The following is a 144,179-nucleotide window of genomic DNA, read 5'->3' as shown; positions in this document are numbered from 1 at the left end:
ATGGCTCTCAGGTGAGAGAGGGAATGTATACTACTGCCCCTTCCAAGTAAAACAAATTTTTTTTTATAATCCTTGTTAATATGTTTGGGAAAGAGTATTTATTAGATTAGTAGTTGCATACCAGGTGCTAGGGGTTATGTTGAGATAAATCCAAAAATACATCACACCTGGAAAACAACTCCAGTGGAATTATTACTTGGTAAAATTTATTAAAATCCATAGTCATTTTAAAAGAGCCATCAGCTGTAAGCTAGGGAAGCAGTAAGTTAAACACAAATGTAATAGTAAACATTACCTGCATCCTGAAAACCTTAGATGAAGACACTTCACTATATAATCACTATAAGTGATTATGTTGATATTTTATTTCTTCATTTGCAGTGAGAGATGCTTCTAGTGAGTTTATGAAGGAGCAGGCATCACCTTAGTAGGCAACTTCCTCAGATGAATAAATTAGAGGTTCTTTAAGACAAGGAAGATAAGGGAGGCTGAAGCAAGAGGATCAGAAGTTCAAAGCCAGCTTCAGCAACTTAGCAAGGTCAAGCAACTTAGTGAGAACCTGTCTCAAAATAAAAAAATATCTATATATAAAAAGGGCTGAGGTTGTGGTTCAGTGGTTAAGCACCTCTGTGTTCAGCTTTTGTCAGAGAGAGAAAGAGAGAGAGACAGAGAGAAAAAGGATGGATGGAGGGAGGAAGTTAGGAAGGAGGGAAGAAAGAATAGAAAGAAGGAAGGAGAGGAAAGGAAGATGAACTTCATTAAACACAACTGCATTTGCCGGTAATAATAATTGGGGTTTATATTGTATCCAGGTTCTTAAATTCAACTACATCTACTCAAATATCCCCCATTCCAACTCTCAGGGTTAAACTGCTTAAAGTTAATGGCTTAACACTATCATAATAAATGGGCATCTATGTTTTCAACTTACATAGTAACTGTACTACATATGGTTCCTAAGAACTTTTAAAAGTCACAGCAGCTTTCTGGTTTTCTGATGAGCCTGTGAAGTTAGAGTTTGGAGCTCTAGGCTTATTTATTTATTGTAAGTAGTCCAACACAATCAGAAATAACTGGCCCATTCTTACAGTCAGATGCAATAGCTACTTGTTTCCCCAAAGACTTTCTTTAAATTGGCACATCATCCCAAACACAACAGGTAACAGTTAAGTGCCCATGATGTCACTTAATTATGTGTCTCATTTTCTACCTGAAAGATGTTCTTCACTGTGTTCAAGATAAAAGAAGAAAGCACTCTAAGCTGAGTTCCTTCTGTTTCCTAGGAATAATTCTGATAAATAAATAAATAAATATATATATATATATATGTATAATCAAATATGGAACAATGCAAACCAGTTTAAATATATCACAGAAAAGAAATTTAATATAGGCAAATGATTACACAAATGTTTAAAGAGCTGGAAAACTAAAGAGGAGATCATGAAGCATCTCACAGTTTGGCAACAGCAGAAAAGTAAGTATCATACTAAAGAACTAAAGAAAGGAAAATGTGATTTTACTGAAGCCTCAAAGCCAAGGATATGCAGTGGGAACAAAGACCACTAAATGAGAGGTTATCTGGTAGGAGCTGAAGTTAGAAGATTCAGCTGCTGCCACAGATGCTGCCATTAATACATTCTGCCTAGAAGCTAGTAACTCCTTGCAACACAGATTGGAAAAAGGAATGTGTGATAGTTGATCAGAAAACAAATAAGCAAATGGCCAGCAAGTTTCTATAAAGGGAAGTTTGTTATCCTTAAACTTGTAGTTTTAGCCAGGCCAACTCAGAAATAGCTTCCTATAGAACTGGGTTTATAAGTTGTGCTCATGTTTTTAGATTAACTCAATGTAGAAAAATTTATGTCACACAGGAAGCTTTATAACCTATAAATATTTAAACAAAGCTTGGGCTTGGGTCATTGTCTTTGGAAAGTTAGCTAAGTATAGTAGTCACTGAATATACACTTTACTTGTAATTCTCCTTATGTCATCATTATTAGAATAATTATCAAAATAATTGATAGCAACTCAGTTTTTTTAGTAGAGTTGTAGTCAAGGTATATTAGTCCATTTTCATTACTGTAACAAGATACCTGAGGCAAGCTAAATTTATAAAAAGAGGTTTATTTAGGTCACAGTTATGGCAGCTAACAGCTCAATATTAAGTGGCCCCATTAATTTGGCTACTGGCAGGAAAACCTGTGGGAACATGAAATCATACAGAGTGATAGAGAGCCAGAGCATAAGAAGGCACCAGTCTTGTGACCTCACCCTAGACCCCACATCCTAATGAACCCACCACCTCTATGCTGTCACTCTGAGGACAAAGCCTCCAACACATGAATCTTAGGGTGACCAATCACATCCAAACCAAAACAAGAGCATAAAATGCATTTTAAAACATAACATTATACTATACATTTATTCCAAAACTAGAATTGTGAAACTTGAGTATCAATATCAGTGATTCATCTCTATGGAACTCAGTAAATTGCTTTGTAGACCAGATTAGAATCATTTTTAAGTCTTCTTTTTTGTATTTGTTCAAGAACTATTTTCCCTAGGCATCTTGCCAAGGGACTTTACTAAGCTCAAGGGATACAATGGCATTGTATCTACTACACATTTCATGAAACTGTATATTATGGCCACTTATCAAATAATCAGATAAATATTATTTCATTGTACCTATTCCAAGTGTCATAAAGGAGAAATCCATGTTTTCATGGAGGGGACCTGGCCTAGTGAATATTCAGAGGAGTCAGTGAAGAGATGATCTGGGTGTGTAGGAGTTCAGTAAGGAAAGAAAATACTCTGAGAATGTCCAAGTGGCTCCAAAAGCCCTGTTGCTGGACATGTATCTCAGGCTGAAAGAAGGAAAATGTTTCTAGAGTCAATAAGGGAAACAGGAGTATGGTGCATTCTAACACTGGAGGGGTAGGATACAAGTGTCAACAGAGCATGCAAAGTAATCCTGTCTTCATCCTTAGAGCAGTAAGAAGTCCTCAAATAGTTTTAGTCCAGAAAATAACTTGCTCAGATTTGAATTATGAGGAGATCACTCCCAGCTTTGTTAAGGAAAACGTACTGGAAGGGAAGTAGTGAGTGTGGTAGCCCAGATGAGGCTGAAGTTGAAAGAGAAGATGAGTGGTGGATTTATTTTAGTGATTTCCTTAAAAAGTAAAATATGACAGGGTCTGGTGCAGAATGGGATTGGGACAGTCGATTAAAGGAATTTTTCTAAGGTGACTTCTAGTCTCTGGCCTGCCTATGTGGGTGGATGTTGGAGCATTCACTGATGGCATTACTGATGGCATTTGCTTTGAAATAGGCCAAGGTGAAGGAACAGGACAGGAGAGTAATTGCAAATATATTCCTGGGAACATTTGGTTTGGGTCAATCTTAGCTACTTAAGAGCAAGTGCCAAGTAGCAAATGAATACTCATGTGTGAAATAAGAGAATTGTTGGACTAGAAAAGATCTTGGGGATTCACCAGCTTAGTAATGGTAATTGATGGTAAGGACAAGTGTAAATTACCTAGAAGCACTTACAGTAGGGAGAGAAATGGGCCAGATATGGAAATGCAATTCTTTCAGACCACAATTAGCTACAGGGGTTGAACTCAAAATAGAAATAGAAAACATATGAACACATAAATAGAAAAAAAGTGTTGAGAAAATTTATTTTCAAAGAATTCATGGAGAGAGTGTTGGAGAAGGAGGTTGTGTCCAAAGTCAGACTGGAAAAGAAAGTGCTCTTTCAGTTTAGTGAAATGGACATTACCAGTGACAAATGAGAGCAAAGTTGGTAGAATCAGGAGATCAAAGGCCAAATAGAGGTATATTCAGAAGCAATCTGAAGGAATTTGACTTTAGAGGACAGCAAAAGAGAATACAGTATCTGAAGTATAAAGAGGATTCTTTTTGTTTATTAAAAAAAAAGATTTTTCTATGATCTTATGACTAGAAGATGATGATAAGTATCTTACTATGTTTTGTGCTGCTCTAACAGAAAGCCTGAAAATGATAATTTATAAATAACAGGAATTCATTTCTCACATATCTCAATGCTGGGAAGTCCAAGATCGAGTTGCCACATGTGATGAAAGGTCTCTTGCTGCAGCCTCACACATTGGAAGGTGAAGAAGCAAGAAAAGGGGAACCTACTAACACCAGTCCCTTTCATGGCATCCTTAGTCCATTCACAAGAGCAGCGCCTTCATGACTAAAGTCTTCCCCAAAGGACCCACATCCCAACATTACTGCATTTGGGATTAAGTTTGCAATACATGAATTTGAGGGGACACTTTCAGACCATAACAGGAATGTGTCCCCTCTCAAACATTTAAGAGAAATATTTACGGTCCAGATCAAGAAGAAATGAGAAACAAAGCTCTGGAGCAAGTCACAGGAGGTAGAATCCAAAATTTAAGTAATAGAGACATCTCATACCATGAGAAAGACAAGGACAGGGCAAACACAAATTTGCATGTGTGTTTGCAATTGGAAATATGCTTGGTTGTTACTGGGGAAGCAGTGGAGTTATTTCATGTAGGCTTTTAGATTATCTGCAAAGTCAAAGTCCTCTTCCTGGGGAGCAGATTGAGCGATTAAAGGGGTGAAAAAATGAGGGGAAAGCAGGAAGTGATACTGCTGGTTATTGGTGAGTTCTGCTTCCTCAAATGTTGAAGTCTGAACATCGGAGAAGCAGGCCAAGGCAAGCATATGAAGCAGGTTTTATTTAAAAGTACTAACACGGGGGCTGTTTTGGTTAGTTATTTTGCTGCTGTGACCAAATGATCTGACCAGAACAATTGTAGAGGAGGAAAAGTTTATTTGGGGGCTCATAGTTTCACAGGTCTTAGTCCATAGAAGGCCAGTTCCATTCCTAGGGGCTCCAGGTGAGGCTAAACATCATGGTGGGAGAAGGTGTTGGAGGGAAGCAGCTCACATCAGGGTAATCAGGAAGCAGACAGACTCCACTCTCCAAACACAAAATATGTACCCCACAGCCACGCCCCAATTTCCACCTTCTCCAGCCACACCCTGCCACTTCAGGGATTAATTCACTCTTTGGGTTAAGACTTTTACAACCCAATCATTTCTTCTCTGAACCTTCCTGCATTGTCTCACAGGTGAGCTTTTGGGGAACACCTCAAATCGAAACCATAACAGGGGCCATGACTGGTATTCTTGTATCCCAAGAAGTAAGAGCATCCTGCCCCTTTTATAGCTAAAATTTCCTTTGTTCTCCTGTTCTCTCCCCACTTATCTTTCTCCTTCCTGCCTATGTGAGTAGGCCCAGGAGATGCCGGTGGGGTCAGGGGATGAGCAGGAGGGTTGGAAGGGCCAACGTGGAGTGCTAGGCAGTGCCTGGGCTCCCTTGAGTGGCAGCCCAGGGGGCACTGTTTAGTAGTTCTCAGTCTGCTCCGGAGTTGCTTCATTAACAACCTTTTTGGGAGGCGGGGTATCAAAGGGATCTGGAGACATGAATATTCCAATCTCCCAGGGGAGGTTTCCAACTTCCCAGACTCAAATTGGCCTCCATTTTCCTCCATTCGACCTGACTATGTATTCTACACTAACTCCCTGTCTTTAATTCTGGCTTCAGAAGCAGTGAGCAAAACCTTTCCAACTCAGGTTTTTATGATTTTATTATTTTGCTTCCTATTTGGTGTATCCTGATTTCAAATTAAAAAGTGTTCCTTGAAATAGTATCTCTCTTTTGACAAGATTACTTTGTCTCATCAAAAGTTTGTACCTCTCACTCATTTTCTCTCTCTCTCTTTCCCTCTCTCTCTCTCTCTCTCTCTCCCCCTCACTGTTCTACTCTTTGAAAAACTTAATGCTATGTGAACATTGCTGTTTGAAATCAATTTACTGCCACAAATTTTGCAGTAAAAAATCTCAGTGGAATTTAGCTCCTCAAGGAAAAAGAAAGAGAGACAGAGAGAGAGAGAGAGAGAGAGAGAGAGAGAGAGAGAGAGAGAGAGAGAGAGAGAGGAAGCAGAAGGGAAGGGAAGGGAAATGACTTCAGAACTTTTACTAGCTCTGTACATAGACTTCCTGGGAGTGTTATTGTCTGTGTTCATCACAATCAAAGTTGTTCAGAGGCACTGCCTTAAATGAAATCTCCCTACCCTGCCTTCATGAAGCTCCTATTCAATACTACAAAACAATTCTAAAATCAGCCACAAATTTTTCCTTTTCTTATTTTTCCTTACATTTGGCATGAATGTCCAAGAAACCTAAGTGAGAAATTTTCAGCAACAATGTGTTACAGGGTAATGGGAATTGTACAAAACTGCATGACAGATAAAGTACTTAAAAAACACACATCTACATGAGCAAATCCTGGTTTCACATTGATCTGTAGCTTCCAATGAGTGAGGTTGCCAATTAAATTAAGCCCAGATTCCCCTGGTCCCAGACAATGATGAATATTTTCTCCAAAGAATTGGCTTTCTTTTTTGAAAACATTTTTGTCCATAGAATATTCACCATGACAGCACAACATGAGAGCAATCCTAGATAACTTCACTTTTATAATTCAAATAAAGGAAATCTTCTTAATAAAAAATGAAGGAGGGTGTTCCTACCATTTTGTCAACTACTATAACATCCATAAAGCTCCATGTAGCTTGGGTATTCCATCTACTGACAGATTTCATTAAAAAGAGATGTGAGACTAAGTAGTAGTGGAACACTCCAAGTTTAAGGATGTTGACACTGAAAATTGACTTCTAAAAGGGCAACAATTAAAAGCTAGTGTAGAGATGTGAGAAACCGGGTAATAACGCATCTTGAGTCATGTAAAATGTTGTAATTAAAGGCCAGTGAGGTGAGGAAGACTTGTACCAAATAGTGCAATTACAAGCTGGCAAGTTTAGAATTCAACCCATACTTGGAAGGAATATTTGGTGTATTAATTTTCTCTTGCAGTTGTAATTTATGACTTTAAGCATGCCACATTTATTCTTACAGTTCTGTAGTTTATAAATCTGACGTGGATTCTACTGGGTTAAACTCAAGGTGTTAACAGGGAGGCATTCTTTCTGGAGGTTCTGAGAGGACAATTTGTTTTCTTGCTTTTTCCAGCTTCTCGAGGGGACACCATCTCTTGGCTTATGTTCCCTTTATTCTTCTTCGATACCAGGAGCAAACCTCTCTGTCACTCTGCTTGCATTATCACATCTCTTTCTCTGACCTCATTTCTGCATCCCTTTTCCAGTTTTGAGATTATATCAGACCCTATTTCATGCGGGATAATTTCCCATGTCCAGGTCCTAAAATTTATCACATATGAAAAGTCCCTTTTGCTGAATAAGGTGTCATATTCCCTGGTGTTCAAGACTAGGATCATGGTAGGGAGACATTGTTCTGCCTATTAATATTGGGAAAGTAGAAGGACCTGTTTTTAAAAGAAACTTGTTACCGAAAGGCTTCTGTTTTCTAAGCCTACCACGTTCAAAGATGATATTAAATCAAGATTTGAAGGAATTTTTTCCCCATAACTATGCAGTACATCAGATAATCAGACTACTCATTCTCAGTGACAAGAATGCCAAATATGAAAAGGATTCCTTTGGCAAAATGAAACTAACTCAAAAGATATGAATGGATGATTGAAAAGCTATCTGGGATGCCCACAGGATGTCATGCATCTTTTTTTCAGGAAATTACTGCAGGAGAGAGAATAGACAGAGGCTGTAAAAGGGTAATAAAAATGTATTTTAATTAAATTATTCCACAATAAAACTGAAAGGAATCTAAAAACAATGGCTGATTATTATCCTAATCATGCTTCCTGAATGGACATTGCAAGAAATTATTTTGAGATAAGAGCTGAGCTGGTTACAAATGATTTCATCCTGGCTCTCTCTTTTTATCCCTCTCAAAGTTCCTTTCTACTTTGTCTGTCTCTCAGCTCTCTCCCTCCTACTTCTTTCATCTTGTCTTGCAGGAAGTGTGACCTGAGTGAAGATTCAATTTCATCAATTCATTATGTTTCAAACACAGAGGATCAGTGGCTGGTGCATTGCTGTGGGTTAACGTTGGCAAGGAGGCAAACTCTGGCCTTAGCTGCAGCACTTTATACCTTCAAAATATGTCACACTCTAAGAGATGCAATTGCCAGGAAAGCTAAGTTTCCAGGAAGCAATAATTTTCATATTTTTGTCATTATAATCTAGGTCTAAATTTGCTTTTTAAAAAAGCCTACAGCATTAAGTGCACACATTTTTCAAATAAAATATTGAGGCATGGGGTCTAACAAAGGATGTTTCATCCTTTATAAATTTAAATGAAAAGTGTTACAAACTCATAAAAAATAAATTGCATTTAGCTGCATATTGAATAAATTTACTTTATTGAAAATAAAATAAAATTACAAGGAACCAAGATGGTCCCAGAAAACCCAGGGTACATGCTCATCATTATTTCTATCAGGCAGTTCAGAATGCTATTTAGTTGTAAAACTCACAATTTATTTTATGTAGTGTCTGCCAGTGACACAAAAGCTGTAGTAACAAGTTTCTTTTTGTTGTTGTTGTTGTTGTTTATTCCATGTGAAGTAATGTGAGCTGAGAATTTGGCTAGCTTAATTATCCCAAGAGCAGGTTCAGTAGTTCAGTGTCTGGCACACTAAATGCTCAATAAATTTATAGCAACTAAATGAACAAATGCATGAACAATTTAAGATAGAAAGCAGGCCAACTTTCACCTCTGCCAGGACTGAGTGAAAATCTCAAAAGATCCAGATAAAGAAGTGACTTCTAAGGACATTGAGTCTTATAAAGAGAGAATCACTTATAAAAACAACAAAAAAAAATAACCAAATTAACTGATTTTATCAAGGAATTTATGGTATCACCATGAACATGTTGTTTTAGGGATTGTTTTTAAATTTAAAAAAATTGTCAAAGCCTACATTCCCATTGGATTTCAGATGTCCTCATGATATTTCAGTCCAATTTTATAAATTTCTGACTGATTTTGAAAATTTCAGTCCTGTCTTTGATTCACAGCTCCCCTCTACTCTCATCCCAATAGGCTAGACTAGTGGTTTGTGGTGCTCCTCAGGAGATAGAAAAGGAGCATGGGGTCTGTTCCCTCCTACCATTCCCCTCCACTATCCCGACTCTTGCAGCTGGAACAGGGGTAAAAGACAGGGAAGAAGACATTCCACAAGAGACTGCTTCTTGGAAATCAACCTGCCTGGCTTATCAAGCCATTACTCTCTGGCCTTCATTTTCCTCTCCATCAAATGCTGACTTCCTTGTGGGAGGCATTTTGGGGTTCTTGGGTGGAATCACCAGAGGGTTCTCTCTGCTTGACTACCTGACTCGTGGTAAATGAATGAGGCTCAGCCTCTTCCTTCTCACCTGAAGCCCTCCTCCAGGCAATCCACCCCACCTTCCCTCACTGTTGGGCTCCCTTTGCCCAGGAGCCTGCCTGGAAGGGGCGGTAGTTGCAAAGCTCAGTCCTCGCCACCTTTGCGCTTACAATTAGTTGCACTCACATGTCCTTCTTGCCATACTGAGCAGGCATTTAAGCTGCACCCTGGAAATTTGTTTTTTGACTTTGTTACATCCCTTTGGTACTTTTCTCCAGGCTGTAGCCTGAAAACAGATGATCCATCAGTTCAGTGGCTCAGATCAATCTTAGCCCTTGTACGGGAGTGGGGGGCGGTTGGCAGTCAGGAAGGCAACTTAGACACACTCTTACAGGAAGTTCAGACAGCATATCACATAAGCTTTTCTTGGGGAGGAAGTGGTTACTACTTTGTATGATCCATATTTCTCTAAAAGATGATGTCTCATCCTCTGTGTAAAGCTATATTTTCTTTCATTTTTCAGATGCACAGTAAAGAAAGGTTAGGCATACTCAGTCCATTCAATTGTTCCTGGTCACTCCTGGATTCCTAGATTGAGATATACTTCATTTAAGTTCTAAAGTAACCAATGCCTCTTATCCTCACTTGTGGTCACTTGTCAAGCAATTCCTTAAAAATAGAATACAATGCAGAAGGCTTACCACATGGCCAGACTTTCTTTTACTTGCAGTGTTCTTCTCTGATGTTGCGCTATAAATGGGAACTTGTACTCCTCTTCCTGTAAAATTGGTGACCAATGGTTTTATTCTGAAACAACATCTGTGCTATGCACCAAGAAATTTATGAAGATCCCCCCACATACATAAAGTGCATTAAATAACAAAAAGACAACTGAGTTTATTCAGTGTGTTCATCCATCAAAAAGGTAACTAGCAAAGCTTCTCCATAAATAAATTATTGCAGTTGTCACACCATGAAATATTCTTAGACTTCTGGTCTATAACTCTCTGATGCTTCCACCTGGACCATGTCCATTCAAAGGGCAAGCATCTTAAAATATTGAAGAGCAAGACTAACTGGGCTACAGAGAAAAATCCCATTTGGGATGCAAATATATTCACCCCATGGTTATAAAGATTGATAAATATGTTTCCCTCTGTCTTAAGATCACTTGGCTATTATATTCCAGAGTATTATGTCATCCAATAAATACTCTGTCTACACATTTACTATTTACAAGGTTGGAAAAAGAGAACTGAAGGGGGTTCAGGTAACACAGGAACCACTGCAGAATACTGATGCTGAGACAGATTGCTACGGAGACAGTTTTCCATGATACGGGAGAGAACATTCAGTCCTACTGGAGGGATAACAGGATTCCTGAAAGCACCAGGAAAATCTTTTTGAAGAAATATACATGCAGTCTTCAAAACTACATCTTCCTCCTTTCTCCTCAAATCCACATTTTGGAAATTGTTTACCTGATTGTATCAACCATTATAGTTGAAATTCAGCTCATAAGTGACCTGTTTAAAGTGCAAAACCCAATGAAGAATTAAACTAATATTCATCAATCAGATTTTGGTTAGAAGTTTTTTTTAAAATTTTTTATTTATGTTTATAATTACACATATATCGGGGTTCCTTTTGATGTAATTACACAAACATGGAATTTTAAATTGTTCAAATTCAGTTCTCAGTACATCCCCCTTTCCTCCCCTCCTCCATTCCCCTGTTCTTTTTCCTCTATTCTTCATCTGTTCTTCTATTTATTTATAGTGTTTTTTTACATTAGGGCATTATAAATATACATAAAGGTGAAATTCCCTGTGGTATACTTGTATGTATACACGGGAGAATCCTATGTATACTGGTGAGACGTTTTTAAATTAACCACTTCATCTCAACTGACAAAAGCACAGGTGAGATACAATATTTGAATTGGAGGGAAAGTGATTGTTAGTTAACAAGGAGACATGCGAACAGTGCTCGTTGCGGCATAGCTTGTAATAGTGAAAAATCAGTAGCACTCTAAATACCCAATCAGGGGAAGATGATACATTATGACAAATATTTCTGACAGAATATTACATAGCAGTCAGCATTAATGATTGGACTAATATGTCTTAAAAACACTGATGAGAAGAAATCAGATACTGTGTTTGAATCCCAGCTCTGCCACTTACTACCAAGTTTTGTCCAAGCTATTTAAGTTCTTCATGCCACAATTTTTTGAATCTGAAAAATGAAGATGATAACAACACTTATTTCACTATGTTTTCAAGAATGAAGCTTAGTGCTCAGTAAACAGTTGTGTAATAATAACATTAGTTATTATTCATTATTTATGAACACAGATAAAAATATAATATCAAGTAATATTGTGATACATGATAATATCACATAACAAAACATTAGATATTATTATATGACTATACAATAATGTAAGTACCGTCATGCTATTGAACCACTTCATCTCAACTATTGAACACCTCCAGGGGAAAAGGAATGGAGAAACTGAGTGAGAAAACAAGGAAAATGTCACACTTATTCTCTTGTTTTATTAAAACAAATCAAATATATGAACTTCAAATGATGGTGATGGTGTTGAATGATGGTGATCCTTTTAAAGCCTTAATGCCAAAGATTAGAAGCAACACAAGGAGCAACACAGGAAAGAGTCAAAACAAACCACAATTTTGTCCAGATCTACCCTGCTTTCATTGGGTTTGAACATGAGAAGGAAGTCAGAGGCAAGGCAAAGATGAAGACTTCAGGCAGAACAGTCAGATGAACCCAAAAAGAATGTTTCAGAGCAGGACACCTGAAGAAGCTGACCTGCAAAGCAAGGGACAGACCAACTGCTCAGGAAGCCCAAATTTGAAAGAACAGTAGGAGTACCCCCTGCTTTTAAAAAGCCAGGACCTGGAGAGTTTAGTCAAACAGGAACAGGGGCAGATGATGGGGTTTTTAGTTGAAGTTGATGGACTTGTGATTCTCAATCTGGAATGGCTCAGAAGTAACCATACAAGCAGGCTGTGGTTGGCTAACATCTGTCAGCCAACATTAAAAACTTCAGTCTCTGAGAGCCTGATTATTAGGAAAAGGAGAAAAAAGCCACAGGGCAATGAGTGGCAGACCAGATACTCTGCAGCGGTGAAATTAAGATCAGAGTGAGAAAAGCTGTAAGACCCACAACCCTGAAACACTGACCTAGAGCTGCAGCTACGGAAGCCTTCTGGTCCCCTCCATGCTGCTGGATTATGTCCAGAGCTCCACAAAAGTTCCAAATGATACAACTGGAGGGATCTGAGGGCAAAGTTTCTGACAGCTTCGTAAGGGACTGGCTTACCAAAAGAGAGGAGTTGCTTCTGGGTGCTTCTTTCCTCCTTTTCCATCATCCCCTGTAGTTCTCCAGCCATGAGAGGAACCACCTAGCATTATGTGGACAGATTAGAGGTTGTTTCAGGAATTCCTGTTTAGAGTTTCAGTAAGGTTTTTTTTTTTTTAATCTCTTTATGCTTCAGTTTTATTTCTATAATTGAGATTACACATCTACTTTTAAAAGTTGTTGTAAAAATTAATCACAATGATATATTTAAAAAACTTAGCCTAGAAATGTTCGTTAAGTTGCATCAATTATTCCGAGTACTCACCAATCACTTAGTAGGCATTCAGCAAATATTTGCTCTACTAATTAATCCAAAGGAATGCAAAGTAAATTGAAGTCTCTAGATGAATGATTACTGATGGAAATATCTGAGCTAACCCATGCATCTTGTTCCCCCCATGCGTAAGGATCAGTTTTTAAGAATAAGCCATACTAGCATTTCATAATTTTCATGACTGTCCTTGTGACGCTTAAGATTTTTGCTCAGCGTTGCAGTGTTGTGTTACTTATCATTTTCAATGCTTTACCTTATACATAGAGCAGCAGAACCTCAGGCTACTGTCAGGGGAGAGATGAGCTGAAGAAGGATCCAAAGAGATTCTAGAGAAAAGGGAGATCTCAACTCAGGATCAGAGGAGTTCTTGACATACAGATGGAAAAGAATTTCAGCTGGTGTTAGTTGAAGGTGTAGTCAGAGGTTTATTTATTAAAGTAGATGCATATTCAAGGATAATGCGGCAATCACGAGAGAGAGAGAGAGAGAGAGAGAGAGAGAGAGAGAGAGAGAGAGAGAGAGAGAGAGAGAGAGAGTGTGTGTGCTTGGGGGTAAGGCAAGGAACACACAATCCAGGGAGAACGCAGGCAATCTCCAGGGGAAGAAACAGCATCCCGTTGGTGTCAGGTATTAACATTTAGAGGGATGGTTGCTAGGGGCTGGAATACAGGTGGCACTGGGGCAGAGTTTCACAATTTCAAGCCAGTTTTTACTGAGCTTATGCATCTCCATTAGGTTACTCTTGCAGATAAGGGTGTGGGTCAAGGACGCAGGCCAAGGGCATAAACCGGCGCATTCAAGTGTTGCAACTATTCAGGGCTGCTTTCTGCATTTCAGTAATTCTTGTATGCTTTCTGCATTTTAGTAGTTCATGGGTGCTTCCTTTGCAACTCAGTATCTCTCCCTTTATGCCCAAATTTCTATCTCACTACCATTCCTTTTGGTCATGTGTAACACAAGAACTGTGGTCCAGTTTTGACAAGGATGCCTAGAAACTTAGTGACTCGTGTAGTTTACACATCCAGAGAATCAATTGTACATTAGACCACAGAATCTAGGTACTTCTGATATTTTATATTTGTCAATTTTCTTACCAACACCCCAAATTCCCTTATTTTCAAACCCTATTGAAATGCAGATTCTCTTAACCAGAAATATTCAGGACCAAAATTAAGTGTGATACACAGTTCCAAGTACTATCTCCAAATGGTTTGATTGCATACCTGATTAGAATAAAGGCTAATCCCAAATATGTATACCTTTTAATTTATGTTATATATATGCATTATATCTGTTTGTTCTATGCATACCCTGATTAGCTAAGCTTCATACACATTGTTTCTTCTTAATAAAGATGAATGGAAAAACCTCATTTCAATAGATTTTCTTTATTTTAAAAATTATTTGGTTATCTTCTTGACAGACATAATTAGAGAACCATTGTTTTAACTTCCTGGTATAATTTCCAAAGAGCTCATACTTGAACTTAACTGTGCCATTTCTTTTTATTGTTTCCATATTTCTATTTTTTCAATTCATGCCTTAGATTTGAAACTATTTGTATTCCTAATTAATAAACATATTAATAATCCCTGAACAGTTTGGGGTCCCTTTCATCCCTCAGGCTACCTCACAGACCACACGTGATCAGAGCACCAGCTCCCATCCATAGGTAAGCATTAACAAAGCTTATGCTCTTTTTTATTTTATCCAAAAATTGAAATAGCTGTTCTGGTATTTTCTTCCCACACCCTAATAGTCTGTTCTACTAACTTTCAACTACATCCCACTCTCCCCATTCGGAGACTACTGAAATGAAAGCTTTACATAAAGTAACATTATACTTCACATTCATTTAAAAAAAAAAAAAAAACCTTTGGGAATAATAAAAATCATCTTATTTGAGATTACTTTTAAAAAGTTATCTATCCTGAATTATAGAAGTGAACACTTCTTACTGTGCTTATGAAGCACAAGGACCCACTCACATGAGCAAACAATGATGTTGGCTTGAGCCTCATCATTAATGGAAAAAGAAGTTCTGCGGGGGCAGTCGCTTCAGCAGCCTCTTTGAACATCCTCGGTAGGCATCATACTTAGGATGATACATTGGTTGCCCAGGCTTCGCCTTGTCCTGGAGTCTGAGGCACTGTGTGATATTTATGGTGTGTTTGAATCTGATCTGTTTATCAATGTCATCCTCCTCAAACTAGACCTGGTTATATTGACTCATGATTTTCACACAAGCAATGGTGGAATGATGGATGGAGCCTCAGAAAGGAGCACACTCATGATCTCCACTGTCAATTTTCGGTAAGAGAAGCCAGCTCTGAAAGGCTGTTGCAACCACATCCTGGATTTACTGGAAAGTAATGTTTCATTCATTAGTGTTGCCCTGAATCATCTTGCTGACTTGAAAAATAAATTTATAAACAACCAACCAGCACTTAAAAAATCTAATTCTTTAAATCCTTTCCCAAAATACTTTACCTACATTTTTGGGAAGTAAATGCCCTACTTTGCATAATATATTCATATTTTCCACCTCTTCTGCACCCTTTCTGGTTTCAAAGAATGAGTGAAATATAGCTCAGTGTTCCACTTCTACCTGGAGAAATTTATGATTACCCATAAAGAATATCTGTGACTTGTATTCCCCCATTTAAATACTATTTTCCATGTCTACAAAACTCAACTATGGTAAGGATTTATTTGTAGGTTTGTGAGAAAGGCAGATAATATTTTTATAAGCAAAAGGGAACTATATAGATTATTAACAGAGTTGTAATGTGTATGTGTATAGTTAGCCAACAGTACACAATTAAAATAGTCTTCAATAACTTGGAGATAAGAGAATTTAGAGTTGAGTTAGCTCCTTTGAATGCAAGTTAAGCTATAAACTGCTAGAACTAAGAAGTAGAATTGCTCTCCTATTAAACCAGAAAATGGGCAAAAAATGAATCAGAGTAGAAAAACACCAACTCATCTCAGATAAAATGATCCTTAGACAAAAACAATATTGCTATATTATATTAATGTAATAAAAAAAGAATGTGTCTATATTGAATGGACTTTGGTCAATGCATAATTTTAAATCAATGGAATCACATAAATAAGTATATTTCTAATTCCAACCTTCCTTGTTCAGGAGGGATACAGCAAGTAATATTTGAACAAAATACCGCTATTGGAAGTGAATGTTGCAGGAAAAACATAGTAAGTAAAGTCTGCAGAGCTTGATGCCCTGAAGATATTACTCAAAAACCTGCTCTCACCCTTGGAATTTTCTTGCAGTTCTACTGAGTATGATTTTCATATCATAATAATCACTCATTATAAGTGTAATGCTGAATGAATTTTAGTAAATTTATGTAGTTTTAGGCCATTTCTATCCCAAATATTTTCATGTGCCCATTTTCAATCAATTCCCCAGACTCACTCTTAGGTCCCAGGAAACCACAAATTTGCTTTTGTTTATATGAATTTGTCTTTTTGAAAAATTTCACATGGGTGCAGTCTTTGTGTTGAACTTCCTTCACTTTAGCATAATGTATCTGAAGTCCATCCATGTTGTTATAGGTATCAATAGGCCAATTTTTAGATACACAACTGTTGAATAACATTCCATTTTATGGATACATATTTTATTCACTCCCTAGATTTGGGACATGTAGATTGCATGAATGAGCTGCCTGAATAGTTGTGTGTTTGTTTTTCTATACTGGAGATTAAGCTCAGGGGTGTTTTACCACCGAGCTATATCTCCAGCTCTTTTTATGTTTTTATTTCGAGGCAGGGTCCCAATCAGTTGCTTAGGATCTTGCTACGTTGCTGAGGCTGGACTTGAACTTGTGATCCTCCTGCCTCAGCTTCCCAAGCCACCGGGATCACAGGTGTGTGTCATCATGCCCATCTCATGAACAGTTTTGAACAAATATTTATATGGACACAAGTTTCCATTTCTCCTAGGAAGATAGCTAGGAGTGAAATTTCTAAGTCAGGCATAAGTATATTAAACTTTTTTAAGATGTCAAACTGCTTTCTGAAGTGATTGTATGATTTTACACCCACCAGTGATGTATGGGGATTTCAGTTTTTTCTTTCATTTTTATTTGTTCTTTTTAGATATACATAACAGTACAGTATATTTTTATATACTTACATGGAGTATAACTTATGCTAATTAGGATCCCATTCTTGTGGTTGCACATGATGTGGAATATCACTGGTTATGTACTCATATATGAACATAGGAAAGTTATGTCTGATTCATTCCACTATCTTTCCTATTCCCATTTCCCCTCCCCTTTGTTCCTCTGTGTCTAATCCAATGAATTTCTATTCTTCCCTCCTCTTCCCCTATTGTATGTTATCATTCTCATATCGGAGAACATTTAGCCTTTGGTTTTTTGGAACTGGTATATTTCACTTAGCAGGATAGTCTCTAGTTCTATTCATTTACTGGCAAATGCCATAATTTCATTCTTATGTATGACTCGGTAATATTCCATTGTGTATATATACCACATTTTCTTCATGCATTCATCTTTGGAAGGGCAGCTAGGATGGTTTCATAGCTTAGCTATTGTGAGTTGAGCTGCTATAAATATTACATGGCTGCATCACTATGTTGATTTTAAGTCTTTTGGGCTTATATACCAAGGAGTGAGATAACTGGGTCAAATGGTGGTTCCATTCCAACTTTTCTGAGGGATTTCCATACTGCTTTCCAGAGTGTTTGCACCAACTTGCAGTCCCACCAGCACTATGTGAGAGTACCTTTTCCCCCACATTCTTACCAACATTTATTGTTACTTGTATTCTTGATAATTGCCATTCTGACTGGAGTGATATGAAGTCTCAGGGTAGTTTTGATTTGCATTTCTCTAATTACTAGAGATGTTGAACAGTTTTTCATGTTTGTTGACCAATCATATTTCTTCTTCTGCGAAGTGTCTGTTCAGTTCATTTGCCCATTTATTGATTGGGTTATTTGGTTTTTGGTGTTAAGTTGTTTGAGTTCTTTGTATATCCTGGAGATTAATGCTCCATCTGAGGTGCAGGTGGCAAAGATTTTCTCCCATTCTGTAGACTCTCTCTTCACAATAGCCTCAAAGAAATAAAAAACAAAATACTTGGGAGTCAATTAATAAGAGAGGTGAAAGACCTGTATAATGAAAACTACAGAACACTAAAGAAAAAAAAAATCGAAGAAGCCCTTAGAAGAAATTAAACCCCTATCTCCCAAGTTCTTGGATAGACAGAATTAATATTGTCAAAATGGTCATACTACCAACAGTGCCATAGTTCCTATTAAAACTTCAGTGATGTTCTTAGAACGAGAAAAAGAAAGCAGTCATGAAATTCATTCAGAAAAGTGAGAGACCCAAACAACCAAAGCAATCCTTATAGGGAACAATTAAGTAGGAAGCATCACAATACCAGACCTATGGTAACAAATCAGAGCTATAGCAACAAAATGGCCTGGTATTGGCACCAAAACAGACATGAACACCAATGGAACAGAATAGAAGATACAGAGATAAACCCACATATATACAGTTACCTCATACTAGACGAAGGCAGCATAAATATATATTGGAGAAAAGATAGCCTCTTCAACAAATGGTTCTGTGAAAACGGGAAATCCATATATAGTAGAATGAAATTGAACCCCTATCTCTCACCCTGCACAAAACTCAGTTCTAAGTGGATCAAGGAACTAGGCACTAGTCCATAATTTTTTTTCAAATCTTAACCAACACTTGATAATAAGACTTTTGGATTATAGACATTCTCCTTGGTGTGTGGAGGTAGCTTATTGTGCTCTTAATTTGTATTTTCCACAATGACTCTGACAGTTAGGATCTTTTCATGGGCCTATTAGCATTTTTTCTACCTTATTTGTGGAATCTTCTTTAAAATATGTTGTTCATTTTTATTCAGATCATTTGTCTTCTTATTATTGAGTGACAAGTATTCTATCACTCTGTCAGGAGAAAAGTCCATTAGTATTAATGTTTTGTAATGTTTTCTCCCATTCCAATATTGGTCTTTTCATTTTCTTTCATTAAAGAGCAAAAAAGTGTTTTAAATTTGATAAAGTCAAATTTATCAATTATTGCTTTATTGATCTTTCAATGCCTAACCTAATGTCACAAAGATTTTCACTTACATGGTTTTCTAGAAATTTTATATTTATAACTATTAAATTTAGGTCTAAAATCCATTTTTCTTATCATTTTTGATGATGGTATGGGATAAGGGTCTAGGATTATTTTTTTTTTCTATCTATCCAATTTTCCAGTTGAAAAGCTTATCTTTTCCTTGCTTGAACAGTCTTGGGATCCTTGTTGAAAATCAATTAACCATTGGTGTAAGGGTTTCTCTCTCTTTTTATAATTTGTTTTTATTTTTTATTTATTTTTATATATATATTTTAAATTAAAACTCAAAAATTTACATAGGACAGTGTTGTTTGATTCATTCTGTTATTTTTTCCCTTCCCCCCACCCCTCCCACCTCTCTTTTCCCTCTATACAGTCCTTCCTTCCTCCATTCTTATCACCCTCCTTATCCCTAACCCTAAACCTAACCCTGACCCTAACGCTACCCCTCCTACCCACCATTATATGTCCTCATCTGCTTATCAGCGAGATCATTCATCATTTAGTTTTTTGAGATTGGCTTATCTCACTTGGCATGATATTCTCCAATTTCATCCATTTGCCTGCAAATGCCATAATTTTATCATTCTTCGTGGCTGAATAATATTCCATTGTATATATATATGCCACAGTTTCTTTATCCATTCATCAACTGAAAGGCATCTAGTTTGGTTCCACAATCTGGATATGGTGAATTGAGCAGCTATGAACATTGATGTGGCTGTATCTCTGTAGTATGCTGATTTTAAGTCCTTTGGGTATAGGCCAAGGAGTGGGATAGCTGGGTCAAATGGTGGTTCCATTCCAAGCTTTCTGAGGAATCTCCATACTGCTTTCCAGAGTGGCTGCACTAATTTGCAACCCCACCAGCAATGTATCAGTGTACCTTTTTCCCCACAGTCTCGCCAACGCCTATTGTTGCTTGTGTTCTTGATAATCGCCATTCTAATTGGGGTGAGATGAAATCTTAGGGTAGTTTTGATTTGCATTTCTCTTATTACTAGAGATGTTGAACATTTTTTCATATATCTGTTGATTGCTTGTACATCTTCTTCTGTGAAGTGTCTGTTCATTTCCTTAGCCCATTTCTTGATTGGGTTATTTGTATTCTTGGTGTAGAGTTTTTTGAGTTCTTTATAGATTCTGGAAATTAGCGCTGTATCTGAAGTATGAGTGGCAAAGATATTCTCCCACTCTGTAGGCTCCCTCCTCACATTACTGATAGTTACCTTTGCTGAGAGAAAGCTTTTAAGTTTGAATCTATCCCAGTTGTTGATTCTTGCTTTTATTTCTTGGGCTATGGGAGTCCTGTTAAGGAAGTCTGCTCCTAAGCCAACAAGTTGAAGGTTTGGACCTAATTTTTCTTCTATAAGATGCAGGGTCTCTGGTCTGATTCCAAGGTCCTTCATCCATTTTGAGTTGAGTTTTGTGCAGGGTGAGAGATAGGGGTTTAATTTCATTCTGTTGCATATGGTTTTCCAGTTTTCCCAGCACAATTTGTTGAAGAGGCTATCTTTTCTCCATTGCATATTTTTGGCACCTTTGTATAGTATGAGAAAATTGTATTTATTTGGGTTTGTGTCCATGTCCTCTATTCTGTACCATTGATCTACCTGTCTATTTTGGTACCAATACCATGCCGTTTTTGTTACTATTGCTTTGTAGTAGAGTTGAAGATCTGGTATTGAGATACCCTCTGCTTCGCTCTTTGTACTGAGAATTGCTTTACCTATTCTGGGTTTCTTATTCTTCCAGATGAATTTCATAATTGCTTGCTCTATTTCTGTAAGGTGCATCATTGGGATTTTAATTGGAATTGCATTGAATCTGTATAGCACTTTTGGTAGTATGGCCATTTTGACAATATTAATTCTCCCTATCCAAGAACATGAGAGATCTTTCCATCTTCTAAGATTTTCTTTAATTTCTTTCTTTAGTGTTCTGTAGTTCTCATTGTAGAGGTCTTTCACCTCTTTTGTGAGGTTAATTCACAAGTATTTTATTTTTTTCAATGCTATTGTGAATGGGGTAGTTTTCCTAATTTCTCTTTCTGAAGATTCATCACTTATGTATAAAAATGCATTGGATTTATGAGCATTGATCTTGTAACCTGCTACTTTACTGAATTCACTTATGAGTTCTAAGAGTTTTCTGGTGGAATTTCCAGGTTCCTCTAAATATATAATCATGTCATCAGCGAACAGGGATAGTTTGAGTTCCTATTTTCCAATTCGTATCCCTTTAATTTCTTTGGTGTGTCTAATTGCTCTGGCTAGAGTCTCAAGAACGATGTTGAATAGAAGTGGTGAAAGAGGGCATCCCTGCCTTGTTCCCGTTTTTAGGGGGAATGCTTTCAGTTTTTCACCATTTAGAATGATATTGGCCATGGGCTTAGCATAGATGGCCTTCACAATGTTAAGGAATGTTCCCACTACCCCAAATTTTTCTAGTGTTTTGAGCATGAAGGGATGCTGTATTTTATTGAATGCTTTTTCTGCATCTATTGAAATAATCATGTGATTCTTAACTTTTAGTCTGTTGATATGGTGAATGACATTTATTGATTTCCGAATGTTGAACCAACCTTCCATCCCTGGGATAAAACTCACTTGATTGTGGTGCACTATCTTTTTAATATATTTGTGGATGCGATTTGCTAAAATTTTGTTGAGAATTTTTGCATCAATGTTCATTGAGCTGAAATTTTCTTTCCTCGATGTGTCTCTGTCTGGTTTAGGTATCAGGGTGATATTGGCTTCATAGAATGAGTTTGGGAGGGTTCCCTCCTCTTCTATTTTATGGAATACTTTGAGAAGTATTGGAATGAGCTCTTCCTTAAAGGTTTTGTAGAACCCGGCTGAGAACCCATCTGGTCCCGGACTTTTCTTTATTGGTAGGCTTTTGATGACCTCTTCTATTTCATTGCTTGAAATTGATTTAGTTAAGTTGTGTATGTCTTCCTCGTTCAGTTTAGGCAATTCATATGTCTCTAGAAACTTGTTGATGTCTTCGAGGTTTTCTGTTTTGTTGGAGTATAGATTTTCAAAATAGCTTCTAATTATGTTTTGTATTTCACTGGTGTCTGTTGTGATATTTCCTTGTTCATTCTGAATTTTAGTAATTTGAGTTTTCTCCCTCTTTCTCTTTGTTAGTGTGGCTAAGGGTTCATCAATTTTGTTTATTTTTTCAAAGAACCAACTATTTATTTTGTCAATTTTTCCACTTGTTTCTTTTGTTTCAATTTCATTGATTTCAGCTCTGATTTTAACTATTTCCTGTCTTCTACTACTTTTGGTGTTGGTCTGCTCTTCTTTTTCTAGGGCTCTGAGCTGTAGTATTAAGTCTTTTATTTGTTGATTTCTACTTCATTTGTTGAATGCGCCCCATGAAATAAATCTTCCTCTCAGTACTGTTTTCATAGTGTCCCAGAGATTTTGATATGATGTGTCTTTGTTCTCATTTACTTCTAAGAATTTTTTAATTTCCCTCCTGATGTCTTCTGTTATGCATTCATCATATAATAGTGTATTATTTAATCTCCAAGTATTGGAGAAGTTTCTGTTTTTTATTCTGTCATTTATTTCTAATTTCAGTCCATTATGATCTGATAGAGTACAAGGTAGTATCTCTATCTTCTTGTATTTGCTAACAGTAGCTTTGTGGCATAAAACATGGTCTATTTTAGAGAAGGATCCATGTGCTGCTGAGAAGAAAGTGTATTCGTTCTTTGTTGGATGGTATATTCTATATAAGTCTGTTAAGTCTAAATTGTTGATTGTGTTATTGAGATCTATGGTTTCTTTATTCAATTTTTGTGTCGACGATCTATCCAGCGGTGAGAGAGGTGTGTTAAAATCGCCTAGTATTATTGTGTTGTGGTCTATTTGATTTCTGGATTTGAGAAGGATTTGTTTGACGTACATGGATGAGCCAATGTTCAGGGCATAGATATTTATGATTGTTATGTGTTGCTGATTTATGCTTCCCTTAAGCAGTATGTAATGTCCTTCTTTATCCCTTCTGACTAGTTCTGGCTTGAAGTCCACATTATCTGAAATGAGGATGGATACTCCAGCTTTTTTGCTGTGTCCGTGTGCATGGTATGTTTTTTTTTTTTTTCCCATCCTTTCACCTTTAGTCTATGGGTATCTCTTTCTATGAGGTGAGTCTCTTGCAGGCAGCATATTGTTGGATTTTTCTTTTGAATCCAATCTGCCAGTCTGTGTGTTTTGATTGATGAGTTCAGGCCATTAATATTCAGGGTTATTATTGTGATATGATTTGTATTCCCAGTCATTTGACTCATTTTTGTTTTTTGACATGATTTGGTTTCTCCTTTATTTGGCTATTCCTTTAGGTTAGTTCCTCCCGTTGCTGATTTGCATCATTGTTTTTCATCTCTTCCTCATGGAATATTTTGCTGAGAATGTTCTCTAATGCCGGCTTTCTTTTTGTAAATTCATTTAGCTTTTGTTTATCATTAAAGGATCTTATTTCATCATCAAATCTGAAAGTAAGTTTTGCTGGGTATAAGATTCTTGGTTGGCATCCATTTTCTTTCAGGGCTTGGTAAATGTTGTTCCAGGCCCTTCTAGCTTTTAGGGTCTAGATTGAAAAATCTGCTGATATTCTTATTGGTTTCCCCCTGAATGTAATTTAATTCTTTTCTCTCGTGGCCTTTAAAATTCTGTCTTTATTTTGTATATTAGGTATTTTCATAATAATGTGCCTTGGTGTGGGTCTGTTGTAATTTTGTATATTTGGAGTCCTATAAGCCTCTTGAACTGATTTTCCATTTCATTCTTCAGATTTGGGAAATTTTCTGATATTATTTCATTGAATAGATTGTTCATTCCTTTGGTTTGTTTCTCTAAGCCTTCCTCAATCCCAATAATTCTTAAATTTGGCCTTTTCATGATATCCCATAATTCTTGTTGATTCTGTTCATGATTTCTTACCATCTTCTCTGTTTGGTCAACTTTGTTTTCAAGATTAAATATTTTGTCTTCAATATCTGAAGGTGTTCTATCCTATTGGTTATGCTTTCTATGGAGTTTTTAACTTGCTTTATTGTTTCCTTCATTTCAAGGATTTCTGTTTGTTTTTTTTTCAATATCTCTAACTCTTTATTGACATGATATCTTGCTTCCTGTATTTGCTCTTTTAACTGTTGATTTTTGTGATCATTTAATGCCTGCATTTGCTCTTTCATCTTCTCCTTTGCTTCCCTGATTGTTTTAATTATGTACATTCTGAACTCCCTTTCTGACATTTCTTCTGCTATGCTCTCATTGGGTTTTATTGATATAGTATCTAGGTTTGTTTGGGACATTTTCTTCCCTTGTTTTCTCATATTGGTTAGATGTCAGTGGGACTCTGTGATATTGCAGATTTCCTCTAGTGGCTTATAGTGTCCCTGTTGATTTCCAGTGTATCACCTCCCAGCCTTCAGTAGCCTGATGTCTTGGAGTAACTTGATAATGCAGTGCTTCCGAAGAAAGCTGCCCTAGCCTGCTACTGGTTCCAGGGCTTGGAGCTGGCTCTGTGTGGAAAGGCTCTCACTGGGCACCTGCTCTGAGAAGCTGGCTGTGTGGGAGGAGCCCACCACTGGAGTGCCCAGGGCTTCTGGAGAAGACTCTAGCTGCCCTGTCCTACTCTAATACGCCGCCCAATTCCGGGCCTGCCTCCCGGGCCAAGCCTCACCGGGTGGGGGAGACTCACCCCGAGGCTCTATTTTAGTCCGAGTCTCTCAATTCCTCCTCTTCTTGAATCCTGGGTTCTGGAGCGACTGGAGATGCAGTCACCCTCTAGTCCGCCATCTTGGATCGCCCCGTGGAAAAAGCCTGTGGCCAGAGGGGGCAGGTCTGCCTGGAGAGGTCTCTGGCTGCCCTGCCCTGGACTCAGAGGCTGCTTGCCTGTCAGAGGTCTCCGCTGGCTTGGGGACTTGTGGCTGGCTCTGTGTAGAAAGGCTCTCACTGGGCGGTCTGCTCGGAGAAGCTAACCTAGAAAGGTGCTTCCCATAGGAGGGAGCAGGGCTGCTTGGGGAAATCCCTGGCTGCCTTGTCCTGGTCTCTGAAGCAACCTGCGGGTGGGCTGGAGTGCGCTGCTGGCTCAGGGCCTTGGAGCTGGTTCTGTCGGGTTTCTCTCTTAATGTAATTCAAATCATGGAACCCTTTCAGGATGGCTTTACCCAAAGAATTGCACTGCTGAGGCCAGTGTGAACTCCATGCCTAGTTCTCGCTTTAGATCAATTAACTGGAATCCCCATTCATGTCTAAGCTTAACCTGTATTTCTGAGCCCACTAAGCTGAAGACCTAATAGGGATACATTTTTTCAAGACAATCATAATCTTGGGAGGACATTTGGTAGTCAGCCATCTTCTCCTGATATCATGTTATAGAAACTTCCAAACTTTAAATGTCCAGTAAGTATTTATTGATAAAAATGTGGGAGATCCTATAAAGAATTCAAAGAAGTGTGAAATGGGTCAGAATTCCACTGGTGAAAGATTTTATGACCAACCAGGTTGTTTATAGCCAGGATCTACTGTGATTAGTGTTGTGTATACTGTGCCAGTTTTAAATAATTTGAATATCACCCAATTCTTTGTCTTCCATGAGCTTATATTCTAGTTGGAGCAATAAGACCATTACATGGTTAAAATATTCAAGGCCTTAAGTGGTATGTTTGGATTCAAAAGGTTGAAAAAGTAAGTGTCAGAGAGAGCTAGAGGTAACATTAGCAGGAAAAAGGAGAAAAATTTTTCTAAGATCAATAAGAACAGTTTTTAAAAGAATATTATATAAAATGTAGACTTTGTGAACTTACAACTTATCAGTGCTCCAACTATTCTGAATAATTGTATCTGATGAAAATAACTTTTAAAATAGTACTGATGGCTGCCACTTTTTGACTAGGGGTCAGGCTCTGAATAATATTATCTAATTATCTTAGCCTCTGAGTTCAATTACCTTATTCTTACAACTGACTTAATAAATGGAAGACATTGTTGTAGGCATAGGCATAACTTGAACCGCTTGGCATGAAAAATACGGCTGCAAAGGGACAACAATACTGTGATTTAAATATTCCAATTCCATACACATAATGAAAAGTTTATTCTTCTCCCAATTTTCCTACCCTAAGGGTTTACTAGGAACCCAAGAAAAGTGAACGGAGAGAATGAATTATTCTTCCTCGTTGCCTCTTGTCCCCTGCCTTCGAACAAAAGAGGGCAACAATTCAGCCACAGGCAATAGGAACCGTGATGATGTTGATCCTCAGACAGACAATACGAGGCCTCGATTTTTCTCCACATCCTCTGCCACTGCCACTGATGAAGTACTGCGATTTTGAATCTTCGGTGTTCATGGGGATACCAAAAAAAAAAAAAAAAAAAAAAAAAAAAAGAATGGGACCCACTGCATACATAGTTTCTGTTAAGCCAAGGGGGCATCTTCCTGATTCCTGAGTGTGACCTTGCTGCCGTGTTCATGAGGAACTTGGCCACCTTCTGCAATGAGGTTGAGACCTTTCCCAAAAACCTCTTCACTCAAGCCCCTGAGGGTTGAAGAGATTCATAGCTCTCCTGCACTAAAGGCTACTGCATTTCTTATTCCGGGGATGAATTACTAAAGTAAGCAATATTTGCTTTAGGAGAAAAAAAAAAAATCTAAATTTTCATATCCTTATTCAAGAGCTAAGAAAACAAAAGTTAAAAGAATTTAAGTGGATTGCTGATGATCACACAACAAACACAAAATTCAAACTTAGTATTTTCAAATTTCCGAGCTGATATTTTTTCGCTCTACTTTACTGTTTAAAAAAAATCCTTAATAATGTTCTGAGTAAATTGGACCTAATAAGAGCCTAAATAGTTCCCCTCACCCTCCAGACATACCTACTCAAATAAGATTTAAAAGGTGCCTGCAGCAACTTGCAAGGCTTCTTATTCTCTTATGGGTTGTAGTCTGAAAGAATCTTTGTGCAAACGAGGATGTGTGCTGTTAGTAAACAACCCAAAGCTATTTATTAATTGAAGGTAAATAAAAATGCAGTTGGTTTTCATTCTACAAAAAAGCTCATAGAATCCAACACACAAAGACAGCATTTCAGGCTAGAAAAAAACAGAGAGTGAAACATTCCAATGTTACATTTCTACAGTGGAAAGCTCTTGCTAGCATGGCAGGCACAGGGCTCATGATTGTGGTTCTATCACTGACAGGCTGGGTATCCCTTCAGTGGGTCACTGATTCCCTGCAGACTCCTGCAACCCAGTCTGCCCACCTTGAAGTTGGGATGAGAACAAAATGGTCTAAAAGAAACATAAGAGAAATAATTTAATGCAAAATATTTGTACATTAAGAAGCTTTCTTTGGTGAATGACTCAATACTATGAATAACAGTGTGAAGTATTGGAAAGACAATGACCTCCAAAATCTGATAAGTTGCCAACAAGTCAATAAAATAATTCAAAACGTAGTCTGTAATTATTTACTAAACATTAGGCCTTGAAAAGTTACTTCTCTTAACCTCAATTTTCTCATCTATACACTAAGGCTATTATTGCCCAAAATTGTATTAAGGGGCAGACTAGTTAAACTATAGCTTAAAATGTTAATCCACAGCAGTCCTAGAAGATCAAGGGATTGATTGAAGCTTCAGTGCTAGTTGACTTGGTTTTCCACACATGGCTTCTGATGAAAGTGGTGATATGCCCTTACTTCTGTTTTTCCAAAGAAGACAGTGTATATTCCTCAATCCAAATAAATAAATGTACAAACATATAAATGCTATGCATTTTAAGGGACAATATACTGGAGAGAGAAGCTAATCATATGCTGTAATAATAAATAACTAAAATCTCAGTGACTTGAAAAATAGAGGTTTATTTCTTACTTGGTTGGCTGTTTTCTAACTTGAAATTATGCCATCTGAAATACACAGTAATATCTGCAAGATGACTATGGTACAAAAGTAAAGATGGAAGACACTCTGAGGCTCTTACCTTCCTTGTCTCAAAAATGGTACTAATTATTCTTTTTCCAGTCTCTTGGACAAAACAGTGGTATGGATCAATCCAGTTGATAAACATGGGAAATCTTACTGTGCCTCAGACATCATAGTATTTACCTGCCTGGTGTCCATGTCTGAGGGTACCATCAAAACTTACAGGGTGGTTCTGAGGAATAAACAAAATAATTTACTATAAGAGCTAACCCTGGATCTGGCACATACTTAGAATTAGATGATTGCTAGTTCCTTTTTACTACTCTCAGTCCCAAATGTGAACTTTGCCAACCTGTAGAATCAACACCAGAAGCAAATGTACTCCTGGATGTGATAGTCAAAGCACCTTCACACCTTGCTCAGCACAGTAGAAAAAGGCACATCAAAAAATGATGGTAGTATTCCTGTGACAATTTGCAGCCCATGTATCAGATCTACAGTATCACAAATGTAGATCCTTGTATGGTTTCCCAAATTTTAAGGAAAAGTTCAAATCCTTAAATGTAACACTCAAGATCCATTTAAATCTGTTCCTCTAGCCTCCCTCCCTTGTTGCATTTATCTCCATTCTTCAACTGAATGCTAAGAACGTGGCAGACTCTGGGATGTCATATACATTCCTGTTTTCCAAATCAGTGCACCATTGCTTGATCCAAGGGTCTCTCCCCTTCTCAACTAGAAACTCAAAGGCAGAATCTTTGTTGCATTTGATGCGGGATCTTCAGGGCCGGATAAGGTGCTTGGCTTATTGTAAAATTAAATAAAAGGTTGTTCTTTTCTTTCTTTTATTAATCTATGAAGGTCAACCTCATCCTTGCTTTTTGTTCAGTATTTCCAACCATACCTTGCTCTACATGTTCCAGCAAATTACTAATCCAAGTGCACTAATACTGTTAAGCATCAACTTCAGATGCTTTTGCACACTTTTAACTCCAGAGGGGCAAGTACTCAAGCTCTATATAACAAGGGGTGGAAAGGAATTATTTGACGACAGCAAGATCTGGAGCCAAACCCGATATTTACCACTTACTGTGTGTGTGAACTCAAGCATACTCTCTTAACCCTTACTATTTCTGTCACTTCAGAAGGAAATTCAGACCATTACTTCCAGGCCAGAGGGATATTGTGAACACTGAAAATAATCCTAAATTTTAGCCTGCCTGCATATGTCCTCAGATGGAAAAAATTTGGACTGTTTTCATATTTCTTCAAATGGAAGTCTTTTTAGGCAGGAAAGGTATTTATTTTTGGAAGGAAATTTCTTTAAAAGTTTCTTGAAACAAAAGATAAGGCTCTGAAAGAAGTCTGAATGTATAGAGAGTCATGCTGTCAGAGAGAGAACAAATTGTTTCTGAAGAGAAGAATAAGAAATGAGAGGAAGAAGAAAATCAGGAAATTGTAGATGACCTCTCTTTAACCCCTGAAATTTTAATTAAGTCAAAAAACATGGGGAACACATTTTAAAGCACCTACTAGTATATTCTGTCACGTAAGTGGTTTATAAATTATAAATACTATTATTATTTGAAGTGTTATTACTGATCCAAACTTAGTTATCAGTCAGTTTCACAGATTTATACTTTTTAATCAAGTGAAATAGAGAGGATAGCGGAGGGTAAAGAGTGAACCCAGTTTTCCTTCTATCTGAATTATATATTTATCTTTGTTTTTTTTTTTTTTATTTGGTTGGTTGTTTTTGCTTTTCACTCTAGCATGAGTTTTCACTAGTATCCTGACTTTCTCTGCTCATAACTGACTGTATTCACTTTTTGTCAATTTTATCAAAATTCATTCATTTAAAATATGCAATTTTATGAGTTTTGACACATGCATGCACCTATGAAGCCATATCAAAATATGAAACATTTCCATTAGTCTCAGATTTTTAATGTTCTTTGCGATTAGTTTATCTCTCCTTCTTCCTTTGTCCCAGGCAAGCACAAATCTGACTTTTATCATCAGTCCAAAATTTTCTAGAATTTTTTATGAATAGAATCAAATGGGAATGATGGACATTTGGGTTGTTTTTAGACAATGTGAATAATGCTGCCATGAATGTCCACATACAGATTACTAAATGCTTTCATTTCTCTTAGGTATAAAACTGGGAATAGAAGGACTGAATGATAAGAAAGCAATATATAACCTTTAAGAACTTTCCAAACAGCTTTCTTAAGTGGTTAAAGCATTTTATATTCCCACGAGCAGTGTTGAAGTGTTCCAGTTGCTTTACATCCTTGTCAACACTTGGTTTTGTCAGTCCTTTTAATTTTTAGCCTATTTAATGGGTAAATAGAGGTGTCTCATGACTTTAATTTGCATTTTTCTGATGTCTAATGGTGTTGAGAATCTTGTTTTTGTCTTCCATTGACATTTACATTCCTTGTGTATGCCACTTGAGAATGCTGTGTTCTGCACCTGTTCATCTGAGGCATCTCGTCCACTGTACCTATCCCTTTGAGTGGTGGGAATATCCTTTTTGCACATTATACTTTCTGGTTTGGGCTGGTATTTTGGGATTTGTTTTAAAATTTATATTGCTTTTTCACCTTTGATACCCAAATGTGTCAATTCTTAACTTTTGGGGATGATTTCTTATAAAGAGATATTGTTTGATCATCTTAAAACTTTACACACTGAATCATTTGGATTATTTGGACAAAAAAATTAATCAATTATTTTTCATAGAAGTTCAAGATATCAAAATAGAACATGAAATCTACATCCAACTTGGAAAATCCTAAACTAATCACAACTACTCAATTTCTGCCTAATTTCTATGAACTTGTTATAAAAATTAGAAGTTAAAAGAGCTAAACAGGCAAACAAATATACCACAGTTAAGTTATGTAAGGCAAGATAAAATACATAGCAATTTAGGTCCTTAAAATAAAAGGAATATTTAATACATTCATCTCCAGGTACATAAAATTTAAAAGCATCTATTTCCATGAATTCATAATTAAAACACTTGTAATTACAATGAAAAAAGTATTTTCTGAAGAGCAAAACATACCTTAAATTCTCCTGTATTGACAAAACATGCAGAGCAATGTGCGGTATTCACTGGAAAACTCTGCTCAAATGACCTGAAGAGTTGAGGTGTCTATTCATACACCATGAATATTCATTTCCATTTCCATGTTGTATGGGGAAAATATATTTTTCGTCCTGACATTTTAAAATGTTTGATCATGAAAACAAAGGTTGGAAGACCTACCTTAGATATCTATAAGCACATATACAAATATCTCAGTTTATTGAATGTATGCACTTTGTGTGTGTATAATTTTAAATTTGATTTTTATCTACAAAAATATATCTTTATAAAAAAGACTTGCATTCCTTTCTCTTGAAAGAAAAAGATCATTTGGGGGAATGGATAATTAAAGATACAACTTAGGAAAAAGTAAAATGCGTCCATCCTCATCACAGAGAATGTCAAGATCACCCTGACCTTACAAGTTCTGCTCTGGCAAGAAAGTGGGATGCTGTTCAGGACCACCCAGTTTGGAAGAATCCTATTCCACAGTAAGATTTCTCTCTGGAAAATGTTACCACCAGTGTCATCTAATTCATGATTCCTATACAATTTTCTCTTTTAACTTCAAGTTCCTACATGTTCTATGAATTAAGAACCAAAAGATCGTAGTGATAAAGAACAAACATTCCATTTTAGGAATAGATCCTGGAAAGAAATTCTTCGATCTCATCATTAAAAACATAGAAATCCTAATAGCATATGTTTCTAATAATGCATGCCAAAGTAAGAAGACTAGAAATCGTCGATTTTGGTTATATTTACTAGGAAAGAATCGATTCAACTCTTCATGGAATTTGGGTTAAATCGGTCATGGCTTTTAGAAATTGATGGGGAAATTGATATGCAGAAAGGTGATATTATTTGTTAACATACAAAAAGCAATAACACCAGAAATAAAAACCAGAATTTTCCAATGCAATATTAGCTAAATGGATATGCTAGCATAGACTCGAAAACCAGTTGCTTGAGTAATTAATTAGTGACCCTTGCTTACCTATGTCAGTGCATGTATATTGTAAGTTGCCACCTCCAGAGTTTACTCAAGAAATATTCAGTGTAGGGGTTATAAACATTAATGAGCTATTAGCCTTTCCTTGGAAAGTTCATAGTATTATAGGAGAACACTGTGAATGGGATTCTACATAAGTACAAAAAATAATACAAAGGTAAATCATGAGAAATGTGAACAAACAGAGCGGTATGAACATTTGGGTTGATGTTGAGGTCATGCCATTTTACTTCCTTATGGTATCTAGATTAACACAACAGCTTAAATATATTTAAGAGTTACACAATTGTATTTTTAACTTATGTAAAAACTACACATGCTAATACCACAATAGACTAAATAATATTTCTTCAAAAGAAACATCATCAATCTTTATTTATACATAGCAGGTACCCAAGAAAGATGAATAAATGAGTGACTGGATAAAGATTTCCAATATTTTTAATGGACTCTTCACCCCGAACAAGCAACATAGGTATGCTAAACTTTGGACATCCTAAATAAGTATAAAAATGAATCTTCCCTACCAGCCGAACGAACAGTTTCTACCCAACACAATAAGAGTTTATATATTGGGATCACTAAAATGTCATGACTCCACATGTGGCGAACACAGAGCCCTTTTATCTGATTAACCCAGAGCCCTGGGGATTAGGCTTATAAATCCACTAGTCTTACTGTGATGGGCTGACAGATCTACTCCATGAGAATGTTATAGGCCAGACTCTAAGGGAAATGACTAAACAGACTCCATTTTGCTCTGAGACTCCATGTTATGTAGGAAATAAGCTTCTCCCATGGGAACACCCCACCTCTGTGCTCGTCTTCAGTTACTTGGTGTGACATGTTTAATAATATACGATGGCAACTCCTATGTAGTAAAGAATTGCTCTCCTTTGACCTCTATTACTCCTAAACAATGTACCATGTAAACAGTAATTGTGTGGATGTTAGCAACCATTCTTTAGTTTGTACCTAGATAAGGGTCATTTGACCCACTTCCCCCTCTGTTGATGATCTCATGATGTTAGTTTGTAATTTTGAATCATAGCAACAGACATTTATGATTGATGTGATTTTTGGTATAAAAACCCCTACAACCCTGTGGTCGGGGCTGTTCTCCCAATAGCCATTTTTGGGGGGGCATTGTGTGAGACAGTCAGCTGGTCAGCTTAATAAAGACTCTCAGATTTGGACTTCTCAGTGGTGATCGGTCTGTTCTTAATTTGCGCCCCATAACATTACAAAGGCAAAGTGTGTGGTATTCACAGACGAATTTTTTATTTCCTTTTTTCCACAAAACAGATAATATGTTGATAGAAGATAGATTTCAGTAATTTATTCATGACTCTCCAAAGGAACAGTTTGAGTTACATAGGAATATTTGTAAATACAAATGACAGAATCAGGTTGACTATCAAAAAGGAGAAACAAAATATATTGCAAAAAGTAAGAGACAAGTCAGGTTGACAATTTGTCAGTATTAACAAGAGTTGGGCTTCTTTATTCAAATAAAGCCAATTTGGGAGATAAGATCCTGGAGTAATATGTCAGAACTACTTTTGTGGATCTCTCTCTCTCCAGTACACTCTCTGAGACAATTCAGCATTCAGGTGGAGGAATTGAGGATTTGTGCATTCTAATGCCAAAATTCAACAGCATATTCTGTCGTTTCACCTGGCAGAAATAGTTTCCATGAGGCTCGGATACTCCTGGTATTTTGCATGCCCTCTAATGATTTGCCATCTGTGAATCTCAGAGGGTTAGTTTGGGCTGGGCTTTGAAGCCTAGAATATTAGTATGAGTAATGCTACAGCAAGCAACTGTGGACCTGAGAACAATCAAGCTCAGTGGTGTGAAATGTAAAGGATCAAGAAAGCAGCCGTGCTCAGCTGGGTGAAGTGAAGCAAAAGCACAAATCGCATGGCATCTGGATAACAACCCTGAGGAAATGAAGAGTGACCTTGGTGATTCCAAGACTGCAACCAAACAGGTTCACCTCCCATAACTGCAAGCTCTTCGATGTCACAGAGGAAGACTCAAATTAAGTCACTCACTGAAATAAGACCTCTCAGCACTTAATTGCATTCTCCCATCAGGAAAAAAAAAAAAAAAAAAAAAGGACAGGTAAATAAAATGAAAATATAATCAACATATCAATAATTTTATTCCTTGATTTAAAAACAAAAATCAAGATCTACCCAAACTTAGGATGAGTCCATTGCCCGGAGTAAAATAATTTGTTTATTAGTGGATTCACAATTTTATTTAATAAACCCATCAGGATACAATGGATAACCAAGTATTTTTGCTTTAAGTGTTAAATTAATACAAATCCCAAATATGAATGCATACAGAAAAAAAATAAAACTTCCCTAATTTCTTTGAAATGAATGTGTTCATTATATTGCAAATTCACTCACCAAAGAGAAATTTTTTCTCATTACCCAAGAACTCAGTAAAATATATAGTTTTAAAAGTGACACAGAAAATATCTGGGCCTGACATTTAAGGAGGCAATAAGTCAGGATTTGAATATATTGCTGGCCTGATGAAAACATCAAAAGTGATATAAGAAAATATCATGTGTTTTGCCTGAGAGAACAATAAAGTGAAGTTGTAATCGACTGCCAAAAACTTAACCAATAAAATCACAATGCGAATTTTCCAGAGTATTTTCTTTAATGAGAACTGGGAGGTCACTAAACTCTTTGGTTTCTCTGAATGACATCATCAGATCCTTTCAGACTGTATGTTTGCCACTTTCAGTTCTCTGGACACAAGCCCAGTAACTTAAGCATTTGCGGATAAGTTGGCCATTAAAGGACTCAAAAAACAGTCTCATTTCCATGTCCCCCTTACATCTTTAAAATACCAGCTTGATGGTTCATTGTGTTGGAAAAGAGGTTGTATGATATTCCTAAATATTAATTAGACTTCCATTAATAGCAATAAAAGGAAATACATGGTCACCTCTTGCTCTATTTTAAAGAAAATGTTAGTTCCTCGTCCTGAATAAAATCATAAATCCAATATTAATGTTTCTAGTTTTGCTAGCTAAATATGAATTTTCACTTATGAAAATGTCCCTGTCACAAAACCTGCCAATCATTTTAATTTATAAATGACTTGAAGTGATACTATCATAATAAGCAGCATTTTAAAATAAGGGTAAATGAAAAGTGACAGCAAAATTTGATTTTCCTTGCTCCAACAATTATATTTCTGAAATAAATGTTCTGTGAAACTTTCTTAAGCTGTTGGCTTCAATGTTAATCTTTTCCATGTTATAATCAAATTAATTGGCATGAAACAAATACAGGTAGCTACCGCTGAAGGAGCAAAGCTCGAAGAACTAATAGCAGAAGATATGGAATATTCCAGATATAATAAGAAGTTCAGTTTCTCATTCCTATCCCTGTATTCCATCTAGCCCATTAAATCTAAATATACACTGAGAAAATGTATAGCTGATGAAAATATTATGAATGAAACCATGTAGTTAGTAATTTGGAGCGGTTATCTCTACCTGCTCAGGGCAAAGTAGGATTTTTCTAGGAATATAATATTATTAATTGATAAATTCATCAATGGAATTCACTGTGTTAATACATATTAAAGGAGAAAAAAATCAAGGTCATCTGAATAGAGGTCAAAATGTTTTCTATGACATTCAGTATCATTTATATAAGTGAAAAAGAAGCTCTGGAAAATCCATCAAGATAAATCAATAAATAAAAGAGTGACTTAATTTTATATAGAGCATATCCTCAATAAACCTATAGTAAGTGTCCTTAAAGTGGACAAATTTTTAAAAATTCTCATTAACTTCAAAACAAAGCAGAAAGGACACAGGAATGACTACTTTTATACCTTCTATTGTACTTAAATCCCCCAAAATGCAATTAGATAAAATTATATTATGTAAAGTATGAATTAAATCATACAATTTTAATAACTATAAGGCAACAAATACAGGACACAAAATTATAATTATTAGAAAGTATTATACCTGATTTCATAGTAAACTCCGGGAAATCCACAAACTATTAAAATCAAAAGAAATTTAACAACTTGGTAGTATACTGGATCATTATTATGACATCAACATTTCTTCCCAACATAAAAACAATTACAAAATGTAAAAAGGAAAAAATTTTTAAAACCATTTCCTGTAGTAAAGAAAACTATGAAGTACTTAGTAACCAATCCAATGCAAATTTTCAAAATCTTCCTAGAAAAGACCTTATCCAAAGGCCTGATAGAAGACTTGTTATAGTCTGTTCAGGATATTATAACAAAATATCTAAGAACAGTGCTATGGTTTGGGTGCTTACATCTCTCAAAAATTCACTTTGAAACTTAGCCCCTAATGCAATGGTATTGAAGCAGAGTCTTTAGGAGATGATTGGACTCAGAGAGCTTATCTTCATGAATGGGATTAGTGCCTTTCTTAAAGGGCTTGAAAGTGCAAGTTCAGTTCTCCATCTCTTTTCATCACTTACACCAAGTAAACACCATTTTGGAAACAGATAGTGAAACCTCACCAGACACCAAATATGCCTGCAATTTTGAAGTTCCTCACATTGAGAACTATCAGAAACAAATTTTCTATTGTTTATAAATTACCCAATCTAAGGTATTTGATTATAGCAACATGAATGGATTAAGGCAACGGGGTAATTTATAAATAGCAGAAATTTATTTCTCATGGTTTTGGAGACTGGGAAGTTCAAAATCAAGGCAGTGGCAGACTCAGAGTCTGATGAAGGCCTGCTGTATACGTATAGATGTAAGACTTACTAATTTTGTCATCTAGTATAATTTGTCTAAGCACTTATGTACCGGTATATTATAATTACAGTCATTCTATTCTTAGCGTTCCCTCACGTTTTATAATGAAGAGATTCAATTTTTTAAAATTAGGTATTCATTATATTGTTTATCTATGATTTTTATTTCAACATAGTAAAGGGAACATTTAAAACTAAAAAAAAAAAAAAAAAAAATGGTGGCAGAAGAGGTCAAACAACTTCTTTCCAACTCTTTTATAAGGGCACTAACAGCATTCATGAGGAGAAGTTTCCACTATTCTACTCTAAAAATAGTACTTTGAATCTTTTCAAATGAAAAATGGACATAAACAATGACCAACCCCACACTCACAGGTCCATGCACCTCAAACCTACACAGAGTGTAACAAAGAATACGTCTACAGTTCAGATCTCAGACACTGCCTTTCTCACTCGGAGTGACTTCTGTTCCCTTTCCACATACAAGATGAATGATGGATATGATACCCAATTACAACTTTTCCCTTCATTATTGACTTTTTTAAAACATTTTTTACAGACTGCATTTTGATTCATTTCCACAAATGGGGTACATCATTTTTTTTTTCTGTGGTTGTGCACGATGTAGATTCTTACCATTCATGTACGGTAATGATGTCTGTCTCATTCCACCATTTTTCAGATCCCCCTCATCTCCCTCTACATAATCTAAAGTTCCTCCATTCTTGTCTCACCCCCACCCCCACCCCCATTATATATCATCATCCACTTATCAGGGAAAACATTTGGCCTTTGGTTTTTGGGGATTGGCTTATTGAGAGGCCACTTCCAATATGATCTGGTAAAGATTCTTTTATTAACAAATAACTACTCTCTATTATCCCTGGGACGCTTCTGATAATGGGGGCCACAAAAAAATATGCCTACAAAGCAAGAATTCAAACATTATGATGTAGCAATGAGTAAAGCATTATTTAAAAGTTATTAGGAACACAGAATTCTCAGCAAGATATCCCAATTAGTTCACACCCTAATGCATGCCCATCTCTGTTCAAAATATATCTTCACCTGATGTAGAAATCTGTGTTGAGAGTTTTTAATTTCAGATTTTCCTCATGGCACTTTAAATGAAGATTGTCTTGTATTTTCTTCTGGCTTCCATAGTTTTTGATAAGAGTTGGCAGTATTTCAAGTCATTGTTCCTCATGTGAAATGTGTCTTCTTTTTCCTTGAGTGTTCAGCAGTTCCATTGTAATTACCCAGGCATTTTTGGGGTGTGTGTGTGTGTGTGTGTGTTTCCCTAAACTGCTTAAATCTGTAAAAATCATACCTTTCGCCAATTGGAGAAGAAATTCTTACCCATTCTTTTATCAAATATTTCCCCCCATTCGCTGCCCTATGTCTTCCTAATAATGTCCCACAGGTCACTGAAACATTTATTGCTTTTTCAAATCTTTCTTTCTTTCTCTTTTTTCTCTCCTGAAATTGGATAATTTCATTCGACTACCTTCAAGGTCATGTCTCTTCTGTCATCACACTCTATGGTCAAGTTGTTTCATTTCAGATATTTTATCTTGTAATTTAGAATTTATACTTCCTATTTTCCTTCTCTCTGAGTGAATTTTCTTTTACTTCACTGAACATCATTAAAAGAAGTGCTTTCCAGGCACAATGCACTTGTCTGTAACCCCACCAACTTGGGAGACTGAGGCAGGAGGATCACAAGTTTGAGGTTTATGTTGGCAACTTGGCAAGATCCTGTCTCAAAATAAAATCTAGAAAGGGCTGTTAAAAATGTAGCTCAATGGTAGAGCACCATTGGGTTCAATCCCCAATACCCCCCCCCAAAAAAAAAAAGGTTCTTAAAAGTTCTTGCTATACCAACTTATGAATAATCTTGGAGTCACTATTCCCTGATCATTCTGTCTCTTTACATTGAATCACATGAATTATAAAATTCGTCATATGTCAAGTAGTTTGATATAGTATCCCAAACCTTGTGAATATTATATGATTCTGCTTTATTCTTCAAAGAGGGATAAATTGTTTTAAGCAATGAACATCAGTGAACTCAAACTGCCAACGTTGTCTCTTGGTTAGCATCTCAAATTTCAGTTCAATTATTTATCTTTATCTGGATTCTGTCCCACACAATAATTGTTCTGGAATGATCCTGTGAGCTAAACATTTATACACAGATTGAGAGACTTTCCTTTTCTAGCTTTCTGTTTTCTCAGGTTCTTCCCTAATTTTCCAGTGGCCGTGGTTAGCCTCAATCTTTACTCTCTGATTCTTCTTTCCTATTGGAGTTTTAGTCACCCCATTCAGCTATAACCAGTTTGCTCTTAGGCTGAAGGTCATAAAAAAGGAATCTCAACCTGCATTGTCCATTTTATCCCCCATATTTAAACTGCCCTCCAGGAAGAGCTTAATTTTCTATTGCTTATTTGGCTGAGTAGTACAAGAGACATGGGATTGATTAAGATTCTTCGAAGATTTAAATCCTGCATGAAGGATTTCTCTCTTGTGTACTTTTGGACTTGAAACCTATAGTATTAACAATGTACTCAAATGTAAGAGAGAAAATGTCCTATTCAAATTGTTTCATACTTTGCTATTTAGAAATACCTAAAATGAGTAGAAGCATGTTGACAAACATGGAAAGAGAGATGATAAGATAAAAATACGAAAGTGATATTGTTGTGAACATACCAATGTCCTCATCACAGGAAGAGAATGGTGTTTATCTTTGGTACAGAGGTAAGAAAAATGTAGCATTTATGAGGACCTCACTTGTCCAGGAAAGGGTCTCAAATCATGTTTGTAAAGGTTCTAAGAAGTTCTCTCCCCTTTCTCATAATCTCAATTCTCCAGTGGTGGAAGAAATGACTTTAAGAACAACTACTCTAGACCTAACTCTAACAAACAAAGGAGTTATTTTTGATGATTGGGAAATGATAAAAGTCTTACAACAAAGCAGTCTTATCATCTCAAATCGTAATACCTAAAGAGAAAAGTTAGCAAAGACTATTTAAAATACTCTGCTGGGACATTTAGAAGGGCATGTTTCAAACACATTGTAATTCATGGTTCCAAAATATTGACCCAGTTTTTCCAAATATGACTCTTGAATGGTAGGATCCCAGAGAGTGGGAAGGTCTTATTGAGGAAGTTCCAACTCCAAAAGGCAAATCATCTTAGGGAAAGAAAGGAAGAAATGCATGGAGGAAATACCCCAAGAGTGGAAAGAAGAATAAATAACCAAGGATGTGTATGACCATGCTGTCAGGGAGTCTAAGTCCAAAATGAACCGAGACATATGCCAAGTGCTTATCACCACGAAAATATTTTTATATGGCATTTTATAATTAAGAAGTTGTAGAAAGGAGGGTCAGGGCCACTGCATGGAGCACAGGCATTTACATTGAAGTTTCAAAGAAAACAGAATGTCAAAATCCCTGTGTTTGTTTTCTTTTGTTTCCAAATATAGAAGAAGCCAAGTACAGAAGGAGCATTCAAAAGGGAAAACAAAATCCAAAGGTAGTAAAGTTATTTCATATGAATTTAGGTAATTTGGTTTACATAAATTGAATCCCGAGGTTTTAAGAGAGCTTGTATGGGAAATCACTCAGTGACAACCCTTATTTTATAAAAACTTAGAAAAGGGCAAAGGATCCTGAAATGAGGAAAAAAAGTCAAGTCCCAGCTTTAAGTGGAAAATTCAAAGTTTGGCCAACATAGCTCTCGAGGCAAGGATGGATTATGTTATGGTTTAGATATGAGACATGAACCTAAAGTCTATGTGTGAGACAATGCAATTATGTACAAAAGTGAAATAATAAATTATAAATTATTATAATTATTATTTATAATATTATAAATAATAAATTATAAAAGGTGTGATCTAATCAGTTGATTGATTCACTGATAGTGATTAACTGGGTGGTAACTGTAGGCAGTAGGGTGTGGGTGGAGGAAGTGGGTCACTGGGGATGTGCCTTTGGGGTTTATAGTCTGTCCCACTTAAGTGAGCTCTCTATCTCTGCCTCCTGGCTGTCTGTCTTGAGCTGCTTTCCTCTGCCATACTCTTCCACCAGGGTGTTGTACCTCACATTGGCTTCAGAGCAATGCAGTCAGCCAACCATGTGCCAAACCTCTAAAACCACTAGCCAAAATAAACTTTTCCTTCTCTAAGTTGTTCTCATCAGGTCTTTGAGTCACAGCAACAAAAAAATAGACTAACACAGATTACTAAAAGAATAGATTGTGAGTGCCTGGAAAAAGTGATAGTCAACATAAATGTCTGAGAAATGCTTGTCACATTCCAATCATGCTTTGCTCTACAGGGATTATAACACTTGTCTGATATGAAAGCCCAGGATGCAAAACTTATGGGGACTTAATGAGTCAATAAAAAATCAAGTGGTTCTCTTTTTATATTTGTTAGTAGAGGAGGTGAAACTGGGTTAAATGCTAAGACAATCAGAATCGGAGTCAGTGGAATTATATATGTAAAGAGTAGTGACTAATGAATTGAGGTCAATCTAAAAAATGATATTGACAGATGTTATGAGTGAAATCATCTCACCCAAAATGGAATTTTAAAGCAGTATCTAGGAGTGTGACCTTTCTTTGCAATTGTTATCATGTTAACACGAGGCCATTAGTGTGGAACATAATACAATATGACGGTGTCCTCATAAGAACAGGACCACCATATAAAGAGAGAGAACACCAAGGGGACACCATGTGACAATGGAGGCGGAGATGAAAGTGCCCTACTGCAGGACTGGGAACACCAGGATTGCCAGCAGCCACCAGAAACTAGAAAACAGCAAGGAAAGACTCTCCCTTACATACTTCAAAGGGAATATGGTCCTGCTGACCTCTTAATTTCAGACTTCCAGCCTCCAGAACTGTGAAAGAGTACGTTTCCACTGTTTTGAGCCACACAGTTTATGGTGCTTTTGACAGCAGCCCCAGGAAACCAACACCAGAAGTGTATCCAGGAGTCTGATTCTGACCTGTTAATTCAACATTCTAAAAAGAGCTGAAAGACATAAAGGACATGCTTAAAAAAAAAAAAAAAAAAAAAAAAAGAAGACTAGGAACAAAAATTTATTAAGAATAAAAATGTTCTAGGTTTCAAATAAAAATATATAACTAGTTTAATTTAATTTTTTATCATTATTTAAAAAATAAAGCTACAAGTCCAGGCAGAATTTACACTTTTAAATTTTTAGTTACTCAGAAACTCAAGAAAATCATTACCTGTCTTAATAAATATAGGCCATTCTATCGTTTTAATAGGCACTACTGGAGTCATAAGTTCAGTTCCAAATATGATGCATTAAAGAGCTCTGAGCAATGAGTTCTAGTTTAGAGAAAAGTGATCAAAAGAAGCACCTCAAAACCAAGCCATGTTAAAAGTCCAAAGAAATGACAAAGTAAAGCAAAAGAGTTTCATGTGGAGAAGAGATGACTCAGAGCAGACACCTCAGTGTCTGCAGACACTGAAGAGGTATCTGATTGTCTCTCCAGGACCTCAGGAGGCTGCATGAGTTTCAGAATTTCACACTCCTCTTACTAACTAGGGGCATCCAGTATGTGAATCATCATTAGATCGCATACAGAATAAAAGCATCAAGGACTTTGGAATCAGACCAGAGACCCTGCACCTTATAGAAGAGAAAGTAGGTCCAAATCTTCAACATGTTAGCTTAGGATCAGACTTCCTTAACATGACTCCCAAAGCACAAGAAATAAAAACAAGGATCAATAACTGGGATAGATTCAAACTAAAAAGCTTTCTCTCAGCAAAGGAAGCTATCAACAATGTGAAGAAAGAGCCTACAGAGTGGGAGAATATCTTTGCCACTCATACTTCAGATAGAGTACTAATCTCCAGAATATATAAAGAACTCAAAAAAAAAAAAAAAACACCAAGAATACAAATAATCCAATCAAAAAATGGGCTAAGGAAATGAGCAGACACTTCACAGAAGAAGATCTACAAGCTTTCAACAGATATACGAAAAAAATGTTCAACATCTCTAGTAATAAGAGAAATGCAAATCAAAACTACCCTAAGATTTCATCTCACCCCAATTAGAATGGCGATTATCAAGAATAGAAGCAACAATAGGTGTTGGTGAGATTGTGGGGGAAAGGTACAGTCATACATTGCTGGTAGGGTTGCAAATTAGTGCAGCCACTCTGGAAAGCAGTGTGGAGATTTCTTAGAAAATTTGGAAGGGAACCACCATTTGACCCAGCTATCCCACTCCTTGGCCTATATCCAAAGGACTTAAAATCAGCATACTACAGTGATGCAACCACATCAATGTTCATAGCTGCCCAATTCACAATAGCCAGATTGTGGAACCAACCTAGATGCCCTTCAACTGATGAATGGATAAAGAAACTGTGGTATATATGTACAATGGAATATTACTCAGCCATAAAGAAGTATAAAATTATGGCATTTGCAGGCAAATGGATGAAGTTGGAGAATATCATTCTAAGTGAAATAAGCCAATCCCAAAAAACCAAAGGATGAATGATCTCGCTGATAAGCAACGATGATACATAATGGGGGGAGGGAGGGAGGCAAGAATGGAGAAAGGGTGGACAATATAGAGGAAAAAGAGGAGTTGGAGGGATGGGGGGAAGGAAAAATAACAGAATGAATCAAACATCATTACCCTATGTAAATGTATGATTACACAAATGGTACGCCTCTACTTCATGAACAACCAGAGAAACAAGTTGTGCCCCATTTGTTTACAATAAAAAAATTTAAAAAAATAAATAAATAAAGCATAATATGTCCAATAATATAAATGCAATATTTAATTATTTCTGAGACAACTTTTTCTCCACCTTTTACCATCCCTAGAATCCAGAGTTGTCTTTCAATCAAAGACTGGCAGGTGGCAGTCATAATGGAGTTTTCAGTGATTGTTCAAGGCCAGCCTTGGATATAACTCTTCACCTTGGTGCCACTTTAGTATGTGCATTGCTAACAGGTCACCTGTTTAATTGCCATTTAACATGTCTTCAAAAATGTTTCCCTTGGAATGCAACGAAACTATTAGAAGTGAAATGCAATGAAACTATGGCATAAGAAGAAAGGCATGGGAGCCGCAGGATGATGCATGATGTTTAAGACAAGGGGAGCAAGAACTCATCACGGGAGGAACGAATATAATCCCATGTCTTCTTGCAATGTAACAATCAAATGCTTTACTAGATCTAAGAAAATAGAGGTCATTTTGTTAGGTTCTGTTGCTGGTTTACATTCAAAAAGATTGCCCATTTCCTGCTAAGCAGAACAACTGAAAGCAGGAAATACTGCCATGTTTCTTAGAACAGATGAGAGAATGTTTAAAATGAAAAGAGGCTGGCATGACCCATTCACACTTCAAACAGCAGTACTATGGTATTGTATCATAGTTTAATTGGCAGCATTTTTGTTCCTATTGGAATGTAACTATGATTGATAGTATCTTGTATTCAACAATATAGCACTTTCTATTTATATAAAACCTTTGTAATTTACAAAGCATTTTCCCAAATACCATTTTATCTGACCTCAACAGCTGCATGAAATAGAAGTATGTGTATTTTATAACTATTTAACAAAAGAAAAAATGAATGCTCAGTAGCTAATTAACTTGCCTTCCATCACATGTAACATGTAGAGATAAAAGCTTCTCACTCCTATTCCAGGGCTTTTTCTACTTTAAAAAAATTTACATCATGGATTCATTTTTTTTCTGTTAATATTTCTATGAATTAAAGTATAGAGAAAGTAACATCTACAATATATGAAATTTCATAAAACCTTGCCTTTTTATATCCAAAAGACAAAGTAAGGGAACAATGATCGTTTTCATGCCATTCTTCTTTATACCAGAGGAAAGAAGAGGTTCAGCAAAGCAAATCCCTTCAGAAAGTTGTTTCAGGTGATAAAAATAAAAAACAACTATTACTCTCCCAGGAAAGAATTAATAAGTTTGCTATTTTACCTCCACTGAAACTAATACAACTCTGAAATGGTATGCTTTGTAATCTAGGCTCAGATGCATGCATGATTACAAATACAATTTGTAATTTTCAGTATCTGTCTGTCTTCTGAGACAGAAATTAGGTTCTTCAGTATATATCCATGACACAAAGCATACAAATATTTTGATCCTTGGATTTAAAATATAATTAAAATAAACAACTATGGTGTTTTAGAGTTTTAGATAGTCTCACAAAGTGCAATAAATCAGTTTATTTGGATTGCATCTTAATTTTGAAAACCTTCATGTGAAGAGTTATGGTAATCACCACCATTTGATATAGCTGGGGGCTCAGAGCAGTCACATTCCTTGCCCAAAGTCACCCCCACTACAGGTGTTGCATTCAGAACAGAAATCTCCTCTGGTGAAACTTCATGTGGAAGAAGTTTGGGGGCACATATAGTAGAGGAATTGCTGAGTTACACAGTGGCTTTATGTTTAATATTCTGATGAATAGCCAGACTCTTTTCCAAAGTAATGAACCATTTCATATTCCCAGCTATGGTATCCTAAGAGTTCTAATTTCTCCAAGTCTCTGTCAGCAACATTTAGCAGTCTTCTAAATTAGGTCATCCTCACAATAATGGGCTTAAAATGCTATCTCCTCGTGGTTTGGATCATCATGACTGATGATGTTTGAGCATATTTTCATGCACATACTGACCATTTGTACATCTTCTTTAAGAAATGTCTACTCAGATCCATTGCCCCTATACCTAGCAAAATTTACCATGTTACCCATTTTAAGGGTACAGTTTTGTGGCATTAAAAACATTTGTAAAATATGTAACTATCACTATTACATATTTCCAAAATTATTATCATCCTAAATGGAAACACCCTACCTACTAGACAATAGCTCCCCTTACCATTCTCCCCCAATTCCCTAGGAATATCTATTCTACTTTCTGTCTCTATAATTTATATTGAAGGTACCTCACATCAGTGGAATCAGACAATATTTTTCTTTCTATATCTGGCTTATTTTGCTTAACATTATGTTTTTAAGGTTCATATGTGTGTCAGAATTTCATTCCTGTTTATTGGCTGAATAATATCCTTTCTGTATACATTCATACTGTGTTTATCCATTTCTCTATTCATAGACATATTGTTTCCACCTCTTGGCAATTATGAATAATGCTGCTATGAATATTAGTATACAAGTATCTAAGTCCCTGCTTTCGATTCTTTTGCTTAGATATCTGGGATTGAAATTACTGGATCACATGATAATCCTATGTTTAAACTCTGGAGGATCTGTCAAACTGTTTTACACTGTGTTTGCACAATGTTACACTTCCCACTAGCAATGTACAATGATTCCAATTTCTCCACATTCTCTCTGATTCTTGTATATGTATATATGAGCCCTTAAATCATGGTAGCTGGGGATATAAAATGGTATAGATAAGTTTTCAACAATTATAAAACATGTAGTACTGAGTAACTCAGCGATTCTACTAGTATCATATATAGTAATAGCCATTATATGAGTGTGATGTCCCCACTATGGGCACTGCCATTTTTAATTGGGCTTTTTTTCTTTGTAATGTCAAGTTGCAAACTTTCTTTGCATATTCTATATATCCCTTTTGGTCAAACATGTTGTTACATATTGATAATGGCTGGCATGTGATTGACAGGACAGCAGACCACATAATGATTTCCATTTATATGTTGGCCAAAAAGTTACATATTGAAAAAGGAACTTATAAGAGGCTTAATATTTTTTTTAACTGAATTACTAAACAACGAGGGCAGTATGTATGTTTAATTTTTAGAGCAAACACAGCTGTATTCCCACCATACCTCTTGTGCGTATTCTAGCTTGGTTCATATGAGTTTTCATTTTTTTTTAAATGTGTTACTTTAAGAGGTATTCTCAAACCCCAGAAGTTACTTTAGAATTCACAGTAACCTCCAATGGGTAAGATTAGAAGCTGCCATCTATTTATTAATGAAGAGTTCAAATGGCAATATTTGAAAACCACAGGGTGGTGGGGAAATGATATTTTAGAAAATTTCTGCAAAATCTCCAAGCCAAAATGAAAAGGGGAAGGGGAGAGAGGGACTGTTCCTGTGAGTGGCTAAATGATACCTTTCCATTTCCTTATCGCAGAACGTGTCAGGATCACACTAAGGATTCCCATTCAAATCAAGCAGCCATAGACAGCCCAGATGGAATACAAATAGACACAGGAGAAGTAGAGCAGGGTTAGCGAAGTGTGCAGTGGGGAGATTGATGTTGATACCCTTCACTGCCAAGTGAAATGCCAATAATGCTTGTATAGCATTTTGTGCGGGCAATGGGAGTATTGATTCTTGAGCAATAATAAAGAATGAAGCCGCTCTCTCAGGTATAAAAATATTGGCAACTGTTACAAAGAATTGACTCATAGGGGCCTGAGCGCTGGCCTATCTTAATACAAATAATTCAGGCTTCAGAAGGATTGCAAGAGCAGCCAGGCATGGTTTGCAGGCACTGACTCTGCGATTAATTTACCTGCATCTTTCCTGGGCCTCCCAGCCTATCAGCCAATTGGTTTTAGTAGGGCAGGAGCTAAATGGATTCCTTAGGTCTCATTGAGAATAAGGCAAGATGATAAAAATGGAGGAAAGAAAGGAAAGGAAGGAGTATAAAATGTTTGCTATACATTTTTAAAGTTACAGATTCTGTTTGTATGTATTTTTTCTGAAGATGAAAGTGATAATGCATGTGGCAGCCACCTAAGCAAAGGAATAGGTGCTGTTAAACATATTCCCATCAGCAGTGTGATTTCCAAAAAGGGTGTTTTATGCTATAGGTTACAATAAGTTTTACACACTGAAACCAAAATGGAACACTTGCAAATGTGTAGAACTATTATATTTAATGATATCAAATTCCTTGGCAGGAAACTGATACTCTACAATTTATAGAAAACTGGAAAATTGGCAAAGAAGGGATACAGTTACCAACTCCCATAATCATCCATTCCTAAAAATCAGTAACCTCATGGAAAAATAAAATAAATCATCACCATCAGGGCACTAAATGTCTTAATTCTTTCAGAGTCAAAAGTACTGGTCTCATATAAACTCTACCTTACCTAGGAATGATAATTTCTTTGAAATAATGGAATCTTTAAAATGCAGAAACCAAGATCAAGGGAGAGATTTTTATAATTGTACAGATATATACTAATTAACCATACATGCAACACATACACAAATATGCAAAGTGTGTACTAACTGGTAACAAAGGAGGAATATATATGGTTTAAGACCAACATCCTTCTAGGAAAGGATTTTGTTTTTAAGTTTTAAAAAAGGGCTATTTGTGATATTAAATAATGAAGAAAAATAAATAAATGTCCAACATTGCAGAACTAAGTGATTTTAAGAGAAATAGATTTCATCTCATTTTTAAAATGAGCAAAGTCTATGCTCACTGTGATTCACACTGCAGTTAACAAATGTCAATATCCTTCCACTCTCATTTGCCTTTGAAACAGGTTCCTAATTTTATTACTCTGGCCACTACTCCTCTCTGCATCTAAGCCAGGAAAGGTGACCCCACTGTCCAGTACCAAGCAGAGATCGTACTTGACATAAGCCAGCCAGAGTCATCCCTTGACCCTTATCAGTAATGAGAGAAAACAGACTGCTTTAATGTTTAGGCCAGTTTGACTTGAAACTTTCTGTTGCTGACTAACTGAAACACATCCAGAAGAAGAGATTATTTTAATATATTACTGTAGAAAGTGAGAGTATAAAACAGAATGTACCATCTGCTTTCCTTGTTACTAGATATTACATGACTATATTCTAAAATATTGATTACTGCAGAGTAATAGGAAATTACATATGATCTTTAATTTGTGTGCGTAGGTATTCTAAATTTAGCATTATGAATATGTACTGGGATTGAAATAAGAAAAGAGTTCTTCCTCCTAGGCATTGTATTAGATACCACTTATCCAACCTCCTTCTGTCCTCCTTATCCCTGCCCTTCAAACCTCTAGTTACCACCACTCTACTCTCTACTTTTGTGAAATCAACTCTTTTAGCTTCCACTTATGAGAGAAAACAGGCGTTTTTTGTTTTTCCCAGCCTGTCTTTGTCCACTTAGCAAGTTTCCTCCAGTTGTATCCATGTTTCAGCAAATGCCAGGATTTCAATCGCACTGTAGAGTGACTCATATTCACAATAATTCATTATATATTTTTAAAATATTTTATATTTTACAAAGAACTAGAGGAGAGGTACTTGAAGCTTTCAAACACAAAGAAATGATAAATGTTCATGGAGATGGAAATGCTAGTTACCCTGATTTGATCATTACACATTGTATACATGTAGTGAATTTTCACACTGCACTCTATCTCATAAATATGTACAATTATTTTGTCATTTAAAAAAAATTCAGAGTATTGGTAATGTTTTTACTACTGAGCACTTTCTGGGTGCCAATAAATTTTTAAAGGGAGTCAGGAAAGAAAAAAGAAAAGCATTTTTTAAAAAAAAAAAATCTATCTAGTAAGTAACATAAATAATTTCCTAGTTATATATGCTTGTCTGTTCTATATAAGCTGAGAGGCAGGAATTTCTAGTTTATAGTGTAAGGAAGAGGATAAGAATCTAATTTGCTTCCAGCAAAATTACCTGTCAGCAGTTATCATTTAGAATTAGGTTCCCCCACTGAATTCTTGGTCTGTGCAACAGATAGTAGATGAGAAGATACAGAGTGTCTAGTATTAAAAGTATTTTCCTGTTGCTATGTTGATATAATAATAAAACTTCATTGTTTCATCAATTTATTAAGAAACATTTATTAAGCATCTGTTAAGTATTAGGCAACATGCAGACTAGGCAGAGAAAGGTGTTAAAAATGGATGAAAAAGTTTCCCTGCCCTGTAGGATCTCACAGGCTAAAGATCAAACTGGCATATGAAAGTTTGTATTATAATAAAGTACTGCTGAAATTAAGCTGTGCAAAATGTAAATGGTGACACAAAGAAGAAAGTGATTAGTTTCAGTTTGGGAGAGGGAATATGTACAGAGGAAATGGCATTGTTTGGGGACCTTAAATAGTTAGTAGAACCCATGCATTGACTGGAGGGAAGTAATTCTGGAATAGATAAAACAAAAGTTTATGGTTATACATGGGTGGCCCAAAGAAATTCAACAGATTCATTTGGCAGCAAGATAGGCAATTTAGTGAACAACATGAAGAGAAGGTAAGGGAAGAAAATGTGCATCCATTCTATCTTTATATATGGGGAGCTGTCCAGTTTTCTAAGTCATCTTCACATGATCAAATCTTTATGATAATTAATATTCAAAGACAGTCTGGGGGGGGGGGAATGTAAATGTGGAGAAACAACTTGGGAAGATGCTGAGATTGTCCAGGTAAGAAATAATGAAAATGTGAACTATGGTAATGATAATGGGGTTAGAGAGGAGTGAAAGAGTAAAGGAGCTACTTAAAGGAAGAATTGATGGGCTGGGACTGCAGCTCAGTGGCAGAGCGTTTGCCTACCATGGGAAGGCACTGGGTTCAATCCTTAGGACCACATAAAAATGAACGAACAAACAAAAAAAAAAAAAAACTACAAAAATTTTTTTAAAAGAATTGGTGCCATACACTGGCAATTTGGATATAGAACACAAAGCAAAATTTAAATTTAAATTAAAATCCCTGATGAGTATTTTGAGTATCTCATCAATGGAGATGGAGAATACCTTAAATGGGATGATAAATATAGGAAGAGGAGTTCATTTGAGATGGGGATACAGAATGTAAGATCTGAGATTCAGAAGTATGACTTTGAAATCCCTAAAGGAGAAGCAGGTAAAAATAGTTAGCAAGAATTTGGCAGTATCTTGATGCTCTAGCATCTATCTCAAATAAAGAAAGTTATACCTAAAAATTATATCCAATCTTTAATTGTCATCTAAAGGGAGAGTTGCAAAAATCCTCCCTCATCACTGACCTAAAGAGGCAGCAAATAAGCTTGCCAGGCATTTAGGAATGAAATAAGGAAAAAAAATCCTCAGAGATTAATCAAAACCCAAAGCCTTTCCAGCTTGGGAATGAAATTTGAATTTACAATACTCATTTGCTCCATAAAACACAAGCTGTGATATTAACATATCACTTTGTCCAGGGCCTTTGAAATGCCTGTAGTCTTGACAAAAGCAAGACCTAACATTCTCTAGAGAAACCCTTTCTCATCTTAGAGCTGCTGGGATTCCCCCTGAATTGGTCCCCCACCTGCATGATCATAACCAGTAAAATATCACAACCTATCATGTAAGTACCATGGGGGAACATCAGCCAACACATAAAACAGAAAAATAAAAAATCTTTGGTACTTCAAATAAAAGAATAACTGGTATACTGATTGTAAAGATTTATAGGCAGACAGAGATAAATAGAAAAAAATAGGAAAAATTAGAAAATAGGAGAAAGAAAGAAATAGATTTGAAGTAAAACCATTATGAAAATATTGTCATTGAAAAAAAATCTCCCATGGATTTGTCAACATAAACTGTATTTTGAATTATGAAATACAAATTAGTAAATGACAATGGGAGCAATATCAAAATAGGTAGGATGAAGTAAAAACAAAAAAAAAAAAAAAAGAAGAAGAAGATGAAGCTTCAGTCATACCTAACAGGATTTATAGCCTTGATATTGTATATTATAAAAAAGGAAGATTAAATATTATCTTAGTTAATTCAAGAAGTTTGAAAACAGAGTAGAAAGTAAACTGATGGACAGTACAATAAAGATAGGACAGGATTAATGAAACAAGACAAGAACCAGTAAAATAAACTAAATGAATTTTTTTGAAACAACAAAAAGAAAAGGGCAACCACTGATTTAATAAGTCATAGAAAACTAGAAAATATTATTGAAAGAAATTAAAGGAGACCTAGCAAATGGAAAGATAGCTAATGTTCATGGGTTAAGATTGTTAAAATGCCAGTAGTTCTCAAACTAAGCTCCAGATTCAATGCAATCCCAGCTGCTTTTTATCAAAAATTGACAAGTCAATTCTAAAATTGATATGGAAATTCAAAGGACTTCAAATAGCCAAAAATTATCTTGAAAAAAGCAAAGTTGGAGGACTTATACTTCCCTATTTCAAAACTTACTTGATTGTTACAATGCAAGACAGTGTGGAGCTTACATAGGACATACATAGAGGTCAACAACAGCAAATCCAGAAGCAACAGAAAAAGGATGGATCCTTGTCTCAGACCATATTCAAAATTTAACTCAAATGAATCAAAGACCTGCATATAAGAGCTCAAATAGTAATATTCTTTTTATAGAAAAATACACAGGCATTATTTTTTAAACTTTGGATTAAGCAATAATTTCTGAGATATAACACCAAATACACAAGGAGCAAAAGCAATAAAAGAAAAAGTTAACATTTACAATGGAAACCTTTTGTGCTTCAAAGGACACCCTCAGAAAAGTGAAAAGACAGCCCATAAAATGGGAAGCAATTCTGAAATCACATTAAGGAACTCGAATATAGACTATACAACTCAATAATAAAAAGCCAAGCCAAGAAAAAGTATGTGAAGGTCTGAAAAGAAGAAAAACAATGATTAATGAGCACATGGAAAGAAATTCAGTATCATTACTAACAAATGCACATCAAACCCACAATGAGATGACTCTTCATACTCATTAGGAAAGGTGAAAATAAAGCATTACTGAGAAAATGAAGAAATTGAAGTTCTTATATATTGCTCTTATTTAGGATTGTCAGATAGTAGCATCACTTTAGAAACCAGTTGGGCAATTCCTTAAAACATTAAATGTCATTACCACATTACCCAGCAATTCCACTCCAAGTGTACACCCAAGAGAACTGAAAACATGCAACTGAACAAAAACTTGTACACAATGTTCATAGCAGCATTTTTCATAATAGCCCCCAAATGAAAATGAACCAAATATCCTCTCATTGATAAATAGAGTATGATATTAATACATGGACTATTATTCAGCAATAAAATAAAGTAAAATGCTAATACATGCGACAACACAGATGAACCTTTAAAACATTTATTTTAAGTGAAATAAATCAATCACAAAGAACCACATAATTATATTTATATGAAATTTACAAAATAGGTAACTATATAGAGACAGAAAGTAGATTGGTGGTTACCTAAGACTGGAGAGATTGGTAGGGTGTGAGGATTGGGAGTGATGGCTGATGAGTAGACATTTTCTTTCAGCAGTGATGAAATTTTTAAACTTTATTGTGGTGATGCTAAAAACTATTAATTTTCACACATTAAATGGGTGATTCGCATGATATGTGGATTATATATCAATAAATTATATAAAAATCTAAGCTCTGCACATACAAAAACCTGAACATGGAATTTTTTGGCAGCCTTATTCATAATTACCAAAACATGGAAGCAACCAGGATGTCCATTAGTAAGTGAATGGATAAATAAGCTGTTCTACATTCAGAAAATTAATATTATTCAGCATTAATCCATTGTCCCAAGTTTTCAATTCTGCGAATATTTCAATGAAATTGACACAAGTGTATTAAAATAGGTTGGGAATCATAATCAAGAACTTATATATCCTTTATTATTAAAACAAAAAATGATTATCTTATAAATAAGACACTGGGACTATCTAGTGTCTTTTACATATATAAATAAATGCAAATAGGACATTGGACAAATATGATATATTTTCATAAACAAATAGCTGACTTTTATGACCTGTTCAACAATTATTTTAGGTGGAAAGGAGCAAAACACTGTACAATGTTACATTTTTGACAATATGTTGTTGGTTTCACGAGGCATGGCTTGTTTGATATCATGATCATTCTTGCTATTTGAGAATAATATGGCTTTCCACCTTCTGATGGCTTCTCACTACATTGTTTTAGGTATGCCAAGCAGATGTTTCTTGAAATTCAACAAATTTATCAGATATTTCTTGTCTTTGCTCATAAATTTATCAATAATCCCTGCATTTACCATATACTTAGGGTAGGAGGAAAATGCTAATGGAAATTTCTACCAAAATATGTTCTCAAAAATGACTCAAAAATAATTTAAAAGCAAGCACAGAGTTAAATTCAATCAAGAAGTTGAGTGGAATAAAATAAAAATTCTATCAACAAAAGCATATGCCTCTAAAGATTTTTAGTGGTAGATGCAAAAGCTCAAAATACTATGAAAGAATAGACAGGAAAATATTGTAGCAATTTGAATTTTTGAATTTTTGAATTTTTTTTCTCACATCAAGGTACACAATTAATGCATAGGTTCAAAAATGAGAGAGGCAACATCATATCAAATGGACAAACTGCTGCTTATCATTCTCATAGTAGCGGTGTGGTGGAAAATTGGAATAGACAATTGGAAAGGCGTGAGGTTTGCCTTTCTAGACTTCAAGACAATGTGCTCACACTCAACATGGGGTTTGGAGGGACCTTCTCAGGCTCCTACACGAGAGATTCTTCCACTTTCATGTGAAATTTGAAGGAGCATAGGTGGAAGAAGATATCATTTGAATATACAATTCTTTACACATTCCCTCTACTTCCTTTTTTCCTGCCTAATGCTGTAGTCCTGGTAAAGAATGCTACAAATCTAGCTGCTGTAACCATACCTTTAAAGCTTTTGAGCAGAATTTCTAAGTATCTAATGAGCTACATTTTTGCCTTTATCTCATCTAACAAATATAAAATTGTCAGTAACTGTGGCTGTATTTTTAATGGCCAGAATAGCTCACCTGTTCTCTTTCTGTGTACTCCACCACAGATGAATGGGAAGGGCGCAAAGACAACGCATTAGTTAGGCTTCTATTGCTGGTGGCAATTTGGGACAGCACCGTAGAGGAATCTGATGTTCTTTTAAAGATGGAAGTGTTTAGGTTAAAATCCATGATAAATTGAGAGGAAAAAAATAGTAGCTAAAGGTAAGACATGAAAAAAAAATGGGTTCTGCAAAGAAGAAAATACATTCCATTGTTATCCGAACAGAGGCTCAGAGCAAGAGAATAATCTTGTCTTTTAGCACAATTAGACCAAGTGTCTGAAAGAGTGAATTCCCATGTTGGTCAAGACCACCTCCTTTTGTGCAACCCAGTCATGCTGCATGGAAACCCACAAACCTGAGTGGCAACACAATAGGGCACATTCTGATCAGAGTAGCTGTTAAAAACTAAATGAACCTCTTGTAATGCGCCAGTATTTTTCGATTCTTATTTTTAAGGTTATATCTACTACATAAGCTATCATTTGGAAAGGAATTTCCAATGATTTCTCTCTGCTGGACCATTAAACCATGAAATGTACAACTGGCAGACTGATCCCTGTGCAAACTTAAGCCTTGGTGACCAAATGCTTCAGGGGGTCCTGTCAATGATTTATAAAATAGCAGCTGTATGCTGTAGGGCACTTTATATAAACACAGATCACCTCTAATGCTTGGTTTCCTCTGTGCTTCTCCTTATGTGCCTTTAATATTTGCTGATTTTGTTCTGTATCCTTTCTTTAAAATAAGCCACAACTATTTGTATCATGATTCCTGAGTCCTATGCATCCTTTCTGCAAACCACCATATCTGACAGTGGTCTTAGAGGCCCCTGAAGCAAACACTCCCTAGAATTCTCTTGCATGAAGTAGTCAGACATTCAATGTTTTATAGGTCAATAAATGAATGGGGTATAACACTATGCCCACTCATGTCCCCTAAAGTGAGAGGGTGACACTCTGAGCCAAAGGGTTCAACTTAGTAACTGGGACAAATTGTCATGGTCCAATGGGTTTTATTTATACCAGAACTAAGCAAACAAAATATTCACATTTTCTTCCTCAAAATATATCAAAAGCAAATTGGAAAAGGATTTGGAAAACAAGCTGGGAAAACAAATGAAGAGAAGAAATTATTTCTAACAGTAATTTTCTGAGGCTAAGAGAAGTCCTGTGAAAAAGCAAAGAGAAAATCAAAGCTATTATAAGTCTCAAAGATAAAAAAAAAAAAAAGAACCCTCTGGCCTGAAACTTAAATAAAAATTATATATATATATATAGATATATAATTTGAAATAATAAATTATATATATATAATTTGAAATATAATTATAATTATATATATATATATAATTTGAAACAGAAAGCATAATGAAAAATCTAACAGGAAAATAAAAATAGAAACTATGATACAGAGCATCTAAAAAAATATCAATAGGTTGAATGATTAAAAGAGTAAGGCAAGATTTAAATCTATGGGATAAAACAACAACAACAAAAAACCCCACCAGCTCTGAAGATGAATCATATGCCTAAACATGAATATGTCTGTGTGGACATATTCACTGCATTTGAACACATATAGTATTGGGAGTATGTTTTTAGTCATATATATTTTATTAGGGAATGTGGTTCAGTAATTATTAACACAGGCATAATAGCATAAAAATATTAGTTGCCTTAGGTACCTATATCTTAGATATTAGGTGTATTTTAATAAAATATTGTTGTCCTTCTCAAGTTCCTACAAGATAAATGGGGTATTATTACTTCTCATCCAGAATCACCCAGAATCATGCTTTACCAAATGTCTAGGCACCTCATGGTGCCATCAAGTTGACACATTAAATTAAGTATCAGAATCAAGAAGTTTATAGATATGGGAATCCTTTCATATGATACAGGGCTTCAACCCCTGACAGAGACTACATGAGAAAATGATAACATGTTGTTCTCTTTCTCTTTTTTTTTTTTTTTTTTAAGAAACTGGTGTTTATTTTCCATAACTGTATTTCCATTTTGCTTAATAAGTGTCTGCAGAACAGCTCAAGACCACTCAGCGGTTGTTCCTACCCACTCAGTAACCTGAGCAGTGGGAGCTGCAGATCAGTCTTCAGTGGTGGGCTAGACACTCCAGTCTTCAGTAGGGAACTGCCGGATAGGCACAGAGGGCACCTGCACTCCTGCAGACCAGTCTGCAACCTCAGGTTGAGTGGCAGTGAACTCAGAAGCTGGAGCAGTCCATTCACCCTGAAATTCCTCCTTGGTCACAGCTTTTTCAGCAGTAGCTTGCTCTTCCTTTTCAGTCTCTTCAGGATCTCTGTAGAAGTAGAGATCAGGCATGACCTCCTATGGGTGTTCACGGGAAATGGTGCCACGCATGTGCAGAACTTCTCAGGCCAGCATCCACCACATCAGACCCACAGAATGAGCTCCTTTATTGTTGCATGGAATGGCAATGTCCACGTTGCACAGAGGAGAGTCTGTGTTACACAGAGCAATGTTGCTCTCTTAATAGCTTGACAAAAGCAGTAGCTCACAGTAAGCAAAGTAGAAATGCCTGAATTGCAATGTCAGATGATGAAAGAAAAGAAGTGGGCTTGCTACAGTGGAAATATTACACAAGACCAGAAAACCCATCTGATTACCACATTTCAAAGGCAGATACAGAAAATGTTCCACTTAACCAAAGAATGTGCAACAAGAGGGATTCCATTATCACTGAAGAGCTCAGTGGTACCTCTGCTTTGTGGGCAAGACTGATGGTGGGAGATGCTGTACAGAGTTTGACCTTCTGATATCAAAGAGAAATTAAAGGATCGTCAAAATCATAGAGGTCAGACGGCAACATTAAAATGTCAAAAACAAAATGATGTATTTGCTATACTGAATGGCAAGAATGACACAAGTAAGTGGAGTCTACTCTGAAGAAAGCAATAGAATAGATAATAAAATTGGACATTCCTTAAGGCAAAATCAATGGGCACTTGACAAAAAAGTTGCTCAGTTGTACTATTAAAAAATATGAAATGGATGATAAGGAAACTAACCATGGGCCATCAAGTGATCATGTGTTCAAGAACTACCAATCATGATCAAGATTCTATCAGACTCACCAAGACACAAGATCAGGAGAGCCCAACCACAATCCATAATAAGATTTAACTGTAATTTCCATATTTTCTCACGAATGGCAGAAATAAGCAGCACAAACAAATTACCGGGTCCCCAGCCATCCACTCTTGTAGAACTGGCATCTGGTTTCCTGGAGCTTCCTTAGAAACAGTTGAAGAAGTAAAAAGTCCAGTCTTGGAATATGAATTGATTGACTCAGTATGTGGATACAACACAAACAAGTGCATCAACCCATTCTGGGATGATGCTGAACATCAACTGCATGGGAAAATCTGAATATACCAAGATTTGGGCAGTGTAATTATTCATTTTGTTTGTGGCAAAAGAGAAGAGACCTGAAAATATAATATATATGAGCACATGGGAAGTGGTGAACGTCACAGTTAGTTAATTAGGAGCCTGAAAGAAGAGCTGAAGACAGGACATGCAAGGGTCTACGAAGAAGCATGTGCATGGACAGGTAAGTGAAGAATTGAAATATGAAGAGTTTTATATCACGTTTTACCACCAGAGAGTATCCACTACAGAACTGGCATTAGATAACTAATTAGACTGAATGACTTTGCTAGTTGACATCAGCCAGGCTTTGCCAGTTTCTACCCTAGTGCTGTCAATTCAAGAAGGAAAATATTCTTGCCACTACTGAAATCCAAACTGTCAGTCACAAAAATCAAAGTGAGCTCCTTAAAGAGTCCAATAAAACCTTTGCAGCAAATTGAATTCACTGTCTATAAAATTGTCTATATTTTGCCCACTGGAAATCTTTAACCCTACAATATTTAGTGATTCATCTTTATCTACATCTAATACAAATTTGGCATAAGTTTGCTTCCATTCCTTATAGAACCTCAGTCAACACCACCATAATGGTCTTGCATGATGTCTGATCCATTGGCACAGGATCCTAAACAATGCCACATGGGGTCAACAGGAAAAGGGAATGAAAGTAGACACAAGATCCCAGGATTTATGAAGTTTGTAACATACTTCACTATCCAGAAGCTTCTGCCTCTAACAACCTGTAAAAGGCACAATGGAGTGCCAGTTAGAGATAAAACCCTGCAAGACTGGACCCCATCATGTAAGATCCAGAATATACTCTAAAACAACACTGGCAGGATTGACATTTTGAGGTGGGTAAGTCATCTTTGTGTGGGATGACCTTTGTATTATGATATAATTAGCAGCAACTCTGATTCTACCCACTAGCAAGTCCAACTTCGACAAGCAAAATGAGACTTGAGGGACATTGCCATGTGTCCCTAAAGAAGAGAAAATCACCTGCCACTGAGAACCATGAATCTAAAACAATTATTGCAGCATGTTCCTAATAGTAAAATACTATTACTCCCAGTAACCAATTCAAGAGAATGTGTGCATCCTGTGCCAGCAACTCTGGGATTTGTGTGTTTAGAAATTTTGGCGGTGAGAGGAAGAACACATCCACCAGCAACAGAGTAAGAATTCCATTAAATTTCAAGCAATAACAGAAACTATAGTCATGTCAGTCCCTTTTGTTAGAAGAAAAGAAGGCAAAGAAAGGAATGTCTTTATTCTGATAAGGGTAATCGGTACTGATGATTGGAAAGAGTTAGGGCTTCTGTTATGATTTAGATATAGGTGTCCCCCAAAAGCTAAAGTGTGAGACAATGCAAGAAGTTCCAGAGATGAAACGATTAGATTATGAGAGTTTTAAACCAATCAGTTGATTAATATACAAACATGGATTAACCATGTGGTAACTTTAAGCAGGTAGTGTGACACTGGAGGAGAAAGAGGTGTAACTTTGGGGTTTATATTTTGTCCCTGGTGAGCAAAACTCTCTCTGCTTCCTGGTTGCCACTCTTGAGCTCCTTTTATCCATCATGCCCCTCTACCATGATGTTCTGCCTCACCTTAAGCCCAGAGTTATAGAATTGGCCAACCATGAACTTAACCCCTCAAACTACAAACCAAAATAAACTTTGTCTCCTTAAAATTGTTCTTGTCAGATCTTTTAATCACAGAGTCACAAATCTGATGAAAACAGAAATTGATTTTGGGAGTAGGGCTATAAGAAGCCTTTGGAATTGGTTTATAGTGGAGGATTTTTAGAGATAAAAACTGGTAAAGCTTTATAATGTTGTGTAATAGATGGTTTTGGCAAAAGCTCAGAAGACTAGAATACTGATAGGACTATGGACAATAAAGATGGGACTCATGAGTTTTCAGAGAAGGAGGACACTTTAGGATTGAACTAGAGTTATGTGTGTTATGCGAAGGCCAAAAAAGTTGTCTATATTTTGCCCATGTCCTGAGACTTTTTCTGAGCTGAATTTAATAATGGTGTACTAATTAATCTGGTGGAGAAGATTTCAAGACAGCACAACCTATATGCCTTCAGGGGGTGGCATATATATTGCTGGATGTTTTAGCCAAGATTACTGTGATAATCAGAAGCAGAAAGAAAAGCAGAAAGATTTGAAAAACTTGGAGTTTGGCCAGAAAATTTGAGTAAAGCTGGGGCTAAGAAAGTTGTGGTTGTTAAAAACCTTACAGGCATCAAAGAGATGCTAAGTGCTTTGTAGAGAGAAAATAGGAAATATGGTTTGGGGGCATCTCAGAAATTAGCAAGACAACACCCATCTCAGTCTCCAGACTGTTAAAGTAAAGCTTCCTTTGAAAAGGGACTATGGAGGCACCTTGCTTTCATGGGGGTAGGGGAGTCTAGGAAGTATTGTTGCCATGTTCGGCTGCTCAGGCATTCAGAGAATTTTGAAGCCACAGTCTCTGGAGGCTTAACTGCTGCTTGAGATTGTGGTAGACCTTGGCATCAACCATATTGTGTTGGTTCTGCAGAAATACAGGATTTCAGAATTACAGGGTCATGAAGGCTTCCACCAAGACTTTAAAGGAAGGCCTGGGAGGCCAGGCAAAGTGTACCAAAGTTGGAGTCCTTGTGGGCTGCCCGTGAGAGGGTGATACATGACATAAGATACAAGGAGGAAGCCGAAGCTGCAGTGGAAAACCCCAAGATTAGCGGATGTCAGCAATGTGGAATATCTGCCAAGGAAAGCTGCAGGAATCAAGCAGAAACAATTCAAAATGATGGCAATATGGACTACAACCAGTAAGGCCATAGGGACAGAGCTACCTGAGCCCTCTAGAGAGAATATCACAATGCCATGTGTCCCAGAAATTGGACATGGAGGAATAGGACTTACTTGCTTATCTGGATTTTGGTCTTCTTTTTTCCCACCTCTTCTTTCTATGCTTCAGTTTCTCCCATGTGCAATGGAAATGTTTACACTGGATAGATGCAACTTCCTTTTGATCTTTATAGGGGATTCATGACTTGGCCTTGGGTCTCAATGAGATTTTGGACTTAGACTTTGGGGTGATGCTGGAACTGATAAGGTTATGGGGACTCTTGCAAATGGACTAAATGTATTTCACATTGTGAGATGGGCATAAGCTTTTGGGAACCAGAAGTAGAATGTTATGGTTTAGATATGAGGTGTCCACCAAAGCTTATGTGTGAGATAATGCAAGAATTTTCAGAGGTGAAATAATTAACCTATCAGAGGGTTAATATGGACTAATGAGGTGTTAATTGTAGGCAGGTAGACTGTGACTAAAGGAAATAGGTTACTAGGGGTGTGCCTTTGTGGTTTATATTTTATCCTTGGTGAGCAGAGTTCTCTCTTTTTCTCTCTCTCTGCTTCCAGTTGCCATGTCCTGGGCTGCTTTCCTCTGCCATGCACTTCTGCTGTGATGTTTTGCCTCACTTTGAGCTCAAAGCTATGGAGTCAGCTGATCATGGAATGAATTTCTGAAACTATTAGCCAAAAATAAACTTTGCCCCCTTTAATGTGTTCTTTTCAGGTCTTTTGGTCATGGTTATGCAAGGTGACCAAAACAGCTTCTGTTACACATTGCGACAAGGAGGAATTTGTTTGGACATAAGACAATTTACGTACATGCTTCTTATTCTTCTACTCTTCAGTTTTAATGGTAAAAATGGAAGCTTTTCAGCCACAACTTGAGAAAGAGGTTATAACCACAAATTCTGACCCAAGAGGAAAGAGGGCTTGAGTCTGCTTATAGATGACCACAGATGTCTTCATTATTCTAGAATAGACTGTAGAAACAGGAGACAATAAATAACAGTACTTCATCCCCTATCTACTCTTTTATTACATTAAGAAAAGAGAAGAAAAAAAAAAAAGAAAAGAATGGAAAAGAGGTGCACCAGAATCCTGCAGGAGCCTCTACCAGAAATTTTAGCAAAGGATCAGAGTCAAGGATTGCAAGGTGTGGACTACAATGAGTGCTGTGGATTGCTGACTAGACCTCCCCTTTTTGATATTCAAGCATTACTTTTCTTAGCTTCTGAAAATGGTGGTGACTGACAGCTCTCGCCTGATTCTCCAATTGGGGATTACCTTTAACTTAAAAGGTCCATTCAAGGACTAGTGACTAGTCAATGTGGAGTTTCAAAAAAAAAAAAAAAAAAAAAAAACTGCATATATTTTTACACTTAATATTCATATAATTATTTATTTAGTCAATAATAAGACTATAAAAGTAGAGATTTGGTCTATTCACTGTCCCTCAGTGACACCTCAGGACATTGAAGCTCTTTGTCTTTTTTCACCATTTTTCTTACCATTCTTGAACATCTAACTAAAAACACTTGTTTTCTTCCCAGTCCCTTTCTATGGACTGAATCATGTTCCCCCCCACATTCATATGTTGAATCCCTACTAACCCCAGTGTAATGGTATTTGGAGATGGAACTTTAAGAAGATAAATAAGCTTAAATGAAAATGGGGATATCATATATCATGTATTATATACCCCTATAAGTAGAGAAAGATACATTGGAAGAGCTTTCTTTGGGCCTTGTGGGGACATAGCAAAAGGGCAGCCTTCCACAAGCCAGAACCCAACAATACTAGACTTTGATCTAGGACGTTCAGTGTCCACAAGTGCCAGAAAATAAATGTGAGCTGTTCAAGTTTCCCTGGCTATGTTATTTGTTATGGCTATCTGGGATGACTAAAATGCACTTACCAAGGTCAAAAATTTTAATAGATTTGAAAGAATGCATTTGTTAAATACTCAAGGCTATAGTAGTGTTTTATAAAAAATATAGTTTTATAATTCTATAAAAAAATTTCATCATTAACGATCTGTTTATTTCTCCTTTTCATAATTGGTACTTATTTTCCAAGAAAATTAACCATTCCAGGATCCCAAATGTATTTTAACTAAGTTGTAACTTTTATCTGCATCTGTGGTTATTTCTCTATTTTGGTTTTGATTTGCTATTTCATGTTCTCTGTGGTTTTCTTTATGGAACTAGCTAATTAATTATCTATTTTATTGACTTTTCCCCTAAGGAATCATTATATAGTTTATCAATGAGTTTTTCCTCTTTTTAAAACTATTTTCTACTTTTATCTTGCCTATGTCCTTCTTTCTGCTTAATTTGTGATTTGCTTCCTAATTTCTTTTGTAAAATGTAATTCATTTGTGAATATTAAAAACTTTGTACTTTTCTTTACTTAAAACTTGATTTACCAACCTGCTGTAGGTCTTGACTAGTATTTTCCTTATGGTTATTTTCTCATTACTTTGCAATTTTCTTTCTAATTTACTCTTTGACCCAAAAGTAATTAAATACAGTAGATTCTAAAAACCGCAAAGTGTTTAATGTTTTGTGTTGTTGCTCAGCTTTTAGTTTCTACATATGTTGCTATGTGATAAGAGATATGGGATGATAATCTTTTAAGTTTAATCTTTTGCTAAAGCATTTGATTGCCCTAACTAATCATCTCATTAATCATTTTTGCCTTTTCATTTTTTGCTTCATGTGGTATTTTTTCCTTGTTTCCTATGACTTTATTATTTGATCTGTAGTATTTATCTTCTTTCCTCTTACTATCTCTAATCAAAACTTAGAAAGATATGACCTGTTATTGGATTTTTAAATTTTTAAAATCCACTTCTTTTTCTCATTTCTTTAAAAACCAATACAAATTGATAGACTCAATTTTTTAAATATAAGACACATCAAAATGGGACTTTAGCCTAAGTCTTCTATAATTATATTAACATATTTTATCTGAGGTAGATTTCTTTTAACATTTATAACACGTTAATTTTGCTGCACAATAATAATTTTAAACTTAAGTCTCAGTTCTATGTGTAAATAGGTTCACTCCCATTGTCTTTTAATGTTTCTCACTTTCCTGTGTTCTTTGTTTTGAATATTTTTTTGATCTTGTTAACACGTAATAGTTTCAAAGTCGTCTTGTGCACCGTAGTCTTTACATATTTGAAAAGTCTGTTACATCTCTAAATGAAAGACATCTTGGCTGGGTACAATATTCTTTGGTCTATATTTACTCTTCCAAAATCTTTAGCCCTTGCTTCATTGTCTTCTAGTTTTGAAGAACTCTGAGCCAATATGTCCTGCTTTCATAAAGGTCAACTTTTATCAACCTCCTGGTTAACCATAGGATTCTTTTCCCTAGAATGTATAAGTTTTACCATTTTAAACGTTCATGTGGATCATTTTTGATGAATTGTTTTCTTTTGAAATGTATTATGGCCTTAGTTATATACTCATGCTTTTCTTCATTTCAGGATGGAAATTGTGGCCTTATTATATTGTTATGTATGAGTTTTCTTTTGCTGTTACAAATCCAGTATTCATATTCAATATGCTTTTTGGAGGCCCACCTGAGCTGGAAAAAAATTTCTAGGATATATTGTTAAGTGGAAAAAAAAAAAAACCCAAAAGATTATACATAGTATGCTACTTTTTGAGTAGAAATCCTACATGTGCTTGCTTGTTTTGGCAAATATAAATATAGTAACTCTGTCTCAATAATAAAATTGATTACCTATGGGGAGGAGGGTAGGTGGAAAGGCTAAGAAAGGAGATGCATACTTTTAACACTTGGAAATATTTTAGTGTTCCAAACAGGCAAAAAATGAAATAAATTTTAAAACGCCAAGAATGGAAGGAATTCTGACAATGAAAAAAGAAACAAACACATTTGTATTTCAAAGGATGGGGTGTGAAGTGTACCCAAGTACTTTTTAAACACTAAAATTTGTATATTCTTAGTCTGGAGAAAATAAAAACTTAAAGTATATAGTGAACTAATAAAAGAGTTATTTTTCATAATGGCATAGGTATGAAAATCTGAAACTGTTTGGGGTATACTGTAGGATTAACTAAGAGGCAAGTAAATACATTGATGCTGAGTCCTACAGTTCACAATAGAGATATCAAGGAAGAATGAGGAGGCAATGAGGGGCGCTGTAAGATTTTAGCTGAGATATCAGTATAGATTCAGAATTTCTTACACATGCATACAGAGACACACACATACACATTGTTGTGACTCTGTTCACTAAAGGAGTCCCACATAAACAAACTTCAGGATCAAGTTTGTGTACCAAATCTTTTTCTCCAGTAATGGCATTTACTGAGTTACCTCTCTTGGGATGAAATTCTGTATCTTGAGTTACTTCCTCCTTCCTTCCTTCTGCCAATTTTTAAGGTTTTGTTTTGTTTTGATTTTTGGGTTCAGAGTTGTGGTTCCCAAATTTGTATAGGAGAAAGGTTCTTCACAGGAGATGAGAAAGAAAGAATAACGAAACTACAGTTACTTCGAACAACTGCAGCTTCTAAAATAGAAAGTTGGCTTCTGAATTGCTTTGGTGGTAAGGACTTGGCATTTCTGAACTGGTTAGTCATTTGGGGATGAAAGACTCTACTCTCAGAGGGTTGATTTCTTGAAAAATTCACTAAGTACACTTCTGAATTAATTTCCAACAACAATCATAATTGCCAATATTGTGGAAATAGGTTGAAATGTCCAATTTCTGTGGCAGTATAAGTTTTTGTCTTTCTGTATGTCTTCATTAGCAATTCAATAACAAGTTAAAGAGATTGTGTAAGAGACTGTTTGTTAGATACAGTTTTAAACTAAAAGTTACTTTAATCCTTTTTAAGGAAGCCATCAATCTTCATTTGTTGTATCTTCATTATACTCTGTTCACACTCAAAACTTTGAAGGGTTGAAGGATTGGGTTTGGTTTGTAAGCTCTCCTAGCATTAGTAATCCTCACATCAATTATTTAGGATACTCTCAATATTTAGGTAGATCCATTTTTTTCTCTTAGGAATTTGCAGAGAAGTATATTTTCCTACTCTGCCAGCATGATTTGCTCAGCCATTGAACTTCTCAACATCCTGGGGATAGCTGAAGTATCTTTTCTTACCCAAGGGTGAACAACAACCATTTCTGGCCCTTTCTTCACTTTGCACTGTTTTCCCATGGCTTAAATATGTCTGCTAGAGTTGAATTATTCTCAGGGCAACAGGAAAAAGCTGCAGAAAGGCAGCTGCTGTCACTTGCTCCATCCTCTAATCTCATAATTTCTTCATGGCCTTCTGCACACCGGGGGTCACCGAACAGCCTTCCACACCTGCAGGTGTTATTTTTGCAACTCTTCCCCAGGGCCCTCAAACCCAGAGTTGGGTCTTTTCTTAGCTTCCTGCTGCTAAAAGCCAAACAAAAGGAAGTGAAAGAACATCATTTATAAAAAGCCTCTTTAGACAGTGGCAGGAAAGGAATGAGTGTCTACAAGACATTTATCTCCAGAGGAAAACAATCTCTCAAAAGCACAAACTTTGGTCTCCAACATGGAAAGGCTTATAAGTAAACATGGTTTAACCATAACCCTTAGCCACCCACTCCAGCCAGACTGCTCTTTCCCATTCTTGGTTGTAAGCACTGATTCCTGTTCTGTGGTCAGGTGGGAAGAGAGGCCTGGGTTCACAGCCATTTTAATTACTGGAGAAGACAATGACAGAAAAGTCATGAGAAGAGGGAAAAGACAGCTTAAAACTGCCCTCAGTGCTGAATTCCTGCAGCCACACAATATCCTGGTGGATCCCCCACCTCCCATGATTCCTTCCAAGACTCCCTGCGGATAGCCAAAGTGTTCTGAGCTCTTACTCTGTGATTAATTTATTGTGATGCCTTTATTCAGATTCACCCTTTGTATCCCTTTCCTTTTCATGCTTGATGAGGTTTTTTTCCATTTCTTACTTTCTTGTTTACTTTCTAATCATATGGGATTCCATCTGGGGTTATTTGTTACCCAATATTTACCTCTCCATTTTTTTTTAAACATTCCTAATCATCATCTACCTCTATGTGTTTCCAATGATCAGCATTCTTACTCATGATACTTCGATTCCTCCTTTTCATTGCTTCTTGCCTTAATCTCTATTCCTATTCTCAACCAGACAGTAGCTGGTTTTAGTTGTAAAACCTTGGGATTTTCCTCCATATGCCACCTTGAATTAATTAGAGCAAAGAGGTTTTAAATGTAGAATTTATTTATGATTTCTTCAGGATTTGTTTGTTATTAAGATCATATTTACTATAAATAATAGACAATGCCTTTCAGATATGTCTTGAATCTTTATTTTTTACTGCAAGTAAATACCTTGATATAGAATGTAAAATGTATGGAACTATTTCAAAAGAAATGCAGCAATCTCTTAAATCGCAACTATTTGTTTAAATCCCTATTAGACTAAAAGGTATATGAATGCCTTCAGAGGATTTCTGATGATTACATGTAATTCAGAATGTTATATGTCCTTGATATATGAAAATTTGGGGCAAAAATTTTATTTGTGGGAAAAAACAACAACAATAAAAAAACAACAAGCAATAAAACTACACTCGGTACTATTTCCCTTCAGCCATACCACATTCCTGATGGATTCTTCCACCTCACTTCCCATGATTCCTTCCCTGACTCCCCGACATTGCTGCCATTACAGACAAAGGAAAAGGCGGCATAAGATATAACATAGTTTTGCTCTGCATGACCAGGAGTTACATTTTACTTTAGTCAAACTAGCAACAGTGACCTTCATGACATCAGAATCTCCAGGGTTAATACAGCCTTGCAGTGATAACAAATATCTCTTACAATAGATATTATATTAAATATATATATACACACATATATATATGTATATATGCATTAAATTTTCAGATATGTTCTATGGTTCCCACAGGATAATGTTCCCACCTAATACACTAGAGTGTCATCATAACATCAAATTTCAAGTCATCCCATGCATTAAGTGGTTCTTGAGTTGTAACCCCATCATTGTTTTGTTGGTGTTACTGATAGGGCCAAGTCTTCAGAGCGAATTTCTGTGGAACTCGTGAGTGATTTTTATTTCTTCTCACTATCATGGTGACTTTTGTATATCTTTGTTCATTGGTGATAATAGAGAAGATGGCAGATTATTTCTCAAGACACAAAACATGATTTTAGATATCTAAACCTATAATGGTAAGTTAATGGTATAGAACTATTTTATTTTTAAAATAATCTCCCTACATTCCTAAAAGGGTTAAAAAAAAAAGAACCAAAATTTCAAAACAGAAATGTACATGTGTATTATTCTAAACACAAAAATTAATCTTAAGTTATACTAAAAACTAAAAATATGTGTCAGTGTATACACAATTGTAAACTTAAGATAAATAAATAAATGCTAACCACAGAATCCCCAGATCAAGAGAAGAGTGAACTCCACTGAATTTGGTTATAGGAATAAAACATACATGGGCCTAAAATGCCCTCTCATCAACCCACCAACCACCTACCAACAACCTGCAAAAATAGTTCACACCTCAATTTTGCTAAAACAATACAAGCTCAAGCAAGTCAAGTCTTTCACCTCCTATTGTTCTGTCAGGCAAAATTACATCACTCTCTCCTTTGTGTTTTCATGTCTGTTTCAGATAGCATATATCACTCTACACTGAATATATTTGTTCTCTCAACTTAAATCAAAGAATAGAACTTTACCTAAAACAATACAAAATAAACCAATCAAAAAAACAAACAAAAAAAACCCAAAACCAGGAAATAAGTTTATATGATTGTTCAACCCATGTTAGAAAGCCAAATAGAAAAACAAAATTAACAAAATTTATAACTGCCATATAAAATTTATAACTGCCCCATAACTAATATTTAGCATGCAAAACAGCAGTAATACATTTTCTTTGGGAGAGAACACATGATTTATGACAGGGCCTCCAGTTACATAATTTGCAGGACCCAGTGCAAAATGAAAATATGGGGACTCTTCTTCCAAAAGCAAAAAAATTAAAGACACTAAAATGTACAACTTTTTCTTTTCTTCAGTTGATCTTCTCTATTATGATAGTATTTTTGTCACTTAGTGTCATCCAATGTTAACTAAATTAAAATGTTTGATTACTAGCAAGAATTTCATCACTAATCTTTACATTGTGCAATGTATTGTAAATGCAAATATTAGAGCCTTTAACTCACAAGCAGAATCACCAAACCATACAATTCTCATTTTGTAACTCTTATACACATATGCATTTCATTCCTGCCAAAACAGTAGAAACAACGGACAAAGCTAACCCGACTGTTTTCCTCTTACTTTTTGATATGCACACATTCTGTCAACACACCCTATCTTCAGCTTAGAGATGAATAATGAACAATAAAAGAAAAAAGTAACTGGGTTGCTTTATTATTCCTTTTTCCTCCTATGTTATTATTTTCAGCATAAGTAGTTGGCTAATATAAGAAAGTAATATAAGTAACAAAGGATATGAGATTATTTGCTTATTCTTTAGAATGCCATTACTTTCTTTCTGCATTTGAAGCAAGTTCTGGTTCAAAATTGGGAAGCCTGGCATCTTGGGACTTCCATGGACATGCTTATTCAGTTTTAGTTATGACATGCCTACTGTGTACTCCCTTTAAATCCTCTTGAACTCCCATGCTTCAAGGTTCTACTGGAATTCTGTATTCATGGGACATGGTGCACATAATCCATGAATGGAGTGGCAAAGGAAAGGCAGATACATATAAAGCATGTGTTTCCTCCCCTTATGCATATGCCCTATTATCCCATTGGATCTCACTTATAAAACAAGCTCAAAGATAATATTGTCAATAACTTCAAATTGGTGATAGAAGAGCATTAAACAAAGCTGCATACTCATTACGTTTATTGATTGGTTCATGTTTATGACTTGGGGGTGAAGTCCTCTGAACCATTCCATTACCAACTGACAGGATGTTGCTGATTTCCCATATTTCCATTCAAACATGTTTTTAACCCATGTCCTCATGTTTGCTTTCAGTTGAAAATGCTACTATCCACTTGCGTGGGACTTTTTGCAGGTTGCCACAAAAAGGGACTCAGAAGTGTTTGAGCTGTGCAGAGTGTATTCCTACTTTCGACATTCTTCCTGCCTTTAACTGCCTGCCTCGCTAAGCAGAACATTCCACAGCAGAGTGCAATGATAAGGAATGCATGCCACATGAAACCCACGCTGGGTTTCTGCCTCCCTAAGCCCTGTTGAATTCTCTTCATGAGCAGGAGGCTGCAAGCCCCAAGTTGTTAAGCACAGTTATGGAAGAAATCTGGAGGTGGAAACCTTGTCAATCAGCGTCATGGGGCTTGCTCAGCTGATAATAGAACCACTGCTGCTGCCTAAGAAAGATTACTGTTAGCATTTTGGAAAAGGCAGCAGTGACCTTTCCTTCTGAGAGCCAAAGACCCAAAGGGTCTGACAGCTTTGCTGATGGATGTTTTTTTTTTTATTCTTTCTTTCCACACCTGGGATTCAAGAGGCATTAAAGCACTTTAAACCAAAGGAGCGATCCTGATCTTCATGAAGCTTTTCACATTTTGTACTACCACTTAGCAATTAATTAGATTATGACTGATTATTATTTACTTTTCCTGTCACTTCATTCTACAAATAGAAGCTTATACCATCCTTCAAAGAGTGTTTTCTGTTTGTTAATACGCTCCTTTTTGCTTTGGGTGAATGCTAGATTTTAACAAAATATAAGATACGACACCAGCAACAATGTTAGAGAAAAGTAAGAAACCCAAAATAATTAAAGGGTTGATCTTTGCTCCTGGCAAATATTAACCCAGTATGGAAGCTGATTTTTGTCAGACCAATTGAGGTATTACTGGTATGCAATAAAACTGGACGATTTAATATATAAAAATCCAATGAGTTTTGACAAATGTATACTACCACCATAAGCATAATACAAAACTTTTCTTTCAGTATCCACTCTGCAGTCCTTTGTAATTAAATTCCCTTCCTTCAACCCTTGGCCCCAGCAACAATGGATACGACTTCTATCACCATAGTTTTACCCTCTCAAGAATTTTCTTTAGATGAAAACATACACATCATGTACCCCTTTATAACAGGTCTTTTACTGGGCAAATGCTTTTGAGCTTCTTCCATGTTGCTACGTATTGGTTAATTCCTCTTTATTAGTGAATGGCATCTATTGTATGGTTATACCAAAATTTTAAAAAATGTATGTGCTTATTGGAAGAAATGTGGTTTGTTCACAATTTGAAGCTCTTATGAATAAAGCTGCCATGATTGTTTTTGAACTAATTTTCTGAGCAATCTGTTTTTACTTCACATGGATAAAAACAAAATTACATCATTGCTGAGTATATGTGTATCCCTTTAAGAAACTGCCACTGTTTTCCTAAAGCAGCTGTATCATTTTTCATCCCATGAGCAGTATACGAGATTCTTTTATCTCCTCATCCACCCTTGACATTGGCCAATCTTGATAGATATTCTAGGAGAGGAGCAGAAGTATTTTATTTTGGTTTTAATTTGCAGTAACATCCTGACTAATGACGTTGACTATCTTTTCTAGTGTGTATTGACCATCTATGAAATGTCTGTACAAATGATTGGCCCATGATTTTTAGTGGGAAATCTTATTATGGAATCATAGTTCTTTATGTATTTGATATGTAAATGTTTTATCAGATAGGTTTTGCAGATATTTTGTCTCAGTGTAATGACACTTGGTATCTTTTTTTTTCTCAATGGATATTTAGTAAATTATTTTTGTGCATTATAATTAGACATAATAGTGAGACTCATTGTGACATATTTGTACATGTACATAGCATAATTTTGTCAATTTAATTCCCTAGTACCTGCCCTTTCCTTCCTTTTCTTCCTCCCCTTGTTTCTTACCTCCATTCTTATAGTCTCTCTTCTATTTTCGTGAGATTGTTTTTTTCGTCCTTTTTTTTTAGTGTTCACAGATGAAAGAAAACATATAATAATTGACTTTTTGAGTCTGGTTTATCTCACTTAGCATGAAATTGTCTAGGTCCATCCATTTTCCTGCAAATGACATAATTTTGTTCTCCATTATGTATGAGTATACATTGTGTATAGATTCCATATTTTCTTTATTCATTCATCTGGTGATGGACACCTAGGCTGGTTTTATGACTTGTGCTGATATAAACATGGGTGTGCATGTATTACTGTAGTATGCTAACTTTAATTCTTTTGTATATATATATGTATATATATATATATATATATATATTAAGGAGTGGTACAGTTTGATCATATGGCACTTCCATTCTTAGCCTTTTCAGGAGACTCCATACTGATTTCCATGTGGTTGTACTAATTTATAATCTCACCAACAGTGTATATATGTTCCTCCTCCCCCACATCCTCAACAGACTTTATTATCGTTTGTATTCTTGGTGGTTGCCATTTTAAATAAAGCAAGATGAAATCTCAGTGAGGTTCTAATTTTCTTTTCTCTGATTTCTAAAACTGCGTACGTCTTCTCATGTATTTGTTGAACATTTATAGTTCTTCTTTGGGAATGTCTATTTAAGTTCATTTGCCCATTTATTGATAAGGCTTGGGGAGGGATATTAAGTTTTTTGATTCTTTATATATTCTGAGCATAAATTTTCTGTCAAAAGAGTGGCTGGAAAAGATTTTTCTCCCATTCTACAGGCTCTCTCTTCATACTGTTTCCTTAGCTGTGCAGAAACTTTTTGATGTCATCCCATTTATTGATTCTTGGTTTTATTTTCTGTATTAGGAGTTTTACTGAGGAAGCTATTGCCTGCTATGTTGGAGTGTTGACCCTATACTTTCTTGTAGCAGTTACACATTTCATGGTCTAATTCCTAGGTGTTTGATCTATTTTGAGTTCACTTTTGTGCAGGGTGTGAACTATGGATCTAGTTTCATTTTTCTAAATATGGATAATCCATTTTTCCTAGCACCATGTGTTTAAAAGGTTATCTTTTCTCCAATGTATGTTTTTGGCACCTTTGTCAGATGGCTGTGTCTGTGTGGGTTTGTCTCCATGTCTTATATTCTATTCCATTGGTCTTCATATGTGTTTTGGTGCCAATACCATGCTGTTTTCATTATGTTCATTATCATACTGTCATCATGCATTCATTAGAGCTCAGTAGTATAATTTGAGCCCTGATATTGTGATGTCTTCAGCTCTGCACTTCTTTTTCAGGAACGCTTTGACGATTCTGAGTCTCTTTTCATTCCAAGTGAATTTTAGAACTGTTTATTTATTTTTTTTCTCATTCTGTGAAGAATGTCACTGCTATTTTGATGGGGATTGCATTGAATATGTAGATTGCTTTTGATAATAAGGCCATTTTGCTGTATTGATTCTGCTGATCCAGGAACATGAGAGGTCTTTCCATCTACTAATATAATATTTTTTCGTGTGTTGTCTTCAACTTCCTTTCAGTGTTCTATAATTTTTATTGTATAGATTTTTCTCCTCTTTGGTTAGATTTATTCTTAATAGTTTGTTTTTTGTTTGTTTGTTCATTTTAAGTTATTGCAAATGGAATTGCTTTCCGTTTTCTTCCTCAGTGGATTTATTATCAGTGTATAGAAAAGCTATTAATTTTGTATATTAATTTTGCATCCTGCTCCTTTTCTGAATTTGTTAATCAGCTATAGAAGATTTCTGGTGGAATTTTCCTGAGTACACAGTATAGGATTATTATCACCTGAAAACAGTGATAATTTGACTATTCTTATTTGTATCCCTTTAATTTCCTTCTCTTTCCTGATTGCTCTGGTTAGAGTTTCAAGTACTATATTGAATAGGAATGATGAGAACATGTGATGTTGGGGCAAGTTTCTTCTAAACCTAATTTCTTCAGTGTTTTAAACATGAATGTGTATTTTATCAGTATTCTTCATCTACTGGGATGATCATGTGATTTTTGTCCTTTATTCTATTTATATGATGAAATGCATTTATTGATATGCATATGTTGAACCATCTTTGCATCCTGGGATGAAACAAACTAAATCATGATATATAAGCTTACTATGTTTTTGAATACAGAGTACTAATATTTTATTGAAGCTTTTTGCATTTATGCACATCAGAGATATTGGTCTGTAATTTATTTCTTTTATCTGTTTTTATCTGCTTTTGGTATCACATTGACACTGGCTTGACACAATGGATTTACAAGTGTTTCCATCACCTTTCTGATCCATGAAATAATTGAGATCATTGGCATTAATTCTTCTTTAAATATATGGTAGAATTGAGCTAAGAATCCAACTGGCCCTGGTCTTTACTTAGTTGGAGGGCATTTATATCACTGTTCCATATCATTGCTTGCTATTGGTCTGTTTAGGTTTTCCATAGCCTCTTGGTTCAAAAAGGAGAAAAAAAAATTTGAAAAAGGAGGAAAAGAAATCTGCATTATAACAGTCATATACTATTCAAACCTCCCAGTCTTCAGTAACCTGATGCATGAGAGGTACCTGACAATGAGCTTTCAGTCTCCAGCAGGCATCTCAGGATGGGATTTGCTCCACCTAAAAATGGGAGCTTCCACTTCCAGTATAATCCAAGATGGCCACACTGGCTTCCAAATGTGTTGTCAAATGGGGAGCTACAGCTCAGGGCATGGGCATGGTTGGGCCGGGGGTCCCAAAGGTGGAGTGCAGTCAGTCAGGCTGAGGGGTCCTGGATGCAGGATTTAGTCAGTCAGGCCAGGGGGTCCTGCAGGTTCCGGCTGTTGTCTCAAAATGGCAGCAGCCACATGTAACCAAACCTGCTGATATTGTGACAGTGGACTTCCAGGCAGCAGCAGGCAGCTGGCAATCTGCTGGCGGTCTGCAGTGGGTCTGCAGGCTACTGACAATTGGCAGGTGGACCTTGGGCCATGGGTGATGGGTAGGTGAGAGGCAGGAGATGGGCAGGCAAGAGGCAGGCAAATGGGCAAATGGCAGATGATAGGCGGCAGTCAATGAGCAATCTGCCCTCAAAAAGCAGTTGATATGCTGGCGGATTACATGTGATCGAGGTGGACAAATGGGGTAAATAGCAGAAGATGGATAAGTGGCAAAGACTGCCTCACAGAGAAACAGATTTCCTCTGCTTGAAATCTGAATTATGGAGTAACAAGGAACTGCAGCCTCCCTCTAGTCCACCATCTTGAATCTCCATCCACCTAGTTCTCCCCCTCTTGGTTCAATTTTGATTGAGTATACATTTCTAAAAATATGTCCTTTTCCTCTAGATTTTCCAATTTATTGAAATATATATTCTCAATATAGTCTCTAATAATCCTCTGTATTTCAGAGATGTTGGTGATGATAACTCATTTTTTATCTCTAACTTTATTAATCTAATTATTTTTCTCCTGATTAATTTTGCTAAGCATTTATCAGTTATTTTTATCTTTTTGAAGACTCCTTTTTACATTAATCCTTTGTATTACTTTTGTGTCTCTGTTACATTCATTTTGACTCTGATCTTATTTTCTTCCCTCTACTCTTGGAATTGGTGTATTCTTTTTCTAGTGTCTTCAGATGCATCATTGAGTTGTTTATTTTGAATAGTTGTGATTTTGTTTTTATGTTAACACTCAATGCCATAAACTTTCCTTTTAGAACTGCCTTCATAGAGTCTCCAAAATTTTCTTGTATCTCTATTCTTGTATAAATCTATAAAATTTTTAATTTCCCCCTCTTTTTATATGATCTATTCATCATTCGTGTCTTCTTCATTCTCCATGTGTTTATGTGTTTCAATAGGTTATCTTGAGGCTGATATCTAATTTCATTCCATTATGATATTATAAAATGCAAGGGTCTACATAAATTATTTTTTAATTTATTTTTATTTTTACAGACTGCACTTTGATTCATTGTACACAAATGGGGTACATCATTTCTATGGTTGTGCATGATGTAGATTCATACCATTTGTGTAATCATACATGTACATAGGGTAATGATGTCCGTCTCACAGCATCTTATATGCTAAGATCTGCTATGTATCCTAAAATATGGTCTATTTTGGAGATAATTTCATAAGCATCTGAAACAAAAGGGAAGTCAACTTTTATAGTATAATATATTACATAGATATCTGTCATTATAGCAGTTTTTAGGTCTGAATGTCCTTACTAATTTTATGTGTGAATGATCTATGTTTTGGTGAGAGAGGGATATTGAAATTACCCATCATTGTTGTATTTGGATCAATCTTAGCCTTTATGTCAAGAAGTGTTTGTTTTTTGTAATTAGGTTCATGGACATTTAGGGCATAAATATTTACTATCATTGTATCTTCTTGTTGGTTTGTTCCTTTTAAAAGTATGATTGTCTCTTATGATTAATTTTGGTTTGAAGTATCCTTTGCTGGCTATGTGAGCACCTACTTCTCCTTGTGTAGAGGCTTCATTTGTGTGGAATATAATTTTCTATCTTTATTAATGCCTCCTGATTCAATTTTCTCACTAAGTATTGCTTTGGATGTTTTGGGCCTCTTAATTTTCTCAGATGTATTTTATGACTGCCTTTTCTAATAATGTACCATAAAAAAAATCATAGGAAGTTTAATGGAAATTGCATTGAATCTGTATAAAAGCTTTAGGTAATGTGGTCATTTAGACAATATTAATTCATCTATCCAAGAAAATGGGAGATCTTTCCACTTTCTAAGGTCTTCTTCATTTTCTTTCCTTAGTATTCCATAGTTATCATTGTAGAGGTTCTTTAACTCTTTTGTGAGATTGATTCCCAAGTTTTGTGGGGTTTTTTTATTGTTGTTTTGAGGATATTGTGAATGATATGGTTTTCCTAATTTCTTTTTCAGCAGATTCATCTTTGGAATATGAGCGCACAACTGAGTTCTGGGTGGTGATTTTGTATCCTACTAATTTGTTGAATTCATTTATGAGTTCTAGAAGTTTTCTTCTGGACATTTTTGGCCTTCTAAATGTCATTGTCAAACAGAAATAATTTGAACTCTTCTTTGCCTATACGTTTCTCTTTACTCTTTTTTTCTTGCCTAAGTGCTCTGGCTAAATTTTCATGGACTATGCTGATAGGAGTAGTGAAAGTGGGCAACCTTGTCTTGTTCCTGATTTTAGAGGGAATGCTTTCTCTTTTCCTCCATTTATGATGTTGGCCTTGGGTTTGTTTTACAATATTGAGGTATGTCCACCCTGCACAAAATTCAACTCAAAGTGGATCAAAGACAGAAACACTTCACCTTCTAGAAGAAATTATAGGCCCAACACTCTGATAACTTTTTATAATGTTGAGGTATGTCCTTTTAGACCTAGTTTTCTAGTGTTTTAAACATGAATAGATGCTATATTTTGTCAAATGCTTCTCTGCATCTATTGATACAAGTATGTGACTCTTGTCTTTAAGTCTATTTATGTGTGGTGAATTACATTTATTTATTTCCTTATATTGAACCAAACTTGCATCCCTGGGATGAACCCCACTTGACTGTGGTACACTATCTTTCTAAAGATTTTTTTGTATGAAATTTGCCAGTATTTTATTAAGAATTTTTACATCTGAAAGCCTGAAGCTTTCATTCCTTGATTTTTATTTTTCTCATTTTTCAGGGAGATACTAGATTAATAGAATGAGTTTGGAGACTTTCATCCTTTTCTATTCCATGGAATAATTTGAGGAGGATTGGTACTAGTTATTCTTTAAAGTTCCTGTAGAATCTGACTGAGAATCCATAGTCCTGGTCTTGTCTTTGTTGATAGGTATTTAATGGCTTCTTCAATTTTGTTACTTGAAATTGATCTGTTTAAGTCTTCTATATTCTCCTGGGTCAGTATGTCTCTAGGAATTTGTCAATGTCTTCAAGATTTTCTAATTTATTGGTGTATAAATTTTCAAAAGACTTTCTAATTATCCTCTGGATTTCAGTAGTTTTCATTATGGATTTTAATAATAAGTTTTATCCCGCTTTCTTTTGGTTAGCTTAGCTAAGTGTCTATCAATTTTGTTTATTTTTTTAAAAAGCCAACATTTTGCTTGATTGATTTTTGAACTGTTATTTATCTCAATTTTACTGATTTTACCTCTGCTTTTAATTATTTCCTATTGTACTGCTTTGTTCTTCTTTCTCTAGAACTTTCAGATATAATGTTAGATTATTTATCCAATGAGTTTCTATTCTTTCAATAAATAAACTCAATGCAATGAACTTTCCTCTTAGAACTGCCTTCATAATTTCCCAAAGATTTTGATATGTTGTGTCACTATTCTCATTTACCTCTAAGTAGTTTTTAATTTCATACCTGATTTCTTCTGCTATCCATTTGTCATGCTATAGCATATTATTTAGTCTCCAGTTGTTAGAGTAGTTTCTATTTTTTTATTTAACTGTCAATTTTTAGTTTTATTACATTATGATATGACAGGATGCAAGATATTATCTCTATTTTTTTTGTATCTGGTAAGAGTTGCTTTGTGACCTAAGATATGGTCTATTTTAGAAAATGTTCCATGTGCCGCTGGGAAGAAAGTGTATTCACTCGTTGATGGATGAAATATTCTATATATGTCTGTGAAGTCTAAATTATTAATTGTATTTTTAGTTCCATGGCTTTCTTATTCAGTTTTGTTTGGAAGATCTATCTAATGATGAAAGAGGCATATTAAAGTCACCCAGTATTGTCTTGTGGTCTATATGATTCTTGATATTGATAAGGGTTTATCTGATATATGTGAATGCTTCATTGTTTGGTGCATAAATAGTTATGATCATTATTTCTTCTTCTTGAATGATTCCCTTAAGCAGTGTGAAATGACTTTCTTTGTTTTTTTCTGATTAATTTTGGCTTGGAGTCCACTTTATTTGATATGAGAATAGTAAACCCTATTTGTTTATAAGATCCATATAATTGGTGTGTTTTTCCCATTCTTTCACCTTCAGTCTGTGGCTATATTTTCGTCTGAGGTGAATCTCTTGGAGGTAGCATATTATTGGGTATTACTTTTCAATTTAGTCTGTAAACCTACTTCTTTTGAAGGAAGAGTTTAGGTCAATTACATTCAATATTTTATTAAGAAAATATTTTTATTTTCTCTTATTTTGATTTACTTCTGATTTTTAATCTGAATCAGTTTCTCCTTTGATTGAATATTTGTCTACTAAATTTCCTCCCTCTGTTGTTTCATTTTTATTTCTTCTTCTTCATGAAATATTTTATTGAGTATGTTTTTTAGTACAGGATTTCTAGTAATGAATTCTCTTAGCTTTTGATTATCATGGAAGGTTTTTATTTCATCTTCAATTCTGAAGCGTAACTTTGCTGGAGACGGCATTCTTGGGTAGCAGACATTTTCTTTCTGAACTCAGTATATATCACTCCAAGCCCTCCTCACTATTGGTGTCTGTGTTGAGGAATCAGGTGAGATATGGATATGTGGCCAGTCACTTTTGTCTAGCAGCTTTCACAATTCCATCCTTATTAGACATTTTCATAATAACGTGTCTTAAAGTTGATCTCTTGTGATTTTGTATACTTGGAGTCCTGAATGCTTCCTGTTTTTAAATTTCCATTTTATTCTTAAGGTCTGGAAATTTTTCTGATATTATTTCATTGAAGAGATTGTGCATTTCTTTAGTTTATATTTCAGAGCCTTCATTCATCCTGATGTATCTTTAGTTTGACCTTTTCATGTTTTCCCACAGTTCTTGAATACTCTCTTCATGGTCTCTTAACATCTTTTCTCTATGCTCAACATTATTTTCGAGACTATATACATTGTTTTTGAAGTCTTAATAACTGTCTTCAAAGTAATCTAGTATATTGGTGATGCTTTCCATTGAATTTTTCATTTGGTTTATTTATTTCCTCATTTCAAGGATTTTCTTTTGATTCTTTTTCAGCATCTCTACGTCTTTATTGAAGTGATCTTTCACTTCATGTATTTTATTTGTGATTTTACTCCTTACATTGTCTTTTGCTCATAGAACAGTATATAAACTTTCTAAATTTCTTCTCTGACATTTCCTCCACTGTGATATCAATGAAGTATGTTGTTGAGGCATTTGGGATTGTTTGGGATGGTTTTTTCCCTTGTTTATTCATGCTGTTTATATGTCTGCCCATGTGTCCGTATGGTTCTAACTTCTTTTCAGTGACAGACTACTTCGTGAATTTCTTTTTCTTATGAGTCCTGTGTTTAGTGAATATCCAGACAATGATAGTTTAGCTCACTGAATGATCTCTGCTGATCCTGATATAAGCCTCTACTCTAAGTAATGCCACTATAATCACTATAATCACTTCTGGGTCAGGTCTTGTTCTATTCAACCTTATAAGAACAAAAACTTATTGTAGATGATCTCTGTTGTTCCTCAATTTCAAGCATATGCCTATCATGAAGTTCTGGAACAAATCAAAATTAGTTGTCAAATTTAGTAAACTTACTATACCCATAAGTGGGGATTAAAAGGAAGAAGGAATAAGATTGAGGAAATGGGAGGGAGAAAAAGAGCAATAGAAAGAAAGACAGGGACTTTCCAGCAGAGAAGCTATAAAATAATACTTTATACCAAGGATGAAAGGAGAGAAAGATGGATGAGTGTAATTTGAAATTGTAGCTGATAGTACCAGCGGGTGAGCAGAGGAAAGTATAAACCAGAGCTAGGAAAAACAAAGATAGACATATTGATTCCAATTAATGCTTTAAACCATTAGATGAAATACAATAAATAACAATCAAATGGGTTAAAGGTACAAAGTTAGCAATTGGTTTAACAACTATCATTCAAACTGAATTACTTGTTTGATCAAAATTGATGTTAGAGTTGTTTATATTATACAGTGTCCAGGTGAAGAAAATTCTTGTTGGATTTTGGTTTGAATTTCATTGGGATTTGGACATTTAGCAGATGTCCATCAGCTTAGGCCATGGATCTTTCCTGAGTTGCTGGGGGCAGGGGCCTGTTTCTTGGTTGCTATAATCATCCTACCAGGAACTTCTGGCTTGTCAGCTTAGGGCCTGCAGCCGACTGCTTAGTTGGTGCTTTATATGTGTAGTAGTTCAGGATGCAGGTTCTGCTGTGTCCCTGTGACTACTGTTTGTCCTTTTGTATCTATTCTCCTCTACGGATCCTTTTTGCAATAGTGAAGAGCCTGGTGGCTGTCTGTAGGCTCAAGAATGCTGGTTGTGGATTTTATGTAGGTGATCTGTAGTGGCAATGTGTTCCCCTAGCAGACGCAGCTGTCTGAGGTGTGGTAGTGAAAGGACTGCAGTGATTCACCTGGACTTTAGTTTCCACTGCCCCAGGTTGTGGATGGCATGCTTTGATTCCCAGTACAAGGTCCCACAAGTATCCCAAACAATCCCTGTCATTTGCCAGTAATGATTGTGCTGGTATCAGCCCCTATCTGCTGCATAAAAAACCTCAGGCACTTTCTTGCTGGATATCTATTGGATATTCAGGCAGCTTCCCTCTGGTAAGCCCTTTGATCCCAGCCCTGCAATCTGGATCCCGGGCACTGTTCCTGGTCTCCCTATGGGGCTTCCACCAAGAGTCAGCAGTTGGAGGCCTGGTGAATTTGCCTTCCTTTATTCAGTGGCAAAACTGCTTCTTTGACGTTTCTGTCGTATCAAGTGAGCAAGTGGAAGCGACACAGGGCTCTCACTTTTGCCTAGGCCACATACATTGAGGGGGGCCCACTGCACTTCCCTGGTCCCAGTCCCCGTCAGCTGACTCCATTCCCCCAGTTCAGAGTCAGTGGGGAGGGGGTGGCAGTTTCAGTTATTTAGAACTAGTGGTGGTCCTTCTAGAAGTTCTTTCCGGCTGGATTTTTAAGAGATCCCACTTCAGGAGACTTCCCTCTGGTTTGTTTTGCAGCTTTCTGGGCCTGGGAAGATGCTGTGCTGATTTAAGGTGAATAATTAGCTGATGGCTCCACAAGGTGGCTGCGAATCCCTGGGTCAGCTTTCTTTCCACAATTTGGCTTTAAACTATTTTTGCTGTTTTAAGGAGCTTTCTTTTCCTGTTGTTCTTTAAGTTTTTTCCGTCTTTCCAACTGTTTTGAAGTGGGTGAACTTGAGAGAATGTCTGCTCTTTCACTCTCCCTCCCTCCCTTATCCACCATTTGGGCTAGCAGGTTTAGGGCCCTCTGCATTTGTTTTCTACTTCCGGTGTCTCCTGGTCTCAGACCATGTAATATCCAGTCTTCGTGTATTTATTCCATCACTCACCTCTCAATTCTGCTTTGTCTTTGATGCCTCCCTTCCATGCCGAGAGGAAATCCAGGACTGCTACCTAGCTCCCCTCTACCATCTTGAGCCAGATCCCACCCTTTGGAAAGTTCTGAAGTTTGCTTTTAAATTCTTTTGTGTGTAGTATTTCTTTACATATTTTCTGTACTGCTGATGTGGTAGTAATAATTCTTCTAGTTTATGCTTATCTTGAAAAGTTTTTATTTCTTTTTAAATTCTGATGGACATCTTTGGTGGATATAGCAATCTTGATTGACAATTGTTTTTTAAGGACTTTGAATAAGTTGTTCCAAGCCCTCTTGGATTTTAGAGTCAACAAGAAATCTGAAGTTATTTTTTATTGGTTTACTACTAAATGTAAATTGATACTTTTGGGAATTTTAAAAAGATATCCTTGCTGTATATGTTTGACATTAATTTCAATGTGTTCTGGAGAGGTTTTCTTTTATTTATATTGTCTATTTCTTGTATTTAAATCATTTATATGTAATGCGATTATTAATGTGGTCTATTTTTTTAACTTTATTTAGTCTTGTAGGTGCTGATGATCAAACCCAGTGCCTCATGCATGCTAGGCAAGCGCTCCAACACCACTGAGCCACAATCCCAGCCCTAATGTGGTCTTTTCTTTTATTGTTTTTTTTTTTAAGTTATACATGACAGTAGAATCTATTTTGATGTATTTATTCAAGCATGGAATATATCCTATTCTAATTAGGACCCCAGAATTGTAGATGTATACCAACGTGAAATTCATGATGGTGTATTCAAATTCATGATGGTGTATTCACATATGTAAATAGGAAAGTTATGTCAGATTCATTCCACTGTCTTTCCTATTCCTGTCCCCACTCCCTTCCCTTTTTCCCCCCTTGTCTAATTCACTTTACCTTCCCCTTGTTGTGGGTTACCATCCACATATCAGAGGAAACATTCAAACTTTGGTTTTGGGTATTGGTTTATTTCCCTTAGCACAATAGTCTCCAGATCCATACATCTAGTGGAAAATGTCATAGAATCATATTTTTACTGGCTGAGTAATATTCCATTATAAATAGAGGACATTTTCATTATCCATTCATCTGTTGATGGGCATGTAGGTTGGTTCCATAACTTAGGTATTTGCCAATTGTGCTGCTATAAATATTGATGTGATTACATTAATTTACAATCTTGCTCTTATTTTTTTTGTCCCATCTTTTTTGTAGTTTTTTTCCTTTTTTTCTGCCTTCTTTAAAATCAGTTATGTAGGTTTATTTTTCTGTTTTCTCTCCATTATTTTCTTTTTAGTTATACTTCATCTTCTGGCATTTTTTTAATCTCTAGAATTTACAAAATGCCTATCTCCATATTGTATGCCACATTGCTTAATAATAGTATATTTGTATTACCTAATTCTTTCCTTTGTGGCTTTGTGACCACACAGCTTTTCTCTACATATGCTAGAGCCCCAATGTTGTTGTATTTGTTTTAAATACTTAATTAAATTATCTTCTAATGTGCTTTAAAGTTAATCAAGTAGAAAGCATTTACATTTGTTTCCATGTTTACTATTTCAAGTGTCCTTCATTTCCTACAGTTTCAAATTTCCATGTGATATAATTTTCCTTCTGTCTGAAAAACTTTCTTGTATATATTTATATATATGCACACATAAATATATACATATTTATTTATTTATTTATTTATTTATTTTACTGTGTCTTTCTTCTTGTGATCAATTTTCTCAGCTATTTTTAGTCTGGAGAAGTCCATACCTTATTTCACTTTTAAGGCAACGTTTTCTAGATGTAGAATCTATCTGGATGTAGGTCTATATTTTTCTTTCAATAATTTAAAGAAATTGTTCCATTGTTTTGTGACTTCTATGGTCACCCAGTAGAAGTCTTCTGCACTGTTATTAAAGATTAGCTGGTACGTGTAACATTCTTTTTCTCTTTGGCTGTTTTTAATATTTTTCTTTATCTTTGGTTTATAGAAATTTGAGTATTATGAGCCTTGTCATGGCTTTTACTTCATGTGTATTGTTTTAGTGAGATTATTGGGTATGGGAATATGTAGTTTTCAGTAAATTATAAAAAATAATGGCCAAAATTTTTTTTCAGTTTTATTTTATTTTTCCCCCTTATTCTCTCTTCAGTCTTTGTGATAATCTTAATTAAACATATGTTAGGATCCTACTGTCTCACAACGTATTAATAGTCGTTTTTTTCAACCTTTATTCCCTCTGCTTCACTTTGGGTGTCTCTTTTTTTTTTTTTTTTTTTTTTGAAAATTTATACTTCTCTGTAGTACATAATCTGCTGTTAATCTCAATATAATTTTTTTTTTTAGGATCTTGTATTTTTTATCTCCAAAAATTTCATTTGTACCTTTAAGTATCTTCTATTTCTCTCCTCATTATTATAAGGTTTTTGTTCATGTCTGAAATTTGGATTACATTTAGTACAGATCTTTTTAAGTTCTTAATCTCTGTCAGTTTAGGAATATTTTTGTTTCATGCTTATACATAGTATTTTCTTTCTTCTGTAAATATTTGGAAAGTTTCTCTTTAATGGATAAGATGATGAAATTTATGTTGATTAGTATAGGACTTCACAATATTCATGAAGTACTTTTTAATCTTTGTTCTGAGATTCAGTTGAGCTACTTGAAATTAGTTTTATGGATTGCTTTTAGAATTTGCTAATGTGAAACCAGAGCAGCTTTTAGGGCTGATTTTGTGAAAATACCCTTCTGAGAACTTTGCATGTTGAACTGTGCCTTATATGACTTTCTACTTTTGAAAAAAATCAACTCCTACCCTGGTGTGAACCAGGGTCACATTAATCCAACTTCTTTCTCATTTTCTCTTCCTAAACTTGACTCATTTCCCTTCTTGCATGCATAGATCAACATGTAGCCAAAGACTTGAGGATCCCCAGGGTTCTTTCACTATATATCTCTTTTCTGATTCCTGGTCCCCCAAATCTAGTCACATCATCCTCTGCAAACTCCCAATGCTGACTCTTTAACTCAGCAAAGCTGCTGGGTTTTCTGGCAATTGTGCTTTTGAATTCTCTAGACTGAAAGTTTTCCTAGGCAGTAAAGTGGAGCAGTCACAGGACTCAACTTATTCATTTTATTTCCCTCCTCTATCACTGATCAGTGCTACTCCTTTTCCAAAATATGTAAATTATCATTTCATTTATCTCTCTTGATTTCCACTTGTTTAATATAAGATGGTAAATATGGTCCCTATTACTCATATGAAAAGCAGAAACGTTGATGTATCTTTTTTTTTTTTTTAATGCAAGGAAAATTCTAACAGCAATTGCTGATCATAGATAATCAGAAAATTATACACCTACATTTAAGTATATATAATAGAACCTCAAGAATGTTAGCCTACAGTTCATACTGTCATGCATAATTTGATACAACAATTCTATACAAAAGATGAACATATCTCAGGTCAAAGTTGGCTAAAGGACACTGAAAGAAAGGTTTGAAATTTCCTCTAATTGCTCTTCTTCTTCTTTTTGCTAAGATTGTGATGCCAAATTAAATGATAAGTTGTAACAGTTTAGTCAAAATCAATGTGTTATCCAAGGTGTCACCTCGAATTTTATTTATTACTTCTTTTTTAAAAAGCATTCATTAAACATCACCTATATGCAAAACACTACATTAGCAACTGGCAGAACACAAGGAAATAAATCAACCATCAACTCACCCATAAGGAAATTATGATATAATGTCACTCTAGTATAAAACAGAGTAAAATAAGTCCCATGACAGAAATAGGTGAAGATTCCTGTGAACATACAGAGAAAAAAATGATTACTATGACTTGAATAGGTAATAGCTGATAATGATCACATAGTGTCACAGTTAGGCACTTAAGTGCCTCACGTAATCTCACATTTAATCCTCAAATGTATTATATGCAGTAGATGCTACTAACACCTGGATTTTACTCATAGAAACATTGAAACCAGAAGAGTAACTTTTCCAAAGTCACAAACAATAAATGGAAAATTCAGAATTTTCAACTCAGGTAATCAATTCCAGGGTCTTTTTTTTTTTTTTTTTTTTTTTTTTTTTTTGGTGCTGGGGATTGAACCCAGGGCCTCGTGCTTGCAAGGCAAGCACTTTACCAACTGAGCTATCGCCTCAGCCCTCAGGGTCCATATTTTTAACTAAAATAATAATATTATCCCATTAACATCACCATTGAGTTGAGCCTTAAAATATGAGTTTGATTTGCATAAGTGATAAACAGAATACTGCAGCCTTAGGGAAGAGCATGAGAAATAAAAAAAAGGTGATGTACTGGAGGTTGGAATTACATGACCTAAATTCAAGACACAGGGATACAATCAATATAATGTTGGGAAGATACATATCCTGATGACCCTCATATCCCACACAAGAGAAAATTCATCTTTTTGGCAGCTTGTAATTATGCCTTTATCTAAGTATGAGTTTCTGTGTTTAAACTAATGACTTTATAAGCTTCAAAAATATATAGCCACAGCCTGATGCTCAAACAAATAAAGAGAAAAAAAGCAACATGTTGTATGGAAAATATATTATTATTGCTTGCTCAGGATGTTCCAGAGTGGAAAAACTAAATCCTGACATTTCCCAGCTTCAGGCAACATTAATAAGTGTACAAAGAAGGATATACGAATCATAAAGCCATGTTAATCAACTTAAGAGAGAAAACACATGAGAAGCAAGAGAATCATAAACACAGGAAATTGTTGCTTAGCCAGATGAAAAACAGGCCATAAATGATTTATTATATTGGGAATTGGCGTAGCACTTTTTATTTCAAATAAGTTTATAGTTTTTACTTTTTGAATTAGAATTTTCCCCTTATTTTCCTGTTTGTGGAGCATGTTGCCTCATGTATGCACACTGATGTTCGACAAGAAGTGGACATAAGCAATTCTGACATTAAAATAAGGCAAAAGAATTTTATTTCAGAGTGAGTTTCATTTTTTCCATGAAGAGAACTCTTAATAACAATTGATTGCATTTGAATTTTGCTTCCTAAGTTAGATTTAAAAGTGTTTCTTATTTGTTTGAATTTGTAAATCTCCATTTTATAGGTGAAATGAGGGCCAAAGTGACTTACTTGGTTTAAATACTTGGTTAGCTTTTGAGATAACAATATCTGGACAAGGCAGAGAACAGAGATTTTAATTTCTGCCAGTTGCCTTGGAACAAGAAGATAGTTCAAGCATGTAGTCTATAATACAGTCCAAAGCCTCAAATTTGATAAAGAACATCTTTCAGGTGTATCTGAACATGACCAAAAGCAATTGATAACAATCAATGGGACGGTGAAGATACAGGTGGATAAATTCTACCTGGACACAGCAAATGAAAACAATATGAAAAGTCAAAGGTAGTCCCATGTCTGGCAGTTGAATTTTGCCATCCAAGGAGCATATTATTTATTTACTTATTTTTCAATTTGTTTACAAAACATTATTTGGTATCTATTATGTGAAAACCCAGGAATACACACAGGCAAAAATTAGATAAAACATAAAAAAAAAGAAAATTTTTCTACAAGAAAGTCACAAATCAGTGAAGAGGTTAAGATGTTTACACAAGCAATTATTATTCCAGATGATGTGTCACTAACCTGATGGGAACAGCACAAAATAAACAGAGAAAGAGAAGTAATCTCTTCTAGATGACATAATGAGACTAGGTATAATGAAACTGGCAGGCTTTTGCTATGTTTTGAATTATGGGATACTAAGACAGAAATGATAGAAATGAATGAGGGAGTCTGTGCTTGGAAGAAGATAAAATATGCACGGGGTTCATCCAGAGAATGGTGGTCTCTTAAGCTAAGGAAGCAGAAATCAGAACTCAAGTTTGTTAAAATAGCTGGAACTCTTAGGATAAATACCAGAGAGGAGAGAACTAAACAGAGGCAGGTCTTAAAGATGTGAGTCCCTGGACCAAGGAGTAATACGTTTGCAAAACTGACTCAGTAAAGCTTAAAAAAATTTTTTTTTTTCTGTAAGATTGAGAAAAGAACAGAAATACCATAGATTTCACTGTGCTAGTAGATGACCAAGTTCTGGCACAGCAAGAGTATTAAAACACCAGAAAATCCATGTCTTAAGGAGAGGAACCACAGTCCAAGTAATGGCTGTTCTAGATCCATCTTTAAGGGATTGGGGTGTAGTTCAGTGGTAGAGTGCTAACCTAACACACTTGAGGCTCTGGACTTGATTCTCAATGATGGGAGAAAAAAAAAGGAAAGAAAAAAAGCTTAGATCCATCTCTTTTGATTGTTTGTTTGTTTATTTTACTACTGGGGATTAAACCCAGAGAGGCTTAACCACTGAACTACATCCCAGTCCATTTATTTTTTATTTCGAGACAAGGTCTCACTAAATTGCTTAGAGCTTTACTAAGTTGCTGAGGCTGGCTTTGAACTTCCCATCTTCCTGCCTCAGGAATCCCCTTCTGGGCTTACAGGCATGCACCACCACACCCAAAAGATAAATATTAATAAAACCTAAATCTCAGTGGGTTAAGGGAGTGATACCAGAATATTAACTGCTTTCCAAAACATTATTTAAGATTCTTTGAAGGAGAGGGCACCCATAACCCATAACCATAATCTTTACAAATATCTTCTAGAATGTTCAGGAAACAATAAGAAATTGGAAGACATGAGAAGTATGTGAAACTGTCACCTTTAATCAAGAAAAAAAAATCACTTAGTAGAAATAGATCCTGAAGTGCACAAGAAATTAACAACAAAACTTTAAAATAATCATTATATTTATATTCAAGGACATAAATAAAAAGTTAAAGATAATGAGATAAATGAAGACTCTCAAAACATGGAAATTATTCAAAATTGAATCACTTCCAGAAATTAAAGGAACAATATTTAAAATGAAAAAGTACTTTTTTAAAATTTTTTACAGGCTGCATTTTGATTCATTGTACACAAATGGGGTACATCATTTCATTTTTATGGCTGTGCATGATGTAGATTCATTCGTACCATTCATGTAATCATACATGTACATAGGGTTCATCCAGAATATGGTGGTCTCTTAAGTTAAGGAAGCAGAAATCAGAATTCAAGTTTGTTAAAATAGCTGGAACTCATGGGATAAGTACCAGAGAGGATATCTGTTTCATTCCACCATGTTTCATACCCCCTCCCTCTCATTTCCCTCTACATAATCTAAAGTTCCTCCATTCTTCTCTCACCCCGACCTCCCTCCCTCATTATATATCATCATCCACTTATCAGGGAAAACATTTGGCCTTTAGTTTTTTGGGATTGGCTTATTTCACTTAGCGTGATATTCTTCAATTCCGTCCATTTACCTGCAAATGCCATAATATTATTCTTCTTTATGACTGAATAATATTCTATTATGTATAATTACCACAGTTTCTTTATCCATTCATCTGTTGAAGGGCATCTAGGTTGGTTCCACAATCTAGGCATTGTGAATTGAGCTGCTATAAACATTGGTGTGGCTGCATTACTGTAGTACTATTATCAAGAACACAAACAATAATAGATGTTGGTGTGGATGTGGGGAAAAAGGCACACTTCTACATTGCTGGTGGAGTTGTAAACTGGTGCAGTCACTCTGGAAAGCAGTGTGGAGAATTCTCAGAAAACTTGGAATGGAACCACCTTTTGACCCAGTTATCCCACTCCTCGGTTTATCCCAAAAGGACTTAAAATTAGCATACTACAGAAAAAATACTTATGATGTGTTCAACAGCATATTGGAGATTTTAAAAGTCAGCTTAATTAGAGCCTTATGGAAATTATTCAATCACAAAAGGTTAATGAAAGGTATAAAAATATGAAGAAGCATTTGTGATTTACAGGGCTTTTAAAATATTCTAATGTATGTTCAACTAGAACTCTAGAGGAGAATAAAAGCAAAAATTGAAATTATTTTTTGAAGAAACAGTGGTTGAAAATTTCCAACATTTGATGAAGAAACATCAATTTATGGGAGCAGGCCCTAATTTGGTTACATACAAAGAAGTGCTAGGTGTCTGCAAGATAACCCACAGTCTCAAATATTTGCTAAATGGACACAAAGATTCAAAAAAATCTGTTGTGTTTACAGTCATAGTATCCACAGAAAGAAAACAAAGTAAATGAAGGGAAAATGGCAAGGGGTAAAGTCTAAAAGCAACCAAGCACAAGATTCCATCTTTCCTCTCCCAACAGTCATACAGATACTTATTCTTACTCTCATAACTCTTCCTTATGGCCCAAGGCTTCAGGCATACAAAACATTTTTACTGGGTACATCATTCCAAGGGCTCAGAGATCATCCCTCAGAACTTAACCTAGGGACAGTGCTGAAAACAGGCTTCTCATCTACTGAGTTAATTTGATTACTCATTCCCCCTGATCCATCCTGATTTGTATCTTGTTACAAAATTGTGCAGAGAAACTACTCAGCCTAGAAATGAACTGACAAGTAACTGAATCCATTCTTGCTCACCTATTATTGTTCATTTGTATTACATTCTAAAGAAACTTCATTTTCATCTCTCAGTACTTTTGATCATCATTATTCTATTATATTACTTATTTATATAGAGAAGTTGAGTCTCACCAATATTGCCCACATTTCACAACATTGCATTTTGTATTATGTTCATGATACAATTCAGTTCCATCATAGGATAAGTCAGCAAGAATTAAAGATACTTGCTATGCCTTCCAAACAGAAATAGCCCATATGCAATATGTTAGTATGAACAGGCTTCATTACCATTGACCTTGGTTCAGTAATTTCTGTGTTCTAGGTCAGTTGAGGTCAAAGTCTTTTCTTTTGTCTTAGATCAAAGGCTTGCATTGAGACTATTTCATGTAATAAAGCAAGGTTCCTTTCCCTCTTATTTGGAGGACAGGGATGATAATCAGAATGGTTTCTATTTCTATTAACCATACTACGGGACATGTCTTATTTTGATCTATTCTTGGATTAAGGATGATTATAGTGTAAATTACATATGCCTTTAGGGAACTTTTTGAGATTCATAAGCATTCAATCTACATTATCCTGGAGCCTCAGGAGCTAGGATCAAGGGACATTAGTCCATGGGTACTCAGACTCTTGTCTTAAATAGTCAAGAGGCCCTATTGGGTCAGGATATAAGCCTTTCTGAATGCTGGCTTCTAACACTATCCATCACAATTTGTTTAATCTTCCTAACCCACTTCAGTAAAATCTCATCATCTTTCCAGGCTGGCTCTTATTCCTTGCCTCTCTCCTAAGAAAAAGTTTTTTGTTTTTTTTTTAATCTGCTAATTCATAAATCTTTTTACTCTAGAAGGTTATTCCTCACTTAAAGTGAATTTGACTTGTCTCACAATCCCTACCCAGGTGATGTCCCTATCATCTTTTTCTGTCTTGTGGGCTAATGTTTGATCTACCATTCATGATGCTACCACTGTGAACTATTGGCCTGACTGAAGCTAGGGTAAGTGTTGGGTTCAGCAAACTTGGGTTAGATGAGTGTGACCACGCTGGATGTAATTTTGTCTAAGAATGCGATAAGGTATCCCAGAGCGTTCCTCATCTCAGTGTAGGATTGTTCCCCAAGGAGAATTAGGACCAAATATGTGAAGCTTATTATTGTGTTTTCATGGTGGAAATGTCATCTTATCCAATTCTGTTTAATGGTTTCCATTCACAAAAAGAAAGATGATGTATATTTGTACACAACACCTGTAGCATATTAAATATCCCACTTTATATTTTGTCCATTGTTACCATGGACCTTTCTAAGCATTTGATTATCAAGTTAGAGTGATATAGTGTTCAGTCTGCTGGAAGTTGTATAACACGTTTTATGATCTGGTGGGGAGTACTTCCTTGGAATTTCTTAAATGATGTCCTTTGTAACTAGAAAAATAAGAGTCAGAAGATTGTTAGATTATAAGAATTCCAGTTAGCCATTGATAATTGGTCCATTTCATCATCATAAGACTAAAAAGTCTCTTAGAGCAATGTTGTTCAGATTTGTAGGCTTTTATTCACTTTATCAAGTTCCCAAAGGAGAAATGGTTTGGCAACTATACAAATTCAGCATTTTGAGTGTCCGGTATGACTGTGCTAAGGAGCATTCTCTCACTTTAAGCCTTTCTAGAGGTACTGATATAATATTGGATTTCCCTCAGATATAATCCATTTATTCATTCATCTATCCCCAGCTACTATTTCTCCTTCCCTTGATTGTCATTGATTTTTAACCCAAACTTTTCCACAGTTGGGAGAGATATTAGTTTAGTCACTGTTCTGGTCCAGATTGCTGGCAATAATACATAGCCCTCTCATCTGCAGAGGATATGTTTCAAGATCCCAGAGGATGTAACTGTGAATAATACTGAATGCTATAAATACTATACTTCTTCCTATACATACATATCTGTGATAAAATTTAATTTATAATTTAGACACAATACGACATTAACAAGAGGAATAATAAACTAGAACAATGGTAACAATATACTATAATACAAGTTATGTGAATGCCTCTCTTTCCCTCTCTCTTCCTCAAAATTTTCTGTGGTGTTGTACTCACCATTCTTTTTGTAATGATATGAGATGAAGCAAATCCTACATGATAAAATTAAATGATGTTCATTGCTTTCTGGCACAACGTGAAGCCATCAATCAGCACACATTTTCTTTGCACGTTTTCCACTCACAAATGAAATGCCTTTTCATCTTAATTAAGTACTTATCATGCACTATGACCATAACTTTTCCAGTGGGAGTTGCAACAGCAAACCTACCATAAGTTTGTTATTCCTCCATAATTTCATGGACAGAAAATTCTTTCTTACTGTAAATCTTAGCAACCACAACATACAATTTTTACTTTCATTCCTAAGTCAAGAGCTTGCACATTTTCACTTAAGAAAACAGTTTATTACTTCTCTTTGGCATCTTTCAGTTATCAGCTTCACTCCTCTAGTGTGACAGTATTAAAAATGGGTTATTTGAACATAATCATCACAATACCAATACCAAAGTAGTCAATCTGATGAGTAAACTGCCTACTAAGTGATTAAAGGTTGGGTAGCATATGCAATGTGAATATTCTGGGGGAAAAGAATGATTCATATGCTGAAAGGAACAAAGCTGGATGAAATAAGATTTTATCCTGCTAATCCTGATGCCAAACAATTTAAATTTACAAACTTTTGATATCTGAAATGTTTCACTTAATATTTTCAGATCATGGTTGACCATGGGGAATTGAAACTACAGAAGGTTAAACTGTAGATGGGGGTACTGCTGCAACTCCCCTCAATCCATCCCCATTCATTTAGAATATGACTACATAGGTACAGAACTAATAGACTATCTTGACCACTGGGCAATAAAACTGCTTCACTGTCAAACCCAATTTTTCCAGATGGGGTAAAAGTGCATCCTATCCTTAGAAATTCTACCAAAGAAATGTTTAAATATGTAGTTAGTTTCTTTCTTAGAGATTATCCTGCTCTGGCACTCACAGTTGCAGTCCTAGTCCTGAAAACATGTACCAGACAGGAAAAAGAAAAAAGAAAAAAGAAAGAAAGTTGAGAATATGTGAGGAAGAATTATACAACCATACCAACTTCTTCCTCGACCCTCTCTTCCCAGATTCCCTACAATATTGGAATAACCTAATGCAGACCCTACTTTGACCCACCTCATGTTGAGCTCATGCATATTTTATATAAGCCAACCTTTCATGTCTTTATCTCCTCTCATCTCAGACAAAGGCTTTAATTGCCTTTTCCAATTCTCTATGAAATCATGACTCTGAGGATGACACGTATGAGTATGTTCTACTCAACTGATGTGATTCTCTTTATCCATAAATATGCACCATGGGCTAGATGCGTGTCTCTTGGTCTGAAGAAAAATACCTTGAAATCCGGAAAAGACTATTCCAGTTCTTTTCTAATGTTTGAGTATTTACATCTACCACCCAATCCAGAGTAAGTGTCTGTTTCTGTCACGACTCATTTATATCCTTCTGACTGTAAATGAAGGATATAACAAGTAGTTCTTAAATTTAGTCTACCTGCCTTCTCTCAGGACTCTTCACCACCTGAGAAATCTGCCCCATCCCCATCCTATCTCTCTCTCTCTCTCTCTTCTCGCTATATAGAACAGTTCATATTGGCATTTTGAACTTTGAATAATGAGAGGGGGATATGTCAACAATTAGTCCATGTCCATATTTCCCCAACTCCTAAATGTCCACTTGTTTCATGGACCTAGGTAGCCACCTCAAGCAGGTAAACCAGGATATCTACTTGCAGATTCTGGTCACCTTCCAATCTTGGAAAGGAGTTCTGATGGACATTAATATGTTCAACTTTAATTCAGCTCTGCAATTACCATAATGTTTCCCAAAGTGTCATTTGGTACCTATTAACTTGTCTAGTTTTCTATTGCCAATCTGCCTGGCCACCACCCATGATTCACATTGGACCCAAACATCCAGACTATAATTATTGTTCAATTCTTGCACCACTGCAGGGAAATCAGCAAGAAATTCATCCCCCTTAGCTGATTTGTTCTTACCTCCAGCAATCAGAATTATTTTTATCCGAGTCATACACTGTGTGATGTCCTTTCATACAGGATCCTTCCTGTTCATACAACTTGGACCTGTCATCTACAAATAAAGAATCTTTCATAGCGATTGATTTAGAGCACTTCATAAGATACTGTCCATGTGGCAACAGGATCCAGCAGCTCCACATGCAGTTGATCTGCTCATGAAAAAGATGAGTTAACTACTTTCATTCTTCCAGTTTCATGTTACTGTATGAACCATTTTTATTTTTTGAGAACATTCTGAGTGCTGCCTTCCTTATTAAATGTTTTTCTCTGACATTATCCAAGACATTATGGATGCTTTAAGTTTCAAGATTATTTTGTGTCATTCAGTCACAGAAGCAGTTTCAGGCAATGCTTATAATTATCTCTCAAATGGCATGTACCATACAACAATAACTGTACTTTTTCTGATTGAAAATCCCAATAGTCTCTCCTAGGAGACACTCATGGGCTTTTGTTGTAGCCTGATGTTCAGTTTCCCCTCTACATATATTACCTTCTTTTGAGCAATTTATGGATAGGAACTAATAATATGAAGTTTATTTTTAGTTGCTTGTGATAAGGTACAGGTGTCTCCTGCCCAGGCTATTCCCAAGAATTTCACCTTTAGATGGGCATTTGAATTTTCACTGAATTTAACAACTATCCTCTTTTTGTCACCACTGCATAACTTGTTCTTCACTGTCTGATATCATGACTTCACCAATATCTTGTATCTACCATCACCCTCAGGACCTACATCAAGTCAAAATCCCTTACAACTGAATTATGGAGTGAAAAGGTGAATTTAAATACTCCTGCAGCAATTGAGAAAAGGTAAATTGGATCCTTCCTAGGTGCAGACAAACTTTACTTGGCTCTTTTCCAAGATCAGAATTGCAAATCAAGCATTTATAAGATCAGGCACTAAGTACCAACCTTCCTTAGCTAGTGTATTTTCACACTGTTAGAACCATATCAGTGGCTGCTGATGTTATTGGTGGTGCTACTTTGAGTCTCTGTCATCTACCATTAGTCTTCATTAAAAATCCACTTTTTCATGGACGACATGGGGCCATTGTACAGAGAAGTTGTTGGATCCAGAACTCCTAACCTGTTATTAATTAGAGTGTTGATCTCTTCCTGTTCACTAGGTATTCAAAACTCTTTCAAATTAATGATCTATGTGGGTCCAGTCAATTCTACAGGCTCTTGTTTAGTCTGGATGAAGGGCGAACTTCCAAGGCTCATGTTTTATGATAGGGGAAGGGTTCCCCAGTCAGACATAATATCCATCCTAATAACACAGTCAGGTGAAGCAGTGTAACCACTTTTCATAAATTCAGTTCAAAAATACCAATTCATATCCAAACTTTTACCTCAATCCTGTCAGGCTTGGCTTCTTCATATTCTCCCATTCTAATTATACACCTCCTTAGGGTTTCACTTACATATTTTGGATATAAAATGTACTGGGCTCCACATAAGAATCCCCAGAAAGACTTATTATCCATCCCCTGATCAATCTACACATATATCTGCTTCGACTTTGGGAAGACACAACACAGTGACTCCTTGGTCAGTTTTTACCCCAATTAACTTGCTGAACTATGCCCCCAGTAATTCAGTCAGATTTTTTGTCATTTTTACCTTCCTGCTTTTAAAATTTCTCCAATCAGAAGTAAATAGAGAAGATTTGTTTAGTGCTTTTCAATGGTGGGAGAGAAGTGGAGGCCTCTATCAGTCGCCCAACCTCTAACAATGCTGCATTAGTAAGATCTCGGTGCTGACCCATCAATTTCCAATTTATTCATCCCACTTAACAATAATCATTTTAAAGACTTCCACCCTCCTGGGATAAAGCTTTTGACAATCTCCTTTGTTATTCTTATTCTCTTATGAAACATTTTAGCTTTCTTAACATATGTAAGATCCATAAGAAAAAACCAAGGCAATAAATTTGATATGACTTTTTGGACAGTTACTTGACTTTACAGCAATACTGTTACATGGGATTTCCTTGAAAAAGGAACTCCAGAGTACTCATAAACTGAGAAGGGGAAATAGTTAAGTGTATGAACATCTCAGTCACTATAAAGCCAATCCCCTATGACTTGCATACACAGGATATCAATCATTTCATCATGTCAGTGCCACTTGGCTTTAAGATAGAAAGGCAATTACCTTTCTTGGGTTAAACAAACTTTATAATGACTTTTATCCTTTTTTCCCAGGCTAGCTATCAATTTGAGAACAACCTGCTGGCATTTGGTTCACATATAGTTATCAGTTATTATTCAGTAGTAAGTTGTGGGTCCTGCATCCACCCAAATACACTCCTTCAGTCTACAGGATTCAAAACCAAGGAGGCTGATCCTGTGTGAGTCACTTTCATAATCCATTTTATTAAAGGTTGTTCAGGAACCTGATTATATCAACCACAAAATGGGTCAGCTCCTTTATGCTATGCTCACCGGTCTTAGTAGTTTCTTGATTATTCCCCATCGCTTGCCAACTGAAATACAGACTGGGTAACCAATGTCACAGAAGCACTATCTATTGTCTTAGCATAATTTTTCCTGTTGGTATCAGCCCTAAGGCTAACATTCATAGTAGACTGACCTAAATCCAACATTGGCAAAGTGATCAGATCTACCTCAACACTAATCTTTAGCCCCATGTTGGCTATTATAGATAAAAATAATAATCAAAGTATGATATATTGACCTTGATTCTCATTAATTTTCATTTCTTCAGGTACACAGTGAATCAATTCCTCAGTAGTTGAGTCTATCATTTCTAAATTTCATGGGTAACTTACCTCAAGTAGCTGATTGGAACACAGATGTAGCCTCATGTTACAGATGACTCATTAACCACCTAAGCATCAAAGGGTCATCATTCCCTACCTCAGTATCTTTTCTTATTCCAAACAATATTTCTCCCATATCTTAGAGAGTTGGACAGGCTAATAACTCACACTTCTGACATCAACTGTGTCGCAAGTCCTCAAGACCACCCTCAGGCTCAATGATTCACTAAGTCACAGGGCTTAGAAAAACTGTCATACTCACACAATAACAGTTTATTACAGTGAAGGGATGCAGATTAAAATCAGCAAAGGGAAAAGGCACAGGGGGTAAATTCCAGGAGAAACCAGGAACAAGCTTCCAGATGTCACCTTCCAATGGAGTCACACGGACATGCTAATTCTCCTAACAATGATGTGGGCCCAAGGTAAGGCAGTATACCGTGGGGGAAGGGCACAGCAGAGGAAAACTACTCAACTCATGCAGGATTAGGAAGCAGAGAGAGAGAGAGAGGGGGAAAGGTATCACAGGGAAGAAGCATCCTTCCAGGGCATATCACCAGTGACCCACCTCCTTCAACCATGCCTACTTGCTTACAGTTACCACCCAGTCAGTCCATTCAAATGAGGATGAACTGGTTAGGTTACAGCTCTCATAATCTAATCATTTTGCCTCTGAATATTTCTACATTAATCCAGGAACTTCAGGGGAATGCCTCATACCCAGACCATAATAGTCACTAGCCAGAAATCCTCACCCAAGCCTTGGTGTCCAGGACTTTCACTGCAAGTCATTCATGTGGGCAACCAGTACCTGCATAACTGACTTGAGCTACTTATTCCAGTCACTCCCCACACAACAAAAACAAGTGCTCACAATACATTTTTGTCATGAACTGTCAGATCAAGCTGATGCTATGTAACCCAAGTCTTCAGACATACAAAAACATTCGTATCAAGCAGACTAGTCCAAGGGCTCAGATCTCATCTCCTCGAAATCAGCCAAGAATAAACTGTTTGGGGAATGCACAGTGTGTGAGCTGTTCACGCCTGATAATTTAACCCTTTCCTACACATGCCTCAGTTAAATTGATGCAAACCAAAAGTAAAGAAGCAACAAGTAACCAGAGATAAGTGACAACATATATAGGTAACAATGATGTGAAATATATAAATCTTCTTACCAGATACAATGGATATCAGAACACAGTGCAATTTTTTTCTTTAAAAACAGTGAGAGATAATAAAACCTGTCAAAAAATATCTCTATATCCAGTGAAATCATCTTTTAAATGTAAGAGTGAATAAAAGCATTTTTAGGCAAATGACAGCTGATAAAATTTGCCACAGTTTTATAAGAAGAGTTGCAGACAAGGAAAATACCAGATTAATATTGCAATGTACAGAAAGGAAAGAAAACCATTACAAAAAAATAAATATGGGTTAAATATGAAATATGTGGCCTTTTTTGAGTATATAACCACTGAAGAAACCCTATGACAACCAACCACCCAATACTAAAAATTTACTAAGAACAGCACTATTCCTCCCAACAGATATTTACGAAGAACTAACAGCAGAATTTCGAAGGATCTATATAGAATGAGAAGAAATGTGGACAAATATAACTAATAATGCTAAATAATTAGTTTAATAATAAACTGAAGCAAAACTTTTAATACTGGATTGAGTAGTAACCTGTGGATAAAACTTCAAGCTAACCAGACTGGGATTTGATAATTGAAAACAGAGCATGTCTCTTCACATGAAATGTTTAGTTGACTGTATGGCAAAAGCAATGTCTAAAAACTTTTCCACACCACAGCTAACCAACCAATTATTTTTATTGGTTCTATTAGTTATATATGACAGTAGAATTCATTTTGATATAAATATAAAAGCACGTAATGCATCTTATTCTAATTAGGACTCTATTCTTTTGGATATACATGGTGGCATTCACTGTGGTATATTCATATATGTACACAGGAAAATTATTTCAGATTCATTCCATTGTCTTTACTTTTCCTATGTCCCCTCCCGTCCCTTCATTCTCCTTTGTCTAATCTACTGAAAAGTTATTCTTCCCCTCTCCCCACTTATTGGGTGTTAGCATCACATATCAGTGAAAACATTCAACCTTTCACTTTTGGGGGTTGACTTATTTCACTTAGCATGATAGTCTCCAGATCCAAACATTTACTGATAAATGTCATAAAGTCATTCTTCTTAATGACTGAGTAATACTTCATTGTGTGTAAATACCACATTTTGTTTATGCATTCATCTATTGAAGAGAACCTAGGTTGGTTCCATAGCTTGGCTATTGTGAATTAAGTTGTTTGAGTTCTTCATATAGCCTGGAGATTAATGCTTTATCTGATGTGCAGGTGGCAAAGATTTTGTCTCATTTTGTAGGCTCTCTCTTAACACTCTTATTTCCTCTCCTGTGAAGAAACTTTTTAGCTTGATGCCATTGCATTTATTAATTATTGATTTTACTTATTATGCTTGTTAAGCAAGTTAATTCCTAAGCTGATATTTTGGAGTACTGGGCCTACACAAGGTTGATTCAACATATGGAAATCAATAAATGTAATTAATCACATAAAGACAAGAATCACAGGACTATCTCAATAGATGAACAAAAAGCATTTGACAAAATATAACATCCATTCATGTTAAAAACACTATAAAAACTCAGGCTACAAGTAACATAATTCAACATTGTAAAAACTGTACACAACAAACCCAAGGTCAACGTCATTCTGAATAGAGAAAGAATGAAAGCATTCCCTTAAAAACTGGACAAGACAGGGATTCCCACTTTCACCACCTCAGCTCTATCCACAGAAATTAGGCAAAAAAAGATATTAAAAGGATATGAATAGAAAAAGAAGAACTCAAACTGTCTGCCAATGACATGATCCCATATTTAGAAGACCCAAAAAACTCCACCATAAAACTTCTAGAACTCGTAAATGAATTTAGCAAAGTAGCAGAATACAAACTTAACACCCAGAAATCAATTGTGTTTTATACTCCAATGATGAATAAACTGAAACAGAAATTAGGAAAACCATCCAATTCACAATAGCCTCCAACAACAACAACAACAAAAAAAAAACTTGGGAATCGATCTAACAAGAGAGGTGAGAGACCTATACAACGAACACTACAGAACACTAAAGAAAGAAATTGAGAAAGACCTTAGAAAATGGAAAGACCTCCCGTGTTCTTGGATAGGCAGAATCGATACTGTCAAGATGGCCATACTACCAAAAGCACCATACAGATTTAATACAATCCTTATTAAAATTCCAATGATATTCTTCATAGAAATAGAAAAAAGCACTCATAAAATTTATTTGTTAAAATAAGAGGCTCAGTACAGTCAAAGCAATCCTTAGCAAGAAAAGTAAAGTGGGAGACTTTGCAATACCAGACTTTAAAATTATACTACAGAACTATAGTAATAAAATAACATGGTAGTGACACCAAAACAGGCAAGAATACCAGTGGAACAGAAGACACAGGAGACACACCTACAAAAATACAGCTACCTCATACTAGACAAAGGTGCTAAAAACAACATGGGAGAAAAGATAGCCTCTTCAACAAATGGTGCTGGGAAAACTGGAAGTCCACAGGTAGTAGAATGGAATTTAACCCCTATCTCTCAGCCTATACAAAACTCAACTCAGAGTGCATCAAAGACCTAGAAATTAGACCAGAAACCCTGCACTTACTAGAAAAAAAATTTTCATCATGGTAATTATAGCATCTTTCATTAATGACAAGTCAGAACCAAAAGCTGTTCTAGGCTGTCTTCCAAACACAACCAAACTACAGTACCGAGGAGACAAATCATAAAACACATATTCTACAGTTCAAGGTCCTTCAAATGTTGAGAGAACCACTCAAACATTTTTTCAGAAGAAAGCTTATTTTTATTTTACAAAAAAATTTAAACCTAGCCATGGTAGAGTAAATGCAATAAATTAGAAGGAGGAATGAAATCATTAGCAACTTCTACTTACTAGAGGAAAATAGTAGAGTTTCCTAGGTAAAAAGAGGTCAGGAAAGAATAATTGTATGAATACAACTTTAAGAATTCAAAAAATAAAAATACTAGACTCTCAAGAGGGTTAAATGCCTGATACTTAAAGATGCTGAACTATAAAAAGAATAATACATGTGGTTTAATATCTCAGTTCAAGGGCTGGGGTGATAGCTCAGATGGTAGAGTGCTTGCCTCGCATGCACAAGGCCCTGGGTTCAATTCCCAGCAATGCACGCACACACACACACACACACACACACACACATAATCTCCAGTTCAAGAAATTAAGACCAATTGTGATGCATTTGAGAAAACAAATCATTTATGTCTGTCACATTTTACCATTATACGTCATTTAAATCAGGTACTAAATAGAATGCTCATGTGCACTTCATTATTGCCAGTTAATCATGGAATATATATATATATATATATATATATATATAGTGCACACACAACACATGCATGTATTATCACACTACACACTATACAAATAGACTCCAAGGAGGAATCATTAGCTATCAATTCATAATAAGAAAACTCATTCAGTGGTAAATACCAATTTGTTTCTGTATAAAGGGAAAAAAATTATATTTCAGAAAACTGTGTCGACCATATCTTTACCACTTACTTTCTAGAAAATATGGCAAATATCTTGCAATTAGATAGGGAAAGGTATGGAATTATTAAAAGAATTGATAAAATTAACACTAAAGACTCTGGTGGCCATTTTCAGTTTACATGGTAAAGGAAAAATATAACAGGCATTTCCAATGATTAGAGAAATATGAATAATTAATAGCTTAGAAATCTATTACCAGCTCTGCTGCCACAACACATGGGGGTACACTTCAGTTTATTATTGAAAGATCACCAACTGCTTATAACTAGGCTGTCAAGAATAATCACAACAAGAATTCCTTAATCAGCTCCTTATTAAGAATTCCTTAATCGGTTATGGGATTATAACCATTGCATAAACAGCTTGTTTGCCTGAAAATACCAGTTTCACACAAACCTCTACTGAATGACTGTTGCTTTCCATTTTCAAAGCTGGATGTTATGGTTAGATTCAGAGATTTATTCCTAGTGCCAAATGCCCTGTTTCTGCTTGGCAGGTCTTTTTTCCTTACAAACATAAAATAAAAATAAATATACCACTAACACAATTACCAATAATTCAAAAGGGAAAATTTGGCCAGCCTAAAGCTCAAGGTATCAGAAACTTCACCAAAGGAATAATCACATAACTGTAAATCAAGTATGGTAATACTTTCAGTTCAGAGTTTTAATTACAACACACTTGTTAAGGTACCTAACCAAAGTCTGTAATGGCATGAAGTCAATGAGAGAATATTACAGTGGAAAGTCAAGTTCATCCTATCCAAGCAGCTTATTTTGCAGATGAGCAAATAGAGGCACACAAATTAGCCAAACCAATATGAGGTTAAAGAAACCGTCTTTCCAAAGTCTAGGATTTTTCAGCCACTTATTCATCTGAGAGAAGAACCACCAATAAACATACAAATCAGGTTCTCAAAATCAAATGTCTTAAAGGAGCCCAAGGAGTAGCACAAATGAGTGCAGTAGACCACAAAAGTTTGATGCTAAATGGAGTTAGGGATCACTACAGGTAACGATAACAGCAAACCAAAAAGAGCACACCAGTGCTCAGGGCCATCCATGACAGCTTCATCTAATTGTTGACAGAAGGGAATGACAGCCCAGTAAACCTTCCAATTTTTAATCCAGTTCGTAAATATGAATTTCTTTGTGATTATCCAGATTTTTCAACATTGGTAATTAATGTTTACAAATGTAGAAGAATTATGGGAAGATAAAGAAGTACCAAGAATTTGCCTTCCAACCTAGACAAGAATTACATTAGCAGAATTTGTTGTAACTGTTTTAGAAACACCTGCAAAAGGCTTGTGGCATGGACAGTAAATTGTCCAACTAAGTAATTGACCGATTAGTTAATTTTGGTCAATCTCAGGTATTCACTCAGCAGAAGCTACCTATTCCTCAGCCCCCAGCCCTGTGCCAGGCCACTGTGTATGTAACTTGTTTTGCGTGCAGCTTTTGAGAGCTAGAGTGGCAATAAGAACTCTGTCCTCCAAATTTAGGAGACCTGTGCTCTGATTACTAAGTGCTAGTTAGAAAAACAAGTGGGCAGCCACTGTTGCAGGTGTGTGCAGGCAAACACACACACACACACTGCTACAATCACCTCTTCTCTATCCAAAGCAACATGTAGGCAATTTAAAGAACCAAAGCCTTTCCTTCTCTTCTTTTTTTTCTCTTTTTCCCTTTTGGCAGCTGGCCATTAAAGACGAGGACATTCAATATCAAAGGTAAATAAATGGTCAATTATAAAGACTAATGGTATGGTAGCAATGGTTTGTAACTTCAGTTTTTGTTTTATACATGATTTAAGAAACTGATGCATTGTTAAAAAAATTATTAACCTAACTACTAATATTACTATAACTTTGGTTTGTAACTCCAAAGTTTGTTTCCTAACACTTCAAATAACAATTGTTAATTTGTGTTTTCGGACATACCGTTTGAGTAAAATTGCCTGTCTTCATCCATTTCATGCACTGTAACAGAATATGTGAGCCTGGGTAATATACGAAGAAGGAAAACTTTTTTAACAACTGTTGAGTTTGGGGAGTCCAAGGTAGAGGGCCCACATCTGGCAACGGCCTTCTTCCCTGGTGAAAGGCAGAAGGACAAGAGAACATATGTTTGTACAGTGTGTGTGCATGACAGAGTGCGGGGGTGGGTGAGAGAGGTTGCTGAACTGATCCTTTTATCAGGAATCTACTCCATGATAACTAACTCACTACCTCCATAACAGTATTACCCCATTTATGAGGTCAGAGACCTCAAAATCTAGTCACCTCCCAAAGTTCCCAGTTCTCTGCACTGTTGTTTTGGAGATTCAGTTCCAACACATGAGCATTAGGGGAACCATTCAAATCAGAGCACTGCCTTAAAGTTCATTGTATTCAAACTCTTAAATTTATGGCTAAAAAAAACTGAGATCCTGATAATTCTGACAATTTTCCAGATATCCCAAACTTGTCAGATTTCCCTACAGCAATCATGTTTTCATTCAATCTTAAATAAGTCACCAAATCTCAATCCATTTCCTTCTTGTTATGCTGAGTCTGAGTTTTCTCCATTTGTCCTCCTAGATGGATGTGTCCACTCCTGTCATTACTAAATGGTTAGGAAAACTGAGTCATTTAATTATCTAGTTCCAGAAATTCTACCTCTTGTCTCAATAAATTACCTCTGCCACCTGCGAGAGACTCTTGCCTTCTGTGCAGACATCTTGTTTTTATGTACTTGAAACACATCTTATTATCAATCCTCTTGTGCAATCTTCCCTTCATTTTCTACCTTTGATTTGCCTGAGCCTTTGTACACTCTCTAAATTTATTCCGTAATCTTTCCTAGCCTCTTCTGTCCTGAATGTTTTATATCTTGCATATGCCTCTTGCTCACCCTTGATTGCTCTCTGCTCTGCTCCTTCATTTTCATGGTGTGTGGAAAGCCTGTATTGTGTTTATCATTCACTAGTTTGCATAGCCCCTGGGCATATATTAATTTTTGTTCAAATGCTTGGCATTTCCCTCTGCATCCTTCATTTCCATCAACATGTCTTATTTGTTCTGTATTCCCCAATTGATTGATTCTGGAGGCGGTGTTTTCTTAAATATTATTATGTAAGGTTTTAAAAAAATATTCTTAATAACTATGTATATCCCCAAATTATCTCTGTTTCTTAATTGTAAATAATGATGGTATTAATCACCTCTTTTCCTGTAAACTTATAACTGACTACATGTATGATGCTAGGATAATAATTTAAATTCTGCAGGTCCCTTTACTTATCCCTTATACTTTAATATAAAATGATAAAACTAAATATGTTATAGGTCTCATACGGCACTAATTGTCTAAATACAAACCGTTCACTGTGCCACTCTTCCATTTCGAAAGAGATGGCTTAATTAGTCATAGTTTCTGGAATATTCCTTCTTCTTCCATTCAAACCCACCCATATTTTGAAGTGGGTATCAGATTTCATGCTATCATTAATTACTAATTATTTTGGCCCACATTCATCTCTACGTTTTAATTTCTCATGGAGTCATGTCTTATATTAGGCTCTTATAAAGTGTAATAGTTTAGATCTTGAATGTCCCAAAGGCCTGTGAGCTCAAGGCGTGGTTGCCTGCCAACGGCACTATTGGGAGGTGGTGGAAACATTTGTAGCCAAATCCTCCTAGAAAGAAGTTTGGTCTTCAAGGATGGCTATACTCGAAGAGGTTATTGTGACCCTGGCCTCTTCCCACCTCTCTCTTTTCTTCCTGACCTACAGAGGTGAGTGGCTTGCTCCACCATGCACTCCTACTATAAAGCACTATCTCACTACAGGCCCAAAAGTTATTGGGCCAACCAACCATGAACTGAAGCTTCTGAAACCATGGGCAAAATTGAACCTTTCTTTTGTTTAAGTTGATTATCTCTGTTATTTTGCTATAGTCAGGCAGAACTAGCACAAATATAAATTTCTATGTCTGTCCATTCTCTCCTCAATAAGTACACTCTGTGAAGAGAGTGATATGAAATTGAAATTGACCTATGAAGTTGCCTTTTTATGAGTCAAAAAAAGAAAAAGAAAACTATTAACAACTTCATGTTTCAACCTAATGTATAAATTTTATTTAATGAAAACTCTACTGAACACCTATAATTTAACAATTATTGCTTGTTTTACATACAGTATTTCATTTAATAGTGAAAACAGCCTTATTAGTTAAGTACTGTTGTCTCCATTTTATAAATAAGGGAACTTAGGCTGAAAGGGCTTAAAAAATTTGCCACACTCATGTTGTTGATAACATACAGAAAAAGGGTTTTACTCTGATTCTAGAGTTTTTGCTTCTTCCTCAAATTTTCTAGAAAATAATGCAATACAGGTAAATATTGGTTTTCAGTTCAGATCAGTAAATCACAATTGTGAAAAAAAAAACCTTAAAAATTATGTTCTATAGTATTGTATATATTTAAAATTTAAGTTGGTAGTTCTGTATGTACTGCTACAAAAGGATATCATGTGTATGCTGTGGGGCAAAGAAAGGAATCGAAGAATAAAATTGCAATATCATTCATTTAGAGATTCAGTAAAATCTATGAACTTGCCCTTGTGGGAATATAAGAATCTATACATAAAACTATATGCTTGTTTATATAAAAATAGTATTAGGAAGCATATATAAAGTATGAAGGAAATAATACTTGTCTTAAAGCCATAGAGTAAGAATAGGAAATAAAAGCAAGAAAGATTTCTAATTGTACTTTCTATTCTCCAAAATTTCTTGCATTTTTTTTCCCAATAATTTTACCCTTTTTTCCAATGGGGGAAAAAGGTCATTCTCTTAATTATTTTTTTTTATTTGTTTGTTATTTATTTATTGTACTGAGGATTGAACCCAGGGGCACTTTACCACTGAGCAACATCCTCAACCCTTTTTAGTTGTTGTTTTGAGACAGGGTCTTGATAAGTTGCCTAGGGCCTCTTTAAGTTGCTGAGACTGGTCCAGAACTGATCCTCCTGCCTCAGCCTCGGAGCCACTGGGATTACAGACTATGCCTGGCTTAATCATTCATTTTAATGGTAAAGTGCCTATTCTTTTGGGAACATCTCCTTATGATTCATTTACATTCCTTGTGTGGTAAAAAGTGCATGTTCTAACAGGATCACAACATAGAAGACTGAACTTATTCCTTTGAAGACTCTTAATTGCCACACTGTTTTAAATATCATACTTCTCATTCCTGTTGCGATCCTTGCAGCTTTCCGTTAAACAAAGGACAGGAGCTCCGTAATGCTCCACAGAAGTCACACAAGGCAGAGGGGAGACACTGAGAAGAAACTCTACACAGCCCTGGCCTTGCAGCCAGATTACCTTACAACATAGTTAGCAATACAACTCTAAGGTTGTAAAGGAAATTTCCTCATAACTAGAGTTTCTTGTGTTTTTTAATAAGTCTTTTCATTTTTAGTTTCTATGGCACTTCCATATAAAGCATAAACAATTCTGTAGGCTTAACAATGCATACCAGTAGGTTGCTCTACAAAAGATAAATAGGATCAAAAATGATTCTCCTGAGACTTGTCCCCCACATTGCCTAAAAAGGTTCAGTCTGCTATCATACTAAATGAAATTTTACCAATAAGGAATGAATAGCTGCTGATAAAGTCCTTCCTATGAAATGAAAATGACTTTGGAGACCTGAGAACTCTCACATATTTATGCAAATCACTTTACTCAGATAAATATTCTCAAAAGACCCTGCTGGACCACAGAGTTGATTAGGCTAAGTTCCCTAGAAACAGGTGAGAGATTCAAAAGCATATGACTGATTGAGGGTATGCTCCTCAAGAAAACTCTACAAAAGAGAGAGGGAAGCAGATTAAGCAAGAAAGAATGTGGCTTCCAGAAAACTTAGCCAAGGCTAGATCCAGAATTTCCCAACCTCAAGGCAAGGTGGCAAAAGTTTGGGTTCTCTTTTGGGGAGTGATTAATATCAGAAGAAGAGGGTATAAATCCCAGAATTCTCTGGGACAGGGATCAGACAAGTTTTCAGAGAAGGTTGCAGGGTGTTAACCATTAGCAACAACTCTCAGAACATCTGTGGGATGTGTATACAGGCTGAAAAAATGAATCTAGACCATGTACCATAAACATCCACTGCCAGAGGTTAAATGAAGAAAGCAGAACAACAAAAGAGTTGTGATTATAGATTTGGGTGCTGAAGAAAATAGACAAAGCAGAGGCTGGATTAAATTTCTTCTCCTCATTAAGAAATTGCTGAGATATAAGACAAACAGGGCCTGGGGAAGAAAAAAAAAAAAAGAAAGAAAATTTTGTGAAGGAGTTGGTAAGTCCTAAAAAGAGATGATTTATCATTTTTAAATTAAAAATGTAAACACAGAACTTCATTTTTTCACTGATCTAGACTTTTTTTTTTTAATAGAAATTAATACCAAGAACATTCAAGAATAAAGAATGAGACATCACCCATCCTCTGTTTTGCAAGGTCACTGAGAAAAACAAACTGCAGGGAGTACTTGTACCCTTATGGGAAACTAGATACCCTGTGTTCCTTATCCCCAGAGCACCTCCAGTGAGAAGAGAGAAAGCCTGCATTTTAGTGACATTGCATGTTCAATGAATCCTCCCTGATTAATGTGACATCATAAAGTGCCACCTGGAAAGAACACCTCAGCCCGCTAAAACCTTCTGAAAAATATCTTTTCCAGACACACACTCACTCCTTTCAGACTGTGCTTTTCAGAGTGATGTCAACTTATAACAGCTTCTTGACACTAATTACTGTGCCATCCCATAAGTTTAGCTCTTTGAAAAGCAGCCTGAAGCTGTCAGGGAGGGTCACATATTTTAATATCCACTTACCTTGACACCAAGATGCTTGCTTTCAGCTCCTCGTTCCTTTTCAAACATTAGGAGGCAAGTGACCCACCATCCAATCTGCAAATCTTGATTAATTCCTTCCACTTAGCATGTCCCAATTTCTGCCAAGGTATGTGGTCTGCAGATTGACAGTCTCGTTAAGAGCTTGTTCAAGTGCTTGATTATACAGCTTTGGAAGTTTCTTGAGCCCTCAGAGCCTGAGTAGAATCTCCCTCCCTCTGCCCCTGCAGCTCAATAGCCTGTCTGAAGCCCAGGCCAAGAGGCTACAGACAGGACAGTCAGTTCCTAGCCCCTGAACACTTCTAGAAGCAGCAGTTTCCCTGAAGTTGTCTCTGTCCTTGAGATTTCTTTATTAGTGTCTGCTCAATAGTGCTCTTTTGACATGACTTCTGAGGACGGTGATAAAAGATAACTTCAAGAATAGGTGCATGAAGGGACTACACTCAAAATTTTTATCTGGAACCAGTTTCCAAGGGTGCGCCTATTAGTCCAAGTCAAAGATCAAAGCTAGAGGATAAAAGTAACTTCACTGGTTATGAATTTCTGAATAGGGCAAACAAGGGCAGAGGCCTATAAGGGAAGCACTATATTCTTATTTACAAAACATACCCTGTATTCCACTAACAAACTTCCTCTTCAGTAGGAGCCAGAAAATGACAGTTATAATTTAACTCTGCTAAAATAAAATTGCAGTCTAACTTCTAAGTAGTTTGGGTCCCCAGTGTTTCTTTTGGGTCAGTTATTTGGAACATGAAAAGTACTTTTCCAGTGAAACCATGTCAGTACAGTAGTTAAAATCTTTTTAAAAAGTCATCATTAATTTAACCATATTATTATAAATGTTATCAAATGTTTAAGGCATAAGTTCACTCTTGACAATACATAATCTGTAATTTAGGATTTAAAAAATAAAAACAAATTTTCCCAAAGTCATAGAGTTTAAAAATAAAAGGTTAAGCTAGCATTAACATAAAGGTTTGTCTAACCTCACAGCAAAACTCAACCGTTGCTCTGTTCTCTTTCAGTCTACCTGTAGTACCAGAGCGTCTACCACATTGAACTATAATGTTCTTTAATGACAAATGAAATAGGTTTCCAAACAAAAATGCACAAATTACATTCCCCCCATTTATCGCTACATTGAGAATAAAACCTCTCTTCCAGATTCCTCACAGCCCAACCTATTCAAGTGTGAGCTCAATGACCATGCCTCTTCAGAAGACTTTCCTGACCCTCTGCCCATCCCCAAGTTGGAGGATTCACCTTTAAACTGCATAAGTAGATCTCTGGATTTCCCTCTGCTGCCACACTCACTTCTCTGTATTGTAAGCATCTGTTCCTTTCTGGCTCTGCCGCTGAACTGTATGCTTCTGACAGCATTCTTCTTTTGACCCCCAGGGACTGGTGCTGAGTAATGCACCTGTGCACCAGCTTTGATTGACTGGTTTGAACAGGGTGAAGGCTGCAGGGAGGTTGAAGTAAGGAATCCTAGGGATGCTGGAATCTCCTGGAAGGATTGTTGCATCCTACTGGTCCTCCATAGGCTTGATGCTCCTTTTATTTATTTATTTATTTATTTATTTTTCCTTTGTGGTTTTGGAGATTTAACCCAAGGCCTTCCACATATTAGGCAAGTGCTCTATGACTGAACTACATTTGCAGCCCAGAAACTCTTTCTTTGCTCAACTTCAAAGAGCAGTCTACATCATTTCCATCAGTGTCCTTACTCTATCAGGGGTCTTCTGTTCCTCTCTGGTTCCCTGTGGAGAAGGGTCATGGCTGCAGAGGAAGAGAGGGAAGGAGGAGGCACATTGTCTCTCAAATGTCTTCATTTCGTGTGTTAGAATTAGGCTGATCACTCCTCCTAGGCATGCTGGGAACTGAGGGAGTCTACAAGGAGAGAAGAATTGGTAATAAGAAACACTATAATAGTAAACATTTTATTGCAATGCAAAATTTAAATCCTTTTCTCTCTTTATTCCTATGACTGAATAACTTTAGATTATTTTTCTAAAGACTAGGGAGCCACCAGCTAAAGAACAACTCATTGATTATTTAGGACAAAACTTAGAAGCAGAATCTCTCTTCCTTTCTGAATAATCTACTACAATGAACATTTTCTCAGAGGTATTAGGAGAGAAACTTGAGTCAAAGAAGCAAAACCAGGAACTGATTGGTGTCTTAAGAGTTTATGAGAAAACACTAGATATAATGGAAAAACACACTTCTTGAAGCCATCTGACTAGGACAGCCAGTTTAATAAAGGGCACAGAATCACACATGAGTTAGTTACATATACCACATTTGTGTCTCCAAAACGTTTGGTAAAGGAGAGGAAGACTGTTTTAGTCAGTTATTTGCTGTTGTGACCAAAAGACCTGACTAGAACAAATCTAGAGGATGAAAAGTTTATTCTGGGACTCACTGTTTCAGAGGTCTTAGTCCATAAGACAACTGACTCCATTGCTGTGGGCCCTAAGTAAGGCAAAACATCATGGTGGAAGGACTGTACTAGAGGAAAGCAGTTCATGACTTGGCAGCAGGAAGCAGAGGGCAAGAATTCCCCTCACGGCTGACAAAATATATACCCCAAAGACACACCTCCTCCAGCCACAGTTATCACCTGCTTACAGTTATCACCCAGTGGTCCATACAACTGGATTAATGCACTAATTAGGTTAGGCTCACATAACCCAATCATTTTACCTCGAACCCTTCTTGCATTGTCTCAAACATGAGCTACTGGGGGACACCTCATATCTAAACCATAACAGGAAGCATTCTTTTTAAAAAATTTTATTTTTGTAAAATTAACATAAAATTTACCATTTGACCATTTTAATGTGTACAAATAGTACCATTAAGTATAATTGCAGTGTTGTATAATTATCATCTCTATATGGTTCTAGAACTTTATCATTCCCCTCAATGGAAATCATACACCCATTAAGTAGTCACCCCATTTTCCCATCCCCATGACCCTGGAAAACCACTAATCTATTTTCTGTCTGTTTGGACTTTCCTATTCTAGATATTTCATGTAAATGAGATCAAACAATAGGTGGTCTCTTATTTATGGTTTCTTATTTCAAGTTTTTAAGGTCCATCCATATTGTAGCTTGTATTAGTACTTCATTCTTTTCATTGCTGAATAACAGTACTTTGTATATACTATGTGTATTGATATATTTATTAGTGGATGGGCATTTGGATGTTTCCACTTTTTAGCTACTATGAACTCTCCTTTATGTTCTTATTTAGACACTTCTTCCTAATTATTTGTAGTATAGACCTAGGAGTAGAATTACTGGATCAATTGGGAGCACTAGGTTTGACTCCTCCAAGAATCCTAAAAAGTTTTTTAATGGTCTTTATTATATTTCATCTTCTCAATCTCTCTGACCTATGTATTAAAATCCCCATTTTACAGATAAAATCTCAAAGATGTTCACCAAATTTCCAAGTTGAACCTTAATTCAGCATCCTACAATAAAGATTTGACAAGACCATAATGAAAACCAAAGGTAGACGGGTTTATTTCTGGATATATTTCCTCTTCCACCTTAAAAACAAAATGAATATTAAAGTAGAACATTGCATAATATTGATCAAATACCACAGACTCTAGGGTAAGGGAACCCTCAAGGAGTTTTTTTTCTAGCTTTCCATTTTCATGTATCTTTTATAAAGTTAATACCTACATCATTGGTCTTATTGACTTGAGGGAACTGGCATGGCAGAAATAAAAATACAAAATCCTAAATAGAAACTCGATCTGTTGCATATTTACATACATAAAAGTGAGTCTTTCCGTTTCAACCCATTAGAAGTATTAAATACAAAGCATTAAATACAAAGAAGTGAGTGGGAGAAGAGAGAAGTAGAGATAACAGAGTTATAGGCAAAGCAACTTCACCTCCTGCCTTCTTGTGGAAGATGTTCTGAGGCCAAAAAGTCCTGAGTACTTTCTGAAGCCTGGCATTTTAACATTTGAATAATCTTGTGATCCAGGTCAAAACCATTCATTTCTGGACATGGTCTCCTTTGTTCACAGGTTCACAGGTTTTGGGGGGGATCCAAAAGCAGGCTTGCCTTTTGGAACCCTGACCACTGCTGTCAGTTGATTGGAACAGGGGCAGGCTGGACTAACCATATTCTCTTGCCTAGACATGTAGAATTGAAACTCAGGTAGTAGTTCATTTCTCTGTTCATATTGTGAAAACAGAAAGAGCAGCCACCTTCTGCTTTGTAGATAAAGGAGCACCTTCTTGAAAAGATGAGAAAGAGAGAGAAGAAAGACACAATTGTTAAAAAAAAAAAAAAAAATGGGGGAAGGAGAAATGAAGAAAAATGAGAACCCATCTACCCTTGTCATAATTCTGATTTACTTTGTTCTATCTGGCAGACTAAACATTTATTATCAAGCCACTTCCTGGGTAGTCAAGCTAATGCCGCACAACTACATTTCCAGTCTCTAATAAGTTTAGTTGTGGCCATGTGGCTGAGTCTGGATCAATGTGATATGAGAGGAAGTGATATCCTCTACATTTAGTCTTAGCATTAAAAACCTTCCCCATGAAAAGGTACACTCATTCATTGCTGGTGGGGCTGCAAATTAGTGCAGCCACTCTGGAAAGCAGTGTGGAGATTCCTTAGAAAACTTGGAATGGAACCACCGTTTGACCCAGCTGTCCCACTCCTTGGCCTATACCCAAAGGACTTAAAATCAGCATACTACAGAGATGCAGCCACATCAATGTTCATAGCTGCTCAATTCACAATAGGCAGATTGTGGAACCAACCTAGATGCCCTTCAACAGATGAATGGATAAAGAAACTCTGGTATATATAATGGAATATTACTCAGCCATAAAGAATAATAAAATTATGGCATTTGCAGGCAAATGGATGAAATTGGAGAATATCATGCTAAGTGAGATAAGCCAATCTCAAAAATCCAAAGGACAAATGATCTCCCTGATCAGTGGATGATGACACATAGTGAGGGGTGGGAAGGAGGTAAGAATGGAGGAAAGAGGAACTGTATAGGGTGTGCCCTTACTTCATGTTCAGAGAAACAGTATGTATCCCATTTGTGTACAATAAAAATAAATTTAAAAAATAAAAATTAAATTAAATTTAAAATTTTTTTTAAATTATAAAAAATAAATAAATAAATCTTCCCCATGATTCTCCACTAACTCTCTTTTCTCCTGTACTCAGGTGTCAACATCCAGGGCAATGATGAAATCCACATGTTAATGCCAGAGCTCATTAATCTGGGTTCTGAAAAAAAAAAATGCTTGGAGCAACTATCCCACCCTCACCAAACAGGCCGTACAAGCTCAAGAAATAAATTTCTCATGGTAAGATTTCACAGAGATTCCAGGCTTTATATGATACAGCATCAAGCTTTTTCTGAATGAGTACAAAGCACTTTGAGTGGGATTTTCTTTTGAAAACTGCCATCAAAGAATCTTAAAACATCACACCTCCAGCAGGCATCTCTTCTCATTCAGGTGCTGCCTGTTGAAAGGGTCAAAGGCCTTGGACCAAACACCAGGCATGCTTAGACTCTGGAGCCTGCAGCAGAGGACAGAGGTAAAGGACTCAATCTCTAGAACGTCAAACAAGACCACCTCAGGTGACATCACACACACACATGCACTGCCTATGTTTTGACAGATATTCTTTGAATGCTTTATCAGGTCTGAGAGTCTGAGAATCTCCATATGACTGTGCAAGCTAAAAGCAAAAGCCTTTCATGTAGAATCTTTGTTTCTTATTGAAGTCAGTACTGAAATGTGTTTCCATCCTGCATGATTCAGACAGATTTCCAAGATGGCCCAATAACACTCCATTCAATTATCAGAGCTCTAACAAGGAAGGGGCTGACCAAAGAAAATGTCTTTATCAAAAGCTATATTGACAGCTTCTCTGCATTTAAGTGTTGTGGAAAACACTAGACTTGAAAAGGATAATTCTGTATGTATAATACACAAATTTCCCGTTCTCCACATTTAAGCAGTAATCCCTGCATAAGAGCAAATTTAATGGAGTCGTAAGGACTATTAACACAGAGAATCTATAAGGTAGATCTTCTTGACATTATTTCACAAGCCTAATTGGGCTGTCTGGTCAATAAAATGTCTCTAGGAAAGATCTCAAATGCAATGGAACTCATTACAAGCCCAAGTGCTTGCTTTAAATGGCATGTAGTTTTCATAATATTTAAACTAATGATTTTACTGTCATAATGTGTGCAAGATCTAAGATGTCAGAGCTTAAATCCAGGGAAAACAACAAAAACATTTTTACTTGAGGTTATCAGTACTTCAAAAAGTAAAAGCTTCCAAATGTGGGGGAATACTGAGACCTCTTATTTGAATTTTTTATTTTTTTACTAGTGCATTAAAATTATACATACTAGTGGGATTTGTTGTTATATATTTATACATGAACACAATATAATTTGGTTAATTTCATTCCCTCAGTACCTCCACTTTCCTGAAATTTGTTTTTAGTAGTTATGCCCAAGGTCCTTGGAGAATCTGCATGTAAAATCAATGATCAACCCTCCCAAATACACCTTTTCTCAAACTGTTGTGATTGTCCCATTTTACCAAAGCACACCATTTTGTCCTCGTCTTTAAAAATTCTCACATAATTTGATAAACTAAATATGCTAAATATGACAATTAGATTAAATATGGCTTTTGTCATCCCTGAAAGAGTCCATATCCTTGGAGACACAACTTAATATAGTGGTCTATTAAAGGGAAGAAGCCTTCTACAGGGCCAGACCCAATTTCTTCAATTTACTATTTTAATATTGCAACTTAACAGACAGAAATTACCCCACATAGCTGTAAAAAAGACTAGGAAATAGGACTGTAATTCTGACTTACGAATCTGGAGAGTAGACTGGAAGAGTCTGATGGAGGAGGCCAGCTAGCCAATAAGTGGCAGAGAAAGAGACGTCTAATTTTAAGAACAGGGCTCCTTCTGTTGCTTTACATATTCTTTGTGATGTGAAAACTTGTTAATCTAACATGATTTTTCTGAACAGTTCTATTAAACTAAGACTAAGAAAATGTTATTGACCTTCATCATAGCCTTAGAGACAAAGGATAAATATGTGGGTGAATCTAAAAATGCATGTGGTACAATTTACAGCTGATTTTATAGCCCCATCCAAAGATTACTGAACAAGAATAGTCTTCTGGGATCAACCAAGAGAATGATTGCCAATAATAAACAAGGTTAGCTGTCTGGCAAAGGCCTGATTCACACTTACCAACTGCTCACAATAAACACATAAAATGTACACTTATTAAATTTGCTGTAAACCAAACAGTGTTGATGACTAATAGATTAGATTGCAAAACCAGAGTAAACATAACATTCAAACTTTCGGCCTACGTACAGTGCTCTTACCAAATGGGAGCAGGCCCCAGGCCTCCCTGCATACTTCCACTTAACCTCTGCTGGCTGGAACAAGGAGAAAAAAGGATTCAAGTTTGTCAATCAACGTTCCATCCTCGGAATTTGGATTGGGGTAGAGACCATAGTTGTTTCATAAGTGCCCTGGTCTGGAAATAATGCAGACCCAAGGACTATAAGCACAGTTTGGTGGTAGCTATACAAAAGTGTGGGGAAGTGAAGAGAATATATACTGTAGAAAAAAGAAAATGTGAAGCAAACTGTCATGGAAGAATGGACAAGAGGTCTAATGATACCAGACCAAGGAAGGTAGAAAGTCCTTAGCCACTGAAAAGGGATACTTTCCAAGTTCAGATTCATCAGCCTCAGCTGTGATTTCTGCCCTTGGATTCTGTGAAAACTTCCTCTTCACTGATCATAAATACTTTTACCTAAACTGGATGAAGTGTTTCTGTGTCTTAAGAAAACAATCAAAAAACTTCCCAGTACTAATCTTTCTCTCCTTGTCAGAGATAATAAGACATGAAAGCCCAATATTTTACATTCTTCAGAACAGCATCTCAGACACAGGATTCCCAACCCCTAGGATTTCTAACTCCCTGCTTCTCAGAGGAGGTTAGATGATTCCTAACACTAAAGTAGTATCTCTACTGACTCTTTCATGAAAAGTACCTTTGGGAGATTCGTACAAGAACAGAGACTCAGGAAGTTAGTGAGCTTGCTGTAGATTGCATGACCTTTTATGCATGCTTGTTTGAAAATGGCCAATTTCCATCTGTGGTTTTTATTTTAATGAGGTTGTAGGGGGAATGAATGATAACTTTCAGCTCTTATGGAAGACTCTCCATACCTACCAGAGACAATGAAGTAATTGTTGACTAGGAGGACTTGATTAAATGTGAAACTCTATATAGCAGAAAAATATGAGGGGATTGAAAAACTGGTGGATAAAGTCATCTTTTTTTCTGTTGTTTCAGAGGATAGAACTGGGACTACTTGGTAGAAGATGATGTTATCTCTAAATGGTACAAATTCTTTGAAATGAGCAGAGCAGTCTGAAAACAAAGTGGTCTGCATGTGAATTCTCCCCATTACCAAAAATGCAGAAGTCAAATAACTATTTATTAAACAGATTGACAAAGGGTATCCTTGCAAATTACAGGATCCTTAAATTATCTCACTCTTGCAATTTAGAAAACTCTAAATTATTTTAGAAATTCCTCCACCCTACTCTTGTTATTTTTTACTGCATGTCATTAAGCACCACTAAGCAGTACTTCATTTAATTATCATAACAATCTTATGTGGTGAAGATTATTATCCCCATTTTATACACAATAGAAGGATTTCATACACTAGATGACTTGTCCAGAATCATGGTTATGGTTTGGATAAAAGATGTCCTCCAAAGATTCCTTAGTGTGCCAGGGAAGGGTTTCTGTCTCTGCTTTATGGCAGCTGTAAATAGCTGCTTTCCACCCTTCCATCAAAATGTTCTGCTTCATCTTGGGTCCAGAACAATGGACTAAATCTCTGAATCTACAAGCCAAAATAAACTTTTCCCCTTCTAGGTTGTTCTCTTTGGGTATTTTGATCAAAATGATGAAAAGCTGACTAATATAGCCATCCAATTAACAATTAAGCTTTAACCAAAACTTTAACCCACACTCTTATACATTACCCATTCAAATCACTTATAACCTCACCTATGTAATGGGCTGGCTCACAGCAGTAGCACTATAGCTCGATTAGAAATGCTGACCGTTTAGGCTGTGTCCCAGAACTGCTGAATCAGAATCCACATTTTAAACAAGATTTCTGGTCAGTCAGCATTCTACAGAGAAACAAAACTAATAGGAGGGCTGGGGAGATAGCTCAGTTGGTAAAGTGCTTGCCTTGCAAGCACAGGGCCCTGGGTTCAATCCCCAGCACCGTAAAAAAAAAAAAAAAAAAAAAACTAATAGGAGATAGATAGATGAGAGAGAGAGATAAAGAAGATATTTATTATAGGAATTAGCTCATACAATTAAGGAGGCTGAGAATTCCCATCATTTGTTATCTGCAAGCTAGAGGACCAGAACAGCCAGCAATGTAATTCAGCATGAGTCTCAAGACTAAAAGCACAGGAACTGATGGTATAACTCTAAGTCCAAGACCAAAGGCTTTGACATCCACCCACGTTCAATAGTTCACTTCTTTGTATCACTGGTTATACCACTATTTATTTATTTATTTATTTATTCATTCATTCATTCATTCATTTGTTAATGGATATTTGGGTTCTTTTCAGCATGGGGGTGCTATAAATAAAGCTGATTTGAAAATTTGTATATTATTCTTTGTAAAGATGGTGCTTTCATTTCTCTTGGTAAAGCACCTAGGGGTAAAAATGATTGGGGCATATTGTAGGTATATATTTAGCATTATAACAAACGGCCAGTTTTTCAAAGTGATTATAGCATTTGACATTCCCACCAGTGATGTATGAGATTTCCAGTTTCTACATATACTCAACAACATTTGGTACTGTCTTATAGTCTCATCTTGTACTAAAGTAACTTGGATATAAGTTTATCCCTTTTGGATCTTACTTTTAAATTTTCAATATGGAAAAACTGGAATGGTCCGTCTAGGGCTAATCATTCCCCACTAAGTAAATGGGACTCTTCTGAGTGCACTACTCCAAACCTGGTTATGATGAGTTCTATGGTTTGTACCTGGAATGCTTCCCAAAGGCCCATAGGTTGACAGCTTGGTCCCCAGACTGAGGCACTATTGGAAGGTGGTGAGACCTTTAGGAAGTGGGGCCTAGTGAAGGAAGTTAGCTTATTGGGGGTGTGTCCTTGAAAGATATATTGGGACTCTGGTCTTTTCTTCTTCCTCTCTCTTTGCTTCCTGGATATAATGAGGTAAACAGAACTCTTCCACAACACATTCCCACCTTCACATAATGTTTTGACATAAACTGAAAGCAACAAGGCCAAGTGACCTTGACCTTGAATTAAGACCTCTGAAACTATAAGCCAAAACAAAACTTTCTGCCTTTAGAGTTTATTTATTTCATTGACTGGTTACAGTGGTAGAAAGCTGACAAATGCAATGAGATTTTCCTGTGTGGGCTAGGGGAAATAAGTACTAGTCCAGTCCTGGGGACTAAGAACTGTTCCCTTAAATCCTGTCTGTGGTTCTTTCCTTGGTTTCTAATACTCTCATGTACTTGTGAAGTATCTACTCAGCCATATACTCCAAGGATATGAGAGAACTACGCAGATCCGCAGTCTTCACTCTGGGCAGCTCTTTCTTCCTCAGTGTTCTGTGTGATGTCCTTTAGCTGTCTTGATCTTCCAGGCCTCGCAGATCTCCTCTTTTCAAGGAGACCCCAGTGCCCCACCCTGTGCCACACACAGAATCTCAAAGCTGCCAAATGAGACAGTCATAGGGATCACCTCTCTTGCCTCTTGTCTCTCAATGACCACTGACTTTCTGACTGATGGTCTATAGCTTGAGAACTGTGGTTTTGTCTATTTTCTCCCTTTTTGATGTTTTTGCAAAGTGCCAATTCCTGTTATTCCATCCTTACAGGAAACAAAGAACTTCAACTTGCTTTTGATAGTCTTTAACAGTTTGGAGTGAATTCACACCTCACTTTGGATAGTCAGAATAATGCCACCAATTTTCTTAGGTTCAACCAAAATGAAGACAGAAAAATATCATTTCAGCATATTTTTACATGTGCAGTATATAGCTCCTGTGTTTTCTTTGGCCAAGTTCCATAAATAATTTCACAGAATCACAGCTAGGGATGATGGTCTCTGGATAATAAACATGCATGCTATACATACAGTTTGTGTGATAACTTCCATAACTTCCCAAGGCGTGTCCTTTATGCTCCTACATGCATGGAAATTCTAATGGAATTATGAACTTGAAACCTCTTCAAAAGCATATACTTAAGAAGTTAATGACTTCACAAATATAATGAGTGTGATAAAAGGTAAACTGTAGATTGAGTCAGCAGCAAGTGAAGGGCATGTGTTTTGAATCTTTCCTTCTTCGTTTTCTGGTTGTCAATTGGGAAACTTACTAAGTCTTCTGAAACCTCCAGAAACCAAGCTAATTTCAAACAGAAAACGGACTCCTCAGATTTAATTGGTAAAGTGTGATGACCATCGGATGCATCCTTTCTCATAACATACCAAATAATGATGCAAGAGAATTAAGACACAAAAGAATTGTATTTTATCATGCTATAAAGTTGCTATTTATTATGATACAGAAGAATGGTTTCTACTGTAGAAGAGTACATAGAAACTAAACAGTCCAGAATCTGCATAAACATGGACATTCTGGATCTTTCAGCTTAAGAAACATAGCTGCAAGTTTACATGAGAAACACCCCACTTCAGACTGAAGTTTCTAGATTCAAATGTAGGATGATCCCAAAAAATCAGCAATAACAATACTTCTGTCTCTTTCTGAAAAATGAAAGATGGGCACATAACATTGTAAAAGGAAAGTTAAACACTCTGTACTCAAGTATTAGGTATTATAACCCTGGAGTCTTTCTCTCTAGCTAGACTAGTTTCTTTATGGACTTTCTCATCTGCAGAATGGAGACAATACTGGTGCAGCATACCATGATGCACTTAGCATGGTACTCTACAAATCTGTCTACAGTTATTTTATATACACAGAAACATTGGTAATAACAATGCTTTATAATTTTAAATTTCTCTTAACCAGCTCATCTTAAGTTCTAGACCAATTTGATTACTCTGAATAAAATAAAAAACATGAATTAAATATGATAACTTCAAAGTCTATACAATATGAAGTTAGTCTCTTAATTAAAATTGCAGAGCAGATTTCCTTTTTCAGTGAACATGTATTTGAGAGTTATGTATTGTTTGTGTCCCCACAAAATTCATATGTTGAAGCTCTGATGGCTGATGGGATTATTTAGAGATAGGGCCTTAGGGAAGGTTACAAGGTATAGATGAGGTCATGAGGATGGAAACTTCATGAAGTGGTTTAGTGTCCTTGTAAGAACAGGAAGCAACACAAGAATTCGCTCATGTTCTCTCTCTCTTTCCCTACCATGTGAGAACAAAGAAGACAACCATCTGTAAGATAGGTGAGAGCTTTCACCAAGAGCCCCAATATTGGACTTCTAACTTCCAGAATGTGAGAAAATAAATGTCATATTTTTGCTTTGTTTTTTGGTACTGGGGGTTGAACCCAGGACTGCTCTACCAACTAGCCACATCCCCCAAACATTTTTATTTTGAGACGCTGTCTTGCTAAGTTACAGAAGCTGGCATCTAACTTGTGATACACCTGCCTAAGCCTTCCAAGTAGCTGGGGTTACAGGCGTGAGCCATCACACCTGGCAATGTCTGTCATTTAAGCCACCTAGTTTATGGTGTGTTAGTCAGCTTGAGCTAAATAGCTAATATAGCGTGAAATATTAATTTAATTTTTCTTATTCTACTTATCAACTAGTCATTTAAAAAGCATTAAAAAGATAAAAATTATCAATAATTTTTAAATGCTGAGTTTTCCCGGCATAGCTGAAGTCATAATCCTCCAGAATCCAAGTTTCCTGAAAATAAGGACTTTTTGACATTACTATTATTTTCTATTTATCACATCTAAGTAATAGATGAATAAATATGTGAAGTAACCAGATGCCATCTTCTTTTCTCCATCTTGAAATACCAGATATGAGGATAAAAAGAAAAACATTGCTTACCTAAATAAACTTGTCTATATTTAAAATTAGATTTAAAGTAATCATAGTTACTTTACCATCAATTTTTTCTTTGGTACTTCAAGCTAACTCCCATTCTTCTAGAAACATCTGGGTAAAATTAAAATAAATCTTTTTCTTTTTTCTTTTGGCAGTTCTGGGGATCCAAGCCCAAGGCCTCTTGCATGTTAAGCAAAGTGCTCTACCACTGAGCTATACTCAAAACTCAAAATCCTTTGGATCCTGCTTCATTATCTTCCCATTCACTGATGAATTGTCCACCAAGAACTTCTTCCTGTGCTCTCCAAACCTTGGAAGGCTGTTACACAAAGTTTCTCTACACTGGTGCTACTTCGGATATTTCAAAATTAATTGCTTTGGGGAAGAAAAAGTACTGGAATCAGAGTTTGAAACCCTGAGCTCCAACCCTGGTCTCACTATTTACCAGCTGTGGGCCCTTGATATTTACCATTTCTGAAACCCAGTTTCTCCACAAGTAAAACAATGATCATGTCTTAAAATTCCTTATTTTCTCACAGTGCCCAGAAAATAGTCTGTCAATTACTTCTTAGTTTAATTAATTTGTTGAGTGATTGAAAAAATTCCCACCAATAGTAAAAATTATGCATATATAACTTATAAAATCCCTTAGATAAAAAATGATAGCCCATAAGGCTTTCTTTATTTGGTTAGTGTTCCAGCATATGTCGGCTAAATCCAGTTTCTTTCCCTGATGTTCATGGACATTTGACTATCAGAAGAGCTGTACATGCCCTGAGATCATTTGAAAAATTACATGTGTGCACTTACATTTGCATTTGAAGGAGATGAAAGGCTACAGGTGTTGAGAACCATTGATCTTCACACATATGGGAAGCAAGTGTGAAGAACAAAGAAGAATAAGCAATTCAAGGTGTTCGTAGTTGCTTTGGGCCAGAGGCAAGGCTGCTGGTCAAAGTAATAGCAAGTTGGGTACTAATCTAGCCTTGGTCATCACTGGCCAGTTCTAGAATTCCCTCTAATTAGTCTAACTAGTCGACCTTGATTTCTTGTCCACAATATTCCCAGTTCTACCACAATGCCTAGAATATAATAAGCATGTAATAATTATTTGTTAAAAAAAAAATCCTTTCAGTTTTCTTACCTGTATAATGAAGGGGAGTGAGCCAAACTGTCTTGTAGGTTCTATCAATTATAAAATTCTATTACATTAAAATTAAGTTCTTTTATGAAGGAAAACAATGGGAACAGCCTCCCCCAACAAAGGTGGCTCAAAATTCAGCATGCCATTTCAGTCTGACATTTGACAAATTTTCCTCTCACCAATTTCACCTCCAAATCATTACTCAGAGAGATGCTTTTTCATTTTTTGATTATTATTCTCTTAAATAACCTTCTAACAACCCCTTAAGATTCCTGCTTTCTTTGAGGCTTCTGACAAAGGGCAGATAACAGATATAGTGCAATAATAAGAAAGCATTTGCAGAAGTGTTTCTCCTATCACAACCAGGATTTTAAGAGTTCTGCATTCAAATGCCATTCCTTCCGAATTCCCCTGAATCTGTATTTAAAATTTCAATGAGAAATAAGTGTCCATAATCTAAATGTTGAAATACAGGAAACATTCAGAAATGCAGCTATAGTTTTCTCCTAAAGATAATTATTTTTTTTTAAATTACCTCTCCTGATATCTTTTGGGAAAATATCACTGAACCTTAGGTGATATGAAAGTAATAGGTGCTCATAGTACCAACAGGGAAGCCAGCTATTCCAACAGTGGCAATGGCTTTGTACTGAGTGGGCTTCCTAGTGCTACCCGCTGATCCCCATTCTCATTCTCACACTGCCATCAACTGCGGAACACTTCTGGGTAGCATGGCTGCCCAGAGAAATGGACTAGAATCACGAAACAGGTCTTTCTGGTGCAAGTGGCATCCCAAGAATCAAGCCTACAAATTTTACTTGTTACTCCTCTGAACAAATACAAGATAATCGAAACAGACTTTGGCACTGAAATCTTAACCCTTACAAGACAAAGGCATTGGGTTTGACCAACTATAAAGAAAACTCTAACAGTGACAGCCATTTAGGAATTAAAGTAGATGCTTCAGAAGAGGGTTTTTTCACAGCTGAATTTGTTCAAGCAGAGCAGTAGGATCTGTTATCACTAAGATTCTGATGTAAAGTGGGAGTTCACTTTTCAGGTCTTTCAGAGTTTTGGATTTCTTTCTTTCCTAGCTTGAGCTATTTGATTATGATGACAAAATTTTAAATGCACAATAACAATGCTCAAAGAACTTGGGGTAGTATTTATCCTCTTAAATCTAATGCCATTTTGCCTATCATAATTTAGTCCTCTGTGGAACATCTGTGATGTGAGCATCCCTGAGCTTCGCAGCATGTGTTTTCCTGTATGACTGGGTAGATGACAGAGGCATCCTAATGAATTAGGCCTATCAGTTTCCTCAAGAAGAAAGTAATAAGTTGCATACTTCCACTGGGGCAAAATAAGTCCCATGTGTTAATGTTTCCAGCATTCCCCATACCAATTCATCTTCCTCTTAAAAAAAAAAAAAAGAAAAAGAAAAGAAGAAGAAGCTCAATGAGAAAAATCTATTGAGTACCAAGCTATATTCTAAAAGTTTCAGATACCTTCATTTCATTTCTTTTTTTTTTTTTTCTGGGAAAGAAATTTATTTATTTATTTTTCTTTTATTATTTTTATTTAGCTTTTAATTTTTTACAGACTGCATTTTGATTCATTGTACACAAATGGGGTACATCATTTCGTTTCTATGATTGTACACGATGTAGATTCATACCATTCGTGTAATCACACATAAGGCATTCAGGTCTGTCTCATTCCACCATTTTCATGCCCCCCTCCCTCTCATTTTCTTCTACAAATTCTAAAGTTCCCCCATTACTCTCTCATTCCCCACCCCCACCCCCATTATATATCATCCTCCACTTATAAGGGAAAACATTCGGCCTTTGGGTTTTTGGGCTTGGCTTATTTCACTTAGCATGATATTCTCCAATTCCATCCATTTATTTGCAAATGCCATAATATTATTCTTCTTTATGGCTGAATAGTATTCCATTGTGTATATATACCAGAGTTTCTTTATCCATTCATCTGTTGAAGGGCATCTAGGTTGGTTCCACAATCTAGCTATTGTGAATTGAGCAGCCATGAACATTGATGTGGCTGTATCTCTGTAGTATGCTTATTTTAGGTCCTTTGGGTATAAACCGAGGAGTGGGATAACTGGGTCAAAAGGTGGGTCCATTCCAAGTTTTCTTAGGATTCTCCATACTGCTTTCCAGAGTGGCTGCACCAATTTGCAACTCCACCAGCAATGTGAAAGTGTGCCTTTTTCCCACATCCACGCCAACATCTATTATTGTTTGTGTTCTTGATAAAAGCCATTCTTTATTTTTTTTATGGTGCTGGAGCTATTATACATGCGATGTACTCTTCATTTTATTTCTAAAAACAATTTAAGGTAGCTTCAGTATGCCATTTGACAAATGAAAAGTCTGTGACCCAGAGAGTTTAAGTCAAATTCTAAAGGTCACACTACAAGTAACTACAGAAATTAGAATTCAGACCTAAGTTTAGATATCCTGAAAAATTAGGCCCACTCCCCTGTCCTGCTATTCTTTGCTTCTAGAGATCTTTGTTGGCTTCAGCACAAATGCTTTTAAATCACCTCATACAAATAGCTATCTGCTCTCCAATCATCCTAAACAACGATGTTTTTAACCTTCCTTAACAAGAATTAGTTCAAGTCCCTAAGGTTTTCACTGAATTTCCACATAAACTGTAGCATGCGGACTGAAAGTGCATAGAATGGAGGCTAAATCTTCTCAAATCTCTCCTCTTTTTTAATCCCTTGAAGGCCAAATATCTGTGACTTCAGAGTCTTGTGTTCAAAATTTCCCTCAGACTTATCTAAAAGTGTGATCATAAACCGGGAAACAAAGACCAGCCTCTTAAACAAAAATGTATGTCTTTCGTCTATCCATGAAATTATTTTTTTCAGTATTCTCTGCAAGAAAGGAATCATGAGAATGCAAATAACCCTAAAGGAAAAAGAAAATCTTTTCCCCTGAAATCTAAAGTGCAAAGAATGTGATAGAGCAAGGCAGAACACTCTTAGTGAAGAGTTCAGCTGCATAAAACTTGTACACATCAATCAGCTCTTGGAGTCAGTGCCCTGAGAGAGAACTGATGTGAAATTACACAAGAACTTATGGGGCTCAAGACACTGAAGCTCTTCTTGGAAAGAAAATCATCTTTCATCTCCAGCTGACCCCATGAAGAGAAGGGGTGGAATAAAACCTGGGAGATGACAATCTGAGGAATTGAGGTAGGGTTTCCATACAGTGGGAGTGAGAAATAGACTTAAAAAAAAAAAATAGAACATCTGCATAAATCCTGCTGAAGTTAAAATGAATGCCTCTTGTTCAGCTAGTATTTCAGGAGCTCCTACATGCTTCTTGTAGGAGAGAAAGCGTGCCCAGATCAATGATCTGACATCAGAGTGCCTGGTATAGAACAGACTACAGAGCAAGACTCACCGTCAGACCAGACTCACAGGTGGTTTTGAACTTAAGACCTCTGTTCTTATGCTGTCTGAAGACTCATGAATTTAACAGCACTAGTGCTGGGAATTGAGAGTGAGAGAAAAAGGAATGGGGAATAAGCAGCATCCAGTGATAATGTCTTGGTGGTATTCACAGAAGAGATTTTGATAGCCTCGACTAAGGCACTGGGGAAAAAACTGATCCTTGGCTTCTATCTCATATCATATACAAGCTAATTTAGGAAACTATGATGCTTCTAGAAGAAAACATAGGAACCATACTTTCTGAAAAATAAAAACTTGGATAAGACACAAAAGTACGAATTATAAAATCACAAGTCACAGGCTCAAAATGACGTGTATTCTCTTCGCAGGAAATTCCAACAAAACCTCTCCTCTCCTCTCTTGGAGTCCTGTGAACTTATTTTTGTTTCTGAACAAATACCACACCCACCTACACAATATTAACATGTTTATACACACATACACACACACACACACACAGACACACACATGCACGTATACACACACACACACACACACACATATATATATATACACCTGCACAATGATTATTTTTTTCTCTAGATTTCTATTGCAATTATTGTGTGAATTAGTTTAAAATTATCACACAGCACTCTCATATTTATTGTGTGCAGTTATTTATTGACTGCCAGAAGTATTGTATGAGTAAATGTTTGGCAATCAGCTCTCTAGGGAAACAGGCCCTGATATCTAGTACTTGCCAATTTCTGTAGTGTAAATACTCCACCATGGCCTATTTAAAGCTATCATCACGAAGTTATTGAATGCAGAGTTGGAAAGAGATCCATACAACTGGCACATATGTGAGCCAGCACATCCCTGGTTGCCCGTCTCCCCTCTGAGTCTATGATATTCCTGGTGGTATAAATTGAATCTAAATGGCATGTCAGCTTCCTTATTAGATAATAATAAATAACTGAAAAGAGTAACTTTCTTAGAGGAGGATTGATTTTAAAGCTCTATTCAATGCTTAGGAAACTAGAGCAGGCATTTGCAGAGTATATCTCCCACTTCCATTGCCTCCTCTACTAGAAATAGTCTGTTTCTGTTTGAATCTATTCCCACCTCATTTTCATCCACAGTCCTCAGATAAAGCTCGTTGTTCACCTCAGGAGTGGATCATATAACAAAGACATGCCCTCGGTGACCTATTTCCTCTAGGCATGCCCCGTCTTCATACAGTTATCACCCGATTAGTCCATTCCAATTATTAATTCATCAAATGGTTTAATTTGATTAGGCTACAGTTCTCAAGATCTGATCATTTAATCTCTGAACATTCCTGTAAAAACACAGAAGCTTTGGGGTGGCATATTCAAATGATAAAAGCATGTGATCCAATGATATCAATGCAATGAAATCTTTGATGAAAATACTGAGACATTGGGCATTTGTCTCAGGAAATTGAGATGGAAATAATATAAGATTTGGTGCTGTTAGCATATCCATCCTGTTATCATATGAAGTCTGTGAATAATGCAAATCCAATAGAGAAAAAAAAAACTGAATTATGATGACTGTGTGAGTTCTGAACTTGGAAGTGCTAAAAGCAAAATATCAGTCTTAGACCTTTTATTTACATAAGCTGATAACTTTCCTTTTCCCTTAAGCCAATGTGCATTGTTTCCTCTGACATATAGTAAAAAATTTCCAACAGATACAGAACTTTACTCTGATGATTAATCTATATTATTAACACATCTGAGTATATTTGCAAAAATTTATAGTGTGATAATACTTTTTTGTAAAGCATCAGTTTAGCAGTTTCTTATAAATTTAAATGCACACTGGCTGTATGAGCCTATTGTCATTGGTGGAATAATGGCTCCCAAAGATGATTGTATGATTTGGACGTGAGGTGTCCCCCAAAAGCTCATGTGTGAGACAGTGCAAAAAAGTTTAGAGGTGATATGTAAGCTAGAGAGGAAAAAGGAAAAGATAGGTGGAGGGTGGATCTGAGGCAAGGACCAGGGATTGAGAGGTGGGGAGCGAGGGGGGAAGTGCTGGAGAGTGCATAGACAAAATTATATTGTTATTGCTATATTGTGTGCATGTACAAACATGTAACAACAAGTTCCAGCATATGTGCAGTTATAATGCACCAATAAAAAAAAATGTGAAAACCAAAACATTGTTAAAAAAAAAAAAAGAAAGAAGAAGTTTAGGGTAAAAATGACTGTATTATGAGATTTTTAACTTAATCTGTGCATTAATCTCCTGAATGGATTAACTGAGTTGTAAGTGGAGGCAGGTAGGGTGTGGCTGGAGGAGGTAGGTCATTAGGTCATGTCTAGAGTTATGCATTTTGTCCCTGCTAAGTGAGAGCTCTCTGCTTCCTGGTGGTCAGGGCCTAAACTGTTTTCCTTTGCCATGATGTTTTGCCTCACCTCAAGCACAGAGCAATGGCAACCTCTGAAATTCTTAGCCCTGAATAAACTTTTCCTCCTCTTGTTGGGTCTTTTGGTCACAACAACGAAAAAGCCAACTAAAACAGAAATTGGTACTGAGAATAAGACCATTGCTGTGACTATCTTGACCGTCTGGTTCAAAATATTTTGGACCTTTTGGGACTTTATAGGAAGAATTTCAAGATGTTTAGAAATGCAAATGGTAAAGGTTTAAATTATTGTAAGCAGAGTTTAATGGGCAATTCTCTTTAGAGCTCGGAGACCAAAATTCTGATAGAACTGTGGACAAAAAGACTGGGCCCATGAGATTTCAGAGGAGGAGGGCTGTATTGGAAATTGGACTAAAGGTCCTTCATGTTACATTCTGGTTAAGAAGTTTCTGCATTTTGCCTATGTCCTGAGACTGTCTGTGAGATTGAATTTAAAGGTAATAGACTTCTTAATCTGGAGGAAGAGATTTCTAGACAACATAGCATTCAGGCAGTGATATGAATATTGCTGATGACTTTTAGCCAGGTTTACTGTGATAATCAGGGGCAGAAAGCAAAAATTGAAGTTTAACCAAAAACTGTGAGTAAAACTGAAAACAGGTTATTAAGGACAATACAGCCACTAAAGAAATGCTAAATGCTTTACCTAGATACAATAGGAAAGATGACTTGAAGGCGGCTCAAGAATTTACAAGGTCACACTTATCTCAGGCTCAAAGATGGAAAAGTCAAATTTCCTTCAAGAAGAGACCAATGGGGCACCCTGTTTGCACAGGGGGTGCCTAGAAAGTTGTTTCACCATGCTCAGTCGCCCAGATACCCAGAGGTTGCTGCAGTTGTTGTCCCTGGAGGCTTGGCTGCTGATCAAGATGGTGTAGGCCTTGCTGTCACCCATGTGGTGCTGGTTGTGCAGGATGCTGGAGTTAAGGGTTCATGGAGTTTTCCTCCAAGATTTCAAAGAAAGGTCTGGGAGTCCAGGCAAAGTGCAGCGGAGTTGGAGACTCTGCAGGCTGCCCCTCAGAAGGCAATGTGTAGAGATATAAGAAGGAAAGCAAAGCAGTACTGAAGACCCCTAAGATTAAGAAATGCACTACCATGCAATGTCTGCTGAGAAAAGCTGCAGGAATCAAGCTGAGACAAGTCAACAGAGGCCATGTGGCTGCAACCAACAAAGCCATAGGGGCACAAGCCCTTTAGAGAGAACATCACGATGCCATGTGCTCCGGATGGTGGACACGAATCTACAGGATTTGTTCGCCCAGCTGAATTTCAGTCTCATTTTTGGTTCCGTCCCTTTCTTCTGTGCCCCATTTCTACACACAGAAATGTTCACTCTGTGCCTTTACACATTGCATGTATGTAACTTGCTTCTGTTTTTAACAGGGTCTCATGCTGAGTTTGCCTTGAGTCTCAGATGAGATTTGGGATTTAAGACTTTGGGGCTATCCTGGAACTGTTAAGACTATGGAGACGCTTGGAAATGGACTAAATATATTTTGCATCATGAGATGGGCTTGGGCTTTGGGAGGCCAAGGCAGAATGTTAATATTTAGATATGAGGTACCCCCCAAAAGCTCATGTGTGAGACAATTCAAGAAAGTTTAGAGGTGAAAAGATTGGGTGAAGAGAGTTTTAATGTAATGAGTGCAGTTATCCCCTGATAGGGATTAACTGGGTAGTATGTGTATGAAAGTAGGGTGTGACTGGAGGAAGTGGGTCATTAGAGTGTGCTTTGGAGTATATGTTTTTTTCTTGGTGAGGTAGAGCTCTTTCTCTGATTCCTGGTGGTCATGTTCTAAGCTGCTTTTCTCTACCATGGCCTTTTCCCATGATTGTTCTACCTCACTTCAGACACAAAGCAATGGAGTCAGCCACCTATGCCCCAGATAAACTCTTCCTTCTCTTAAATTGTTCTTGTCAGATCTTTTGGTCACAACAGGGAAAACAGAAAATAAAATAAAATAAAATAAAATAAAATAAAACACTGACTAAAACAATTTCCATGTCCAAATTCCCAGAACTTGTGAATAAGTTCTGGGAATAAGTTCTGTGAATAAGTTCTTACCTGGCAAAAGGGACTTCAGAAGTTGAAGGTGTTATGAAGAGTCCCAGATTATGTGGTTGGGCCAATGTAATCACAGGGGTCCAAATAAAAAAGGAGCCAGGAGAGTCAGAGTCACAGGAAAAAAATTGACCAGAGAAGCAGAAGTTGAAATGATGCAGGGTCACTAGCCAAAGCATGCAGGAAGCTTATAGGAGTTGGAACAATCAAGAAAAAGGATTCTCCCCAGAATCTCCAGAAGGAGCTCACCCTTCCAAACCAGTTTACACTTCTGACTTCCAAAGTTGTACAATAATAAATTTGTGTTGTTTTAGACACCAAGTTTGCATCAACATTAATCTAATAACCTAGCAATCTTACATCTAAATATTTGCCCAAGAGAAATGAAAACTGACACATAAAAACTTAAATGCAATTGTTTATGGAAGACTTAGTCATAATTGCAAGAGCTAGAAACTAAATGTTTTTCGATAGGTGTGCAAATAAACAAACTGAGTAGTATTCAACTCAATGAAATTTTGTATGCAAAATTGGATGTATCTCAAATGTATTCTCTTAAGTGAAAGAAGCTACATTCAAAATGATACATAAAGGGGGATTCAAGATGGCGGACTAGAGAGTGGCTGCGTTTCGTGTTGCTCCAGGACTCAGGTCTCAAGAAGAGGAGATATAGAGAGACTTGGGGCCAACTCAAAGCAGCCGGGTGAGTGTCTCCCATTGGGGAGACGTCCTGGCCGGGGCGGTAGTTCCGAAAGCAGGCAACTTTGTGAAGTAGAGCTGCCGGCGAGACGCCCCTCCCCCCACTGGAGCAGTGAACGCGGACAACTGGGAGCATTGGAGAGGTGGCTGCCCACCACAGCGCGTGGACTTGGCGCAACCCACCCGGGCTCTGGGAGGCTGCCCAAGGAGAGGGTGCTCGGTGAGCTGTTTGGACTGAAAGCGACCACCCCTGAACACAGGGGGCTGCCCAGAGGAGAAGGAGGAATACGGGCTCGGCACGTTGCTTGGACTTGGAGCAGCTGCGCCAGGGCTCTGGGCGGCTATCCGGTGGAGCAGCGTGGTGAGTGGTTTGGTCCCAGAGCATCCGCTCCTGAACACAGGGGGGTTGTCTGGAGAAGGAGGAGGAGCGGCAGGGTGCTTGGGCTCGAAGTGACTGCACCAGGGCTACGGGTGGCAGTCGGGATGAGAAGGTGCACAGTGAGTTCCTGTGACTCGTGACGAATGCACCAGATCTCTGGGTGACTGCCTGGTGGAGAAGAAGGTGCGTGGTGGGTCACTTGGACTTAGAGCGACCACACGGAACACCAGGTGGCTGCCGGAGGAAAAGGCATGTGGCGAGTCACTGGGACTCGGAGCGATCGTAAGGGGCTCCAGGTGGCTGCTCAGAGGAGGGGCCACATAGCCAGGTGAAAAGTGCAGAGCAGGGTCCCAGGGCCTAGGCGGCTTCTTGGTGGAAGAGCCCCACAGACAAACTGGGGGGCGGAGTGAAGGCTCCAGGACTGCAGGCAGCTTCTCTGAGGAGAGGCAGCCTAAGGAGATTCGTCTGCGAAGAGTGAGGCTTCCAGGCCCAGGAGGTAGGTCAGGGTCCCTGGGAACATTGCAGAAGAAGGCTGCCCAGCCCAGGTGGTAGTTGTGAATTGAACGGAACCTCTGGGAAGGAAACCGACAAGCGAGACCTCCCCACTGGGTGAGTCCTCCCTGTCGGGTGAGGTTCTCCCAAAAGGACTGTAAAATCAGAGACACAGGCCCAAACTGGCCTTGCATCAGCCCACATCCTGCTTCCCCTTTGGAGGACCATTCATCAGCAAGTGAAGGTATCCCTGCCCACTAGCAGGGAATATACCCCACCGGAAGGCCACCACCCCGAGGGAGTCAGCTCCCTTGTGGAGCACCGCATTATCAACTTCCTCCAAGACTTCAGGCTACTGAAGGCTAAGAGGGGACATATATAGAAATCTTCAGGGATATTATAAGACAATAGAGGAAATCTGCAATATCACAGCGGTCAACTGATACCTGAACAATATGAGAAAACAAGGAAAGAAAATGCTACAAACAAATCTAGATGTTACATCAATGAAACCCAACGACAACATGGCAGAAGAAATGACAGAAAGGGAGTTCAGAATGTACATAATTAAAATGATCAGGGAAGCAAATGACGAGATGCAAGAGCAAATGCAGGCACTGAATGATCGCACCAATCGACAGTTCAAAGAGGAAATACAGGAAGCAAAAGATCATTTCAATAAAGAGTTAGAGATATTGAAAAAAAAAAACAAACAGAAATCCTTGACATGAAGGAAACAATAAACCAAATTAAGAACTCCATAGAAAGCATAACCAATAGGACAGAACACCTGGAAGACAGAACATCAGACATTGAAGATAAAATATTTAACCTTGAAAACAAAGTTGAACAAACAGAGAAGATGGTAAGAAATCATGAACAGAATCTCCAAGAACTATGGGATATCATGAAAAGGCCAAATTTAAGAATTATTGGGATTGAGGAAGGCTTAGAGAAACAGACCAAAGGAATGAACAATTTATTCAATGAAATACTATCAGAAAATTTCCCAAATCTGAAGAATGAAATGGAAGATCAAGTACAAGAGGCTTATAGGACTCCAAATATACAAAATTACAACAGACCCACACCAAGGCACATTATAATGAAAATACCTAACATACAAAATAAAGACAGAATTTTAAAGGCCGCAAGAGAGAGGAATCAAATTACATTCAGGGGGAAACCAATACGGATATCAGCAGATTTTTCAATTCAGACCCTAAAAGCTAGAAGGGCCTGGAACAACATTTTTCAAGCCCTGAAAGAAAACGGATGCCAACCAAGAATCTTATACCCAGCAAAACTTACCTTCAAATTTGATGAGGAAATAAAATCCTTCCATGATAAACAAAAGCTAAAAGAATTTACAAAAAGAAAGCCAGCATTACAGAACATTCTCAGCAAAATATTCCACAAGGAAGAGATGAAAAACAAAGAAACAAATCAGCAATGGGAGGAACTATCCTAAAGGAATTGTCAAATAAAGGAAGAACCAAGTCGTCTCAAAATAAATAAATAAATAAATAAACAAAATGATACATAAGTACATTTTTATGATATTTTGGAAAAGAAAAACTGGTGACAGAGAACAGATCGGTGATTATCAGTGGTGGGGGATGGGAAGGAGTTGACTATAAGGAACAGACAGGTAGCATGAGGGACTTTGGTGGAGAAGGAATTGTTCTGTATTTAGATGATAGTGGTTGTATCACAACTCAGTACATTTGTCAAAACTCGGAACATCAGAAAGAATGAATTGTATTGCATGTAAGTTAAAAATAATTGGTAAATAAAATCTGGTATCAAGTTTGCAATGATGGTATAAAAACACCTCTCTGTGAGTTTTAATCACAATCACATTTAGTCAAGTTTTTGCATCTAACCCTTTTCCTTTCAACCACCATTTCTCAAATAACTAATAGCATAAAAAAATGGTACTACACTAAAAATCTGTAGGGTCAAGAGGCAAGTCTCAGAGGAACCCAGTATCTCTAGAAGCTCAGCCAACAACAGCTCACCAATCCTTTAAAAACAATGCTTAACCAAACTTTGACCCTAAGTTGTTGCCTGGGTTTCCATCCCTTTTATTCCCTTATTAATTTTTAAAAGGCAGGCATTTCCACAGTCACATTAGGTTTAAAACTTAAACAATAATAACATTTTTTGGTTTTAAAATCTCACAACTTTGACCCTATGTGAATCACCAGAGAAAAACTGAGTGTCTTTAAAAAAAGAGAAATAGAAAGAAAAGAGGACCAATCTGACAAAAATGGATAGTAACAAGGGGAAGGGGCTGGTAACTAGATGGATGCATCTGGTGTTAAAGGGGGACCTCAGAATGTAGAGGGTGGACTTCCTTCTTCGTGACCCAACTTCATTTTATATTATTCTATCAGAGTACAAGGCCTCACTTCTTTCACAGCATGGGGTCACAACTAGACAAAAACAGAGGAAGGAAAGAAAAACAAGAGGGAAAAGAGCCATTTTTCCAGCATCTCAGAAAAAGATCTCAGCATTTCTATAACTATTTACAGGGAATAGAAGGAGACACAGCAAGCCTAATGTTTTTTCATGAGTTCTCAGTTTCTAGGTTCTGGAATTGTTTCCAAATTACTCGTGCCACAGCCAAGAAGTAAAATCACTGGCTGTCCTTATTTCAATACCACGTATTGAAGAATAGATATCTATTAGATCCTTGGAGAATTACAAGGTGCCATCAGAGCATCCAAACTGGAGCCATCTCACAGTGAATGAGAGTTAAATTCACCAATTCTTGATTTTAAAATCCAAAGCAGGAGTCCTTGTTCTAAATGGGTGATTTTCAAATACCCAAACAGGACTTGCTGCTTACCATTTCTATAAGCACGATATTATTTCTTCTACCTTATTTTGTAAGGCCCTGTCCTTTCCTTCTGGATTGGGTGGGGGGAAAAAACCTCTAAAAAACAAAATATTCATCTCCTCTGAAGATTCCTTTGCTAATTAATGCCTACCAGAAGTACGTTACTCAACACCTACACAATTTTATAAACAGCATCCACTTGTTTTTTTATGGTGACCTGAAAGAACATAAATCATGTAACTGAGATCTCTGAATTAATTATTCCATTAGACAATTAGCAAAATTTCTTCTGTGCTGGCTGTATCACAGGAGCAGCAACAACAAAAGGAAAAAAAAAAACCTAAAGGAATATGCAGCATAGTGTATCTTATCCTTTTAAGTAGAAATGCACTTGAGTATTATTTGAACTTTTTGAAAAGAAAATGTCAGAGAGGAATATCTTTTCCTCTGCCTTCAGAGTCTATGAATTAGACTAGCAAAAGACATATGTCCTGAAGAAAAAGAACACCATTTTTTGTTAATACTTTACATGTATGGGAGTACAGAAAAGTGAAATTCAAGGAAGTTGCTAGACTTGGGGACCTACACAGCATTTGAACAAAGGTAAAGGGGTTTGAGCTTCAATAGATGATAAATTGTGAAAAAATAAGTATGTAGAAAATATATGGAAATTAATGGAACATAATTGTTATTTAGCTTCATTTGATTGGTGCAAGATCAAGTAATGACTCTTCATCTCTGGTAATGAAAGTTATTCATTTTTGTATACTAGAAAGGGGGAGCACCTCCACAAAAGGATATTTTGTGCCCTGATTTTAGGCAGAAAAGGGGAGGGCAGAGCATTCTTCTTGCATCTGATTTTCAATTGTTTCAACTCAAAATAATCTTTAGGCATGTTTTGGAGTGGCACAGCTTAATCCCCTCAAAAAATCTTTCCAAAATGTGCTACATGCATGGAAAACATAATTTAAAATTTTCCTAAGAACAAATGAATCACTGGGAATACCAATTAATATAACACATAATAAAATAAAAGAAATGTAATTGCTCACTTACTTGTTTATTTTCATAGAATCCACATAGAAAACAGAAAAAATAAAGGACTGAGAGCCACAGAGATTTGACGGGCATTCTGGAACAGCATGTGGTTGTGTGACCTTGACCATTTTTCTTAACACCTCTGAGGTTAGTGTCTTACTCTGAAAATTAGAGCAATATGTTTTCCTCCTAGGAATGCTAATTAACACTACATAGGTAATGCTTATGTCATAAAAAATGATGACTAGAGAGTTAAGTATGTTGATTGATTAGGTCTCTTGGTCATATGATTCACTCCTCTGCTGGCCTATAAAAAATTTTAATAAGCTATAAATAGAACAGAAAAAAATCATTGTCAGGTTTCAGATGCTTCTGAAGATGTTTAGATTTATCTTTATTACCAAAAGTTCCTAGATTTTTTTCTCAATGAATTTTAGTGTTTTTTAGCAAATTTTCTGCTTCCATCTCATCAACCGTTTATGTTGCTTTATAGGTGCTGTGAAGGATTATACTAGTGTCAACTTTTCCCTGGAGGATATACATTCAATGTCCTTGCCACTCAAGGCTTCATAGTGGGGAGAGCACTTCCCTACCCTGTAATTTTCAGTGTGACCATATTCTTTGTGTTGTCCAATGAGATGTTAGTGGTTGTTTTACAAGAGGAGGTTTGAAATGTACTTGTGCACTTTGATTTGCTCCTTTGTGCCCCAACCTTTTCTGACAAAAGAAAAATATGTAGCCATGAGTTTAACAAGAGAAACAAGGAGCAAACCTTTATCCAACCTACAGCTTAGAGCCAAGCCCTGTCCAGATCAGCTGACCCACAACCAATGTGCAGATGGATGGTCAGAAATACATGCTTATTTTTAAAAACCTTTGTATTTGGTGTTGACATTCAACTTCACTGTGCCAGTTACTGATGAACAGAGTGCTCCAATCTTTTAAGTTTTATCTCATTGGATAATTATAAAGTTCTCTTAAACAGTAAATTCTTATCATTATCAATATGGCTCTAAATTATAGTAATCACAATACAACTTTCTTCTTTGAAGATTTTAATTGTTAGAAAATTTTCAAATACACATAGGTATGTTTCAATTCTGTGAAGGATGAGGATTAAACAGGTCATTAGAGAGGATCTGAAGTAGCACCAGTAGAAACAATGTGAGCCAAGTATGGAATTTTGAATTTTCTATCAGTCCATTTAAAATGTAGAAGAAAACAAAGTAATTCCATATATGTATTTCATTTAACTCAACAACATATCCTAAATGTTATCCTTTCAACATAAAATCATTATGAAACTTTTAATGAGATATTTTACATTCATTTTTCCATACTTAGTCTTCAAAACAGTATGCTGGCCTACATCATATCTCAATTCAAACTAGCTAATTTCCTGTGCTCCATGGCCACATGTGGCTAGTCACTATCATGTAGTACAGTATATGTCTGTCAATTTTTATTAGTAAAATGAAGAGATTTCTGTGTAAAGATTTTCTGAAAACTACTAAAGCCACTGAAGGCCTCTGAGGGTCCATTTCTTTAGAGTTAGCCAATCTCCCTACAAATGAGTAGTTGGCGTAGACTTGGAAGTATTTTATGTCCTAAACTTGTTATGGTTTGGATGTGAGGTGTCCCCCAAAAGCTCACGTGTGAGACAATGCAAGAAGGTTCAGAGGAGAAATGATTGGGTTGTGAGAGTCTTAATGCAATCAGTGAATGAATCCCCTGATAGGGATTAACTGAGTGTGGCTGGAGGAGGTGGGAATTGGGGACATTGTTTTGGGGTAATATTTGTCTCTGGCAAGTGGAGACCTCTCTCTCTCTCTGCTTCCTGCTCAACATGTGAGCTGCTTCCCTCTGCCACACTCTTCCACCATGATGTTCTGTCTCACCTTGAGCCCCAAGGAATGGTAACCACCTTCTGTGGACTAAGACCCCTGAAACCGTGAGCCCTCAAATAAACTCCTCTACAGTTGTTCTGGTTAGATCTTTTAGAGCAACAAAAAAAAAGCTGACTAAAACAAACCTCAAACTTGAATTCATTGTTATTTTTCCACATTTTAGTTTTTACTGATTTCTTATTTTTTTCCAAATTCAGCTACCCTATTATTGGACTCCCTATGAACTATTTTAAATACTGCTTGAAATGAAATGGAATACAAGTAGTAAATAGGTGCTTCTATGCTTTGCTGATACTATTGCTTCAAACTGAAAGACTTTCCTTACTGTTCTCCACCTGCCAGAAGAGACTAGGTTCTTCCATCCTTCAACCTCATCTCTAGAGGGGTTTTGGTTTTTCCTTAGCTCACTACCCTCCCCAGATTTTTTCAACTGCTTCTATATCCTCAAAAAGATTGTAAACCCCTCAAGGAACTAAATATTTCTTTGACTCCCTTTGGGCTCACACGGTCTGAAGTTTCCTATGAAGCCCTGGGTACTCCAGGCAAATGGAGGTCTCACGTTCCTACTATCCATGACCCAAGAATGCTCCTGTGGCTTCCAGCTTACTTTTCTCCCTTCCAGCTATGTAGTGCATACTGTCATGGGAGTACAAGTCAAAGTCAGACTTAGAAAGTTACACAATATAAATGATCTTTAATATTCCATTTTAGTTTTAGTTTAATTTCAGTAGCTTCAAAAACCTCATTTATTTTAGAGCATTTTCAATATTTTGGCTTAAAGATTAATTTATATTTTTATCCCTCCTTTCTTTTCTTGATATTGCTTTCTCCAGCAAGCCTGCATTGGTTAAAACTCTAATTAGAGAATGAAAGCATGTGTAAATTATATTCAATATGACTAAGTCCAAACTATCTTCAAAATAAAATTCCTTTTGTTAATAAATTTAAAGTAATCTCAATGATGATTCTTCAATTGAAACTGATAGCACCATTGGAATTATAATGATTTAATTTTTCTTCCACACAAAGGAGAAAATTAATTTTTTGGTAATGATTTACACTTCCCCCAGATTTAGCATAGATCTATGAATAATTCTTAACAACAGTTTCTCTGTAGCACATAATCTTATAGCAGAAAATATCTGCATATGATAAGGTTGTGGGATGACTGTCTAAAACAGTATAAAAAGTTATGCCAAATACTTATAAAATAAAAGCAATTTTAGTTAGACCAATATAACAGTAGTAACAACAAAAACATGAGGATGAGTCTCGCAGAAATCATCTTGCAGGTGTACAAGACATCAGAGAGTGGATGAGAAAGTAAATAGGATGCCAGAACATTTAAAAAACAAACAAATAAAAAAAAAAAACCTTTTTATTGCCAGAGGCAATTTGGACTAGACAGAGGGGAGTGAAGGGAGGGGAGGTGTATGGGGGTAGGAATGATAGTAGAATGAATCAGATGTTATTACCCTAAGTGCATATATGATTACATGACCTGTGTCACCCTATATCATGTACAAACAGATGAATGAGAAGTTATGCTCTATTTATGTATGATGTATCAAAATGCATTCTACTGTCATGTATAACTAATTAGAACAAATAAAATAATCTTTAGATTTTTTTCAAATAAAAACTTTTTATTGTCTAATTTGTATACACATGTTTGCTGAAATAAGTTTTCTACTTTTCTTTCAGGATTATTCTCATATCTTAGAGTTGTACTAGGAAAGAAGAAATTCAGAGTCAACTGGGAATTAAGTGGTAGTGAAAACCTCTCCAATTTTTTGACCTGTTTATAAGATTCTGTTATACATTATAGATGCCTTCCTTAATTCCAATATTTTTTTACATTCTCATTCTCTCTCTCTCTCTCTCTCTCTCTCTCTCTCAATAATAAGCATAGTCAAATAGGGAGAGACAGAGAGAGACATCACTACTTATTTGCTTGTTTTGCAGTACTGGGGATTGAACCCAGAGTCTCATGCATGCTAGGCAAGTACTCTACCTCTGAGCTACACCCCCACCCCTTAGGACACCATTTTCTGTAAGGTGGTATATTGACTTTGTAAAGATCAGATATTCAGCTATGTTTTTCTGTTCAAGACACATATTATTACAATAAGGGAAATAAGAGGTATAAACAAATAATTTAAAAACAAGTTTTCTAAAAGGTAGGATATAGTGTTTCTGATTTCACATGTGATGAGTTTATACATCACCATTCCATCCTAACCACAAGTAAAAGGGTGAGCAAAGCATCAACAATTCTTATATTTACCAAATAAGTGAGTTAACTGAACAAACCGCTGCTTTCAAAATAGGAGACACCGATATACCAATTATCAGAACAATCAAGGCCCACATTTAGATGAAGGCAACCATTGGACAGAGATGCAAAAATCCTAAACAAAATAGAAAACCAAAACTAATGATATAAAAAAATGTCAAACAACACAAACAAATTCAGTATAGTCCATTAATATAAGGTTGGTTTAACATTTGAAAACCAAAATCAATGTCATTCACTATATGAAGAGGTTAAGGGAGAAAAATTAAAGGGTTACCCCCAAAAGAAGCAGACCAATTGATGGAAAGTGTACATGACATTCATGGACAGGAACAGTCAATATTTCAAGTATTTTCAAATATTGTAGATAATTCAAAACCAGTCAAAATTCTAACAGGATTTTTTTGGCAGTCATAGAAACTAAAGACCCCTTCCTAAAACCTTTTAGCAAAAGTCTAAAGGTATCTTCAATCCTCCAGAATTGTGCAGAAGTTTCTAGATTGTTGTATTTTTCCAGGTTTAAGAAAAAAAAAATGCCAAACAAAACATAAACGACTAGATGAATCTTACCTACTGCCTGGTTTTGTGAATGATGTCATATTAGAACACAAACACACCCATTTGTTTACATACTGTCTATGTCTACTTTCTCACTTCAAGTGCACATTCATAATTGCATGGAGCCTATATGGCTTACGAAAATGTTCACGACCTAACCTTTTTTTTTTTATTAAAGATCATAAATTTACATAGGGCAATGTTGTTTGATTCATTCTGCTATTTTTCCCTTACCCCCCACCCCTCCCACCCCTCTTTTCCCTCTATACAGTCCTTCCTTCCTCCATTCTTACCACCCTCCTTATCCCTAACCCTAACGCTAACCCCCTCCTACCCCCCATTATATGTCCTCATCTGCTTATCAGCGAGATCATTCATCCTTTAGTTTTTTGAGATTGGCTTATCTCACTTAGCATGATATCCTCCAATTTCATCCATTTGCCTGAAAATGCCATAATTTTATCATTCTTCATGGCAGAGTACTTTTCCATTATATATATATGCCACAGTTTCTTTATCCATCCATCAACTGAAGGGCATCTAGGTTGGTTCCACAATCTGGCTATTGTGAATTGAGCAGCTATGAACATTGATGTGGCTGTATCTCTGTAGTATACTGATTTTAAGTCCTTTGGGTATAGGCCAAGGAGTGGGATAGCTGGGTTAAATGGTGGTTCCATTCCAAGCTTTCTGAGGAATCTCCATACTGCTTTCCAGAGTGGCTGCACTAATTTGCAACCCCACCAGCAATGTATGAGTGTACCTTTTTCCCCACATCCTCGACAACACCTATTGTTGCTTGTGTTCTTGATAATCGCCATTCTTATTGGGGTGAGATGGAATCTTAGGGTGGTTTTGATTTGCATTTCTCTTATTACTAGAGATGTTGAACATTTTTTCATATATCTGTTCATTGCTTGTACATCGTCTTCTGTGAAGTGTCTGTTCATTTCCTTAGCCCATTTGTTGATTGGATTATTTGTATTCTTGGTGTAGAGTTTTTTGAGTTCTTTATAGATTCTGGAAATTAGCGCTCTATCTGAAGTATGATTGGCAAAGATATTCTCCCACTCTGTAGGCTCTCTCTTCACGTTACTGATAGTTTCCTTTGCCAAGAGAAAGCTTTTTAGTTTGAATCTATCCCAGTTGTTGATTCTTGCTTTTATTTCTTGGGCTATAGGAATGACCTAACCTTTTACATTAAAAGTTTACTGAGCCTATAGGATTCATTGGTTCCTTATAGGAACATGATCATGATATTTCTCAATCATTCCACACAGGTCCTTAACAATTTTATTTTCTAACTTGGCTACAAATCTCTAAAAAACCACTACTTCTATCTTGAATAAATCAATAAGGAAAACTTCCAAAATGAAAATGATATCAAAGCAGAGAACATTTGCCTCCATAAGAAGGATAAACATGTTGAAACAAATTACACCCAATTTAGAGCTATTCCAAGCATATAATAGAGAAATGGATCTTTGCACCATGATACTCCAATTCCAAAAGGTAGAAGTGTCTACTGACTTTGGGGTTGAATTTGAAGGCACTGGCGTAGAACTCATGGTTTAATTAACCAAATGAGTAGTCTCAAGCTATTTCTATAGCTTAGGTAATTTAGTAGGCATATTAGAGCTGAATAGTGCACAATGTCAAAGAAAAGCAGTTGCTCCTCATGAACAAGTATGCTGATTCTCCAGATAAAATCACTATGACTGTTGGTAAACTGGTCAATACATCTTCTCATAATTTGGTTTGTGGGAAGGTCTTAAATTCAGAATGCCAGAACACGTCTGAAAAGGTTATAAGTGACAATCACAATGCTTCTCAACTTCCCTGTTTGTGATAAGCTTGTTCGCACTACTGCCATTCTTGCCAGCCCTTGCTCAAAAATCAAAGACTAAATAAAAATTTTTAAAAAGAAAGAAAGAGAAATCAATGAAAATTGTTAGGAAAAAAGTGTGGAAAAGGGATTTTAAAAAAATATAATAGATAAGAATAAAAATTAATGAGTTAAAAATAGATTTGAAAACAATTAATTAACATTAAAATAAAACAAAGTTTTTAAAACAATAGATATTTTAAAATATTAAATGTAAAATAAAAGCAAAAGAAGTCATAATATTTTAAATGAAAAGTATGAATATTAAAAAAACA

Source organism: Sciurus vulgaris (assembly GCF_902686455.1).
Source record: "Sciurus vulgaris genome assembly, chromosome: 15".
In the NCBI taxonomy this organism is placed as follows: Eukaryota; Metazoa; Chordata; class Mammalia; order Rodentia; family Sciuridae; genus Sciurus; species Sciurus vulgaris.
This window is presented reverse-complemented; position numbering follows the sequence as displayed.